Consider the following 113962-nt stretch of genomic DNA (forward strand, 5'->3'; position numbering starts at 1 on the left):
CACTGCCTCTTAATATTAATCTAGAAGCATACACTACAGGTGTTATACAGATACTAAAAGACTGAGCAGTGAAATATTTTGTTACATTTATTAGTTCCTGAGGATTGGAGGGTGGCTACTGTAACCCCACTTTTTAAAAAAGGAGGGAGAGAGAAACCAGGGACTTATAGACCGGTTAGTCTGACATCGGTGGTGGGGAAAATGCTAGAGTCAGTTATCAAAGATGTGATAACAGCACATTTGGAAAGAGGTGAAATAATCGGACAAAGTCAGCATGGATTTGTGAAAGGAAAATCATGTCTGACAAATCTTATAGAATTTTTTGAAGATGTAACTAGTAGAGTGGATAGGGGAGAGCCAGTGGATGTGGTATATTTAGATCTTCAAAAGGCTTTTGACAAGGTCCCACACAGGAGATTAGTGTGCAAACTTAAAGCACACGGTATTGGGGGTATGGTATTGATGTGGATAGAGAATTGGTTGGCAGACAGGAAGCAAAGAGTGGGAGTAAACGGGACCTTTTCAGAATGGCAGGCAGTGACTAGTGGGAATACCGCAAGGCTCAGTGCTGGGACCCCAGTTGTCTACAATATACATTAATGATTTAGACGAGGGAATTAAATGCAGCATCTCCAAGTTTGCGGATAACACGAAGCTGGGCGGCAGTGTTAGCTGTGAGGAGGATGCTAAGAGGATGCAGGGTGACTTGGATAGGTTAGGTGAGTGGGCAAATTCATGGCAGATGCAATTTAATGTGGATAAATGTGAGGTTATCCACTTTGGTTGCAAGAACAGGAAAACAGATTATTATCTGAACGGTGGCCAATTAGGAAAAGGGGAGATGCAACGAGACCTGGGTGTCATTGTACATCAGTCATTGAAGGTGGGCATGCAGGTACAGCAGGTGGTGAAAAAAGCGAATGGTATGTTGGCATTCATAGAAAAAGGATTTGAGTACAGGAGCAGGGAGGCTCTACTGCAGTTGTATAAGGCCTTGGTGAGACCGCACCTAGAATATTGTGTGTAGTTTTGGTCCCCTAATCTGAGGAAAGACATTCTTGCCATAGAGGGAGTACAAAGAAGGTTCACCAGATTGATTCCTGGGATGGCAGAACTTTCATATGAAGAAAGACTGGATCGACTAGGCTTATACTCACTGGAATTTAGGAGATTGAGGGGGGGATTTGTGTAAAATTCTAAAGGGATTGGACAGGCTAGATACAGGAAAATTGTTTCCGATGTTGGGGAAGTCCAGAACGAGGGGTCACAGTTTAAGGATGAAGGGGAAGCTTCTTAGGACCGAGGTGAGGAAAAACTTCTTCACGCAGAGTAGTGAATCTGTGGAATTCTCTGCCACAGGAAACGGTTGAGGCCGGTTCATTGGCTATATTTAAGAGGAAGTTAGATATGACCCTTGTGGCTAAAGGGATCAGCAGGTATGGAGAGAAAGCAGATACAGGGTTCTGAGTTGGATGATCAGCCATGATCATACTGAATGGTGGTGCAGGCTCGAAGGGCCAATGCACTCCTGCACCTATTTTCTATGTTTCTATTATTTTGTACCAGATTGCTTATTGGTGTGGTACATTCCATGTCCTGAGAACCTCTTACCCATGACTGCTCAAAATTGGAAAGAAGGATGGTATTCTTCAATTATAATCCATTTTTTGTGTGCAGGTATGTCTTCTGAAATTCTCTCTTTAGAAATCATACTACAATGTGCGTTCTGGTTCTATTGAAACTTTTTAAAATAAAGGCTAGTTAACGTGTACATTTATCATGGCAGGATTTATTTCTATTTTTGCACTACTTATTTAACTATAAGTATATACTATAGCTGAGATACTTAATGAATACTATGCTTCAGTATTCACTGTGAAAAAGGATCTTGATGATCATAGGGATGATTTAGAGGATTGAAAAGCTTGAGTATATAGATATTAAGAAAGAGGATGTGTTGGAGCTTTTGTAAAGCATAAAGTTGGATAAGTCTCCAGGACCAGATGAGATGTACTCCAGGCTACTGTGGGTGGCAAGGGAGGAGATTGCTGAGCCTCTGACAATGATCTTTGCATCATCAGTGGGGATCGGAGGGTTGCAGATGTTGTTCCCTTATTCAAGAAAGGGAGTAGAGATAGTCCTGGAAATTATAGACCAGTGAGTCTTAATTCAGTGGTTGGTAAGTTGATGGAAAAGATCCCGAGAGGCAGGATTTATGAACATTTGGAGAGGCATAATATGATTAGGAATAGTCAGCAAGGCTTTATCAAAGGCAGGTCATGCTTTATGAGCCTGATTGAACTTTTTTGAGGATGTAACTAAACATTGATGAAGGCAGACCAGTAGATGTAGTGTATATGGATTTCAGCAAGGCATTTGATGAGGTGCAAGGCTTACTGAGAAAGTAAGGAGGCATGGCAACCAAGCATTTTGAATCCAGAATTGGCTTGCTCACAGAAGGCAAAGAGTAGTTGTAGACGGATCATATTCTGCATGGAGGTCAGTGACCAGCAGTGTGCCTCAGGGATCTGTTCTGGGACCCCTTCTCTTTGTGATTTTTTATAAATGACCTGGATGAGGAAGTGGAGGGATGGGTTAGTAAATTTGCTGATGACACAAAGAGTGGGGGTGTTGTGGATAGTGTGGAGGGCTGTCAGAGGTTACAGCAAGACATTGATAGGATGCATAACTGGGCTAAGAAGTGGCAGATGGAGTTCAACCGAGGTAAGTGTGAGATGGTTCATTTTGGTAGGTCAATTATGATGGCAGAATATGGTATTAATAGTAAGACTCTCGGCAGTGTGGAGGGTCAGAGCGATCTTGGTGTCCGAGTCCATAGGACACTCAAAGCTACTACACAGGTCGACTCTGTGGTTAAGAAGGCATCTGGTGCATTGGCCTTCATAAATCGTGGGACTGAGTTTAGGAGCCGAAAGGTAATGTTGCAGGTCTATAGGACCCTGGTCAGACCCCACTTGGAGTACTGTGCTCTGTTCTGGTCACCTCACTCCAGGGAGGATGTGGAAGCCATAGAAAGGGTGCAGAGGAGATTTACCTGGATTGGGGAGCATGCCTTATGAAAACAGGTTGAATGAACTTGGCCTTTTCTCCTTGGAGCGGCGGAGGATGAGAGGTGACCTGATAGAGGTGTATATGATAAGAGGCATTGATCATGTGGGTAGTCAGAGGCTGGTTTTGCCAAGGCTGAAATGGCTAACATGAGAGGGCATAGTTAAAGCAGAGAGGAGATGTTAGGGGTAAGTTTTTTCATGCAGAGTGGTGAGTGTGTGGAATGGGATGCCAGCGATGGTGGTGAGGTGGATATGATAGGGTTTTTTTTAAGATACTTCTGGATAGATACATGGAGCTCAGGAAAATAGAGGGCTATGGGTTACCCTAGGTAATTTCTAAAGTAAGTACTGTACATGTTCAGCACAGCAACGTGGGCCGAAGTGCTTGTATTGTGCTGTGAGTTTTCTATGTTTCTATATATATTTAATGTAATTCCATTTTTGTTCTTTTCTGTTATTATGTATTACATTGTACTGCTGCCGACCAGTTAACAAATTTCACGCCATATGTAGGTGGTATTGAACCCGATTCTGATCTGACACAAACATAACATTTTCTGATTTTATTTAACAACGCTGCTCGAAATCTGGATAGTTGAGGGCTTGAACACAGTTCATGTTGACATGATAAAAGAAATTCGGAATAAGGTAATAACTCAGCTCGCCGGTGCTGTGAAATCTGCTTTCGATTGTTTTTTTACCCACAACCATCGGAGTCGACCGGCGACTGGACGCATGCGCGGACATGGAGGGCGCGCGAAGAGGAGGCCGGCCGAGCCGCCGCGCCTGCGCAGTGGGCTTGGTGGTTGCAGTTACTTTTAAAGTGTGTGTGTGTGTGTGTGTGTGTGTGTGTGGGTGATGCGGTGGCGGGATCGACGGGGGACCGGGCTGCACCGACGAAGTACCGGAAGGATTTGTTACAAAAGCGTCGTCGTTTAAAAAAAATAAAGCCCCGTGTCGACACGTGCATCCGCTGCGCGGTGAATGTGGCCGGGAGATCGGCGGACGTAGAGGGAGAGAGCGAGAGCCTGAGCCTGAGCCTGGGCCGGGAGAGGCCGGGTGCTGCGTTATCAGACAGGGCCGGACCGGGCAAGGCTTGGGGGGGGGGGGGGAGCCGAGGCAAGACGCCATGGCTGCATCCAACTACAGCTGCCTCAACCGTGCTCAACTGACCTTTGAATACCTGCACACCAACTCGTGAGTACCAGGGTCGGGCGAAAGGGGAGCCGCTCCACCGGGCCAGGTTTTGCATCTTTATTTTAACGACATGGCATCGTTATTTCCATTTTAGATTGCATGTTTCCTTAAATCCACTCAACCTAGTTCCATTCTTCATAGGTCGCCTGTCGCCGGTCATCAATTATGATTCCATATTGATGTGCAAGTTTGTCTGCATTTGAAATGTATTCTGTGGAAATCGTAACTTCTGGGTCTCCTAGAGGGCTTTTAAAACAAAGGCTGGTTAATTTAAATGTATTTCCCAAGGTACAACTTGTTACGCAGGGTTCTCCAAAGGTTAACTTAAAAATATATTGTTTATTAGTTTTTGACTGCGGTGATGACTAATTCGGAGCACTGGTCATCTTGTGTTGAATGTCCATTTAATTGCCTGTTGTATATGTGGAGGCATTTTATAAAAGTGATGGAAAAGAAAAAAAATACGTGATTCCATTTAACGTTGGTGATGTGAAGGGTGTCTAATCGGAGTTCTATCTTTTATTCCCAGCCATTTACCTGGTTAGTTTAATTTATTGAAACGCCGTATTTGTTTGTGTTATAAAAACACAAATAATTGTCAGTACTCCGAAGGTAAAACGCCCACAATCAAAGGAGTTAACATTTCCGACTGAAATTGCTTGTCTTTGATTTGAAATTTTTTTTTATCAGCACCTATAGTTTGTTGGTTTTCCATTACTGTTCCTTCATATTTATAATTTTATCCTTATTTTGTGAAGTGATAGCAGGTTATCTTGGTGATTTTAATAGCAAGAATAATTGGATTGTGTTCTTATTTTTAAGAGCTTAGTATTTTTTAAATTAAATATAGGAAAGCCTTTCCAGTCCAGGAAAGTGATAGTTCCAACTTTGCAGCAATTCAGTTGCCATGGTAGCATAGCAGCTATGTTCCTGATGAAGTATTCGCCCAGATGAAGAATCTTAACCCAAAATGTCTACTGTCGAATTTCTTACATAGATTTTGGCACAGCTGTTTTATTTCTCCAGAATCTCAAGTTGCTTCAGATTCCTGCGTCTGTGGTCTCTTGTACCTCCATGGTGGTTATATTACTGAACTAGCATCTAGAAGACTTGATATATGATCCTGGGACATGTGTTCTGATCAGTTTGTTTGCCGGTCTATCATGGCATAATCAAATAAGTCAAGGAGGGGTTGGTGGGGAGCAGCAGTGACCATGAAACTGGTATTCTCCACTAACTGCTTTTGGAGGAGCAAATCTTTACTGAGCAGATCCATACACAACTCCAGTCTCACCAATACTTTTGATATTTTATTGCTTAGTAGCCAAATTGCAATAATGAGGTTTTAGTCAACAATTTGAAATTTATTAATTTTCACCCTTTTTAATCTGCTTGATTGATGCTTTTCATGAAATGGAACATCCTGTCTCCCATGTCTTTTCTGCATTCTGCAAGTCTTATTTATCAAACTTACCCACTCTTGCACTGCAGCTATAGATCTAAGCTTGCCTTCTTTACTCTTTACTTGCTAACCCATTGCAATATAATTTGTGATGATGTCACATCTATCCAACTCACCACTATCTCTTAGAACCACTTAATTCTCTCAAATTTATAACATTTTATTTGACACTAAGTAAAATGATGAGCAGAAATTTCCTATAGAGGATCGAAAGACATTTTGTTCTCTAACTTGAAGTTTGTGCCCAGGGATTCTTATCTGCTGAAGCGGAGTCAGACCAATCTTTTGGCTGTTTAGTCAGGAGTGAGTTTTTACCCACAACTGTGTCATCAAGGTTGCCTTTTTCAACCTCCAGAGACTCTCAGTGGATACTGTATAGTGCCTTGAAAAAGTATTCAGCCCCCACAACTATTTTTGTGTTTTACTGTTCCATTTTCTAAATTGAAAATATATCGAAGTAGGATTTTTGAGCTAATCTACAAATATTGTGCATCATGTCAAATCAAAAGTTCCAAAACCTGTCAACAATTTACTAAATAATTAAAAACCACAATTGTGAGGTTGAGAAAGTATGCATTCCCTTTATAATTATGATGTTAGCTTCTCTCAGGTGCAATATTGTATATTACCAACTCACCAAATTTGTTGATGTAGAAAATTGGAGGATTGTCTGCTTTCAATGAATTCATAAAGAACACCTCCTCTCACTGTAAGGTAGGTTTTCAACATAGTAATCCAAATGAAGACAAAAGGGCATTCAAGACAAGTCAGGGAAATTATAATAGACAAGCACAAGTCTGGGGCAGGTTACAAGACTATCTGAAAGGCACTGGACATACTTCAGAGCTCAGTAAAGTTCATCGGTGGGGGGGATATGAAAAAAGAAACAACCACACTGTCTAGGCCAAGTTGACCCTCTAACCTTATCCACCAGAGAAGAATGGCACTTGTAAGAGAGGCTACTATGATGCCAGCAGTCACTCTTGAGCATGCTGCAGAACTCAGTGGCTGCAACTGGAGATGAAGTTCATGGCTCCACAATCTAAGGCTTTGCACAAAAAGGGAAGAGTGGCAAGGAAGAAGCCCTGGCTTTAAAAAAAACATCCTTGATGGTAAATACTTTGCAAAGTGTCACTTAGAAGATGCCGTAAATATGTGGAAGAAGGTCTTGTCGGATGAGACTGAAGTGGAATTTTGGCATCAACACTAAGTGGATCATGTGGTGTAATCTGATACTGTGCATCAGCCAGGTAACAACATCCCTACTGCAAAGTATGGTGGAAGTAGACTCATGTTGTGGGGATGCTTTCAGCCGCAGCTACTGCAAATCTGCTCAGAATTGATGAGAAGATGAATGCGGCCAAATACAGAGATCCTGGATTAAAAACCTGTTAGCCTCTGCCAGGAAGCTTAAAGTGGGGAGGAAGTTTGTCTTTCAGCAGGACAACGACCAAAAGCACACTGCCAGAGCAACCATGGAGTGGTTTCAGATGAGGAGAATTGATGTTCTTGAGTGGACTGGACAGAGTCCTGAGCTTAACCTTATTGAACTGCCTCTCACTATATATTTTTTTGTTTTCTGTAAACTCTAGTGGCTTGTGTGTGTGTGAAAATCCCAGGTGATCTGTTTCTGAGATACTCAAGCCACCTGTCTGCACTAGTAAGCCCTTCCAACCCTTTATTCCATGCCACCCCAACAAATACAATTAAGCCTAACCTAATCACAGGACTATTTACAATGACCGTTTAACTGTGGGATACTGGAGCACCTAGAGAAAATCCACACATTCATTGGGAAGGACACCCAGAGGCTTCTTACCGAACAGAGCTGGAGTTGATCTCCAAATGCTAGAATGCCCCAAACTGTAACAGCATCACATTAGCTGCTTTGCTACTGCAGAGCACCCTTTTATTCCCCATTCTGATGTTTGGTCTGATCAACAACTGAACCTCTTGACCATGCCTGCATGCTTCTGTGCACTGAGTTGCTGCCATGTGATTAGCTTATTGTATGTTTGCATTAACGAAAGGAGTACCTAACCCTTTTTACTGGAAGTCTCTTGAGATGCAGCTTGTTAGCCCCTCACTAACAGCCACTGGACTCAGCAGTTAGAAAACCACCTTTCTCATACTCCGTACATCCCACCAAAACTGGGAAGTTGAGATGTCTCCACCACCCAAACTCCAATCTCTGCGAATACTGTGTAAATATTGCCCCATTCAATTAATTGTTGGCAAGAGTTAACAGAGCATACATTGCATGCAATTATAGAGAAAGTATATGTACAAATTTCACCTTTAGCAAAGAGTTAGTAGGGAAAAACCAAGAACAAAAATAAAAAGGCCTATTACAGTTAGTCCAAATGTGCAGATAAGTTGGAGCTGATCTTGAAGTTGTCTTTAACTTGTGTGCTATACCCACAGTCTGTGTGAAAGTACATACTATCTTCTGAACATCGCTTGACATCCATCACCAACGGGCTCCCCATGGGAGTATTGGTCCTTCTATCTGTGCAACCCAGATTGTATCCTCACAATTCTTCCCTCCTGTCTTCTCTCAGCTCCTGCCAGAAAGACCTCGATCCACACCAGTGTCTGTCAGAAAAACCCCACTGCCCAGCATTGTCTAGAACCTTCTCTCAGTTCCACCATCTTGATTGGCTGATGTAACATTCCTAAGCTGAACATCTCAACCCCTCATCTCTACATCTCTAACTGAAACCCAAGCAATCAGCAGAACACATTTCTACAGTAAGCTATTGAATGAAATACTCTACAGCATTAGCAGTAAAATCTTAACCAGGGCGTTACACTCTTTTCTCTCCCACCCCCCCTCCAAATAGTCACGTCCTCATGACTTTGGAATTTATGAACTCATCCTTAATAACAGTTTTCAAAGGAATATTGTGAGGTTGGGACCTCCAATCCACTTGTAAATGGTAAGAGATGTATCTCACAATGGGGTAGAAACAAAGCTGTGTTCCCCCAGTGCATCATAGGCTAGCCTATCTGGCTGGGGGTTTCCTGACAGATTTCCTTATCCCATGTTCAGCTCCTCCAGCTTCAACCACCCATTGTGACTCTTCCCCTCTACTTACAGGGTGCTTCCCCTGTCTTCCAGTGATTCAGGCCCCCCTGCTCCATGATTGAACTTGGCTTTCTTCAGTTTAAGCAGGTTGCTGCCGACCATCTTCAACCCCTGCTGGTGTTAACTGGTGAGAGCTCTCTCAGAAAGTGTTGTCTTACGTCACTCTCATAGTGTGGCAAGTACTCTTGGAGTAACCAGCATTAGACTTGTTAGTAGAAAAGGCATCTTCATGTCCTAACATCTCAGTTAAACTCCTTTTGCCTTCCTTGGACATTCTGGCAAATTTTATGGTTCCTGTCACTAACTACTCCTCCAGGATGTAACATGACAGGTTTAGACTGGGTATACCAAACATTTCCTCGTTCCTACTCATCTTGCTTAGGAGGACCTTGCAGCTTCTCAAAAGCAGTTCTGAAAACAGGGTGAATGGACAATTCCATTTCTTGCCTTGCATGCTCCCACAATATCTCACACGATGGCAGTATTTGTTCCCACAAGAATGAAAGCTCCATCCTTTTCAACCAGGTCTGGGCAGACTAACGCTGTCAATAGACAGCTTCCGAAAACTCCAGTTTCAACTACAAGTAGCCATTGTATGGGTACCCATTAGTACCAAGCTCCTGAGTCTCAGGGGCACGCTATGGCATCAATGCATCAAATACCAGTTGTAAAATAATCTATTAAGCAAAGTAACACCTTCAATCCGTATGGATACATCAGAGCATGATCCCACTAAACCTTCAGGATTAGTGTTTTGCACTTTAGCATTTTCCTTGAGACATTGATAGGAATTAATCCTCTCCGAAGCATCAGCACATTCCTTTACTGTGTCCCTCCGTAGGCTTACCTCTTCTCTGATTAACTGCTGAGTTACTTTCAAAGATTTTCCTGCCCTTTGCTCTCCTGCTTGAAATCCCAATCTTCTCCACAGCTGTAACAGAAAATACTGGTCGCTTCTCTAGTCAAGGGACCCTGCTCAGTAGCAGCTCTCCTCTTGCTACATCCCACCAGCGCGTCCGGCTTCCTATTGCCTTGTCATGTTTGGTAGCAGCACCAACATATATCATCTGAAATACCACAGTTCTCAGATCTTTCACAACATCCTACAAAAATCCCTGCTTGTTGGTATCGGGGGTCACCTCAGAAACAAGCTACTACCGAGTACTGTGTTCTGCTGATGGAGAGCACATCTTAAATACATAAAGCATTCATGTCATGTGACAGCACACCCTTCACAACTTTCTCCATCCTCAAACAATATATTTCAGAGTGAATGCCCCCTTTGTGACCCAAACACTGCAGCAGCTTCTCTACCCTGAAAATATCGGTAGACAACTTCTCTCCCTTCTCCTAAAATGACTCACTTTTACTATATTTCAAGGAACTAATTCCATCATCCATACGCCAGCTAATTTGCAACATAGTGTACTGTTACTGTATGTTCTTAGAAATGTAGTGTTTGTATTAAAATACAGGGTTTATGTCCATAATATATAAATGGGCAAAAGCGTTGACATTTTGGAATTGTTTGGTAAATGTGAAAGATGTCATTTGCTGGAAACAGTGTTGATGTGAGAGGAATAAGGGGTCCCATGGGCTAAAATTATTCTCTTTAAGTGCTTGCAAGTGTAATTAAAAATTGGTGCCAGTCAATCTAAGCCAGATTTTGTTATTATGCAAACTGTTCCAGTTATTCTCCTAAGAGAATGGATTATTCAAAATTGTTTAATGAGCATGTGTTACATCATTCTTGAATATCTGTCTTTGACATTTCCACCTGTTTGAGAACTGTACCTTGTAGTGGAAGTATCTGAAGCATAGGAACCCAAATAAACAGTACTAGAGCAGAATATATAAGTGTTGCAACACTTCACCTGCGAATTTGCTATGGTCGTTTATTATGTCCAGTGCTCCCAATGCAGCCTCCTGTACATTGGTGAGACCCATCGAAAATCGGGAAACCACTTCATCGAGCACCTGTGCTCCATTTGCCAAAAGTGGAACTTCCTGGTGATCAAACATTTGAATTTCCATTCCCATTCCTAGTTGGTCCATGGCCTCCTCTTGTGCCAGGAGGTGGAGGAGCAACACCTTATCTTCTATCTGGGTAGTTGCCTGAATATCGATTTCTCCTGGTTTAAAAAAAAATCTCTTCTCCCCCCACCACCCATTCTTCTCCCCTCTTCTTTTATTCTCCACTCTGGCCTTTTACCTCTTCTCGTCTTCCTATTGCTTCACTTGCTGGGTCCCTTCCTCCTTCCCTTTGTCCTATGGTTCACTCCCCTCTCCTATTAAATTCCTTCCCCTCCAGCCCTTTACCTTTCCCACCCACCTGGCTTCACCTATCACTTTCCAGTTGTCCTCCTTCCCCTCCCACCTTTTTATTCTGGCGTTTGCTCCCCTTTTTTAATCTTGAAGTGTCTCAGCCTGAAATGTCAAGTTGTTCATTTCCATAGATGCTGCTTGACCTGCTGAGTTCCTCCAGCATTAAGTGTGTGTTGCTCTAGGTTTTTAGCATCTACAGAATCTCTTGTGTTTATGAATTGTCATTGTTTCTGGTCTGCCATAAGAAATTGCATTATTTTAATATTCTATTAAAGGACTGCATTACAAATTGACCAAACTGGAGCAAAAAGCATGCTGCTGAGGAGTGCAGTGTCAGTGGAAGTAAAGGAATAGTTGACATTTTGTGTTGAGACTATGTTAAGACTACATCTCCATGTCATCCAGCCTGGATAGACTGTTCTTTGAAAAATATAAATTAATCAGTAGTTTACCAGTATAATCTTATACCGTTATAATCTTACAATCTTTATTTTATTAGAGACCACAAGTTATCAGGAAACTGGTGTCCATGTAGGATTTGAATGTGTTATGAGTTCCTGTTACAGTGCCTTTAAGTTTGTTGTGATACTTTTTCACCATTCCGACCAGCTCCTTACAACAGCCTTTCTTAGTTACATGTACAAATCTGATTACAGGTTTTCCCTGCAATCCGAAGGTAGAGTGTTCCTGAGAAACCATTTGTAAACCCAAATGTCGTAAAGCAAAGAAGCAATTACCATTAATTTATATGGGAAAAATTTTTGAGCGTTCCCAGACCCCAAAAAAACCTACCAAATCAAAGCAAATAACACATAAAACCTAAAATAACACTAACATATAGTAAAAGCAGGAATGATATGATAAATATACACCCTATATAAAATAGAATATTGTAGGTACAGGGTAGTTTCACTTATCAATATCAGGAAGACAGCGAGCCAAAATTGATTTGTAGAAAAAAATTCGGCACATTGCGCCAACAACTGCCTGCACAAGGCTTCACGGTCATGGTAGTCTTTCTCGGTGTAAACACGCGTATAAAGCGGGTGTCTATTTTTCGTAAAAGCAAAAATCCTCTTTGGTTAGTGAAAACAGGTACGAATGTAGGTCTTTCGTAACAGCGAGTTGTCGTAAAGCGAACGTTCAAAAAATGGGGGACACCTGTATAGCCATAGAATCTATATGCAGTTGGTACTCTTACCATGTTGCTTGGAATCTTTTAAGTGCCCCACATAAGTTCTTTAACCTTTTGTTTGTGACCCTGTATAAAAGTAAAATAATTGCTGAAAGCCAATATAGACAGTAGTGTAATCCACTGCAACTTACACACAGTGTGTACTCAGATAAAACTTTGTGGAGCAAAGTAGCTCCAAGGCACTGTGTGGATTATATTTTTGTTAATTTAAAATATCAAAGACAAATGATCATTTTTGGGTCTGGGTGTTACTGGCAAAGTCAACGTTGTCGCAAAGTTATAGAGCAATATGGCATGGATACAAGCCCTTCAGCCTAATGAGTCCAAGGTGTTCACACAAGTCACAATTTCTTGAGTTCAGCACATATCCAACAGATGGGTGTGAGTCCCGAGGCTCTTGTACCTTCTACCTGATGGCAGCAGCAAGAAAAGTCATTTTGGTCATTTCTATAAGGTTGCCCTTCATCTTGCACTCCAAGGAACTAAGTTTAGTGTTGAGCTTGGCCAATTTCTCCCTTTCGCTCAGTCCGTGTAGTCATGGCAACATCTTTCATATAAAAGGGTGAGCAAAACCGAACAGACACTCCCAAGTGCAGCCTGAATAACAACAGAATAAAAATGAAAGCCAGTGTACTAAACTTTTTAATTATCCTGTCTACCTGTGATACTGCTTTCAACAAGCTCTACATTTGACTCCTAAGTCCCTCTTTACCCATTACATCTGTAGTGCCTTACCATTCATTGTATAAGTGGTTTGAGGAGCTGCACTATCTATATTCAAATCCAATTGTCATTCTTCAGGCCCATGCCCCTGACTGATGAAGGTGACACTGATTGTCACCTATGATCACCTACATGCTCATTAACACCTCCTAATTTTGTGTCATCTACAGACTTACTGATCTTGGAAAAAGTAGTGGTAGCCGCTGTCTTGAGAATTGTGGCAAGATGCAACAATCCACCATATAGACCTAGCATTGACAAAAGATCATTATGTATTTCTGTTTTAGGACAAAATTTTTCTTTTGGGAGAGGGTGTTCTTGCAGTTGATGCACGCAGACACATAGTTCACTGTTTCTAGGTGGTAAAATTCATACATTTGGGAGTTGACATTGAACGAGCCATATCAATTGGAGGTCAAGTTATAGCATGTACATGTTGCTGATGATGGAGAGCAGTCTGGTGTTAACAAACAAAGCTACTGTGCTTGTGTGAGAGTTACACCTAATCTAACCAAGTATTCCTACACATACTTGACCTGTGTATTTTCAGTAGAGTTGAGGGGAGCTTTTGTGTGAATCTCATGACATCTGAGCCATCAGACCACATGGTCCACTTAAATAAGAGATAACCCTTGATTTTGGTGGTGGGAGACAAATCCGTTGAATGTCATGAGGAAATAGACTGTTCTATCCATCTTCCATCTTTCCTCATTTAAGTTCAGCAACAGAACATTCTTTTCCTTTTTACCTATAAACGCTTATTCATTTTTGTCCCAATGAATCTGTACTGCTCATTTTAACCATTTCCAATGGCAGTGAGTTCCACATTCTTCCTATTCTGAATTCCCAGTTGGATTTTTTTGTGGTGATTATCCTGTTGCAATTGCAATTATTTATAGTGTTTGTAAAAGTATTCAATACCACTTAGTCTCCACTTTAATCTGACCCCAGGACTTTTTTCCACATCTTTACTGTGTCTTTGCTAAGTTTTTACAGGCAAGGATATGTTTTTTCTGGTACTAGGGTATTTGTGTCCTGAACGATTGTGTCCCACTCATTAGCATCCCTGGACTTGTGCCTCTGTTTTTCTTAGTCCTGGTCATTTGCATCCCACAGTAACGATCCCCAGTGTTATATATACTAAGCCTCTTATCTCAGCTCAAAAAGCAACCGTCTAATCATTTAGGGTATTGTAAGCAAATGAGGGGTGCCCCATTTGTGACTGAGCTACTACTTATAAACACACCCCACATTTCCTATTACAATTTGGCTTTAAATTTAATTTTGTTTTCAGAAACTAAGCTATGTTACATTCTTGAAATCAAGTGTAACTCCCTGGGTCGCCTCAGGCTCGCTCAGCTCGTTCTTGTCTAGGGGGAGCAGCCTTCGGCCCCGCCAAACTGGGTAATCAGCTGGTGTGGATGCTGTGTGATGTCCCCGCCTCGCCCAAAAACAGACAGTACACCATATGCGATTAAATGAGTACAATTTATAAAGGTTACTATAACTAAGTGATTAATAACGATACAGTGTTGAAGAGAAAAATTAAAGAAAAAGCGCCAAACTTATCAAAGTCCAAACCACTTCGTGCACAACCATTGGAGCTCAATTACTGAAGTCTTCTGGCCACCATTCGATCCCCTCCGAACTCCTCGACTCGCAGCTCAGGACCCTCCGAACTCCTCGACTCTCCAAACAGCTCAGGACCCTCCGAGTGGTCAACCAAGCACATCTAGCTTCATTCCCCCCCCCCCCTCAGAGAATCTCCCGGCTTCGGACCCCCCCTTTGGGGTCCGATCCTCGCCCAGCTTAGAGCATTGCGTCCTCTCTCTCGATCCCCTCGCGCCGATCTCCCCAAAAGCCCGTCAACAAAAGCTTACAGACTCAGAAGAAAGAACATTAATCCCCATTTGGTTTACAAAGGAATACCATTCTCGTTATCAGTAAATTAGCATTCCTGCTAGTTAACAAAAGGAAACCCTTTCCCAACAGTAACAAAGAAGAAAAAAGAAACCCCCTTTACACAAACAAAGGTGGAAACATACTTGTTGATGACGGAAATTGTATCTATCACTATAAGAAAAATGCTGCAGGCATGAAAACTTACTGAAGATGTGTGGTACGATTCTGCAAAGCAAGAGTTCATACTGAGAGCGATGTAATAACAAAACAAATTAATAAACATAACCATGGTTCTTTTGGAAAGACATTCTTCCAGAATGTCATTCTTGCCATAGAGGGAGTACAAAGAAGGTTCACCAGATTGATTCCTGGGATGGCAGGACTTTCATATGAAGAAAGGCTGGATTGACTAGGCTTATACTCACTGGAATTTAGAGGATTGAGGGGGGATCTTATTGAAACGTATAAAATTCTAGAGAGATTGGACAGGCTAGATGCAGGAAGATTGTTTCCGATATTGGGGAAATCCAGAACGAGGGGTCACAGTTTAAGGATAAAGGGGAAGCCTTTTAGGATCGAGAAGAGGAAAAACTTCTTCACACAGAGTGGTGAATCTGTGGAATTCTCTGCCACAGAAAGCAGTTGAGGTTGGTTCATTGACTGTATTTAAGAGGAAGTTAGATATGGCCCTTGTGGCTAAAGGGATCAGGGGGTATGGAGAGAAAACAGGTACAGGGTTCTGAGTTGGATGATCAGTCATTATCATACTGAATGGTGGTGCAGGCTCGAAGGGCCGAATGGCCTACTCCTGCACCTATTTTCTATGTTTCTATGCTGCTGCAATTAGAGCAAAAGAATCGATTTTAAAGTTGAAAGAAACTGCAATATCCTCAGAAGAACCATCTCATTGGACCAACTTCGTCAAAACGTGAATTTTCAATGGCAGAAATTCCCTCTGTCTCAGCAATGAGGAGAAATGTTCGTTGTTGGAGACAGAAAGCACGAAATGCTCCATCTATACCAAACCTAAGATGTAATTACGAAATACCAGAAGAATATGGTATTCTCCCACTGGACAAAGGTTTCTTGCAGTTGATACTGGCATAAATGATGAAAATAGAATGCTCATCTTTGCTTCTGAAGAGGGTTTGGATGACTTGACACAATTTCAGAATTGGACAGCAGATGACACTCTTTAAAATTTGCCCACAAATCTTATCAACTGTACTGCATCCATGTCCAGGATGGTATATTCAGTACTCCCGTTGTTTTTGCTCTTCTACCCAATAAGATTAAAGAAACGTATGACAGCCTATTCACTCTTTTGTTGCAGACTCGCCCTCAACTTAATCCCAAATTAGTGCTGACAGATTTTGAACTAGGAGCAAGAAAGAGTATAGCAGAAACATATCTTAATACAACAATAAGCTTGTGTATTTTCCATTTGTCAAAATCCTTTCTTTTTAAATCTTCTTATTAGTTTTAAACAAACATAAATGAAACATGAATACAAAATGTTTGAGAGTACATAATTAATAGTTTAAATAGACATTCAGATGTATAATAATAAAAATATATAACCTCTCAAACTCAGAACATTAATGAACAAAGAAGTAAAAAGAGAAAAAAAAGAAAAACCCCCCCAAAAAAAGAGAGAAAAAAAACAAAAAAAAACACTAACCAACATGGGCCATTGAATAATATTAAATACATATACAGTAGTGCCAATAACTCCGAACCTCCATCCAATTAATTAAGGATAATATAAGTAAGGTTTAGGAAAAGACAATTCAACTCATGTGAAAATGTTGAATAAAAGGTCTCCAAGTTTCTTCAAATTTAACTGAAGGATCAAAAACCACACTTCTAATTTTTTCTAAACTCAAACAAGAAATAGTTTGAGAAAACCACTGAAATACAGTTGGAGGATTAATTTCTTTCCAATTCAATAAAATAGATCTTCTAGCCATTAATGTAACAAATGCAATCATTCGTTGAGATGAAGCGGATAAACAATTATTATCCGTCATTGGTAAACCGAAAATTGCAGTAAGAGGATGCGGTTGGAAATTAATATTTAAAACTCTTGAAATAATACTGAAAAAAAAATACAATTTAAGGTTGTACATAGAGCTCATATGTTTAAGGATAAACTGGCTTGATTTTATTCTCATCTTAATTCAACCTGCAATAGATGTCATTCTGATGTTGCTTCATTGACTCATATGTTCTGGTCTTGTCCTTGTTTACAAAATTATTGGAAAGATATTTTCAGTATTATTTCAAGAGTTTTAAATATTAATTTCCATTTGTCAAAATCCATCCTTGAGAAAATATGCAACCTCGATTTAAGACAATGGTATAACGAAGATCAAGAATTCAATTTAAAGATTAGATATCTTTCTGCATTAGCTTTCCTTCCAGTAAATGATGTGGTAGCAGGCTTTTTGGATCTGAGTGAAGATCACGACTTACATCGCATACTTTAAAGTTACATACATTGGCCAAGCAAGCAGTAGAAGTGGGCACAGGATTGCAGCAACCTTTCCATTGCATCTTGGAATGTTCATGATCGATCAAAGAAAGACTTGCCTAGATCTAACAATAGTTCAGAGGGGTGGCATAATGCTATCCAAAATTAAATTACGTGTCAACACCCTTCTGTTTGGAAATTAATTGATGCATTGAAGAAAGAGGAAAATGGCCACAAAGAAGAAAATTGACTACCAAAGAAGGATTCCAACCAAGAATTAAGAATATCAATAAGCGCCTTCCATCATTCATTGCACATTACAATCCTGAGGACAAATTAAGTTTCTTATGAGGGGTTGCCCACAACGTCTAATATGAAATATACATATATTGGGACACAAATGTCCGGGACGCAAATGTCCAGGGAAACCAATGACTGGGACAACAGTTGTTCAGGACGCACTTGTCTTGACACTTGTTTTTTCTTAGTGGTACTTGTGGTGTACATCTAATACTGCACATCAGCCAGATGATACCATCCCCACTGCAAAATATGGTGGAGGTAGCATTGTACTATCCTTTTTAGTAGCAGGGTCTGGAAATCTGGTCAGGATTGATGGGAAGATGAATGCTGCTAAATACAGAGGTCCTGGATATATATATATAATGAGACGTGCAAAGTCGAACAAGAAATGGGCCTAATTTAAAATGACTGGCCTCAGTGTGCAAGGTTTCTTACCATAACCCCGCCCAATCACATTCTCTTAAGGCTTCTGCTCAGTTTTTCTCAAAGGTGAAGAGTGGGATGAGGAATGTGCATGTCACGGCTCTCTTCATGTTACACTTGAATATTGGAACTGAAAGAACTTCTGAATTTGGGAACTTTGCCAGTGGTGACAGCATATATCGAGGTAACAAGGCCTCTTTTTCGCAATGAAGAATATTTTAATTTGCCTCCCTGGTTAACTTCTATATCTGCATGGTAATTTACTGTGTTTCATTTATCCGGTTCCCTCAGTAAGGCAGCATCTTATAGTCTCTCCCCTTATGTAAAAAATCTGCTTATCTATTCTTCTTACCTGGTGATAACCTTACAATTCCCCAAACTGCACTGTTGGAAGGGGGCACGTCAGCAAACTGGAAGGTCACCACGTTCACCAAACGCTGACTTCCTTTTTTTTATATATATGTAGCGGTGTGCTACATGCAGCGCTAAAATTATGACACGGAGTCGGTAACTGCAGTCGAAGGAAAAAACTTTATTCAAAATCCTCAGCCTCACTTTTAAGCCTCCCTCAACCTGCCCCCCGTGGCGCTGAGGCTCCAAAGCTCTGTGCTCGCAAACCCCCTTAGGCTATCTAATTGTGAGCCGGTTCGGATGTGCCAGGAAATGGGTCGCCACATAACCCCCCCCCCCCCCAGAACCGGCGATACACCCCCCAGTGTCCACAGTCTGGGCCGGAACCTGCTTGGGAGGTCGGCCTCTGCGCCGAGGTGCCGGAATCTCGGCCGTTTGCGCCAGGTCCACATGGGCCGGTTTGAGGCGGTCCACCGTGAAAACCTCCTCTTTCCCCCCAACGTCTAGCACGAACATGGACCTGTTGTTCCGGAGCACCATAAACGGCCCCTCGTGTGGCCGCTGCAGCGGTGGCCGATGCCCGCCCCTTCGTACAAACACAAACTTACAGTTCTGCAGGTCTTTGGGTACGCAGGTCGGGTTCCGCCCATGCTGTGAAGTGGGTATGGGGGCCAGGTTACCGAGTTTCTCGCGTAATCTGCCCAGGACTGCTGCGGGATCTTTCTCTTGCCCCCGTGGGGCTGGTAGGAACTCCCCGGGGACGACCAGGGGCACGCCGTATACCAACTCGGCCGACGAGGCGTGCAGGTCGTCCTTGGGCGCTGTGCGGATGCCGAGTAGGACCCAGGGAAGCTTGTCCGCCCAGTTGGCTCCTCGCAGGCGGGCCATGAGGCGACTTCAGGTGACGGTGGAAATGCTCCACTAGCCCGTTCGACTGTGGGTGGTAGGCAGTAGTGTGGTGCAGCTGAGTCCCCAAAAGGCTGGCCATAGCTGACCACAGGCTGGAGGTGAACTGGGCACCTCTGTTGGAGGTAATGTGGGCCAGTACACCAGAGCGAGATATCCAGGTGGCGATCAGGGCTCGGGCGCAAGATTCGGAGGTGGTGTTGGTGAGCGGGACTGCCTCTGGCCATCTCGTGAATCGGTCCACGATAGTCAGGAGGTGCCACGCTCTGCGCGACACTGGCAGGGGGCCCACGATATCCACATGAATGTGGTCGAAACGCCGGTGGGCGGGATGGAACTGCTGCAGTGGGGCTTTGGTGTGCCGCTGCACCTTGGCCGTCTGGCAGTGCATGCACGTTTTGGCCCATTCACTGACCTGTTTGCAGAGTCCGTGCCAAACGAACCTGCTGGAAACCATCCGGACAGTCGTCCGGATGGAGGGATGCACCAAGTTATGAATGGAGTAGAAAACACGGCGCCGCCAGACTGTCGGGACGACGGGACGGGGCTGGCCGGTGGCGACGTCACAGAGTAGGGTCCTCTCACCCGGGCCTACAGGGAGGTCCTGGAGCTGCAAACCGGAGACTGCGGTTCTGTAACTCGGAATCTCCTCATCTGCCAGTGCCTAAAAGTCTACCCCTTGGGAAAGGGCATGAACGGTAGGACGAGAGAGCGCATCCGCCACGACATTGTCCTTACCCCGAGACGTGCCGGACATCTGTCGTGTATTCAGAGATGTAGGACAGGTGGCGTTGCTGGCGGGACGACCAGGGGTCGGATGCTTTCGTAAACGCAAAGGTAAGCGGTTTGTGGTCCGTGAACGCGGTGAAGGGCCGACCTTCTAGGAAGTACCTGAAATGCCGGATTGCCAGGTAGAGCGCCAACAGTTCCCGGTCGAAAGCACTGTACTTGAGCTCGGGTGGCCGCAGGTGTTTGCTGAAAAACGCCAGGGGTTGCCAGCGACCTGCGATGAGTTGCTCCAGCACCCCACCGACTGCCGTGTTAGATGCGTCCACTGTGAGGGCGGTAGGGGCGTCCATTCTGGGATGTACTAGCATTGCGGCGTTCGCCAAAGCTTCCTTCGTTTGAATGAAAGCGGCGGCGGACTCCTCGTCCCAGGTAATGTCCTTGCTCGGACCCGACATCAGGGCGAACAGGGGGTGCATGATCCGGGCAGCTGAAGAGAGGAAGCGGTGGTAGAAATTGACCATACCTACGAATTCCTGAAGGCCTTTGATCGTGGTGGGTCGGGGGAAGTGGCGGACCGCATCTACCTTAGCGGGCAGAGGGGTTGCCCCGTCTTTAGTAATCCTGTGGCCCAGGAAGTCAATGGTATCGAGTCCGAAAGTCCTGAGGAACAGGGCTTTGAATTCCGTGTACTTGCCGTCTGCCGGGGGCGACTGTACGAACTCCGCGACCTGGGCCGCTGTGTCCTGGTCGAGGGAGCTCACCACGTAGTAGTAGCGGGTGTTTTCTGAGGTGATCTGGTGAACGTGGAATTGGGCTTCGGCTTGCTGGAACCATAGGTTCGGTCGCTGTGTCCAGAAACCCGGCAGTTTCAATGAAACCGCATGAACAGAGGCGGCGTTGGTCATTTCTGGTCCAAAAATCGTTTGGACCGTCGGGGTCACCAATTGTAGCGGTGTGCTACATGCAGTCCTAAAATTATGACATGGAATCGGTAACTGCAGTCGAAGGAAAAAACTTTATTCGAAATCCTCAGCCTCACTTTTAAGCCTCCCTCAACCTGCCCCCCCGTGGCGCAGAGGCTCCAAAGCTCTGTGCTCGCAACCCCCCGTAGGCTATCTAATTGTGAGCCGGTTCGGATGTGCCAGGAAATGGGTCGCCCCACACACACACACATATGTGTGTGTGTGTATGTATGTATATATTGAGTGGCCCAGTCAGAGTTCTGACCTTAACCCGATTGTAAAGATTGCTGCTCACCAACTAACTTGACACAGCTTGAAAAATTTTGCAAAGAGGAAGGGACAAATCTTGCTCTATTACATTGTGAAAAGCTATAGAGACTTATCAAAAAGAGACAACTGGCTGTAATATCTGTGAGAGGTGGTTCAAATAAGTACTGACTAAATGGGGATGAACACTTTTGAACTGACATTTCAGTTTTTGAATTTTTAGTTTGTTATGCTTTAGTACTTCCCCTGTTTTCTGGCTCTACTGTGGGGGGAAAAAGGAGCATTTGATTCACAAGTAAGAGTTCTCAGATAAATTAATCAAATCACTGGTTGTAATACTAATTTATGTGAACAAAGGGTTGAGGGCTGAATACTTTTGAGGTTCTATATGTTCTTCCCTGCATATGAGAATGTTGTAACTGCATTCACCCTGTCAATACCCCTTCATAATTTCAAATAACTTGGAGCAATATCTGCAGAGAGATCATCTTTAAAGAAGAGAAACTCAGTTTGTACATTTTTTCCTGATACGTAGACCTTTGCATTCTGATGTTGGCCAGAACTGTATGCCGTATTCTGCATGTTCTATATTGGTGGTAGAGGATTTTTTTTTATTGGGAATACTGTTGCCTTTCTGTGCATTGATAACCATTTCATATCCATTATAATGCTGTCGCAGATGTTGGATAGTTTACAGATAACAGATCATACATTGCATAAAATTTTAAAGTATATTTACAAATTTCAGCTTTATAGAACAGTTAGTTGGAAAAATAAAGAAAACGAAAGGGCCCGTTACAGTTAGTCCAGTCAAATGCCCAGCTGGATTGGAGGAGGATACGAGCGGGGATGATGGCAGTGCAGTGATGGCTGAAGTTTCTGAGAATAGTTCACAAAGTGCAGGATAGATATGTCCCACAGAGGAAGAAGTTCTCAAATGACAGGGTTAGGCAAAGGAAGTTAAGGACTGCATAAAAGCTAAGGAAAGGGCATACAAGGTGGCAAAAGTGAGTGGGAAGTTGAATGATTAGTAAACTTTTAAAATCCAACAAAAGGCAACTAAAAAAGGTATAAGATGGGGAAAAATTAAATATGGGAGCATACTAGCCAAAAATATAAAGGACGATACCAACCGTTTTATCAGTTATATAAAAAGTGAAAGGGAGGTGTGGTTAATATTGGACCACTGGAAAATTATGCTGGTGAGGTAGTAATGGGGGACAAAGAAATGACAGATGAACTTATGGGTACTTTGGATCTCTCTTCACTGGAACACACTAGCAGTGTGCCCAGAGATCCATGAGTGTCAGGAGCAAGAGTGAGTGCCATTGCTATTAGAAAGGAAAAAGTGCTAGGGAAACTCAAAGGTCTTAAAGGTGAATAAGTCACTTGGACCAGATGGACGACATCCCAGAGTCCTCAAAGGGGTTGCTGAAGAGATACCTGACGCATTGGTCATGATATTTTAAGAACCACTTGATTCTGGCATGGTTCTAGAGGACTAGATGATTGCAAAAGAGGAAATGATAAGCCAATTGTCCTAACCTCAGTGGTTGGGAAAGTGTTGGAGTCTATAAATTAAGAATGAGGTTTCAAGGTACTTGGAGACTAATGATAAAATAAGTCGAAGTCAGCATGGTTCCTGTAAAGGGAAGTCTTGCCTGACATCTGTTGGGAGTTCTTTGAGGAAGTAACAATCAGGATGGAGAACAAAGAGGCAATGATGTCATTTACTTACATTTTCAGAAGATGCTTGATAAGGTGCCACACATGAGGATACTTAACAAGATAAAATGCTGTGGCATTACAGAAAAGATACTGGCATGGATAGTGGAGTGGCTGACAGGCAGGAGGAGGCAGCGAGTGGAGATAAAGGGGACCTTTTCTGGTTGGCTGCCAGTGACTAGTGGTGTTCCTTGGGTCAGTATTGGGACCGCTGTCTTTCACATTGTCAGTGATTTTAGATATTGCAATTGATGGCTTTGTGGCAAAGTGGGCGGATGATACGAAGATGGGTGGAGGAGTAGGTAGTTCTGAGAGAGCAATGTGATTGCAGCACGACAGACAAATTGGAAGAATGGACAAAATAGTGGTGGGTGGAATACAGCGTTGGGAAATGTATGGTAATGTATTTTGATAAAAGAAACAGTAGTCCACCCTATTATCTAAATGTGGAGAAGGTTCAAACATCAGAGGTGCAAAGGGACTTAGTCCTTGTGCAGCACTCCCAGAAGGTTAACTTTTGCAGGTTGAGTCTGTGGTAAAAAAAGCAAATGCAATGTTGGTATTTATTTCAAAGGGAATAAAATATAAAAGCAAGCAGATAATGCTGTGCCTTTATAAGGCACTGGTCAAGCCACACTTGGAGTATTGTCTACAGTTTTGGGTCCCGTATCTCAGAAAGGATATGCTGTCATTGGAGTGAGTCCAGAGGAGGTTCACAAGGATGTTTCCAGGAATGAAAGGGTTAATGTATGAGGAGCATTTGACAGTTTTGGGCCTGTACTCACTGGAATATAGAATAATGCGGGGGGGGGGGGGGAGCGCAGGGAGAGATCTCATTAGAACCTACCGAATGTTGAAAGGGCTACTAGGATGGATGTGGAGAGGATGTTTCCTATGGTGGGGGTATCCAGAAGTAGAGGGCACAGCCTCAAAATTGAGGGGCGACCCTTTAGAGCAGAGCTAAGGAGGAATGCTTTTAGACAGAGAGTAGTATCTGTGGAATGCTCTGCAATAGACTGTGGTGGAGGCCAAGTCCATGCATATATTTAAGGTGGAAGTTGGTCATTTCCTGATCGGTCAGGGCGTCAAAGGATATGATGAGAAGGCAAGAGTATAGGGTTGAGTGGGATCCGGGATCAGCCATGATGGAATGGCAGAGCAGACTCAATGGGCTGAGTGGCCTAATTCTGCTCCCATGTCTTACATGGGTTCTGCACTAAGCCCCCGAATCGTAAGGGCACTAAGTGCTAAATCTGTTAAATACTGGTTGTAAAAAAAAATCTGTAAAACAAAGTAACTTGAGAACCTTTGTCAAGTATGGTTCCAGCAGAACCACCTTTCAATCCGTATGGATAAGTCTGAGCTTGGTCTGACTAAACCTTCAGGAGTAGTGTTGTACTTTATAATTTCCCTTGATACATTCATTGGAACGTATCCTCTCTGAGGCACCAGGCCATTCCTTTACTTGGTCTCCATTGTTTTGCCTTTTCTTCTCTGTTCGGTTAACCACTGACTTTTCGAAGATTTTCCTGTTCCTCACAGTCTTGTTTGAAATGACTATCTTCTCCACAGTTGTAACAAAAAAAAACCTGTTGCCTCTAGTCAAGACACCCTTTTCAGCAGCAGTCCACTGTGTCGTATGTACTATGGGTGGGTCGGGTGTATATGATACCAACGGGGGTATCATATTAAACTGAATCGTTAGCAGGCGTCCATGGCATCAGCTCAGCCAGACGGTTTTATGACCTATTCCACAAAAACTCTATCTCCGTGGCATCAAGGGCCACTTCAGAGGCTGTCACTGAAAACACTACTCATCAGCTTTTAGAAATGTCCCACTTCTCAATCATGTTTTCGTCCTCTCTAACTTCTCTGAGTAACTTGGTAAAAGATGGAGGAGGGTGCATCTTGAGGGTCATTTGAATATGCAGAACAATCACATCATGTGACAGTGTACCCTTCACAACTTGCTCCATCCTCAAGCAATTTCTCTCAGACAGTTGAATGCTCCCTTTGTGAAACAAACAATGCAGCGTTTTCTCCAACCTGCCAACGTAGGCAGACAGCTTCTGCCCTTTCTCCTGGAATGTGTGCTTAAATTACTTTGTCAGATCAGCTGCACTTTCAGCATTGCCTAAAGCATATTCCAGAGCTTGCAGTTAATTAGCTGATGTGACCAATGGATTTTCTGCCTTTAGGAACTTCCCTATATCAGCTGCCAGACCCTTGTAGCTCTCTACCTGTCTCTTTTTTCATGTTATCTGAGCACTGCTATTCATCCAGTAACTGAGATGTCTGCTTAGCCCAAGCCTCCTATTCTTCTTCCCCATCGGGTGCGGGCTTGACTCCAGAGAACACTCCCAGCCTACAATAACCTTGGCTCTCTGCAGAGACACTTCTGCATTTTTTAACCAGTGATGTAATAGCCAAAACCAATTCAGAATTTAAATTAACTGCCGAAGGACCCATTAGACCTTTCACCTCAGATGACTCTTCCCTCCCTTCGCAGAAACGAGAACAACTTGTCTTTAAAGTCTTTGCTCTTAGCTACATTCCCCTTCTCTAAAAATAAGGACAGCCCTTGGTCCTGCCTCTCCAGGGTCTTCCAACTTGTGAGATAGCACTGCTAGTTACTGCTACTCTAGACTAACATGACATCCTTACCAGCTGATTGGTCAAAATGCCATTCAAACAGTGTAAGTTTTTCCACATCTTTTACAGAAATTAGCTCTCTGAACACCTGTTCAGTGGGAATTCAGAGATCCACCCTGTTAACCCTTTCAATCCTAGATCATCTTTGTGAACCTTCTCTGAATGTGCTCCAATGCCAGCACACCTTTTTTTAGATGAATCCAAAGCTGTTCACAATACTCAAGGTGAGGTGCCTTATATATTCCTAGCATCACATCCCTACTCTTGTATTCAAGACCTCTTGAAATGAATGCTAACATTGTATTTGCCTTCCTCACTACCAACTCAATCTGCAAGTTAACTTTTAAGGTGTGGTGCACAAGGACTGCCAAGTCCCTTTGCATCTCAGACTTTTGGATTTTCTCCCCATTTAGAAAATAGTCTGCACATTTATTTCTTCTACCCTAGTGTATGACAGTGCAGTTTCCCACATTGTATTTCATTTGCCACTTTCTTCTCCATTCTCCTAATATGACTAAGTCTTTCTGCAGCCTACATGTTTCTTCAAAATTACCTGCTCCTCCATCAATCTTCCTTATCATCTGCAAATTTGGCAACAAAGCCATCATCTAAATCATCAACAGTATGAGAAGCGGTCCCAATGCCGACACCTGTGGAATAGCAGTGGTATTCCACTGGCAGCCAACTAGAAAAGTATCTTTTTATTTCCACTCGCTGCCTCCAATCAATGTGCCAATGTTCTAGCCATGCCAGTAACTTCCCTGTAATCCCATGGGCTCTCTTAAGGAAACCATGTTGACTTTGTCCTTGCTTGACCTGTGTCACCAAGTATTCCTTAACAATTAGTAAACACAAAGTACACTGCAGATGCTGTGGTCAAATCAACACATGCCGTCAGCTTTAGCTCAGTGGGTACTTCGTTCAACAATTTCGACAATGTTACCCCCACGGGCGCCGTCTGATGGTTTTAAAAAAAAAATAAAAAAAAAAATCAACACATACAAAAACTGGAGGAACTCAGCAGATCGGGCAGCATCCCGATCTTATTTCAACAGACAAACACGAGGAAATCTGTAGATGCTCTAAATTCAAACAACACACACAAAATGCTGGTGGAGCACAGCAGGCCAGGCAGCATCTATAAGGAGAAGCATTGTCGACGTTTCGGGCTGAGACCCGTCAGGACTAACTGAAAGGAAAGATAGTAAGAGATTTGAAAGTAGTGGGGGGAGGGGGAAATGTGAAATGATAGGAGAAGACCGGAGGGGGTGGGATGAAGCTAAGAGCTGGAAAGGTGATTGGCGAAAGTGATACAGAGCTGGAGCTCCTGCCCCACTGAACTCATTTCTGCATACCTTGACACTGTCTTATCCCCCCCTTGTTCAATCTCTTCCCACCTATGTTCGTAACACTTCTCACGCTTTGAATTTTTTCAATGATTTTAAGTTTCCTGGCCACCACCGCCTTATTTTCACCATGGACATCCAGACCCTATATACCTCCATCCCCCACCAGGATGGTCAAAAAGCTCCTCGCTTCTTTTTGGATTCCAGACCTAACCAATTCCTCTCTACCAGCACTCTCCTTCGTCTAGCGGAATTAGTCTTTACTCTCAATAATTTCTCCTTTGGCTCCTCCCACTTCCTCCAAACCAAGGGTGTAGCCATGGGCACCCGTTTGGGTCCCAGTTATGCCTGCCTTTTTGTTGGCTTTGTGGAACAGTCCATGTTCCAAGTCTATACGGGTATCCGTCCCCCTCTTTTCCTTCGCTACTTCAACGACTGCATTGGTGCTGCCTCCTGCACACATGCTGAGCTCGTTGACTTCATTGACTTTGCCTTCAACTTTCACCCTGCCCTCAAATTTACCTGGTCCATTTCCGACATCTCCCTCCCCTTTCTTGATCTTTCTGTCTCCATCTCTGGAGACGGCTTATCTACTGATATCTACTATAAGCCTACAGGCTCTCACAGCTACCTGGACTATTCCTCTTCCCACCCTGTTTCTTGCAAAAATGCTATCCCCTTCTCACAATTCCTCTGCCTCCGCCGTATCTGCTCTCAGGATGAGGCTTTTCATTCCAGGACGAAGGAGATGTCTTCCTTTTTTAAACAAAAGGGCTTCCCTTCTTCCACCATCAACTCTGCTCTCAAATGCATCTCTCCCATTTTGCTCACATCTGCCCTCACCCCATCCGCCCGTCACCCCACTCGGGGTAGGGTTCCCCTTGTCCTCACCTACCACCCCACCAGCCTCCAGGTCCAACGTATAATTCTCCGTAACTTCTGCCACCTCCAATGGGGTCCCACTACCAAGCACATTTTTCCCTCCCCCTCTTTCTGCTTTCCGCAGGGATCGCTCCCTATGCGACTCCCTTGTCCACTCGTCTTCCCTCCCTTCCCACCGATCTCCCTCCTGGCACTTATCCTTGTAGGCAGAACAAGTGCTACACCTGCCCTTACACTTCCTCCCTCACCACCATTCAGGGCCCCAGACAGTCCTTCCAGGTGAGGCGACACTTCACCTGTGAGTCAGCTGGTGTGGTATACTGCGTCCGGTGCTCCCAGTGTGACCTTTTATATATTGGTGAGACCCGGCGCAGACTGGGAGACCGTTTTGCTGAACACCTACGGTCGGTCCGCCAAAGAAAGCAGGATCTCCCAGTGGCCACACATTTTAATTCCACGTCTCATTCCCATTCTGATATGTCTATCCATGGCCTCCTCTACTGTCAAAATTAATCCAATCTCAGGTTGGAGGAACAACGCCTTATATACCGGCTGGGTAGCCTCCAACCTGATGGCATGAACATTGACTTCTCTAACTTCCGATAATGCCTCTCCTCCCCTACTTACCCCATCCCTGGCATATTTAGTTGTTTGTTTTTTTTCTCTGTCTGCCCATCACTCTGCCTGTTCTCCATCTCCCTCTGGTGCTTCCCCCTCCCCCCCCCCCCCCCCCCCACCTTTCGCCCCAAGGCCTCCCGTCCCATGATCCTTTCCCTTCTCCAGCTCTGTATCACTTTCACCAATCACCTTTCCAGCTCTTAGCTTCATCACACCCCCTCCGGTCTACTATCATTTCGCATTTCCCCCTCCCCCACTATTTTCAAATCTCTTACTATCTTTCCTTTCAGTTAGTCCTGATGAAGGGTCTCAGCCCGAAACGTCGACAATGCTTCTCCTTCTAGGTGCTGCCTGGCCTGCTGTGTTCCACCAGCATTTTGTGTGTGTCATTTCAACGGATGCTGCCCGACCTCCTAGTTCCTCCAGCTTTTGTACGTGTTGATACTTTTAACAATTGTCCCCAACATCTTTCCAACCACTGAGGTCAGACTAACTTTCCTTTCTGCTGCCTTCCTCCTTTCTGAAAGAGTGGAGTAATATTTGCATCTAGGGTCAATATGATTTGGGGTTCAGACAAACTGGAATGTCATGATGTTCCAATTAAAGAAACCTCGAATTGAGCAGATGCTATGTAAATATTGCTCGTACACAATTGTTAGTTAGCACAAAATAAGACTGTACACTGCATAAAATTTTAAAATACATTTAGAAATTTCAGTTAGTAGGAAAAAGAAAAAAATAAAATGTCCCATTACAGTTAACCCAGTTCAAATGTGCACATAAAGTTTGAGTCCATTTCACTTGCGTGCTTAACCCGTGGTCTGTGTGAAGGCACACTCCACATTCTCAACTTTGCTCGAAATCCATCTTCAACCAACGGGATCTCTTTTGGGAGTATTGGCCCTTTTTCCTTGGAGCCATTCATCTGCACAAAGCACTTCATGCAACAGGGACGTTCCTTCCTATGGCATTCTCAATCATCTACCCTCGTCTCCTCTCCACAGCTCCCACCTAAAAGTTCCACAAACCACAGTGCCCATCATAAATCATTCTCTGTCCTGCTTTCCCAAACTTTTTCCCAATCCCATCATCCTGATTGGCTGACACAACATTCCTAAGTTGGACATCACAGCCCCTCATCTTTTTGCCGAAACCAGAACGTTTTAAAAGCAGAACACAGTGTTTTTAAAGAGCTGCTAAAATGAAATGCAAGCAGCATAACAGTAAAAAGCCTAACCAGGGCATTATACCATCTTAATATTATACAAAGAAATTATAAATGACTCCATTTGCCATTTTCAAAGAGAGACTGCTAATCAGATGAGAACTGCATGGCCTGTGGCATGAAATGTGTGTTTACTTATTTTGCATTAAAATAGAAATAGAATTCACCATTTGCGCTTATTTACATAATAGCAGAATACATTGACTTTTACACATGGCTTAGTCTGGGCTGGGTTACCACTTGATGGAAAATTGTTCATAAATGTCAAAACAGACATGATAGACTATAATGCTGGAAATCTGGATCAACACATACAAAATGCTGGAGGGATGCTATAGGTCAGATAGCATCTGTGGAGTCAATATTTTGAGCTGACACCCTTCAAAGTAGAAAGAAAAGGGCAGAAAACAGAATCAAAGGGGGGAGAACATGAGCTGGCAAGTGACAGAGGAATTGAGTGAGGGGTAGGCAGGAAACTGGGGGAGAATAGGAGATAAGTGGGAGGGCTGAAGGAGGACCGTGGACTAAAGGGAGGGAGGTAGGGAACCAGAATCAAATAGGTGAGTCATGACGATAGGGGAGTGGAAATAGAAGAGGGTAACAAGGCCACGGGGATGAAGGAAAATGGGAATATGGGGGATCAGAGGGGAGTGGTTCTCAGAAGTTATAGAAATCGATGCTGATGCCTTCAGGCTGGAGTCTACCGAGAAGGAATACGAAGTGTTGCTCCTGCCATCTGTGGCTGGCTTCATCATGGCAGTAGAGGAAGCTGTGAACAACATGGTCGGTGTGGGAATGGGAAGTGGAATTAAACTTGTTGGCCACTGCGAGATCCTCACTAATGTGATGGGTGGAGTGAAGGGTCTTGATGAAGCAATCCCTCAGTTTGCGTCGGGTCTCACTGATGTTGTGGAGGCTGCACCAGATACAATAAATGACACTGGTGGATTTGCATGTGAAGTGCTGCCTCACTTGGAAGGCCTATTTAGGGTTCTGAATAGTGGTGAGGGAGGTGTTGTTAGGGGTAGGTGTAGCTTTTAGCACAGTTTCAGGAATAAATGCCTGGGTTTGGTGGGAAGGAACGAGTGGGCAAGAGCATCAGGGAGAGGGCTATGCCTGCGGAAAGTGAAAAGGAAGGTACGTGACCTTGGCATTCTATTGGAGATGGTGAAAGTTGCATTCTTTTCGCCTGCCCCTTTCCCCACAGAATTTGTGTCCTTGTAGTTCAATTCTATTTTGTCCTCCCACTTTCCCATCCCACCTAATCATTGATACTTTGCAGGCCCTGCACCATTTCAACAGTTTTCATTTCTCAGCTCTGACTGCCTCATTTCACCATGGGTGATCAGTCCTCCTGTACTATTCTCCATCAGGAGGGCCTCAAGTGAAGAAAGAAGAGCGAGCCAACAGACCCAACCAGTTCCCCTACCATCTTCCTCCATCCGGCATCATCCCACTTTCTCTAGATCAAAGGTGTAGTCATGGGCACTCATATGAGCCTCAGCTTCACCTGCCTTTTCATCAGCTATGTAGAACAGTCTGTGTTCCAAGCCTACACCAATAATGCTCCCCCCCCCAGCTCTTTTCGCTGCTACATTAATGACTTTATTGGTCCTGCTTCCATTACCCATGTAGAGTTTGTAAACTTGATCAACTTTGCTTCCAACTTTCATCCTGTCGTTATATTTAGTTGGTCCATTTCCCCTTCCTTGATCTCTGTCTCCTTCTCTAGGGACATATTAGCTGCCAACATCTTTTACAAACATACTGACTTCCACAGTTGCCTTAACTACCCCTCTTCCCACCCTGTACTTGCAGTGATGCCAATCCTTTCTCTCGGTTCCTCTGCCTTTGCCACATCTGTCCTCACGATGAGGTTTTTCTATTCCAGGGCATACAGAATGGCCTTTTTTTAAAACCAGAAAGTGGAGTTTTCCTTCCACTGCTTTCACTGCAACAGTCAATTGCATCTCCCCTATTTTCTGCATGTTCGCCCCCATTCTATCCTCCCCCCCCCCCAGCATAACCCATTGTCCTCACCTAGTACCCCTCAAATCTCCACTTCCAGTACATTCTCTGTATCTTCTGCTTTCTCTAACAGAATGTTATTACTAAGCACATCTTCTCCCTTTCCGGAGGGATTGTGCTCTCTGTGACTCCCTCTTCCACTTGTCTCTTTCCATCAATCACCCACCAGGCATTTTCCCTGCAACACGGACATGACTAGGTCATTTATCATATCCAGTGCTTCTGGTGCAGTATCCTCAACATTGGTGAGACAAGATGCAGACTAGGGGTATTAAATCACCGAGGACCTTCAGTATGCCAGGATCTCAATATGGCCTGTTGTTTTATTTCCACTTCTCCTTCCCACACTGGCGTCTGTTCACAGCCTCCTCCATTACCATGTTGAAGCCAGACCCATCTCTATTTGTTAGCTATCACCTTCCAGCTCGTGCTCCAACCCCCACCCCTACACTTTCATTCTGGCTTCTGTCATCTTTCATTCCAATACTGTAAGACCATAAGACATAGCAGCAGAATTATATCATTTGGCCCATTAAGTCTGCTCTGCCATTTAATCATGGCTGATCCGTTCTTTTGTTCTCCTCCTCAACCCCATTTCCCGGCATTCTCCCCTTAACCTTTAATGCCATGTCCAATCAAGAACCTATTGGTCTCTTGTCTTAAATACACCCAAGGACCTGGCCTCCACACCCACACGTGGCCATAAATTCACCACCCTCTAGCTCAAGAAATTTCTCCGCATCCCTGTTTTGAATGGGCGCCCATTTATCCTGTGGCTGTGCCCTTTTGTCCTAGACATTCCCACCATGGGAAACATCCTTTCCACATCTACTCTATCTAGTCCTTTCAACATTCGAAAGGTTTCAATGAGATCCCTCCATCCCTGCTCATCCTTCTGAATTCCAGTGAGTACAGACCCAGAGCCATCAAACGTTTTTCGTACAATAACCCTTTCATTCCTGGAATTATCCTTTTGAACACTCTGGACACTCTGGACACTCTCCAATGCCAGCACATCTCTTCTAAGATGAAGAGTCCAAAACTATACACTATATTCAAGGTGAGGCCTCACTAGTGCCTTATAAAGCCTCAGTATCACATCCTTGCTCTTGTATTCTAGACGTATTGAAATGATACTAACATTGAATTTGCCTTCCTCACCACCAACTCAACCTGCAAGATATCCTTCAGGGTGTTGTGCACAAGGACTCCTTTGCATCTTGGAGTGTTGGATTTTCTCCCCGTTTAGAAAATATTCCGCACACTTATTTCTACTACCAAAGTGCATGACCATGCATTTACCAACACTATGGCTACATCCACACTAGACCGGATAATTTTGAAAACACTGGTTTCGTGTAAAAAAAATGATAGGCGTCCACACTCTGCATTTTTAAAAATCTCTGTCCACATTGAAACAGAGATTTTGTTGAATCTTCTCCTACTGCGTATGTGCAGGACACATCTTCCAAAAATAAGTGACATGTTTGGTGTTGAATATCACTGTGAGACGGTGCACGATTGTTCAGTTACTAGAAAAAACGACAGACAGCTGTTGGCTCTCGCACAGGAAGATTTAAAAGTAATAAAAAACAAATACTGAAGCGTATGGAGGCAACCGACAGGGAGTTCACTGACTGTATGACCCAGCTGACGACGAACATTGAAAAACTGACTGTTGCATTAATAAAGCATCTTGTTAAATATGTAAAACATGTCTGCAACAGTATTATCTTGTATTTCCTTACAATGTTACATTAGACTGTTACACATCTATTGTCAGAGAAGTACTTGCATGAATAGGTAAACCACCTTCATACAAGCAAGGACAGAAAACAGGGCAAAGTGAGTACAGTATACTTATTTATTCAGTAAGTTATGGGTCAAAGTACTTCGTGAGTACATTTCTAACTGTTCTGGCTTCAGTCTCATTGCCATCTGTTCTGAAATTGTTAGGTTGCGTTCAAGAAAACATTGAAATGGTGTGCTGCCGTCTGACAGCGTTTTCAGATTTCTCCAGTTATCCCATCCACACTGATCTGTCCGAGTGGCGTTTTCAAAAATATCCACCCTGAAAAGTGTTTCTGAAAAGCTCCAGTTTCGGGGGATGAAAACCCCATTTTAGTGTAGATGGAGGGTAAAAACAAAGAGAAAAAGCTTTGGTTACGGATTTATCCGGCGTAGTGTGGACATAGCCTATATTTCATTTACCACTTTCTTGCCCATTCTCCTAATCTGTCTAAGTCTTGCTTCCTCAACACTTCTTGCCCCTCTACCAATCTTCATCTCAACAGCAGATGGCAACAAAGCCATCTATTCCATAATCTAAATCATTGATATACAGCACAAAAAGAAGTGGTCCCAATACCGACCCCTGCAGAACACCACTAGTTACTGACAGCCAACCAGACAAGGATCCTTTTAGTCCCCTTCTTCCAATTAGCCAATGCTCTGACCATCTCAGTAACTTCCCTGTAATGCCATGGGCTCTTAACTTGGTGAGCAGCCTAATGTGTGGCACCTTGTCAAAGGCTTTCTGAAAGTCCAAATATACAACACCCACTGTATCCCCGTTATCTATTCTATTTGTTATCTCCTCAAAGAATTCCAATAGGTTTGTCAGGCAGGATTTTTCCTTAAGGAAACCATCCTGACTTTGTCCTGTCTTGTCCTGTGTCACCAAGAACTCCATCTCCTCGTTCTTAACAATTGACTTTAACATCTTCCCATTCAATGAGGTCTATAATTTCCTTTCTGCTGCCTTCCTCTTAAAGCGTGGAGTGATATTTCCAATTTTCCAGCCCTCTTACAAACATGCCAGAGTCCAATGATTTTTGAAAGATCATTTCTAATGCTGCCACGCTCTCTAATGTTACCTCTTTCAGAACCCTAGGGTGCAGTTCATCTGGCCTGGGTGACTTGTGTATCTTTAGGCTCCAAGTAAGCCTAGGGCATGATATAACTCGGATAATAAGAGGCGCATCAAATGATGATATAATTAAATGTAATCATGGGATCATAGACTAGGATAACCATATGAAAGAAAAATTTATAGGGTGTATTAGAGGTGACTTTCTAGATCAGGGTGCTGAGGAGCCAGAGAAAACATGCTAATTTAGACCTGGCATTGTGCAGTGTGATTTGGTAGTTAAAGGGATGCTAAGAGAAGCACCAGCACGATTATGTTGAATGGTTGAAAATAATTTAGTTGAATCTGAAATCAGTACTACAAAGCTATGAGTGATAGGCTGCCTATGGTCGATAGGAAACCTGAAATGGTAATAATAAATGAGCAGTGGTTAACATTTAAAGAATTTAAACAGCGTAACAAATGCAAATCCATTTTAGGCACAAAAGTTTGAAGGATTGTTTAGCCATAATTGTTATGCAGAGACAGATTTGGTTTTGGCTTGCCACTCTGTCCTGGATATATACTGTAGATCTCAAAATTATTGGATAACCTGTCAGTGTTTTTTTTAAAATATCGCATTTGCTCATTGAGGGTGATGACAAGTTGTTTTTTTTTTAATTATGGTAATAGCCATTGATTTCTCAGCAGTTATTTGTAGTAATTAAGTAAGTAATTGATAATTTGCAGAAGCTGGAAGAAAGAAACAAAAAAAATGCCTATTTATAGTAACATTTGTAGATTTTTGTGGTGAATTAAAATCATCACACAACTGTCTTTCTGGTGGATAATAAAAGTATATGATTAGTGAAAATGGATCTTTGATCGTGCAGATTTGGTGGGCGGAAGGGTCTGTTTGTATGTCGTATGATTCTACAATCTTAATATTTAACCTTAATCTCTGTTTGGGGATCTTGCAGTACTTATCGATACAACTAAAAGATCACTGTACTTTTGCAGTGATGTGTTAATATACAATATTTTTCCCATTTAAAATAATTTGAAAACTTTATGGAGAAACTGAACGTGTAAACTTCTTGCTGGAATCAGAATTCAAATGGATATGACATACAGAAGCTTCACCTATTCATTGTTCTATTTTGTACAAATTAACAAATAATGCTTAGTATGATGTTGAACTTTTTTTCTTGCTCATCTATATTTTGAAATTCTAATGGAAGAAAGTAGATATGAATACTGTATATCTGTTTTGTTTTAAACATTTCAGAACCACTCATGAATTTCTTTTTGGAGCTTTGGCTGAGCTGGTGGACAATGCCAGGTAGGGGTACCATCTTTATACTGCTATCCCCTCATTCTCCTTGTGTACTTACTGAGTTGAAGATTATCTGAATGTTCCCTTTTCCTCCTCATGTTTGCAAGAGTTACATTCTTCCAATCCATCCTATTTAGTTTATGTGAAAAATGTACAAAGAATTTCCACTTCTTGGTTGAATATCATTTGACACTCCAGTGCAGTGGTTTAGTGATGTCGGAGGTGCTATCTCTTGGATGAAACTACTTAACATTTATCTGCTTCAGTGATCTGATGGATATTAAATTTCTCTGTGCTGCTGTTTCAAGATGAACGAGACGCTTAACCCCTGTCTCTTCATCTGATGTGTTTGTGGAACTTCACAAGAATTGAATGGCTTCTGTGTTAGTATGCTACACTTCAAAAAACAAGTGTGTATGTTTCAATGTGGTGGGATTTATTTAAGCATACAGCACGTTGAGTATTTTGAATTGCTGCCTCAGTCAGGATGTAGGAAGTTCTAGCAGTGATGAGTTGATGTACCACTTCCCCACATCATTCCCCAACCCCCAATTATTTTCAGCTTTAACTATTTCCATGATGTGTCAAAATATGAATTGACAACACTACAGATTTTAAACAAGCATACTGTTTGTTTACCTTTGGGTATCACTATCATTTAAAGTTCCTGGCAGAGATCATTGGGGAATATGTTAATAATTACTTGTGTATATATAGTTTTTCAGGAATGCTTAACACTGTCCTAGAAACAGAGAAAACCTGCAGCACAATACAGGCCCTTTGGCCCACAAAGCTGCGCCGAATATGTCCCTATCTTAGAACTACCTAGACTTATCATAGCCCTCTATTTTTCTAAGATCCAGGTATCCATCCAGGAGTCTCTTAAAAGACCCTATCATCTCCGCCTCCACCTCCACCACCACCACTGGCTGCCCATTCCATGCACTAATCACTTGCTGCGTAAAAAAAAAAAACTTGCCCCTGATATCTCTTCTGTACCTACTTCCAAGCACCTTAAAAATATGCCCTCTCGTACTAGCCATTTCAGCCCTAGTGAAAAGCCTCTGACTATCCACACAATCAATACCTCTTATCATCCTGACTATCCATATGATCAATGCCTGTCATTATCTTGTGGTCCTGTGGTCTGTTTTCTGTATAACAAAGGAACTTAATATATTCCATCAAATTTGCATTAACTGGCAATGTGACAATATGACACATGAAATATATTTTGTGTTGTCTTATAAACATGTAAAAACTCCAACTTACTATTATGGTATTCCATAGTTTAAGGTGAGACTGGGCAACTTTCATATATATATATTTTGCTGTTGTTTCCAGATATTGGTATAATCAAGCTGTTCTCTGGTGTTCAAATACATTCAGTATCAGGTTTAATATCACCAGCATACGTCATAAAATTTGTCATCTTTGTTGTAGTAGTATAATGCAATACACAATAATAAATAAAAATATGTGAATTACAGAGGTGTATGTGTGTATATGTATAAATAGTTAAATTAGTGCAATAAAAAGTAGTGAGGTAGTGTTCATTGTTTTAAAGTCCATTCAAAAATTGGATGGTAGAGGGGAAGAAGCTATTCCTGAATCTTTGAGTTTGCACCTTCAGGCTCCTGATGGCAGCAATAGAAGAGGGCATGTCCTAGGTGTGATGAATGTCTCCTATGATGGATGTTGCCCTCTTGAGGTATCACTCCTTGAAGATGTCCTGGATGCTACGGAGGCCAGTGCCCATGGAGCTGACTAAGCTCCATCATGGGCACGTATGGTGTTTAATGCCTAAATGCTAAGCCCTTGTACCCAGAATAGAAAGTGACATCAAAATTTGTGAGGAAAATGTCCTTAATTTAATTTGGGATCTCCTTACTTGTGTGTGATTGTGTTCTTTCTTGACCTTGCTCTCTTCTCAGAGTTCAGGTTTCACTGTTGCGGTTGCTTTCTATTCTAGGATCAAGCATAATGGAGAAAAATAAAGCTTTTTCCATGAATTGAAAAACCTAATGCTTTGAACCTTATTTTTGTTAACTCAGTTTGAAAGTTTTGTGAACAGCTTACATTTTTTGGGAGGTTTCTCTGCCTCTCTGCAACTGGTTCCTCAACTTCCTCATAGAGTATGGATCAATGACTAAGATTTCCTCCCCTCCGACAATCAATATAGGCCGCATGCTTAGCACAGTGCTCTACTTTCTCTGCACTCATGTCTGTGTGGCTAAGCAGGGCTCGAATGCTCTCTATAAATTGGCAGATGACGCTATTGTTAGAGGCCCTCCATTGGTTGGGGTAGACCATGTATATTGCACCCCAGCTGTCTGATGTGTAAGCCAAGGCATTCCGATATGGAGAGCAAACTGTTGCCCGTTAGCAGGCTCCCTCTCACCATGCATGTGGATAAATCCAAAGGAACAGCAGAGATCAATGCAGTTTAGCACCGGTGGATTGCATGAGTTGCCAGTCAGCATTGAACTCAGCATAGGACGGTCTTGGGGACTCCAGCTCTGGAGTTTGCCTCGGGGTTTTACTCCTGAAACCTACCCCATGAGTGGGTAAAGCTGCATGGCAGCAGTGATTTGAGATCAGAATTTTCCCTCTCCTAGATGAGCTGCCAAGCACAGGTGATGAGCTCCATTTGCCCAGAGTGACTGGTTTTAAAGCAACAGTAACCCATCTTTGCCCTTTCTCCTGTCAGTAGAAATGGTTCCGTTGGATTTGGTAGCTAAACCACATGTGTAGGCCAGGAGCTGAACTTGGTTGTCAGAGGCTATTTGAGACGCACACCATTGGGAGCATTTAATAGGTACAGGGATCTTATCCCCACTACCAACCCCGGTTATAACAACCTGAAGGAACCATGACGCTACTGTTGTTGGCAAAATCTCAGATGGCAACGAGGAGGAATATGAATCGGCTAATTGAGTGATATGACAGCAAAAAACCAGCACTCAATGTCAGCAAGACTAACAAATTGAATATAGATTTCAGGAAGAGGAAGTGGGGAGAAGATACACCAGTCATCAAAGAAATCAGCAGCGAAAAGGGTGAGAAGCTTACTTGGTGCCTACATGTTAGAGGATCTATCCTGAGTCCAACACATCAATGTAGTTATGAAGAAGGTGTGTAGGTGGCTCTGCTTTGTAAGGAGTTTAAGGATGTGTTGTATGTCATCAAAGATTCTTGCAAGTTTCTATGGATGTACAGTGGAGAACATTCTGACTGTTTGCATCACACCCCGGTATGAATGTTCCAATGCACAGGATTGCAAGGCACTGCAAAGTGTTGAAGACTCAGCAAGATCCATTACGCGCATGTCTCCCTACCATCAAGGACATCTTCAAGAGATAGTGCCCAGCAAGGCAGCATCCTTCAGTAAGGACTCTCACCAGCTGGGATATGCCCTCTTGTCGTTACTACCCAGTACGGAGGTATAGGAGCCTGAAGACCCACACTCAACGATTCTTCTTCCCCCCACCATTAGATTTCTGAATGATCCACAAATGCTACCTCATTAATCCTTCGGCACTATTTACTTGTTTTGTAATTTATAGTAATTTTATGTCTTAGAGTTAGTAAAGCTAATTCTAAATTTTCAATTAAGCTTTTCAAATTCACTTTCTCATTGTGTCATGTTGAATCTACCTGCATTAATCTTGATCTTTCCACAGTGAAACAATTAGTAAGTTAATCTATAGGAATGCCACAATGAGCAATTAAATCTTTAAAATTTTTAGTGTTCTGACTTAAAGAATAACAAATAAAACATACTGCTAGTTAATTTGATTAGAATGAAGCTAAATGGTTCAGTTAGGTCCAAGCTCTGATAACCTGGCACTGTGTTAATGGGAGTGATGGTAGGAGAATTAAAATGAGGTCCTGAATACTTGTATTGCTGACCAGATATCTTGTGCAGGTACCATATTGGGTGTTAATATGATTTGCATTGCTTTTCTGTGCAGGTGTTGCATAAAGAAAATTTGTTGCTGTTGGATTAATTTTTATCATGTCATTCATTCACTAGAAAACGTATCAACCATGTGTAATACATATAGGGATTAAAATGAATATAAAATTGTTAGCATTTAAAGTTGGGTTTAGAGTTTTCAATTTATTAGGCTCACAGTAGGCGAAGATAGTTTTGTATCTCAGCTTTGAATTGAACGTATAATTTGGGTTAAAATATTATTAAATACTTGAGCCCTTTAGTATCTTAACTAACAACTGATTTGCATTTTAATTGAGATTAAATTAACTTTATGCTACTCAAACTGCAACAGCATTCAGTGTTTTAAAAGGCATTCTGAAAAAACTTAACCTTTTTATAGTTTGGGTGCAAATGTCCTCAACCTTTCATCTCTCAAATTTCAATCACTTTATTAAATTTTACAGAGATGCAGCTGCTACAAGAGTGGACATCTATACAGGTAAGTGAAAGTTTAATCACTTCTGTCCATTTAAATAGGCTGGTTACATGTTTTAAAAAAGTAAGTCCCACTTAACTGAAAAATGGTCAGTTTGTCACAGACTATTGGTGGAAGTTTGCACCCGTCTGCCCCTGAGTGGTATCTACAGATTTTCATTAAAATGACATTAATATGACAGGAAAGAAAAATTGATTAGTTCTTCATTCTAGGCTGCTATCCAACCCTTGAACTGATAAATGAATTTGACAAATTCTTGGGGACAGGTCTACAACCCATGCAGTCAGGCAGGAAATTTCATTTGGATTCTGCCTTGATGGCACTCAAAAAAACACACCAAATTCATAAAGTTCAAAGTAAATTTTACCCATGATAGACTGGGCCCTATCGACGTATTCTAGTAGAATTTTCCGTTTAAGGATATTGGTGTAAGGAAAATTTACTTTGAACCTTGATTATTTTTTTTTGTTTCTTGGTAAGTGTGGTAGCATAATTTATATGACCACTGGTAGGGGTGTAGTGGTGCAGCTAGTAGGCCTATTTCCTCACAACACTAGGATTCATCCTGAACTTGGGTTCTCTGTGGAGCTTGCAAGTTCTCCCTTTGACTGCATGGGTTTCCACAGTTAATTCCAGTTCTCTCCTCCTCCCCCCACCCCCTCCCACAATGTACCAAGGACATGCAGGTTGGTCAGTAGTTAACACTAAATTGCCCAAGGTGTGTACGCAAGTGGTACAATCTTATGGAAGTGATGAAATATGGAGGTAATAAAATCAAAGGGATTAATGTGAGATTAGTATAAATAGTTGCTGGTTGGTACAGACCTGGTGGGTTACAGAACTTGTTTCTGTGTTGCATCTCTTTGACTCTTAACAATCTTATTTTGGGAAAGAAAAGGGTGAGAACACAAATTGTTTTAGTTCATTAAGGCGGCCCTGCCATTTCATAATGGCTGATCCACTTTTCCTCTCAGCACCAATCTCCTGCCTTCTCCCCATATCCCTTCGTGCCCTGACCAATCAAAAATCTGTCAACCTCTGCCTTAAATATACATAAAGACTTGACCTCCACAGGTGCATGTGGCAAAGAATTCCACAGATTCACCACTCTTGCTAAAGAAATTCCTCCTTACCTCCATTCTAAAAGGACACCTCTCTATTCTGAGGCTGTGTCCTCTGGTCCTACACTCTCCCGCCATAGGAAACATTCTCACCACATGCACTCTATCAAGGCTTTCCACCATTCGATCTTCTAAATTTCAGTGAATACAAGCCCAGAGTTGTCATGCACTCATCATATGCATGCTGTTCAATCCTGGAATCATTTTTATGAACCTTCTTTGCAGCCTCTCCAGTTTCAGCATGTCCTTTTTAAGATGAGGGGCCCAAAACTGCTCATAATACTCCAAGTGAAGCCTCACCAGTGCTTTATAAAGTCTCAACATTATATCCTTGCTTTTATATTCTTGTCCTCTTCAACTGAATGATAATATTTCATTTACCTTCCTCACCACAGACTCAACCTGCAAATTAACCTTTAGGGAATCTTGCACAAGGACTTCTAAGTCCCTTTGTGCCTCAGGTTTTTGTAATTTCTTTTTATTTAGAAATCTTAAGCACAGTTTTGTTTCAGGTAACTATTAGAATCTTACTACTTTTCGCTTCTGAAAATGGCTTGCTGATGCGAATCTCCATTGTGGGCTAATAATTCTGAGAAGAAAGCCCACAATTGGCTACCTATTTTTAATATTGAAGATTGGTTGATTACGATCAGTATCTTGCCCTTGTCTACTCTATTGCATGAATATTCCAGCGGCGTTTACTGAAAAGTGAAATCAGTAGCTTTATGCTGGATTTTATTTATTTTGTTATTCAACTTTTTGTTCTTGCTACATGAGCACACTGAAATAAAGAAAATAAAAGTACAAGTATTTGCTATATGTTAGACAGTTCAACTTTGAAAAAATAATTTGGATCAAGGGTCGGACAAAAGACTGCTGTGTCCTTATCCTGCTAGGATCTCGGAATGCTTAATTCTTGTTTCCACTACAATAAATTAGAAAAAGAGCTGTCTCCTTTGGTTTCTAGAGGCAGAAGGCTCATTTATGTTAACTACCTGTAGCTTGTCAATTATTGCAGTAAATTGACAGTGCTGTAGCGGTGAGCTACACGCAGCGCTGAAATAACGACACCGAGTTGGTAAACTGCAATCAAAGATAATTTTATTCGAACTTCACAGCCTTGCTTTTAAAGCCTCCCTCATCCCGCCCTCCCCGGGCACGGACGCTCCAAGAGACACGTACTCACAAACCCCCCCCAGGCTTTTCACTCTTTGTTGCGGACCTGGCCTTTGTGCCCGCACGCTGGCTAATTATGAGCCGGTTCGCGTGTGCTAGGAAGTGGGTCACCACAGTGCCACGAAAGCGATGGTGCCTTGTGTGAACTTGCAACTATCATAATGTGTAGCAGGAGCTTTATTTGCCTCTATCCATGCTGCATCTGGCATATGATTGCTTCATATTGACACTAAACTAAATTGATGAATTTATATATGCTTTTATTTCTTTTGTGCTGTCAACTAAAATTACTTGTTATTTCTAGTAAGGAATGTAGATTTGCGAGGAGGATTCATGTTATGCTTTTTGGACGATGGAACTGGGATGGATTGCAGTAAGTAAATGTGATATTTCAACATGGGTCCAAATGTTTTACAGAAGCATGTTATAGAATAATGAGTCACTTTCAAATATGTAGCAATAAATGACAGCATCGGAAGTGTACTCCTTGCAATAATGTACTTTACCAGGGTGATATTGACCGTTCTGCTCGGGCATGTTCTGTATCTCAGTAATACAGTTAAGCTGAGGAGTTGTTTGGAAAAAGACAATTCATTGCTGTTCAAAAGCAAGCAACCAGGTGTGATTTCAGTTTCATGGAACTGATATAGTTGGTGGAAAAAGGGCCAATATTAAACAGTCCAATATGTATTGGACATTGCTCTTAATTAAAACCGGATTATAAACTATTAAACACATGGAGTCACTTTAGTCTGAGATTCTTTTGCTGCAGCAATTACTATTTTAATTTTTGGCACAACAGCAACTAATCTGTTATCTGTGAAATCAGATTTTTTTTTACATCAGTTACTCACGGTTTTGATTATTTTTCATAGTTTTCTCACCCCAACAAAAGCAAAAATTAATTGTACCAGACTGACAGGCTTGCATTTGGAAGCTTGTTTGCTGTGTCATGTCCCACTACAGAGTGGTGCTCGTGTGTCACTCTGTATCTTTCAGAGAGGCATTAAACTGAGGTCTCATCTTTTGTTTGGTGGATGTAAAACAATCCATGGCACTGTTTTGATGAGCAGTGTGGGCATTATTCCCAGTGTTATGGCCAATAGCTTATTCTTAAATCATAGTAGCCACACTCAGGTTGGAGGAACAACACCTTATATACCATCTGGGTAGCCTCCAACCTGATGGCATGAACATTGACTTCTCTAGCTTCTGTTAATGCCCCCCTCCCCTTCTTACCCCATCCTTGATATATTTAGTTCCCCTGCCCTTTTTTCCTCTCTTTGCCCATCACTCTGCCTGTTCTCCATCTCCCTCTGGTGCTCCCCTCCCCCTTTCTTTCTCCCTAGGCCTCCCGTCCCATGATCCTTTCCCTTCTCCAGCTCTGTATCCCTTTTGCCAATCACCTTTTCAGCTCTCCACTTCACTCCACCAGTCTTCTCCTATCATTTCGCATTCCCCCTCTCCTACTTTCAAATCTCTTACTATCTTTCCTTTCAGTTAGTCCTGATGAAGGGTCTCAGCCCGAAATGTCAACAGTGCTTCTTCCTATAGATGCTGCCTGGCCTGCTGCGTTCCACCAGCATTTTGTGTGTATTGCTAGGATTATCTGACATGTTGTCACGCAAAGAACAGACTTCCATATAGTATTGCTGGCAAACTTTTTAAGTATTGTCACCAGGCATTTGGTAGAATTATTTTTTTTAAATTATGATTTCAATCATTGAATTTTATGGGCAGAAACTAAGCAACTATCTTTTTGAGCTCCTCGTGTGAAATGATGTTTGCGTTTATGCATTGCTTTTATTGAATCCAAAGGCTTTGCAAAGTGTTTCAAAACTCATAGAATAATTTTAAAGCAAAATTATTTTTATAAAAAATATACCAGTCAATAGGTGCATAGTGAGCTTCCAAAAATAGAAACATGAGCACATTTTTCTTTCAACAAATGTTGATTATGGATAAAAATTGGGTGGGTATCATAGAATAAATCTCTTTTCAAACTATTATCACGGCTTCTTACATTTCATTTGAGAGGCAGATTAATATCTGTTGAGTTGTAAAGTGACAATTTGTACCATTTTCCAATTAACAATTTAACAGAATTTAGGCTTAAATGTAAAATCTAGAGTTTGCTAAAATGGATCGTAAAAATTAAGGTCTTCCTCCTCAGAAGCTACACATGGAATTTGCACAAGAATGAATGCAAAAACAACCCTCTGGAGATTGAGGGACCCCTGAATTGCTGCTTTGAATGTGGTGGACAAATAATGGTGTCTAGTAAATCAATTAATCTATTTAGTTGGATCTTGGTTTTCATTTTGTGAATTTTGATTTAATGAATGCTCTGTGCTGCTGCTAGCTTTAGTCTGCCTGGTTGTTGAGCTGCAGCAGAGTACAAGTTTTAATTGTTTCTTTGGTTAAAGTTATGTCCAGACCACTGACAGTTGACATCACACCTGACAGTTTCTGCCTCTAAGTAGTAAGGCTTTCCCGATTGATCTCTCTTACTACTTGGGTAAGCCTTGGTGATCTTGTGATGGCATGGCAAATTTTGGTGAATGATAAGAAAATGCACATGCAAGCATCCTGCTCTGTAAGGCATTGCATTGCAATTACTTGGATTTGGTTGTAAAAGCATATGCAAATATAACTGGTAGTGCTAGTGCTCTCCTCAGTGTGTATTCCTTCCCTTGCAACTTGTTACCTTTTGACTGTTTTGAATCTGCTGGTACTGTTCTTTTAAGTGCTGAGTCAAGATAGATTTATTATACAGTGTGAAGTAAATATTTGGCATGTTTTATTTTTTCACAAAGCACTTTAACTTAACTTCCTCCCCAACAGATGAGGCTGCCAGTGTGATCCAGTTTGGAAAGTCTGCCAAAAGAACCCCAGAATCCACTCAGATTGGGCAGTATGGAAATGGACTCAAGTCGTAAGTTTCTCCAATTTCAGTCAGATTTGTCTCTTGTTTTTAAAGTAACTGTCCACAGGAAAACACTGTTGAAATTTTCTTGGGGCAATTTATAAATGAATAATGCTACCTGCTGGAGAAGTAATTTTACAGGATTAATATTTATTTTTAGCTTTACACTGTTTTAGAAATACTTAAATAATGGGAAAGTTAAATGTTTTAAAGCAAGATTTTTCCTAAAAACTTTGATGAAGCTTACTGGTGTTGGTTTTAGCAATTGATGTGCAAGTTTTCAGAAGTTCTGCATTTGTAAACCTCAAATTTGCAAAAAGCGCAGCAAATCTCCCACTGTACAGATAAAAGTTAATGTACTGTATTATATAATAAATGGCCTTCTGTGGAATTGCATAGTGAGAGGAGAGATGCAACCTCAGTTTGAACCAAAGTTCCAAACCTGGTGTCTACGGACCCCTTGCTTACAGGTATTGCTCGCTCCATGACTTAAAAAAGAATCCCTGGTTTAAACAAAGGTTTAAAGTGGGACAGAAGGTGGTGAGAAAAAAATCGGCACTTTGATGAACAAAGGTCAGAGTAGCTGATGGCCCTATCATTAGTAGCTGTGTAAAGGTAATATGATCCAAAGAGAGCTATAAAATAAAATAGTGAATGGTACATATAGAGCTTACAAAGTTGTAAAAGGTTGTAGTAAAAAAATGAACAAGACCAAGGAAGAATTTGAAGATAAAATTGACAAGCTGGATGTGCCATGGATAATTTGATGTTATTCCTTTGATTTTTGCACTAAAGATGAATAAAATAATTTTGGAAGTATTATATTGAAATAAGAATCCACCATGACAAAACTGCATAGGAATTTTTTGATTGTTGCTAGAGTTCTCAGTTCAATGCCATTATGGACTGCTTTCAACTCTAGAACCACACAGTTTCTTGCAAAAGTTAGATTAGAATGTTAATTATAGTCATATCTAATGGATATAAATGGTGCAGATAACATTTACTCCATTTATATTGCAACAGCCTGGAAATTAAAATCTAGAGTTGAGGGAAGCATAAGTAACACTGGTAGGCCCAGAGATCAGGAATATTACAGAGACACTGGAGATAATTACGTAAAAGAATTGAACCTTTAAAGTGTTGATAAAAATTTAAATATTAGATGCAGAGGAGTGAATTATAAAAGGAATTCTTTAGTTTTCTTCCATTTATGCCATAGGGTGTTATTGGAATATGTTCAATGATGGGAAAAATATATTTGAGTAGCAACTCATTTGGCATACGTGAAAAATCTGAATATAGTGGTTACTATGGCTTTTGTACAATTATACATGTTGGCAAAGCCATGGAAAACTGAAAAGTAAGGCATCGTATTGTTAGAATTTCCCCCAGATGTTCATTGTGATAAACCGCAGATCATTTATTGTGCGAGCAGTTCGCAAGGTGTATAGGAAGTCAGAAATTCTAACATAAATTATGTAGCAACAACTTTGAGAGGATAATTTAATTATACACACTAAAATTATAAAGGTACATCAGAAAAATTTGAACTGTAAACTGTCAATATTTTGTTTTCATCCTCTTTAGTGGCTCAATGCGAATAGGCAGAGACTTTATTTTATTCACAAAGAAAGAGGATACCATGTCCTGTGTTTTCCTTTCGCGAACATTTCATGAAGAGGAAGGGATTGATGAGGTTGGTTTCTCCTTTGAGTTAAAGTTCTTCTATAAATTTTACAGGGCGCTTTGATTTCCACCCCCCCCCCCCCTTCATGAGTTACTTAGTCCAATTGGTAATGCTGTTGGTTGTCTCAGCTGTTTTGACTTGTTTTCCCTGTTGCTACATTTTTGTTTCCCAGCCTCCAATTTGTGGGGCTGAGAACAGTTTTCATATGGCTACTGTCAGCTAGAGTGAGTGAATAACATTGGAATGAATCTCAGGTTTTCATCAATTATATGTCGTCTAAAAAAGAAATCCTTCATATCTGCTGAATAATGGCCCACATATATAGAAGTGGGTGGCGATGGCGGCTCAAGTGCAGTAACTATGATTTCTTCATTTTAATTGTGTGTTCTTTTTGTTTGGGGGCAAAATAGGTGATTGTTCCACTTCCAACATGGAATTCCAAAACAGGAGAGCCCATGACTGATAACCCTGAGAAATTTGCCATTGAAACAGAACTTATCTACAAATATTCACCTTTCAAGTCTGAGTCAGAGGTCATGGAACAGTTTGATAAAATCAAAGAAAATAACGGTAAAGACATTTTTATATTCACTATCAACAATTATAGAGCTTTTTTAAAAAAGCATAATATGCCCAAAATACTTTATAGATGTAGTTACGAGCTTCAGGCAGGAAGTGGGGTCAAAGTTAAAGGTAGTAACTTTGAGCTATTGGAATAGAATGAGAGTGCAAATCCTCTGGTGCTGATGGGCTGGGTAATGGAGTTGGTTTACAGTTGATAGGAAGTGAAAATGATATGTTGGTGTCTGCACAATGGAAGATTAAAAGCTGACAGTGGGTGCAATAGAATGGTCAAAACTAGTGTTCACAAATAATTGGGTGTTGGATTTAGCAACTAGACTTTGGTAAGCCAAGTTTTGGGTCTGAAAATGGGTGCAACTTAATGAGCAGACTTGAGCTTGGAAGCTCATTTCAAAGTCAGATAGGGCCATAGAGAAGAGCGAGCATGAGAAACTATGGAATTGCTAGTGGGCATGCAGCTTCTTATGGTATTAGTTTTAAAAAATGGCTTTTGTTATTTCCCATTTTTCACTGTAAGAACTTATGGCTCAATCAGAACAAAATGCTTTTTAAAAAAAATGTTCCAAGAGTACATGATATGCAAAGAGATGGCAGTGTGAATGTAGAAATTTACCCCTGTATATGGATGGTGTCTTTCAAATGTAGAGGTAGGGAGGTGAATAACAGAATGGTTGAAGATTCAGATACAAGGTACCTTGGACATAATAAAACTTGGGAGCAGGATTAGACCATTTGGTCCAGCAAGTCTGCTCCACCATTTCATCACAGTTGATTTATTATCCCTCTTAGCCCCATTCACCTGCCTTCTCCCCATAACTTTTGATGCCCTTATTAATTAAGAGCTTACTAACCTCCATTGTAAGTGCACCCAATGACGTAGCCGCTGTGGCAATGAATTCTAGAGATTCACCATACGCCATGTCCCTTCTGTTCTGAAGGAATTTCCTTGTATTCTGAGGCTGTGCCTTCTGGTCCTAGACTGGCCCTAGACATAGGAAACATCCTCCTCACATCCACTCTGTTTAGTCCTTTCAATATTTGACAGGTTTTAATGAGATCTCCCCTCTTCTAAGCTCCAGCAAGTTCAGAGCTAGAACCATTTAACACTTCTTAGACATTAATCCTTTCATTCCCAATGGTCAAGAACACTCAGATTACTCAAGTATTCTGTGAAGTTTTGAAGAAGCATTAATTTATTTTGGTGGGGAGAAGTCATTTGTATTTTCTACTTATTAGCCTCACATTTCTATGATGTTTGTGGTGTCTTTGAAAAAAATAGCTTGGTAATAAAAAAAGCTTCCAGAGGTTAAATGTAGTGAGAAGATACCCAAGCATGAAAAAGTATGGTGAAGTGCGAAGGAGTATCTATTTTTGAGGATGGGATGGGATGACTATTGGTAAAAGAGAAGCAACAGTAGTAGATCTGAAATTTGGAGGCAGACTCAGAAGAACATTTGATACTACATATGTAGGCAAGTATTGGAAGATTCTCTGGAATAGAAAACTGAAAAAATATATATAGGAGCAGAATTAGCCATTTGGCCCATCGAGCCTGCTCCGACACTTCATCATGGTTGATCCATTTCCTTCTTGGCCCCAACCTCTTGCCTTCTCCCTATATCCTTCATGTCCTGACTAATCAGGAATCTCTCAACCTCTACTTTAAATATTATTCCCTGTTAATTTTGCTTCACAGCTGCCTGTGGCAACGAATTCCACCAGAAATTGCTTCTCATCTCTGCTCTGAATGAACTTCCTTCTATTCTGAGGCTGTATCCTCTGGTTTTAGTCTCCCCCAGCATAGGAAACATCCTCTTCACATCCACATCAGAACATTTCAACATTCAATAGGTGTCAATGAGATTTCCCCCCCCCCACCCCCATACTTATGAATTCCAGTGTATACAGGCCCAGAGCCATCAAATCCTCTAGAAAGATAGTAGAAGGAAATAGGTAGTTTTAAAGAAGGAAAGTTCATGTTGAGATACACCGACATTTAATGGAGGTAGCACATTATGTGCATAGCCCTTTTAGCTTTGTATCTAATGGTATCAAATATAAAACTGAAGAAATACATTGAATTTGTATTTAACTATTTACTTCAAAACTTTGCTTTGATTGGTGTGCTTAAGTGAACAATGGTATGAATGAAATGAATATAATTTTGCCAGGGAAAATAAAAACCTTACGATGGAGGAAAGTTTTAGAAAGCAGCAACAAATGAGTCCTCAACATGTGACTCTACCTCTATGAAGTGCCATGGCATCATATCAGTCACGAGCCCCATTCTGGTTGCAAAGTCTCATCTGAAACATTGACAAATGTTTTTCTCTTGCACAGATGCTTCATGACCCACTGATTTCTTCCAGCAATTTGATTTTGCTATTAAATCTCCTTTTGTTAGATAAGTATCTTATGGATAGGGGAATCAAGGGATATGGGGACAAGGCAGGAACCGGGTATTGATAGTAGATGATCAGCCATGATCTCAGAATGGTGGTGCAGGGCCAAATGGTCTACTTCTGCACCTATTGTCTATTGTTTTCTACCCACTGTCCTCCCTCAAATGGTGAATCAGTGCTTCTCCATTGTGAACAACATGTGGAAGAAGCATTGATTGTAGCAATGACGTAGAATGTACTCTTAGGTTCAGGCACTTCAGTATTATCAAGAATGGTTTGGTAGCATTACCCATGAATAAGCTGGCTGTGGACTGAAGAGCAGAATTCCCAGATTAGATCTATGAAGAACAAGATGGATAAACCTTGACCACTGTGGCAGATGCATCTGTCCATTAAATGTTGGTGGAGTGACCACTGTGCAGTCTCTGTGACACAAAAAACTGAGGACATCCCCCCCGTTGTCATAGGATAGACTTAGAACAGATCTGGCAACACCGAACTGGGAGTCCCTGAGCCTCTGTGAACCATTATCAGCAGCAGCAACAATGTGCCCTGCCACAATTAGTAAGAGTAAGACAATGCTGCAGGACTTTGTCACAATTGTATTCAGTTGTGTCCCCCACCCCCCCCCCACTATATATAGAGATATTTGCACAATGTTCAAGTCCATTCAGAACAGAATGGGAAATGGACATAGAATTTCTCAGCAAATGAAGTAGCACCAGGCAACGTAGAACAGAATGCAGACAGTATTCAGGCGTAGACTGTATGAGATAAAGGATTTTTTTCTGAGATACTGAGCTCAGGTGTGTAGTATACGCTTTAAGTCTCCATATTTAAGGAATATACCTTTATTGGAGTCAGTGCGTGTTGTTTTACAAGATTGATACTGGATTGAGAATTTGAATAAAGGGAAATAACACTGACCTAAGCTGATTTGGAGCTAAGAAGAATGAGAGTTGATTTCATTGTTACATAGGTGTCTATTTTAAGATTGACAGCAGATGCAGAAACTGGTTTTTTCTAGCTGGAGGGTCTGGAACTTTGAGGCAAATCTTAGGATGAAGGATAAGTCATCTAAGCCTGAGAAGCGAAAGAGAGTTTTAAATGTTTGAAGTCTTGGGTGCGACTGCATAGCCATTTGAATATATTAAGGGCTGTGATTGTTTTATTTCTGGACATTGGGTTTGGGTGGGAGAATGACAAATCATCTTGCCTCATAGTTTCAGCAAACTGGGCTTGACTTCACTCTGCTTGAGCTCGACTCTTGGCAGTGTTGTATGGAGTTTGTACCTTCTTTCTACGACTCAGGGCTCCACCCGGTTCTCATGATAAAGAGAAGCTAGTTGATGGTTAATTGACTACTTTAACCTTTCGTGACTGTGGTTTGGTAGCAGGTGAATTAGGAGTTGATGAGCTGAGCACGAGAGAAATGGGCAACAGAGAAGCAAATGATGCGTGAATTGATAACAGTCCTGTGAGAGTGGCATAGACTTGATGAGTTGAATAGCCTTCCCTTTTAACATGAGGAAAGTATGAGGCATAGGAATGCTGGTGATCTGACTGAGTAGCAGATCACCTTGAAGGGTCATTTGGTTCACTCATTATTAAAGCTATAGGATGCATGTGGGAACATAGCATTAGAATATACTTGACATGGAAACTGATTCAATCATTGTTTGCATCATTATTTGTTTCATTGAAGCTAAAATAGTTCTTAGAATGTTCAGTGTTTGTGATGAATGTTACAGTGAAAAACGATCCAGTAATAATTCAATTATCTACTGCATTATTTACTATTTGAACACTTTACAGGGACTTTGGTGATAGTTTATAACCTTAAGCTGATGGATGATGGTGAACCAGAATTGGATGTTACTTCTGATCCTACTGACATTCTAATGGCAGGACCACAACTTGAGGGCGTGTAAGTAATTAGTAAAGGGCTATGTACATGACTTATTTGAGAAAATTCACAATGAATAAAATTTATAACAATTTGGATGCTATTTGACTTAAGTAATGAAACCTTCTGTGAAATGGTTTGAAAGAACTTAAGGAGGCTAAAGGAGCCATGGAATGTCCTTGTTGAATTGACTTAAGAATTCCCGCCGCTGGCTGTAAGGAGCTTGTACATTCTCCCCATCACCGCGTGGGTTTTCCTCCAGGTGCTCTGTTTTCTTCCCACAGTCCAAAGACCTTCCAGGTGGTAGGTTAATTGGTCATTGTCAGTTGTCCCATGATTTTTCTAGGGTTAAATCGGGTTGCTGGGCGATGAAGCTCGAAGGGCGTATTCCCCTTTGACTCTAAATAAATCACTCAATCAATCAGTCCCAAGGCATTTGAGAAAAGCATTAAAAACAAGTAGCTGGAAGAGAGTAGAGCCCTCAAGGTCATTGTCAAAGATTTAAGTTTGGAGGTGAGCAAGGTACTAAATATGTACTAATTGGACTCAGCCAAGAAATATTTAAATTGCAATTGAGAAGGGAGTATGTTGAAATTCTAGAGCATATTGATATCAAAATGGATGTTGTGTTGGGTGCTTAAAGAGCATTAAGGAAGGTATGTCCCTAGAATCTATCCCAAGTTATTGAGAGAAATGAGATGGGTGAATGCTTGGGCCTAAGATCCTTGTATAGGAGGATTGGAAAATTCTTTTTTTTTGTTTAGGAAGGGAATTAGGGATAATCCAGCAAATAATAAACCAGTGAGTCTTGCATCAGTGGTAAGGTATTTATTGAGGTTCCTTAGAGAAAAGATTTATTTATACTTGAATAATCATGGACTTATTAGGAAGGACATGGTTTTGTGCATGGGAGGGCATATCTTGCAAACCTCAGATTTTTTTTGAGGATGTGATAAAGGTAATTGGTGTAATGGATGTTATCAATATTGATTTAGTTAAGCAATCAATAAACTTTGTGGTAGGCTGATTGAAAAGATTAAAGCACTGGGGTGTACACTCACTTAGTAGATGGGTTTGAAAATTGGCTTATTCATAGAAAGCAGAGGGTAGTGTTGGAAGGGCATTATCCTGACAGGAGGTTCATGACTAGTGATGTACAAATTACTTTATTGAAAATTTAGTCAATTCATTAGTACGTTTGCAGACGACATGAAAATTAGTCGAGTTATCGATAGTGTGGAAGATGGTCAGAGGATACAGCAGGATATAGATCATTTGGAAATATGGGCTTGAGAAACAGCAGATGGAGTTTAATCTGAACAAGTGTGATTTTAAGGTACATCCATACCCCCTTGAAAGAGGGAATGTTGTGAATAGAGTTGCAAAGAAGGCATATGGCATGCTTGCTATCAGGGTTGAGAATAAAAATTGGCAGGTCATTTTGCTCAAAAAAGTAATATGAGAGAAGGTTTGACATTTGAGGTAACATGGTAGCACAATGCTTTACAAAACCAGCGACTCCGGTTCAGTTCCTGCTCCTGCGTGTAAGGAATTTATACGTTCTCCCTGTTATCGCATGGGTTCCCTCCTACAGTTCAAAGACATACTGGTTGGTAGGTCATTGTAAATTGTCCTGTGATTAGGCTAGAATTAAATCGTGGATTATTGGGTGGCGTGGCTTGAAAGGCCTATTCTGTGCTGTATCTCAAGTAGATAAACAATAAAATTAGTAAATCTGTTGCCTTTTTTTGTCGTCTTGATGCTCTCCTGCCCCAGACAGCCTCTTTCTACAAAGGGACATCAGGCAATTATGTGGTTGTGATCTCTAAAGTCTACCAACTTGATGGTCGAAAGGATTAGTATGTGTGTAGTTCCTCTCCTTGGAAGCTGCGTCGGCTAGCTGAGATCAAGATTCAAATGTGGAGAAATCAGGTCACTAAAGGTCATTGTATAATTTTAGAAACTTTGACTTTAGCTAAATAATGAATATATCTATTTTACAGAAAACCAGAGCGGCGCTCTTTCAGAGCATACACAGCTGTCCTCTACATCGACCCTAGAATGAGAATTTTTATTCAGGGTCATAAGGTCCGGACAAAACGGTTATCTTGCTGCTTGTTTAAACCAAGGTACCTTTATTTTCTGAAAGACCTACTTGAATTCATGATGTTCCCAAATGCTCCACAGTAAATGAATTACAGTCCACTGAGTGTTGTGATTTGAAAGATTTGGCAGTGATGTTGTACATAATAAATTCCTACTAGCAGGAACATGGAATGAGTGGGCATTTAGCTGGTCAAGGGGTGAAGAGGTGCTGACAGTACAGTGTTATTCTGTTCTTGTATATCCACTTGAGAGAATATTAGAGATAGGAGCAGAATTAGGTCATTTGTCCCATCAAGTCTGTTTCGTCATTCTGTCGTGGTTGATCTGTTATCCCTCTCAACCTTATTCTCCTTCCTCTCCCCATAATCTTTTAAGTCTTTATTAATCAAGAACTTATCAAGACCCTATCAATCCCTACTTTAAATATACCCAATCACCTCCTCCAATGCATTCTGTGGCAATTAAATTCACAGATTCACTGCCCTTTGGCTAAAGAAATTCCTCCTCATCTCTGTTCTAAAAGGTTATCCTTGTATTCTGAAGTGAAAATTGAACTTTGACTCAGATGACTGATACAACAGCATTTAAGTGAGTCGAGGAAAGCACAAGATATGATGAATGAGGAATGGGAAATTGAGGTTAAGCTGATGGGTTGAAAATCCAATCCTGCTTGAATGACAAACAGTGATGTTTTGAAATCAAAATGCCTTTGGTTAAACTGAAATCAAAATTGCATGTGAAAATTGCAAATTGGATTTTTACTGGATCTATGTGTAGACCAGGGGTTTCCGACTTTTTTTATGCCATGGATCCCTACCATTAATTGAAGAGTCCATGGACGCTAGGTTGGTAATGCCTAGTGTAGACAGTTTTAATTAATGTGTTCTGCCCATGCTTTAACTTCTCTCTCCTTCACAGGATGTATAAGTATACATCAAATCGGTTTAAAACTCGTGCTGAACAAGAGGTAAAGAAAGCGGAGCACCTGATGAAAATAGGTATGATTAATGGGAGAAGGGTGTCTGTAAAATAAGATTCTGCAAGTACAAATATGTCATGCAGTTTGCTTGGAGGTCTGTGGGATGATTCCTTAATTTAGTTAACAGATTGCAGGGACTTGTGAGGGTAATTTTGCATGGTTGACTGGGCTGTGAGTGTCTTTGCAGTATTAAAACTTGCTGCATAGGTCAGTGTTGGATGGTTAAGTACTTATTCTGTTTTGATACGGTACTCAGTTATATAATTTCCATTGTGGGGCATTCATGTAGCAGTGTGGAAGGGCATATCTGCATATACTTGATAATGAAATTAGCTTAATGATCAATATTTACTGAATTTTTCACATCCTCTCCACTCCCTTCTCGCTTTGTGCTTTAATTATGGATAATACTTTCCATGTATTATCAGCTGCGAGAGAGTAATGCTTTTCAGCATCCTATTTATTACACCCATTTAAATCTGGACAGTACATGTTCTTAGACTGGTAGTGACCTCCAGTCTTCAAAGATTTCTTGAGTGTACATTTAGAAAATAGGACAATATTTGAAATCACTATCTCTTAATTAGTGTCAATAATTGACGACAGTATAAGGAAGGTTTACTAACATTTTTGTTTGGTTAATTTTGTAATAGTCAGAAAATTCTATAATCCCTGGCTTTGGTATGAAGTGAGAACAAACAGTAAGTTAAAGGGATATATTTAAGGAAGATATTTTAAGCTTCCATTCTGGTTCTTGTTGCCTTGGTGACTGGTAAGGCCAATGTGGAAAATGCAGGCTCCCACAGATGGAGCAGGAGGGGCCTGGCAGATCAAGTGTGTGAGTGGTTTTGTGAGCTACTGTATGAACTCATGATTCTTGTTTCCCTCTCCGTTTTGAGTGTACATGGACCAGAGATTCCCAAGAGTCAGTGGGGATGTTGTGTTTTTTCAAAGAGCCTTTGCAAATGTCCTTGAATCTTTTTGCCCAGTAACCTCTTCATGTAACAGGGCTTTGACTAGTGTCAGTTACCGGAGTCTTATTGGACATGTGAATGGAGTTACACGCCTGAGAAAACTGACAATGTATTTTGAGGAACCACAGTGTTGGTGGTATTTTGCTGCAGGATAGTTCCCTCATCATTCCACTGGACTTGGAGGACTTTGTACAGATAGCGTGTGTGTAGATTGTATGTATGTGTGATGGAGGGAGATGGATGAGGCAGGAGTAGGGTTGAGAGAGATACACATGTACATATGAGAAAAGTTATTAGTTGATTGAGAAAAGGGTCTTTGAAGATTGTGACTTTAACAGTTTGAAAATATATATTACCATGGGTTTACACCTGACAAGACACACAGTTCTGATCTCTTTCAGTCAGAAGGCTAAAGCAATTTGCCATGATAAGGGGCTAGGCCCATAGAGTAATATGTACATAGGAACAAAGGGCATTTATAATCTATGCAACTTTGATCCATTCATTTGGTATCATATGATGCTAGTGAGGAAATACCGAAGTACTTAAAATAGTAATATGCATTTTTTTTAGGGCTCCACAGCATCACAAGTGAAAAATCTTACTTTGTCAACTGATTTAACTGGAGATGAGAGTTGGCTTAGATGGTTTGTATAAAGCTAGCAATTTTCAGTTGGGAAAGAGGAAGTCTGCAATTCCATATTTAAAAGGAGATCTCTTGCATTTTGTTTTACACATTAGTGCTTAGTTTTAAAAATTCTAAATGCTGGAGCTGTCAGGCTAAGGGAACGTGTAGGTGTAATTATGTCCTGTATCCTTTTATTGTTCTCAGCTGAGGAGAAGTCACGGGAAGCAGAGAGCAAAGCACGGGCTTTGGAATTGAAGTTGGGTGGTGACTTGAGCAGAGAATCAAGGGTAAGTTCATTTGACTTGTATATTTAAGTCAAGTTAGAACATAGTCATGTTAGTAACTGTGTCTAAATATGTAGTTTCCACATTTGGATTTGTATATGTACACCATAGATTGAAATACAGTGGATTCCGGTTAATTGGGGCACATCAGGACAAGTACATTTTGACCCAATTAAGCAGCTGCCCCAATTAGCAGAAGTTTTATGGAAATTGTTAAAACGGTATAAAAAGGACTTCCGGTAAGATGGCGATTGCTTAACTGCTCCGAACTTTCGTTCCGTTACTGTTGCTATCTTTGCACTAAATGTCTCCATTTTTTTAAACCTTAGTCGGGAACTTTTTCGGTACCTCTTACTTGCCTGTGAACACATCTAACTTACAATGTCTAGCAAGAGCGCTAAATCCGGGAGAAAGGAAGCTCCGGCTCTCTCAGCCGAGATCCTGGCTGCGCTCGGTCAGCTCCGAGACAAAATTTTAAAGGAATTCAAAACCGCTTTCAAACAGTTGGAGGACAAACTTGATCGGATCAACGACAAGGTGGGCAAACATGCTCAACAGTTATCTCTCATCGATTCGACTTCTGAAGATTTAGAAAGTCGTGTTCGATACTTGGAGACTCTCTGTTCCAGCTTGGAGGAAAAGTGTAACAAACTCCTTTTCAAAGCGGTGGATCTCGAAAATCGCAGCAGACGCTGCAATCTTAGAATTCTTGGATTGCCAGAGGCCACTGAACAGGGATCAACAGTGAAGTTTTTCGCCGAGTTTCTCTGCGAGATATTCGGGAAAGATTTGCTCCTGAACCCGCCTGAGCTCGAACGGGCACACCAGGTCCATGTTCCCGCCAGAATTCTGGGCAACCGCCCGCGACCAGTAATCTTGTGCTTCCATCAATACCAGGTAAAACACCGTCTGATCGTAGAGGCACATTGCAGAGGTTCTTTTATTTTCCAGGATACAACCATTCGCTTTGTGGAAGATTTTGCACCCCAGACCTTAAAGATGCGCGCTGAGTTTAAAGGCACAATGAAAGTGCTTTTTGATTGTGGTTTTAAACCCTCGCTCCGTTCCCCTGCTGATCTACGAATCAAACTTGACACTGGGAAATAACTTGACACTGGGTTTAAGTCAGCCAAGGAAGCTGAAGCATTTGTGGCAAGTCTTCCGGCTATCCAGCCATCTTCGGAACCCGATCAGACCTCCTAAAATGGTGGATAAGTACTTCTCATAGTAAAATTACTTTTTCTGGACTCAGACTTTACTTGAATCATTCAGACATTATTCATCGAAACTCTAAGGGCTGTTGACAATCTCTCCCTGGATTTGGTCTGTGTGAAATCTATCTTTTATTGGTGTACAACTTTATCTACAGAGTTCTACAACTGACTTTAACTTGTTTTGGAGGTTTGAAGTCTTCAGTGAAGGCCTTCCTGTTTGTTGGTTCACAGTTTAATTGCCGATCTGCTTTTCCTTCTTTTTATATTTATTTATTTTATTATACTTTTTTCTTTTCTTCACCCCTTTTTTCTAATTTCTGAATTTTTTTCTCTCTTTATAAATGGTTGATAAATGCTCGTCTTGAATTTATAATTTTCCCCTTCCTCTCCTTTTTTTTAATCCCTTTTTTTTCCTTTCTCTTACTTTATTCTTCTATAATTTTTTCGCTGGCAGGTTACTTTTGGTCCTCTTCCGATTTTCTCTGTATTAAGTTTTATATTCCTGCACAGGGTGTTCTAATCTGTAGTTATGTTTTTTAGTGCATAAACTAGTTACTATTTATTATAGTATTTACACGGAACTGCTGTAATGACACAGATCTGGAAGTTGTATTTGGGTTAATTTTTTTGGTAGAGCTAGCTACTTGTTTTGGTAGCCGTCTAGTTTTGGGTTGTGTGGGTGGGGTGGGTTTTCTAGTTCCAACATCACTCACTGTATATATTATATCTCTTTATTGCTCAGGACATGTATATGTGTTGATTTTACGAATCTATGTTTACATCTCTGCTCTGCTATTGTACTGCTTGACTTTTTATATGCCTTCTGCCTTTTATGCATTAGTAATCGATAATGGCTAGTGCACTTAAATTCGTGAGCTGGAATGTAAAGGGATTGAATCACCCTGTTAAAAGGAGGAAGGTATTCTCACATATCAAACAACTCAAAGCTGACATTGCTTTCCTTCAAGAAACTCATATTCATTGTTCTGATAACTCCCGGCTTTTGTCAAAGTGGGCGGGTCAGCATTTTCATTCATCCTTTACCGCTAAAGCTAAGGGAGTCTCCATTCTTATTAACTCAAATATTCCTTTTGAACTCCATAATAAAATATCTGATATAAATGGCCATTTTATTATTGTTTCTGGCAAACTATATAACACTAAAGTTGCACTAGCAAACCTGTATGCCCCCAACTTTGATGATGTTAATTTTTTTGAACAGTTTTTTTCCTTACTACCAGACTTAAACTCATACTCTCTTATACTGGGTGGTGACTTTAGTTGTTGGTTAGATCCCAATTTGGATCGATCGTCCTCTGTTACTAGACCACCTACTAAATCTGCCTTAGCTATCCGATCGTTTCTCTCTAATTATGGTATCTCTGATATATGGCGTTTCCTCCATCCTACGGAGAGAGATTATTCTTTTTTCTCACATGTTCACCATACCTTCACTAGAATTGATTACTTCTTACTCGATAACCAACTTATTCCATTTGCCCACTCTTGTGACTATCAGAGTATACTGATCTCTGACCATGCCCCAATTACTCTCTCTCTGAATTTGCCTGGTCTCCCTCAGAGGAATAAACACTGGCGGTTTGATTCAACTTTACTATCGGATGATGATTTTTAAAAATTTATTAAGGATCAGATAACCTTTTATTTTAACACTAATACATCACCTGAAGTGCCATCCCAGATTGTCTGGGATGCCATGAAAGCATATCTGAGGGGGCAAATAATCTCTTACACAGCAAATCTCAACAGAAGAACCCGTGCAGATCGATTAGACCTCATTAACCAGATTAAAGAATTGGATCAAATATATGCCCAAACTAAGAACCCTGAATTATACAAGAAGCGTGTTGAACTCCAAACTAAATTTAACCTTCTGTCCACTCAACCTGTTGAACGCCAACTTCTCGAAAGCAAGAGTCGCTTTTATATTCATGGGGATAAGTCTGGTAAATTCCTAGCCAATCAGCTGAGGTGTTCCAAAGCCAAACAACATATTACAAAGATCCGGAAGGAGAACAGAGACTTTACATCGGATCATTTAGAAATTAATGACGCATTTAAAAATTTTTATTCTCGGCTTTATTCCTCTGAATTTCTGAATGACAATATCTCTGTTGATCAATTTTTACAGAATCTGAATATCCCCTCACTTTCATCTGATTTCAAAGCCAAACTCAATGCGCCTATATCATTAGAAGAAATATCTACTGCAATTTCTGCACTGTCCTCAGGGAAATCTCCTGGACCTGATGGGTTCCCTGTAGAATTTTATAAATCATTCTCTTCTCTTCTTTCTCCTCAGTTACTTTCAGTATTATCTGACTCGTTTAATTACGGCAAATTGCCACCCTCTTTCAGTGAGGCATCTATTATTCTTCTGTTAAAAAAGGGCAAAGACCCAACAGAGTGTTCCTCGTATAGGCCGATCTCTCTGCTCAATGTTGATATAAAGATCTTAGCTAAAGTTTTGGCTCATAGATTAGAAACCGTCATTCCCTCCATTATCTCTGATGACCAAACAGGCTTTATTAAAAACCGTTTCCCTTTTTTCAACATTCGGCATTTATTTAATATCTTATACTCATCTCCAACTGGGATTCCTGAATGTGTTATTTCCCTCGATGCGGAGAAAGCATTTGATCGTATAGAGTGGAACTACCTTTTTGCAGTTTTAGAAAAATTTGACCTTGGCCAGAGTTTCATCTCTTGGATCCAATTGCTGTACTTGTGTCGTACTGCCTCTGTTTTAACCAATTTTCAGAAATCCCAAGTATTTAATCTCAAATGTGGCACCCGCCAGGGAAGCCCCTTAAGTCCCTTTCTCTTTGATTTGGCTATGGAACCTCTGGCGATAGCATTTCGAAACTGCCCTGAATTGACTGGGATTTGGAGCGGGGGTGTTGAGCATAAAGTTTCTCTCTATGCTGATGACTTATTACTCTTTCTCTCAAATCCGTCTACATCCTTACCTCTAATGTTTTCACTTCTTCACCAGTTTAGCCAGATCTCTGGCTATAAACTTAATTTACATAAGAGCGAACTTCTCCCAATTAATAAAGAAGCACAAGAACTAACATTTCATGATCTCCCTTTTAAAGTAGTCCATAATCAATTTACTTATCTTGGAATTACAGTCACAAGGAAGTTTAAAGATCTCTTTCGTGAAAACTTTGCCAATCTTTCATATGCTAGAAAACAGAGTCTGGTACAATGGTCACCTCTATCTATGTCTTTGGTAGGTCATACTAATGTTGTTAAAATGTATGTTCTCCCCAAATTTTTATACCTATTTCAATCTATCCCAATTTTTATTCCTAAATCTTTTTTTGATTCCTTAGACTATTATTTTGTCATATCTGTGGCAGAATAAGCGCTCTAGAATTAATAAAATCCATCTCCAAAAATCTAAAAAGGAGGGTGGCATGGCTTTACCTAACTTTCATTTATATTATTGGGCAGCTAATATACGCTGTGCTACCTTCTGGTCTTTCTTCCATGGCCAACCCGAGTGCCCTAACTGGGTGGCGATGGAGCTGAGCTCCACTAAAGAATTATCTATCTCTGCACTTCTTGACTCTGCACTCCCTGGTAGTCTGCCCAGATCAATAGCTAATCCTCTTGTTAGACACACTTTGCGTATATGGGCTCAGATCAGGAAATGCTATGGTTTCCAGGGGTTTTCCGTTTCCAGCCCTATTGCTCATAATCACCTTTTTTTACCTACTACATACGATTCAGCATTCCAGGTTTGGTATAGGAAGGGCATTAGACATTTTGAAGATCTTTTCATTGATAATCGCTTCGCTTCTTTTCAGCAGCTCTCTGTTAAGTTCAATCTGCCCAATGCTCATTTTTTCAGATATCTCCAAATCCGACACTTTATTGCTCCTTTAATTCCTAACTTTCCTGAAATGCCTGCGAAAAATGCTATGGACCTATTTCTTTCTATGAATCCACTAGGTAAAGGCTTAATATCAATCATCCGAGATAAACTAGCAGCCTTACGATGGGCCCCCATGGATAAAATCAAAATGGCCTGGGAGCAGGATTTAAATATCTCCTTATTTGAGGAGAGCTGGGATTCAGTTCTCAAATCGGTTAACTCAACCTCTCTTTGTGCTCGCCACTGCCTTTTACAGTTTAAGATTGTTCATAGAGCCCATTTGTCTAAATCTAAACTATCTCGATTCTACCCTAGCGTTAGTCCGCTCTGTGATAAATGCAAGAGGGGCGTGGCCTCTCTCATCCATATGTACTGGTTCTGTCCTAGCTTGGAGAAATTCTGGAAAGATGTCTTCACTACATTATCGTGTATTCTGAATCAGCACCTAGAACCAAACCCCTTAATTGCTCTGTTCAGTTTTTGGGGCGAGACAGATTTATGTCTGGGTCCGACCAAATGCCGAATATTATCCTTTGCCTCTCTCCTGGCTAGATGCTTGATCCTCCTCAGATGGAGAGATGTTGCCCCGCCCACTCATGCTCAATGGCTTAACGACATCATGGCCTGTTTGGACCTCGAAAAAATTCATTATTCAGTTCTCAATTCGGATCTAAAGTTCCATAAGGTCTGGGGACCTTTTATCGAGTACTTTCATAACCTTCCTCTTGACTAGGGTTCTTTTTTCTTTTCGGTCCCTTGCTTTCAGCTCCTTTTTTTTCTGGTAGAAGGCATTATTACCCTCTGTTGCTGAGTGTATTCACAGTCTGGGAGTTTGGCTGTCCTGACTTATACTCTCTATATTGTGTTGTGGTTGGTCTGGAGTTGCTGTTGTTTTTTCTTGTGTTGTGGGGTTTGGGGAGGACACTAAGCTTGCTTGTCTTTAATTTAGGTGCTTTTTTTTTGCTAAATTCTCTTCCTTTGTAGCATATTGTTATTGTATGCTTAATTTTGCACTGTTTTAATGTTCCTCAGTGGGATTTGGGGTTTTTAATTTGTAAAATGTTTTGAAAAACTAATAAAAAAATTTTTTTCAAAAAGGTATAAAAAAGACAAATTATTTCTTAACTGTGACAGATTATATATTTAAATGAAATACAGAACAAGTTAGAACACTACCAATACTACTACTACTACAGTATTACAAAACTGTATTAGTTCCAAATTGATGGAGGAATTCATCTAGTGCACGCTGTCGTGTTCTTTTGATTGACTGTAAATTAGCGCAAACACTAGTGCAAGTAATGGACTGGCATCATGCAATGCTTTTGAGGGTTGCATCCTCAAAATCTTCATTTTCATTGTAACATTCAAGATATTTGTTGATACCTTCAAACTTGTTTAAGTAGTAAAATTGTTTCATTTTGACTCCCAGCTATTTTCAGCATCTCCACACCTGATTGCTTGAAACCACAGTGAGCAAAACAGTTCTGAATTGTCTTACAGCTTAATTCTCACCAACTATCAGTGATAAAAAAGATTTCCTGCATCTGTAGACTTTCTCTTGTTTATGATAAAAATCATGACATTTTGAACAGAAGCGCACGCAACTGATGCTATTTTAAAAACTGATTACTCTGTCTTCACGGCCATGCAAGTGCACACAACTGATGCTATGAAGAAATTGTTCGGCAACGGTCTTCTGTCTCAGTTAAGCGGCAGTGTGTCCCAACTAAACAAAGGGAATCGTGGCAATTTTCTTGATCAGATTTTGTTCCAAATAAGAGTTGTCCCAAATAAGTGGCTGCCTTGATTTACCGATGGCCCATTTAACCAGAATCAAATGTATTTGGTTATTCTCAGGTTTCTGTAAGACAGTCTAAATTGCTGGATGCATGCCTTTAAGCTTCATATTGTCTGTTTAGTGACTCATATTCAGTCCTAAACAATCTTAAGTATAATCTGAAAAGCTTGGTAGTATAGTTTGAGATGGTTGTATCTTGTGTAAATGCAGTAGTTGGTCATTTTAGTACCTTCCTTTGCAGGACAAAGTATAGGAGTTACAGGAACTTTTTTCTACTTTCCTCCTTAAATCAAAATTTGTAATTTACAACTTCAAGATTGCTTTGTTTTGTAGATTCATGTGCGACAGATTCAGGATGCTGCATCCAGTCTAAAAAGAGAAGCTGACGTGAAGACACGAATACATGAAGCCAAACTCCGGTGAGTGTCAGGCCAGATTTTAAATATGGATATACCTCCTGCTTGACCTCAAATCCTGAAAGGGAATTTCACATCACAGTGTAATATATCTTTGTGAACAACTTTTCTTGCTCAGCTTCAAGCCTTAGATTTTATCTGCATTTAATGCTCTTCTGTTCTAAATCACAGAAGTTTCAGAAAAAGATGCTTCTAACTATTCCACTTCTTCATAATTAAGACACTTGTGTGATTTTGTGCATATTATGTATTTCAGCCTTGGAAAGGATCCATTTTTAAAATATGACTTTGTACTTGTGGTGAATTGATATATCGTCTTGAGGCAAAAATGTAGGATAACCCCCACCCAATCCCAGGATTCAAACTGGTGAACTTTCTCTAATGTTTTTCTGGTACAGTAGTGCAGCAGTTAGAGTAATGTGTCTTCAGCACTAGCAATTGCAATCTGTGTTCAATTCCTGCTACTGTCTGTAAGGAGTTTGTCTATTCCCCCCAGTTGCATGGGTTTCCTCTGAATGGCCCAGTTCCATCATACTCTAAAGATGTACAAGTTAGGATTATGGAGCGACAACACTTACAGGCTACCCCTGTAAAATCCTCAGACTAAGTTGGTCATTGATACAAGTGATGCATTTTTTGCCTCTGGCTTAACTTGTGCTGTGCTAAGGTGACATCTTTGACAATGTTGTCAGCATGTAGAGAGCGTCTTACTGGTATGTGAATTGTGATATTGTGTCATTAAAATAAAGTTGCTGTTAATGGTTACAATAATAATCAGATGTTTGGCACATTCTCTACCAAAAAGATACTGTTGGACAGATAGTGAAGAATTCACCACATTAAGCTCTGCTGTTATGCTCACTAATAATTGCAGATGGTGTAAAAGTTCAAACTTGTTCACTTAATGAGTAAAGGTATTGACTCTTTTTTTTTGAGTGGCCTTTGAAGTTAAGGCAGAAACAGAGTTGCATGTCAAATACTGTATACTGATTTTTGATGTTAAAGTAGAAGGAAAATAAGGCAGCCAGTAATGGAGTCGCACAGGGAAATTGCTGATTGTTTTGAGCTAATCTAACCAACTGGGAACCTGATTGAATTAGACTGCCAGGGTCTCACATAGTCTGCCCAACAGTGTTTGGATATCTGGAACTACTTTGAGTTTTGTCAGTTCCTTGCTGAGCAGCTGGGTGACAATTCTTCCACCTTGTAGTTCTCTTCCTGCCCCCTTCTCTTGACAATCAGGCCCATGTTAGCTGGTTCTGCTATCTTTGCTTTTACCTAACAAAAATAATTTATATTCTTAATTTCTTTTTGTGTAAAGTGCAATTTTCTATAGTCAGATCTGTATGGTTTGCATATTTTATGATCTTCTGGGAGATTCTGCCTCAATAACTATTTTATTTTTGAAGCTGATAGCCCTCTTTTTTTTTCCAGTTTATTCTCTTCTAACTTTGCATTTAATTAGCACTAGTAGATCTTGAAGTAGTTTAAAAGTAACTTCTTGATTTTTCTCTCTCCTTTGAGAGAGAGGCTAGACCTACGTATGGTATTCCTGGCATTCTTTCAGCAGGATGCTACATAATTGTTGCAGGACCTCTCACACTATACTGTAATGGTGAAAATATTTTTTTTCCTTCCTAGTTGCTTGCTGTACCTACTTTCAGTGATTATTTGTACCCTTCAGTATCAAGCATTTAAAAAGTACTCTGCTTTTCAAATTTTTGTTGAGAATGGATGTTAGATTTTTTTAAATAGTTTACACACTTCATTTGCATTTTGTTCCAGTGGGCATGTTCTTGTCCATTCTTAACCTCTCCATATCCTCACTCTACATTCTTCTGAAGGACCATACTGTCATCCACCCTTTTATTATCAGCAAACCTGGGTATATTACACCTGGTCTCTTCACCTCATTGACATATATTGTGAGCAGCTGGGTATCCTTGTGTCACTACATTAGACACGTCTTCCTGATTGAAATGGCCAATGTATTCCTAAGTCAGTTTTTCTGTTTGTTAATTGATATCTGTGGAGCATGGCTTATGTGAATAGGTTGAGTGAACTCGGCCTATTCTCCTTGGAGTGATGGAGGATGAGAGGTGACCTGATAGAGGTGTATAAGATGATGAGAGGCAATGAATGTGTGGATAGTCAGAGGCTTTTTCCCAGGGCTGAGATGATTGCCACAAGAGGACACAGGTTTAAGGTGCTGGGGAGAAGGTACAGAGGCGATGTCAGTGGTAGGTTTTTAACTCGGAGAGTGGTGAGTGCGTGGAATGAGCTGCTGATAACAGTGGTGGAGGCGGGTACGATAGGGTCTTTTAAGAGACTTTTGGATAGGTATATGGAGCTTAGTAAAATAAAGGGCTGTAGGTAAGCCTAGTAATTTCTAAGGTAGGGACATGTTCGGCACAACTTTGTGGGCCGAAGGGCCTGTATTGTGCTGTAGGTTTTCTATGTTCTATGACCCAATATATTTTCTCCAATATTGTGCACTCTAAATTTATTGGGTAATCTCTTGTATGACATGTCATCCAAGGCTTCCTAATAGTCTAGAAACACCATATCAACTTCGGTAACCTTTTTCCATTCTGCTAATTACAAATTCAATCATTAATCTGTCAAACATGGTTTCACTTTCACAGGCTTTGTTTTTGTGGTTGTTTATACAGTATACTGTGCCTGAGGAAGATCTCTATTTAACATTTTGTCTTTAAATAGAATTTAATACATGGAGTATGAAAGTGAGAGCAATAAAAATGTGTTTAAATTATTCATTTTCTGTATGGTGGCCAAGTTTGAGATTATTTTGTAGACTGTGTGGAAAATAGCATGTATCAGTGATTAGTACACAGAAATATGAATCCTTATTTTATTGCTATTACACCAGGTACCTTTATGCCTGACATTCCATTTACCACCTTGGTGGTGGTCCAGGTAAAAGCAAAGCAGCATCTTTGTCCTTTATACTTTCTTACTCCATCCTCTTTTATAGTTCCTGAGAAACAAAGGTGGAATGGAGCAGGAAATGGGAGTTGAAGTGTCGAATTAAAGCAGTGGATGCCTTGGTGTTGCTTTTTTTAAAAAAAAAACTACTAATTGTAAAGAAAATTCCTCCTTCATTGTGCCTGAGGAAGATCTCTAGTAAACAATCTTAACCTCTAACTTTTGTAGAGCTTTGAAGGAGCCAAAGGAGATGTGTTTTATTTTTGGTGTGAATATTGAGCACCGCGACCAGGATGGAATGTTTATATATAACTGCAGCCGTCTCATAAAGATGTATGAGAAAGTGGGTCCCCAGCTGGAAGGAGGAGTGTGAGTAACCTGAGAATTCTCTGTGTATGTGATGTAAATATCTTGTAAACTGTTAGCACTTCCTAAATAAACTAACTTTTCTGTCAGTGTCAGTCTACAAATTTGCTAAAGTGCAGATCAAATATCTTGTTGAAAATTTCCCATGTCACTTCATGTGCAGGCATTCTCCATTTTCTTCTATCCTGTATGATGCAGTCTATTCATGTGACAAGGGGTCATAACTATTAGCCTAAAATGTATGAAAAGCCTTTGGCTGTTATTAACTGCACTAAAAATATCATAACTTTTTGAGGAGGCCCTAAAAATGGGGCTAGTGCTAGCGTAGAGGAATTGGAGGAGCTTTCAGAGAACAATGGCTGAAGGGACTACCATTGAGAGTGGAGCGAGTCAAGTTGTAATACATTGGTAGGAGGAGAGATTTAGTTCTGCAGAGAAAGTGATGAGTGAATTTGTGTAAGTGCTCAGATTTCTTATTCGATTCTGTTTGGAATGAGCAGTCATGGTGGTGAGCCAAATCAAACTTGTGTAGAAGAGGAAGTTATGGTAAAAGGAGAGTTGTCTTTGGAAATGACTGAAGTACAGGTCCACAATCCCTTATCTGAAATCCCTGGGGCCATTTGCATTTCAGAATTCAGAATTTTTCGGATTTCAGAAAATTGATAATTATCCTGTCTCAGTGCAGGTCGACTTAAGGACCTGGGGGAGCTCCAGACCTATGCACATCCTCCCGTATACTTTAAATCATCTCTAGATTACTTATAATACCTAATGCAATGTACAAACCCCATTTCCTTTCTTTTCTTTCTTTTTCAATCTTTTTATTGAGTTTCATATAAATATAAAAAAACATAACATAATAATGAATAGGTTATGAATACAATAGACTTAAGATTACATTGATAATAGAATGATATCCTATTAAACATCAACAACAAAAAAGTACATTAATCAATCAAGTCTATATAATTATATATGAAAAAAACAAAACTAATCATCAAAAGAAAAAGAAAAAAAAATTAGATGTGTGAAAGAAAATATATATATGAAACAAACACTAAACTAAAACTAACATGGGCAATAATAACAGTTTATAAGTATATGATAGTGTCAAAGAACTCCGGAACTCCATACCTGAACAAGAATAAACAGAGAGAAGGTCTGGGAAAGGCCAAATTAATTCATATGAAAATGTCGAATGAACGGTCCCCAAGTTTCTTCAAATTTAATTGACGAGTCAAAAATAGTGCTTCTAATTTTTTCCAAACTCAGATAAGAAATAGTTTGAAAAAGCCACTGAGACGTGGTAGGAGGGTTTACTTCTTTCCAATTTTGTAATATAGACCTTCTGGCCATTAATGTTACAAAAACAATCATTCGTCTGATTGAAGGAGAAAACTGATTACCATCCTCATTTGGTATACCAAAGATTGCAGTAATAAAGTTAGGTTGTAAATCGATGTTCCAAATTGAGGAAATGGTAACGAATATGTCCTTCCAATAGTTATGTAAAGTGGGACATGACCAAAACATATGGGTCAGTGAAGCCACTTCTGAATGACATCTATCACATTGAGGGTTAATATGAGAATAAAATCGAGCAAGTTTATCTTTAGACATATAAGCTCTATGTACAATTTTAAATTGTATTAAAGCATGTTTAGCACATATAGAAGAAGAATTAACCATTTGTAAAATTTTTTCCCATTTATCTGTTGGTATATTGTATCGAAGTTCTTTTTCCCATTGTTGTTTAATTCTATCAGACATCTCTGGTTGTATCTTCATAATCATGTTGTAAATAAAAGCAACTAATCCCTTCTGACAAGGATTTAAGGTAAAAATCAAATCTGAGAAATCCGTTGAAGTTGAGTTGGGAAAAGATGGTAAAACTTTATGTAAAAAATTTCTGATTTGTAAATATCTGAAGAAATTAGATTTAGGTAATTTAAATTTATTGGAAAGTTGGTCAAAAGACATCAAAGTACCTTCAAAAAAAAGGTCACGAAAACATTCTATACCTTTCCTTTTCCATATGCTAAAGGCTTGATCTGTCAAGGAAGGTTTAAAGAAAAAATTAAATAAAATAGGGCTATCAAGCACAAAGTTTTTCAGAGTAAAAAATTTCCGAAATTGAAACCAAATTCGTAATGTGTGTTTAATAACAGGATTAGATATCTGTTTATTGAATTTAACTAAATCAGCAGGAAGAGAAGAACCAAGAACAGAGAATAAAGAATATCCCTTTACTTCATTGCATTCCAAATTTACCCACTGCGGACACAATAATGAGTCCAAATCTAATTTCCAATACGTTAGGTTACGAATATTATTCGCCCAATAATAAAATCTAAAGTTAGGCTAAGCTAAACCACCATCTTTTTTAGATTTTTGTAATTGCCTTTTACTTAACCTGGGGTTTTTATTTTGCCACACAAATGAGGAAATTTTTGAATCAATGTTGTCAAAAAAGGATTTAGGAATAAAAATTGGTAAGGCTTGAAATAAATATAAAAATTTCGGTAAAATCGTCATTTTAATAGCATTAATCCGACCAACTAATGATAAGAATAAGGGAGACCATCTTGTAGTAAGATGTTGTATTTGAAGAAGCATAGGTAAAAAATTCAGTCTAAATAAATCTTTATATTTCTTGGTAATTTTTATACCTAAATAGGTAAAATTATCAGTAACAACTTTAAATGGAATCCTGTCATTCAATAAAGTTTGCGCGTTTAAAGGGAATAATTCACTCTTATCTAAGTTTAATTTATAACCAGAAAAACTACCAAATTGAGCCAACAAGGATAAAATAGTGGGAATAGATCTATCAAGATCAGAAATATATAACAGCAAATCATCAGCATAAAGTGATAATTTATATGATTTCTCATTACGGGTAATACCAAAAATATTAGGAGATTCACGAATAGCAATGGCTAAAGGTTCTAACGCAATATTAAATAATAAAGGACTTAAAGGACAACCTTGTCTCGTACCACGAGATAATTGAAAAAAGGAGGATCTATAATTATTTGTAAGAACAGAAGCAACAGGTTTATAGTATATTAGTTTAATCCATGATATAAAATTAGGACTAAAATTAAAATTTCTCAATGCATTAAATAAATATGTCCATTCAACTCTATCAAAGGCTTTTTCAGCATCTAATGAGATAACACATTCTGGGACTGTGGGTGATGAAGTATGAATTATATTAATCAATTTTCTAACATTAAAAAAAGAATACCGATTCTTAATGAAACCAGTTTGATCTTCTGAAATAATCTGTGGTAGTACCTTTTCTAATCTAGTGGCTAAAATTTTTGTAAGAATCTTAGAATCTACATTTAATAATGATATAGGGCGATAAGATGTACATAAAGTAGGATCTTTATCTTTTTTAAGAATTAGAGAGATAGTAGCTTCATAAAAAGACTGAGGTAATCTCTTCTTAGCAAATGCATCGTTAAAGATTTCACATAACCAAGGGGAAAGCAAAGAAGAAAAAGTTTTGAAAAATTCTACAATATAACCATCAGGACCAGGAGCTTTCCCTGAATTCATTGATGAGACAGCCTCACCTATTTCGGCCATAGAGATAGGAGCATCAAACAAGCTACGATCTTCACCAATCAGTTTAGGAATATTCAAATTGTTAAAAAAATTATCCATCATGGACAGGTCACCATCAAATTCTGATTGATATAAAGATTTATAAAAATCTTGAAAAGTATTATTGATTTCTTTATGATCAGTGGTTAAATTACCGTCTTGTTTACGAATTTTAATAATTTGTCGCCTGGTCGAAATAGCTTTTAATTGATTAACTAACAGTTTACCAGTTTGATCACTGTGAATATAGAATTGAGCTCTGGTCCTAATTAATTGATTTTCAATTGAAGAAGATAATAATAAGCTATGTTCCATTTGAAGCTCAACTCTCTTCTTATAAAGTTCTATGGTAGGAGTCACGGAATCAATTTCCTTAATTTTATTCAACCCCCCCCCCATTTCCAGAAAAGTTGGGATATTTTCCAAAATGCAATAAAAACAAAAATCTGTGATGTTAATTCACGTGAACCTTTATTTAACTGACAAAAGTACAAAGAAAAGATTTTCAATAGTTTTACTGACCAACTTAATTGTATTTTGTAAATATACACAAATTTCGAATTTGATGGCTGCAACACACTCAACAAAAGTTGGGACAGAGGCATGTTTACCATTGTGTTACATCACCTTTCCTTTTAATAACACTTTTTAATCGTTTTGGAACTGAGGATACTAATTGTAGTAGATTTGCAATTGGAAATTTTGTCCATTCTTGCTTGATATAACTGCTCAACAGTCCGTGCTCGCCGTTGTCTGATTCTCCTCTTCATGATGTGCCATACGTTTTCAATAGGAGATAGATCTGGACTGGCAGCAGGCCAGTCAAGCACACGCACTCTGTGTCTACAAAGCCACGCTGTTGTAGCCTGTGCAGAATGTGGTCTGGCATTGTCCTGCTGAAATAAGCATGGACGTCCCAGGCAAAGATGTCACCTTGATGGCAACATATGTCTCTCTAAAATCCTAATATACGCCTCAGAGTCAATGGTACCTTCACATACATGCAACTCACCGATGCCGTGGGCACTGATGCACCCCCATGCCATCACAGATGCTGGCTTTTGCACCTTTCGCTGATAACAATCAGGATGGTCGTTTTCATCTTTGGCGCGGAGAACTCGACGCCCGTTTTTTCCGAAAACTAGCTGAAATGTGGACTCAACAGACCACAGCACACGGTTCCATAGTCTTTCGGTCCATCTGAGATGAGCTTAGACCCAGAGAACTCAGCGGCGTTTCTGCATAGAGTTGATGTATGGCTTCCTCCTTGCGTAATACAGTTTCAAGTTACATTTCTGGATGCAGCAACGGGCTGTGTTAAGTGACAATGGTTTTCCGAAGTACTCCCAAGCCCAGGTGGCTATAATTGTCGCAGTAGCATGACGGTTTCTTAGGCAGTGCCGCCTGAGGGCTCGAAGATCACGCGCATTCAACAGTGGTTTCCGACCTTGCCCTTTACGCACTGAGATGTCTCTGAATTCTCTGAATCTTTTCACAATATTATGTACTGTAGATGTTGAAAGACCTAAGATCTCTGCTATCTTGCGTTGGGAAATGTTCCTTTTGAACTGACTAACAATTCTGTCATTAATTTTGGCACAAAGGGGTGAGCCACGACCCATCCTTGCTTGCAAAGACTGAGCCTTTGATGGACGCTACTTTTATACCCAGTCATGATACCTCACCTGCTACCAATTAGTCTCCTTAATGTGGAGTCTTCCAAACTGGTGTTACTTGAATATTCTGTGCACTTTTCAATCTTATTTTAACTCTGTCCCAACTTTTGAGGAGCTAGATAGATATCTGATGGATAGGGGAATCAAGGGATATGGGGACAAGGCAGGGACTGGGTATTGATAGTGAATGATCAGCCATGATCTCAGAATGGCGGTGCAGACTCGAGGGGCTGAATGGTCTACTTCTGCATCTATTGTCTATTGCAGCCATCAAATTCTACATTTGTGTATATTTACAAAATACAATTAAGTTGGTCAGTAAAATTATTGAAAATCTTTTCTTTGTACTTTTGTCAGTTAAATAAAGGTTCACATGAATTAACGTATCACAGATTTTTGTTTTTATTGCATTTTGGAAAATATCCCAACTTTTCTGGAAATGGGGTTTGTAAAATAGTTGTTATACTGTATTGTTTAGGAAATAATGACAAGAAAAAAAGTCTGTACATGCTCAAACAACAAGTACTGGAGAGAGAACTTGTGGGTTTTCCTGATCCGCGCTCTTTTACAAATACTATTACAGTTTATTTATAGAGTAATATATTGATAGTGGGATAATTACAGACCATAAATACACTAGTACATTTTATTTCCAACAAAAACATTCAATAAAACATAAAAATATACAGCTTCAAGCGAACAGAATCAAACACATGTTAAATGACTTCCTCTGAATATTAACACTCAACTTCAATGTTCAGTTCTTCATGATATATTCTAGCTTGTTTAATGATCAACATGCCATTCAGTGGCATATGTTCACTTCTTTGTTGTCTAATCCACTCAATCAACACACGGTCAAGATCTTCATTTTTTGCCCTATGCAGTGTTTTCCTATTTTTCATTAGTTTATGGTCATCACTGTCACTATAAAACTTCAGTAACTTGTCTTTCTGTTTCTTTAAATCGTATACAGTGGTAGTTCCGACACCATATTCTTCAGTAAAATGCCAAACAGATACACCACGATCAAGCTTCTGCAATAACTCCACTTTCTGCGTTATTGATAGTGATAGATGCTTCCTTCTCTTTTTCTCATTGTTACCCATAGGGGTATCTGCAGCTCTTTGACATCTTCACAGTGAAATTAAACACAAAGTCAACAGTGAACACAAAATATCAGCGAACAGCAAATGCACGTGTAACCAGTACGAGCGCTGAGCCACACTGACGTCTGGCGGCCTCTGCTAGTGCTGCCACATCACACCTGAGTGATGTCAGCTGTTGGCATGCCAAACAAGCCTTGTTACGACATGCTCTACACTCCACGGAAAAAAACTTCGGATTTCAGAACTTCGGATAAGGGATTGTGGACCTGTATAAATAAAAATGTCACAGAAAAGGGGAAATAATATTTGCAAAGTATTTAATTGTTTTGTTTATCACCAGTGCCTGTGGTGGAGTAGTGGGTGTGGTAGATGTCCCATACCTGGTTCTGGAGCCCACCCACAACAAGCAGGACTTTGCAGATGCCAAGGAGTATCGGCATCTACTGAGAGCCATGGGAGACCACCTGGTGCAGTACTGGAAAGATATTGGCATAGGTAAGGAAGGGATGTCAAACTTGGTCTGTCTGCTCATTTGAGCTTTTAGGTGCATGCTTTTTCTTGCACAGTTTTGAAAACTACACACTGATGATGGTGAAAGAGCTGGTTTGATGTAGAAATTTAGTTCATACAGTTGATAATCCAACCCTATTGCTTATCTACAGCTTCAACATGTTTTCTGTTGTTATGGAATTGGTATTTGCTAAATAAAAGAAAATGGCTTGATCCTTATCCTCAGTCTAGCTCAGTGGTTTCCAAACCTTTTTGGATTACTACCCCTTGGCTTCCAGACCACATCCTCAGCATCCCCCCTCCTTTTCCAACCATTATGTAAAAGCTAGAAAGAATTTTGATTTATTGTGCACAAGAAAATTTGTTCTGCAAATTTGAAACCGTGACAAAGAATTGCAAAAGTTATTCAGATCCATTTAAAACTGAGTAAAAATATTTATTTAATTACAGAAAAATTAATTTTCACAACAATTTAAAAACCTACATTAATTCAACTATTCGCTTCTTCATTGCGCTTTTTATCTTTCAAAGAGATGGGTGGGCTTGGTGCAGTGGTATCAGCTTCTCAACATCAAGCTTAATGTCATTCAGAAGGAATCTCATCCACGCGTTCAGTAATTTGGTGTTTCGTTGCTTTGAAAGAAGTTGGGCAATGGCACTCCACTAAATATGGGGTTGGAATGGCAATAAAGAACATCTTGACCTTTTTTCACAGCGCAGGATAGCTTTCAGGAGTTTCATTCTACAACCAAAAGTCTTGATATGATGTTTTTGAACTGTGGCTTTGGCTCAAAATTATTCTGTAGAGAGATCAATTCTTCCTCCATCCTTTCTGTTAATTCCCTATTACAAGTGTTGAGGAAAAGATTTCTTACCCTATCTGGAATTTGGATGGAGAGGAGATTCTGAAACCTCTCTGGCAAGTCTATGCAGCTCACCCAAGTGGGCACTGTATACTTGAAGATCATCATCTGGTCAAGATCATCGTTCTCTTCCAACTCAGAGGCTCAGTAATTGGAAAAGGTTGCAATGGCCAATGTTGCACTTAAATAGGGGTTAACTTGTTGACTGATTTGACTTCGATAAGATTCACATAATTTCCTTAGAGTTGAAGATTGATTTCATTAAACTTTGAGAATAATTTAAACAAGTAATGTCATGCTTAATATTCTTGAGTTGATTATTGAATGAAGCATTTGAGTCTTCAAAGCTTTTTATCAGTTTCAAAAAAGTGCATAAAAGCGTCTCAGGCAGTTTCCTTTTGAGAGCCATCTGATACCTGTGTGCAACAGCAAACTATTCATTATTCTCAACACAAAGCTCCTCAAATAGACGAGAATATAGAGCATGGGAATTGATTTTATTTCCCACTGTGATAACAGTATTCAATGATTTGTGCAGCCAATCACTTAGGGTTTTTTGCAACATTATGTCTGTAAATTAATACAGTGAATGGTACACATAATAAGTCCAGCTTTTTTCAAGAAAGTAATAACCCCATGTGGTGTCCTGTCATTGATGGTGCACAGTCTGTTGCACAATCAAGAATGTTGGTGAGCAGAATGTCCTTGTCTTTTAAAAAAAATTTGCTCAACAATCCGAATATTGACTTTGTATCTATTTCTAGTCCCTTTGCAAGTAACAACTCTTGAACTGTGCTTTCATCTTTTATGAAGTGAACATAACCAAGAAGTAAGTTGACGGATCCAACTGCAGAGCAAATTCATTTGTTCTAAGTATGTTACATAATATGTCTTCCACATTCTCAGACACTTCATCTTTTTATAGAGTTGTCACTGAACAAAATTGCTTCAGTTATTTGGTCTGTTGATTTATGCATATCCATACCCAGAAGCTCCCTTATTGCTGTCAGAATCAGTTCTCCAATTATATGGGGCTTTCTAGATTTAGCAATGAGCAATGAAATGCATGAAGCATGTAGACCATTGCAGATTTGCTATGAAGTGCTGCAAACATGGTTTGAAGTGTTTTTCATTTCTGAAAGTTTTTGTGAAGTAAATGAAAATAAAACATTCTTGTTTGGTTTATCATTGTATTCCCTTCAAATGTTCAAGGAGCTTGGATAGTTTCATTGCCTCATTTGCAAAAAGCTTTTTCTCACAACAGATACATTGACTGCTGGGTGCTGGTATAAATCCCTATTTCAGATCCTCCACACTTCACTGTCTACGCTTTTTAGTTTGGTCTGGTACTGTCATTAATGACCGTTGATGGCTGTTTCTAAGTTCAACCTTGTGCTTTGTGATCAGTAAAAGGGAAAGTGATGACACCATAATCTCCAAGGCAAAGCCTGAAGGTACATAAAGTTGGGCAGTGATACCATGGTTGAGATGTAGGCTAGAGAAATGCAGTCAAGACCATTTGAAAGGGCAAATTCTGAACTTAATTCTTTCTGAAGTTGCTAATAGCGCTGCTTCCAAGTAAATTTCGGTGAAATTTTCCTTTTCCCCTTTTCGTGGTGTCTTTGCTATTTCTACCAGTCACTTCCAATCTATATCTTCTGCTATTTGGCCTATTGACCAAAGAAACAAATTTCTCTTTGTTTTCATTTTATTTAAGCTCATCTGTCAGGTTAACATGCAACCTCCTTTGCAATCTAGGTGTACTTTTTTTCCAAGTATGTGATCCTTTATCCCTGGGACCATTTCTTCCCTAAAAATGATATTTTGATTATTGTCTGTAAAATGAGATGTAAAGAGGAAAGGCCTGGTTTGGGTTGGGAGCAGGAATTGTATTATGATTAGTTGGGTTACTATTAAGTGGAATCCAGGCTGCTTTTGAAACTAATTTTCTCCAGGGATTTTGTTCGTGTTTATTTTTTCTCTAAGTTGTTTCTTCAGGACATCGGGTATTATCTATAGGTCAGTTAAACTAGTTCTGTATTGTTCAAACTATCCCCTTCATGCTCAGGTTTTGAGACCTCAGTGAACCATTAATTCTGTATGTTATGGAGATTATAACAGAATAGTAATAATCTTGACATGTTGGCTTTGGAGTACAGGATTAACTGTACTTTTCCCAGTTTATTCTGTGCTCCCTGTTCGGTGCCATTTACTCATTAAGATTAGCCCAAATGAAATACTAACTTCTGTCTTTGTTGCCTGTTTCCATCCTTTTGTTTATACCATCTACTTTGTGATTATCACAAGAGTGCTTGGGTGACCAGTTTATTATTTCAGTCTTTGCTGTTCAAGACCTTTTTGTAGCTGGGTCCTCAACACTTGTAAACTGTTATTGTATGAATCATAGTTATCCAGCAGCCTTTTTGTCATATTGCAAGATTAATTGCAGTACAGCCATTTTTTTCTTAACAGTATGACCTCTTATGAAGTTAACAAAATAATTCTGGCCTACAGCACAGAAGGGAATAGTGAAATTCTGGGATGAATTTGGCTATTTGTCAGCCAACTGGAATCAGCCACCTTCTGACGAAACTTTATACAAGAGACGGCGTGCTATGGAGATTCCGACCACCATTCAGTGCGGTACGTCTTACCCACAATGCTTTCTGTGCATAAAGTTGTGGTAAGTTACAAGCAAGTACAAATTAGGTTAGCTGTAAATCAAAAGGTCAAAGTACTTCCTACTGCTCACAGGAAATTGATTTAAACAATAGATGCTGAGATTGTGGCTCTTCTTTATCTATCTGATTGTACGTAGAATGCTTGATTAGATTTTTACCCGCTCCCTTTTTTGTGTTGATATTCTACTTTCTTACTTTATTCCTGCATTATTGATGAATTTTATCTGCTCAAACCATCTTTCACCTCTTGAGATAAAATAGTGAGTTTTGGCCAACTAATTGCCCAAAGCCTGCTCTTGTGCTTGCCTGGCCTCCCTTTGAGCTTCTTACCAAGAACCAGTTGTTTTTTGTTTCTCCCACTGTATTCCTTGGTCACCACCCCCTATATAAACAAAAAAAAACTAGGGTCCTGAGACCTGATGCACATCAGCTTGCTGACAACAGTCCTTGAATTGTATCAAATATCCCAATTTGAACTTTTCAGTTTCATGCATTCATTAAACAATCAGGAAGCTGGCTGAAAAGTTGAGCTTGCTGCAAGTGGTGTTAGTCCCCACCCCCAAATTAGGTTTTTGTCAGCCTGTCAATGTCTAGGGTATTTGAACAATTTTAAAATGTGTTGTAGTCTGAGGTTGTTAAAGCGTATCAAATATATTTAAATAGTTTTCAAAACTATTTTAAAAGTAAATATGTCAAAAAGCACCCTAAATTTCAAAAAAGTTCAAGTTCAAGATCAAGAATCACTTCATGAATGTAAAGAACAATATGATTGTTACTCTGAATCTGATGCACATTAAGAACGCAATAAATACAAATATAGATATAGTCCTATAAAACATAATGTACAAGTAACTGAATGTGGCCATATGTACATGTGATTAGCTTATATGCATAGACTGTTATGCTAGGTGCAGGAGAATCTGAACATAAGGTGACTAACAAGAAATGATGAAGTGACAAAGTGACTCGAGTAATTCTTCTAGGTAGCAGCAGGGCGGATGAAGATCCAGTAGGACAGTAGATAATTCCAAACATTTTGGAGAAACAAAAAGCTCATCTTATCACTACTCCTTATTGTCACCCCCTTGATTTGAAACTTTGACTGGTAGCTTTAGGCATCACTGACCAGGAGAAATATTGTAACAATTTTGTTTCATTGAGTTATCAATGTTGAGCAAGTATAAATCCAAAATACTTAACCTCTCCTCCTTAGATATAATATATTATGGTGAATACTTATTGTCCTCTGCTGTAAGCTGTTCTGTCTGAAAATTTTGTTGATATCCATTTTAGAATTTAATAGACTCTCCTTGATAGCTACCGCTGCTTGATTGCTGATTCATTTTTAATCAACTAGATAGTTTGTGTTTTTTTTACTTTATGACTTTGCTTACCTGTACCACCTGCACAGTGTCCCAAGCATAAAACTTGAACAAGCAAGCAGTGGAAGCTTGTTATAACTCCCCTGACACTAAAAATGTCTATATTGTAAGTATTTTAAAGAGCATAATTAACAAATGTTAGCAAAGATAAACAAGATCTGGTCCAATTTTAACATTTATTAATTATGCAATATTGTCTAAGCTTGTTGCATATAATTGATTTTATCATGCAACATAGTTAATGATTTCTTTAACCCTTTGTCTCATTTACGTTAAGCTAAATTTCTTTATGAGCCTCTGGTTTTGATGTATCTAAATCCTAGATCACTTGAACTTCATTGTCTATAGTGACCAACTTCACAGTTACATTGCTTTCATTTCTCTTGGTCTGACTCTGAGTTACTTATTTATTCGCACTTCATTTTTAATTTAGTCTTTCGTTTTTGGCAAATGTAGTTGACTTTGAGGAAGATGGATGGATATAAGTAGACCAATATAATTGAAGAATGTAAAGTTAATAAAACTAGGCCTACTTGCAAATGACTGTGAAGACACAAAATTCAGAGGCAGAGGTTATATTGAATACTTGGTTATTGTCACTTTGAATATATAGAATTAAGATCTCCATAATACAAGAAGGATTTTGAAGTTTAAGGGAGTGTGTCATGCCAAAACTGGGTGGGCTGTGGCTACTGAAAATAGTTAAAGTAGTTGAGTTTTATTTCTAGAAAAGCTGAGCAGTGCTTGAGGGAGAATAAAAATATTTGGGGTTTGATTGATAGGACAGACTAGGCTGAAAATAAAACCAACTAATAAATCTATTAAGGGCTCCTTCTGCACTCTGGTGTGGGAATGTGGAGTGGTTGAGATGGTTTGTCATTTCCTTTCGTGTAAAAAGCCAGTAAAGTAGATGTGAAAGAAAGGAATGAGAAGATAGTGCTGGGATATTGTGAAATACAGCTTAAGAGGCATAAACATTGCCATAGTCGTCTTTGGCCAATGTAATATTCTGTAAAATCTCTGCATGTTTACTATCCTCTTTAAACTTATTTTTCAAATTTAAAAATAGTTTGTTTTCTGTATAATATATTAAACTTTAGATCAATTGCAATTTCTTGATTTATCTTTTTTAATCAGACATTAAAGAGTAGTACATGTGCAACATTTCACTTCTCAACATCTGCTTTATTTCCCTGGTATTTCTGATAAAAAGGAATCTAGATTTAACAATGCTATTTGAATGACTTCACGTATTGGCAGTTAACAGTTGGCCCCATACACTAAGGTGACATTGAAAGTTTTCTCTGTTCTGCTATTCAATTTTCAGTATTGTTAGCATACTACTTGATTTATTGGTGTACCTGGCAATCAGTGGTTGTGATGTTTGCCCACAGCCTCAAGAATTGGAGCAGGGTATCCAGAAATTGTCTTGGTTAACCAGTGAAATATAAATCACTGTTTATCTCAGCTGTTGAAATGTATTGAAAAACAGTGAACTGTTTCAGTCTGTGATTATTATTTGTAAAATACTAACTATAAAAAAATTAGCTTGACAAGTTCATTTGGAGAGCTTTTATTTCTTGGCCAAGATGACCTCTGACAAAGTCAGTGCGCTGATTGTTGGAAAGTAGTTTAAGAAAAGTTATAAAGGAAAGTTGGTTTAAAAAAAACTGCCACACTGGGGGAGTTGTTTTAACAAAAATATTGTTAAGCTAAAAAGCTATCAGAATTGATACCGGACATTTTTTTTCTACAATAGAGCATTTGCTGTAAACTAAAAATTTTGGATCTGCTTTCTAGATCAGTGTTTAAAATGGCGGACCCTTCCCTACAGAGTGGACGACGTTGGTAAGGAATATCCAGACAGTTGGACGTGCTCTATGAGCCCTGATCATATCCAGAATCGGTACGTACAGTAAATGCAACGCACACAACTGAGGCAAAAATCTGTATTAAGTCTGACCCTGCTATGCCTGACATTGTTAGAGTAGTGTTGGGAATCTCTCTTTTACATCTAACCTGGCTGGATGATGCAACTAACTGTCCTAAGGTCTGTGAAAGATAAAACTATTCAGGGAGTAAAGAAGACTGCAACGAGGTAATTGATGACTTTCGAGCATTACACACCTATTGTTAGAGGAATGTATGATTTAAGTATACAAGAATGGAGAAGTGTCTGTTTACTGGATCAAATATTTCAAGACCAAAATCTATTGAAAGTGCACAGTGGTTTAATGTACAATATCACGTTAGAACAGAGCTCAGTCTGCTAATGTACACTTGCTTTGCTTTTTTTCAGATGTAATGCTCCAGAGCAGAAACAAAATGTACCAATAGGCACACTGCGAAAGGATGTGAAATCCCATGAGGAGAAAATACAGGCCCAGGAAAAGAAGCTGGAAGCATTGAAGGTAAGGTTGAGATATATGGCTACAATATGTAAGGTCGGCTATTGCATTGCCAAATTCTTCCGTCCGTGCTGTTGTATTTTTCTGGCAGGAATCTGGCCTCTTGGAGGGAGATTGATAGACTAAAGAATAGCAGGGAGGGGTGTCTCATTGAAAGCTATCGAATGTTGAAAGGCTTAGATAGAGTGGATGTGAAGAGAATGTTTCCTTTGATAGGGGAGTCTAGGACCAGAGGGTGGTGAATTTGTTGCCACCGGCGACGGTTGAGGCCAGTCACTTGGTGCATTTAAATCAGAGGTTGATAGGTTCTTGATTAGTCAAGGTGTGAAAGGTTATGGGGAGAAGAGAGAAGAATAAGGTTGAGAGAGGAATGGACCAGTTATGATGAAATGGCAGAGCAGACTCGATAGGTTGAATGGCCTAACTTTGGTCTCAGGTCTTCGGTCTTATGTCTTATCCAGTGAATGAATCCTTGGTCTGTTGACTATAAAAGTTTTTATGTCAGGTCCGTTTAGACAGGGGATGAATAACTTGGGAAAGCCCTTAGTTTGACATTAAATAATACAGTTAAACCACAGAGTTAATGTTACACAGGAGAATTCTGCAGATGCTGGAAACATGATAGAAATGTTCAAACCCATTGTATAAGTAAGGAGATGTCAACTACTACAAAATTAATCCATCAACGAGGACACGGGGCGATGGGTGGACTCTGGTTAAAGGCAAATTTCAGACTAACATTAGGAAGCATTTCTTTACACAATGATTTGGGGACACATGGAACAAGCTAACTAGTTTGAGAGTATTACCTTAGAGAGTTACAAATTTAAACTCGATAGTTACTTCAGCACACAATGTTTTGGAATTTGGCAACACACAAAATGCTGGAGGAACTCAGCAGGCCAAGCAGCATCAATGGAAAGGAGTGCAGTCCATATTTCAGGCCAATACCCTTCCTCAGGAAGTTGGTATGCTTTGTTGGACCAAATGGCCTGCTCTTGTCAAAAACTTTCTAAAACTCCCTAATAAAAAATATAGAACAGGAGGTGGCCATTTGGCTCATTATATCTGCTGGTTGAAAGAGTGTTGCCCAACCTAACCACGATCCTTTCCCCTTCTCCCCACTTTCCACTCCACACTCTTCTTGCATCAGGTCTATAGCTCTGCAGGTTATGGCTCCCTCTTTAGAAACATAGAAAACCTACAGCACAATGCAGGCCTTTGGCCCACAATGCTGTGCCAAACACATACTTACTTTAGAAATTACCTTGGGTTACCCATAGTCTTCTATTTTTCTAAGCTCCGTGTACCTATCCAGAAGTCTCTTAAAAGACCCTATCGTATCCGCTGCTAGCACAGTCGCCGGCAGCCCATTTCATGCACTCACCACTCTGCATAACTTACCTCTGACATCTCCTCTGTACCTACTTCCAAGCCCCTTAAAACTCTGCCGTCTCGTGTTAGCTGTTTCAGCCCTGGGAAAAAGCCTTTGACTATCCATACAATCAATGCCTCTCATCATCTAATACACCTCTATCAGGTCACCCCTCATCTTCTGCCACTCTAAGGAGTAAAGGCAGAGTTCACTCAATCTGTTCTCATAAAGCATGCTCCCCAATCCAGGCAACATCCTTGTAAATCTCCTCTGCACCCTTTCTATGGTTTCCACATCCTTCCTGTAGTGAGGCGACCAGAACTAAGCACAGTATTCCAAGTGGGGTATAGTATATAATATATACTATATTAACACTATATTCTATACTTTTCTACTATCAAGGTACAGAAGCCTGAAGATGCACACTCCATAATCAGGTTTCTTGCTCTTTTTGGGCTTTTAGTATCCTGTGGACTCCTAGATCCTTCTGATCCTCCACACTGCCAGGAGTCTTAACATTAACACTATATTATGCCATTATATTGGACCTACCAAAATGAACCACCTCACATTTATCTGAGTTGAACTCCATCTGCCACTTCTCAGCCCAGTTTTCCATCCTATCGATGTCCTTCTGTAACCTCTGACAGCCCTTCACACTATCCACAACACCTCCAACCTTTGTGTTATCAGCAAATTTACTAAACCATCCTCATCCCCATCATTAATAAAAATCATGAAGAAAGGGGATCCCAGAACAGATCCCTGTGGCATACCATTGGTCACTGACCTCCATGCAGAATATGACCCATCTACAACCACTCCTTGCCTTCTGTGAGCAAGCCAGTTCTGGATCCATAAAGCAAGGTCCCCTTGGATCCCGTGTCTCTTTACTTTCTCAATAAGCTTTGCACGGGGTATCATATCAAATGTCTTGTTGAAATCCATATACACTACACGGACTGCTCTACCTTCATCAATGTGTTTAGTCACATCCTCAAAAAACTCAATCAGGCTCGTAAGGCACGACCTGCCTTTTTCAAAGCCATGCTGACTATTCCTAATCATATTATGCTTCTCCAAATGTTCACAAATCCTGCCTCTCAGGATCTTTTCCTTCAACTTACCAACCACTGAGGTAAGATTCACTGGTCTATAATTTCCAGGGCTATCTCTACTCCCTTTCTTGAATAAGGGAACAACATCTGCAATCCTCCAATTCTCCGGAACTCTCCTGTCCCCATTGATGATGCAAAGATCATTGCCAGAGGCTCAGCAATCTCCTCCCTCGCCTCCCATAGTAGCTTGGGTATATTTCATCTGGTCCCAGAGACTTATCCAACTTGATGCTTTCCAAAAACTCCTGCACATCCTCTTTCTTAATGTTCATATGCTCAAGCTTTTCAGTCAGCTGTAAGTCATCCCTACAATCGCCAAGATCATTTTCCATAGTGAATACTGAAGCAAAGTATTCATTAAGTATCTCTGCTATCTCCTGCGGTCCCATGCACACTTTTCCACTGTCACACTTGATTGGTCCTATTCTCTCAAGTCTTATCCTCTTGCTCTTCACATACTTGTAGAACGCCTTGGGATTTTCCTTAATCCTGCTCGCCAAGGCCTTCACATGGCCTTTTCTGGCTCTCCTAATTTCATTCTAAGGCTCCTTCCTGCTAGCCTTATAATCTTCTAGATCTTTTATCATTACCTAGTTTTCCTGAACCTTTCATAAGCTTTTCTTCTTGACTTTTTTCACTCTCATTGGAACGTACCTATGCAGAACGCTATGCAAATGTCCCCTGAGCATTTGCCACATTTCTGCGCCATACATTTCCCTGAGAACGTCTGTTCCCAATTTATGCTTCCAAGTTCCTGCCAGATACCCTCATATTTCCCCTTACTCCAATTAAGTGCTTTCCTAACTTGTCTGTTCCTATCCCTCTCCAATGCTGTGGTAAAGGTGATAGAATTGCGATCACTATCTCCAAAATGCTCTCCCACTCAGAGACCTGACACCTGACCAGGTTCATTTCCCAATACCAGATAAAGTACAGCCTCTTCCTTTGTAGGCTTATCTACATACTGTGTCAGGAAGCCTTCCTGAACACACCTAACAAATGTCACCCCGTCTAAACTGCTTGCTCTGGAGAGGTGCCAGTCAATATTTGGGAAATTAAAATCTCCCACCAAAACAGTCCTGCTATTATTACACCTTTCCAGAATCTGTCTCCCTATCTGCTCATTGATGTTACTATTAGGTGGTCTATATAAAAGAAGCACGCAGTAGAGTCACTTACCCCTTCCTGTTTCTATCTTCCACCCACAGAGACTCCGTAGACAATCCCTCCATGACTTGCTGTTTTTCTGCAGCAGTGACACTATCTCTGATCAGCAGTGCCACGCCCCCAGCTCTTTTGCCTTCCTCCCTGTCCTTTCTGAAACATCTAAAGCTTGGCACTAAGAAACCATTACTGCCCCAGAGCCATCCAAGTCTCCATAATGGCCATAACATCATAGCTCCAAGTACTGATCCACACTCTAAGCTCATCTACTTTGTTCTTGCATTAAATGCACTGATTTTCTACCTCTACTGTCCTTTCAGGCACTTACTTCCCAATTGTAACCTTTTGGGTGAAAAGGCTTTTCCTCATCACACTAACTTCCCCTGATGTGAATAAGTTTAATGTATCCTGAAGCCCTATGCAAGTATGTATCCCTTCTGGAAGTGCTGGAGATGCAGACTCCAAAAAGCTGAATTGGAGTAGGTAAAATACCCAGACTAAAATCATTAGAAAGATTTTAACTTACTCGGGTAGACTTAGCTGCTAAATCAGAATCATATTATCACTGACATATGTAGTGAATGTGTTGTTTTGTTACATTACTATAAGAAATATAAAAGCGCAAAAAGAGCAAGAAACCTGATGATGGAGTACTCCTAGAGCACTGAGTGTGCATCTTCAGGCTTCTGTACCGTGATAGTAGGAAAGAAGTATAGAATATAGTGTTAATATAGTATATAGTGTATACTATATAGTATTAATGGTAAGACTCTTGGTAATGTGGTGGATTAGAGGGATCTTGGGGTCCGAGGCTGAAAGCAGCTGTGCGGGTTTGACTCTGTGGTTAAGAAGGCGTACGGTGTATTGGCCTTCATTAATCGCGGAATTGGATTTAGGAACTGAGAGGTAATAGTGCAGCTATATAGGACCCTGGTCAGACCCCACTTGGAATACTGTGCTTGGTTCTGGTCACCTCACTACAGGAAGGATGTGGAAACCATAGAAAGGGTGCAGAGGGGATTTACAAGAATGTTGCCTGGATTAGGGAGCATGACTTTTGAGAATAGGTTGAGTGAACTTGGTCTTGTCTCCTTGGAGCGACGGAGGATGAGAGGTGGCCTGATAGAGGTGTATAAGATGATGACAGGCATTGATTGTGTGGATAGTCAGAGGCTATTTCCCAGGGCTGTTATGGCTGCCACAAGAGGACACAGGTTTAAGGTGCTACTCAGAGAGTGGTGAGTGCCGGCAATGGTGGTGGAGGCGGATACGATAGAGTCTTTGAAGAGACTTTTGGATAGGTACATGGAGCTTAGAAAAATAGAGGGCTATGGGTAAGTCTAATAATTTCTAAGGTAGGGACATGTTCAGCACAACTTTGTGGGCCAAAGGGCCTGTATTGTGCTGTAGGTTTTCTGTCTTTCTATGTTAAGTCCTGGATGATGTTCTTTAATGATGGTTGCCAACTTGAGGCACAGCCTTTTGACTTTCTTGATGGTGAGGAGGCTAATGCCCATGATGCAGCTGGATGAGGCTACAACACTTGTAGCTTTTCCCAATCCTGTTCATCCAATTTGGAGCCTCCATACCAGGCGGTGATGTGCTGTCCATGGTGCATCTGTCGAAATTTGCCAGAGTCCTTGGTAACATATTAAATCTCAAACTCCTAATGAAGTCTAGATGCTGCCGTGCCTTCTTTATGATTGCAGGTTGTATAATTAGGTTGGGTCCAGGGGAGAAAAGTTGATACCCAAAACTACCTAAAAACTTTAAACTGGTGTCGAGATAATCTACTTTAAATCTGTGCCCCTGTGTTTTGTCCCTTGTGTTGAGAGATGGATCATCTTGTTTGCTGCCCAATTTAAATAATTTATTTTTCTTTTGGCTTTGAAGGACCCATTTTTGCCCATTGAGTCAATGCAGATTCACTTAGTAATCCCATTTTCCATGTAATTCATTCCTTACATACTTCCATCAGCTCTCCTCAGATTTTACCACTCATCTGCAGACCAACTAAAGGGCTGTTTACAGAGACCAACTAAACTACCAGTCAGCATATCTTTGTGATATAGAAAGAAACAGAGGGCTCAGAGGAAAACTGAACTCCACATAGCACTGGAGATCGGGAATACACCTGAATCAGTGGAGCTGATGAGCAACCATTTCCTAGTTGAGCCACTGTACTGTCCAAAGTCCCTCAACCAAATATTACTTCAGCTACTTTTGGTTCAAAGTAAATATTACCAGTTTATCCAATCCCATTGCCAAAACTTTCTTATTATGTCTGCGGAGTTGTGACATCTGCGCATAAGCTTTATCAGAGCTCACCATCTGAAATGTGCTTGTAGAATTGAAATATTTCTGCTTACAATAAAAATTGGGGAAATTTAAGCAAGGGTCTTGGCCCGAAACATCAACTATACTCTTTTTCCATAGAAGCTGCCTGGGCTGCTGAGTTCCTCCAACATTTTGTGTGTGTTGCTTTGGATTTCCAGCATCTGCAGATTTATTTTTGCTTGTGATTGGGGAAATTGAATTTTCCTTCAGCTATGTTGAATCGGTTTCAGTCCTTTGAAATCTGATTTTTGATTTTTTTTACCTGTTCACAGAAAAACATTCCTGTCCGCTCCCAGGCTGATTTAAAGAAACTTCCACTGGAGGTCAACCGCAGTCCATCAGAGGAGGTGAGTAGTGGAAAAGTTTGTCACTGGTTACTGAACAATCAACAGAAAAGTGAGTCAAGATTGTGAATTATAATATTATAGGTGAGTTAGCGGAGACATTTCCATTCTGTTATAAACACATTGAGGTGGTCATTTTTATGCCTATGCACTAATTTAGAAACCTCAAGCTTATGGACTTTGTTTCCTGTCCTGACATTAACCTAATTTCTGTGTTTTCAAGTTGTTACAGAGAAGCCGGTGAGTAGGGGTTGCTGCCCTGTTAATAAGAGTTGGAAGGTGTTAACAATCATGAATCTATTTTCTGTGTGTAGCTTGGAAAATTGTTGAACTGCTGAGCCTTGGTAAAATTGATGATCCCACTAGTATTGGGTAGGAAATGTCGGGGTCATAATTGTGATGTCTGGCTGAATAGCTTGGTGGTGATTGCATTTGCACATCATTGCTAATCTTGCCCTTGTGGACACTGGAGGTAAACACAAGGGGAGACATGATAGTGTAGCAGATAACGTAACGGTATATCAAAGAGATGTATGAGATAGTGGGTTAATTGTCCACATGGGTGGCACAGGCTCATTGGGTCGGAAGAGCTTGTTATTGTGTTCACTGTCAAAATGAAAATAAATCAAATTGAATTAGAATAACAATTTGTGAATGTGTTGTGACTTCTCATCTTTCTACCATTTCAAATTTTGAGAGAAATGAAATTCACAAACATATCCAAGTAGAACAAAACTTTAATTGATCTTCCTGCTCATCTTCTGAGCAGGAAGTATTTATTTATTTAAAGTATTTATTTAAATTTTCTGTAGGGTCGCGCTTCTTCGAGTAGCCAACGGCCGCGATCACCACCACTGGCTGATATCATCAAAAATGCTCCAAGCCATCCACCTTCAGTAAAGTCCCAAGCTTCAATACGAGCGTCTAGATCTGCAAGCAAAGCTGTGGCTACTCACACCAATGTTACTGTTAAGAAAGCAGTTGCCAATGCAGGAAGATCCCAGCAACAAGTGACAGCATCTGCAAAACAAACTCCTATATCTCCGAGGAATGGAGCGCAGCCATCTACTTCTGTCAGGAATGTTTCCCCTATCTCTGTTAACACAAAGAGCCAACAGGTGAAAGGAGCAAAGACCTTGGGACACAAAAAGGAGACACTTAGTAGAACTGTTCAGGTATTTACAATAATTTTATGTAAAATGGATGTCAAATGCTTTAACAAAATATAATTATTATCACCAAAATGACTAATTTAGCTGCTTCATGGTTGGCTCTCAATTTGGAATATAGTGTATTACACAGTTGTTGTGTTAACAAACTTTTTCCTAGTCTCTATTGGGGTAAAGCACAGACTTTTAAATATTGTACTTTTTTTTAACGTGCTCTCAGAATTACGTTGGCACTACTTTTTTGTCTTGTATTGCATAAGGATCTGGATGACTTTATTCTGGATCCTGTACTTGGCTGCTAAGGTAGGTTCATATCCCGCTTTCTAACGTGAAGAAGGTCCTCAAATCTAATGTAAGAGCACTTAACTGATTATCAAATGTGTTTTTTTGTAGTTGACAGTAGTTCTTGACATTGCATTTTTTTAATAATTGGTACCTAGAAGAGAAGCAAGATGTTTCCTCTAAAAAGTGAGGGTAGAGCCTTGGGAGGAGGCCCCAGAGATAACTTGGCCACCCTGGTCCTAAACAGGTGCTTGCTGTAATTTACTCTGCTTCTGTGTTCAATGATGAGACTTACAAAAGAAGAAGAAGGGAACTTGTACAGTCTTATAACTTTGTTTAGGACTCCCCATAAAAGTTTCACCATTTGCAAAACAAAACTCTCTTCTAAACTAGTTGCTAGGGGATTTTTTTTACTTGTAGAGCTGCATAGTGGCAAAACTAATAGAACCATTAGCAAAACAAAACTCTCTTCTAAACTAGTTGCTAGGGGATTTTTTTTACTTGTAGAGCTGCATAGTGGCAAAACTAATAGAACCATTAGCTCAGGAATAAAGCAACTTGTCTTTAGCCACGTGTGTTTTGCAAGTTCTCCTTCTGACCATATGGTCGTTTTTCCTGCTTTCTCCCAAAGATGCACAGATTGTCCCAGCTGTGTGATTGGTAGAACATGGGAGAAATTGGATAAAAATGGAGGAAGGATTAAACGGGATGAGCATAGATTATAAATGGTGCTTGATCATTAGTGTTGGCTTAGTGACCTGGATTCCTGCTGTTTCACTGTAGGAACGATTCCAGGAAATTCTTATAAAGTGTTTTTCTCTCCAACAGTCTGTGGGAACAAGAAAAAGGAATACAGTAATAGAAAGTAGTGAAGAAGAGGAGGAGGAGGAGGAGAAGGATGAGGACAAGGAAGAAGAAAAAGAACAGGAAGAAAGGAAGACAAAGACTATACCCAAAGTTTCTGAATCAAAGCGTTTGAAGAAAGATGTGACAGATGTTGTGGAGGTAACAAAAGTATAAACTATTTTATATGGAGTCCATCATTGGCCTCTATCATATACTCCCCTTTATTCCTCTCATCTCTCCCTTTGCCATTTATTATTTGATAGCCTTTGAAATTATCTGCTAATTTGGCCCCAGTCTCTGGCTTTTGTGTATTTTAAACATGCCTTCCTAAAGATGTTAAATTTGTGATCGTGCCGTGGTGTTGAATATTACCTTGCGTCTTGCCTGGAGGTTATACTCAAATGAGTCTAAAGGATTGATTTGTGAGTTGAACCTTACACTGTCCTCAAGTCTGCACATGAATTTCAGCTGAAGTAATATAATGCTGGACAACACCAAATGATAGAAAGAAGTAACATAGGGTTGGAAAGTGTTGTATCATTGTGGTTTGAACTAAGGAACTGCAAGGGTAAAAAGACCCTGATGAGAGTTGTATACAAACCCCCAAATACTAGTAAGGATGGGGTCCACAAATTACAACGTGAGGTAGAAAATGCATGCCAATAGTGCAATGTTGTAGTAATCATGGGGGATTTCAGTATGCAGGTAGATTGGGAAAATCATGTTCCTGCTGGATCCCGAGAGGGCCTTTCTAGAATGACTGTAAGATGGCTTTTTGAATCACCTATTTTGGATTGGATGTTGTACAATGAACTGGAATTGATTAGAGTGTGTAAGGTAAAAGAACACTTAGGGAAAGTGATAATGTGATCGAATTCATCCTGAAAATTGATGTATTATTTATATGTATCAGTATTACAGTGGAGTAAAGGGAATTACAGAGGCATGAGAGAGGAGTTGGCCAGAGTTGTTTGGAAAAGGACACTGGCAGAGATGGCGGCAGACCAGCAATGGTTGGAATTTCTGGAAGCAATTCAGAAGGCACAGGATGTATACATCCCAAAGAGGAAGAAGTATACGAAAGGCAGGATGACACAACCATGGCTGACAAGAAGTCCAAGTCAAATAAAAGCCAAAGAGAGGGCATATAATAGAGCAAAAATTAGGTTTAGGAAGAGTGGCGAGAGTGGATATCGGACCAGTGGAAAGATACTAATGGGGGACGAGGAAATGGTGAACAAACTGAATAAGTATTTTGCATCAGTCTTCACTGTGGAAGACATTAGCAGTATGCCGGAAGTTTGGGAAGGTCAGTGGGCAGAAGTGTGTCAAAGTTGCCATTACTAGGGAGAAGGTAGGAAACTGAAAGGTCTAAAGTTTGCTGAGTCACTTGGATCAGATGTTGTATACCCCAAAATTCTGAAAGAGGTGGCTGAAGAGGATAGGGAGGCATTAGTAATGATCTTTCAAGAATCACTGGATTCTGGAATGGTTCTGGAAGATTGGAAAATTGCAAATATCACCCCACTGTTCGAGGGAGGGAGGCAGAAGAAAGGAAATTATAGACCAGTTAGTCTGATTAGTGGTTGGGGAGATGCTTGTTAAGGATGTGGTTTTGGGGTTCTTGGAGGCACATGATAAAATATGCCATTTTCAGCATAGTTTCCTCAATGGAAAATCTTGCCTGACAAATTTGTTGGAAATATTTGAAGAAATAACAAGCAGGATAGACAAAGGAGAATCGGTGAATATCGTGTACTTGGATCTTCAGGATAGCCTTTGACGAGATGCCACACTTGAGACTGCTTAACAAGTTACAAGGCCATGGTTTACAGGAAAGATTCTAGCATGGATAAAGCAATGGCTGATTGGCAGGAGGCAAAGTGTGGGAATAAAGCCTTTTCTGACTAGCTGACAGTAACTAATGGTGCTCCACAGGGGGTCTGTGTTTGGACCGTTTCTTTTTTGCATTATATATCTGATCTGGATGATGGAATTGCCTTTATTGCAGAGTTTGCAGATGATATGAAGATTAGTTCGTTTTTGAGAAAGTAGAGAGGCTACAGAAGGAGTTGGACAAATTAGGAGAATAGGCTGTGAAGTGGCAGATGGAATTCAGTGTTGGGATATTTATGGTCATGCACTTTGATAGAAGAAATGAAATGGTAGACTGTTTTTCCAAATAAGAGAGAAAATGCCAAACCTGAGGCACAAAGGGACTTATGTAGGATTCCCTAAAGGTTAATTTGCTGGTTGAATCTGTGGTGAGGAAGGCAAATCCAATGTTAGTATTCATTTGAAGAGGACTAGAATATAAAAGCAAGGATATAATGTTGAGACTTTATAAAGCACTGGTTAGGCCTCACTTGGAGTATTGTGAGCAGTTTTGGGCCCCATGGAAAGGATGTGCTGAAATTAGAGAGGGTTCAAAGGAAGTTCACAAAAGTTAGTCCAGGATTAAGTGGCATATCATGTGAAGAATGTTTGACGGCTCTGGGTGCATTCACTGGAATTCCAGGCCTTGTAAGAGTGGATGTGGAGAGGATGTTTCCTATGGTTGGGGAGTCTAAAAACCAGAGGAGACAGTCTCAGAATAGAGGGGCATACTTTTATAACAGAGATGAGGTATTTCTTCAGCAAGAGAGTGGTTATCTGTGGAATTTGTTGCCACAGTCTTTATGTATATTGAAGGCAGAGATTGATAGATTCTTGATTGGTCGTGGCATTGAGGGATATGATCAAGGCAGAAGATTGTGGTTGAAAAATGGATCAGCCACGATGAAATAACTGAGTGGACTTGATGGACCAGATGGCCTAATAATGCTCCTATGTCTTGTGGTCTTACGGTATTAATTTCTCAAGAACACTTAAGTCCATTCTGAGCCAGCTGTTACCCATAGGGTTTGAACCTGGCAACTTTCTACTTTATATCAAGCTATTTAATCTTGCCACACTAGCCAACAGTAGCTCTGTTTTGAGCACTTGTCCATTGTGTTATGCAGTGGTTGTGTTTTTCCCCTTGCCTGAATCTTTTGAAATTTTTTAAAAAGCACTTGGAATGCAGTTGTCAGGTCTGAAAAATTCTTGAATAACTCTGAGGACATAAGTGAGAAACGTGCAATATATTTTTATCCAATAGTTCCTCCTTCATATTAAGAGCACCAGACAACATGAAATTTAGGGGATTTTCTTTTAAATGCTTTTTTCACTTGAATTAGATGTGAAGGTTTCCTTTTCAAGAGTTTCCTTAAGGGTGTCCCTTTAAACCCTCAACCACCATCTTTGTTTCCCACCTTCATTTCTTCTCTTAGAACCAATATAGTGCAAAAGTGTGCTTGTTTAGATGTCAATGCAAAAGGTAATCATTGTTCTCTTCTTTGTAAATTTAAAACTAAAGCTTTGTATTTCCTGAATGAGTATCTTGGTGTTTTGTTAGATTTCGGATAGTGGAGGAGAGGTGGATGAAGAGGAGCAGGCTAACGCTCTGAAAGGTGAGGATCGGGTTTTGCACTTCTCCAGAACATGGGATAGTGTGTTGAAAAGCTCCAGAAAGAGTTGACTACCATTCTGATTCGTGTAACCTGTTCTTCCATTGTGGGCTTAATGGACCAAATGAGGGTTGTTAATTTTTGATTCACGTCTAGTAAGTTAGCTCTCTGGGCATTGCAGGAAATACCAGGTCATACTCAGAGCTTCAACTTGTTTTAAAAGATTCTAATTTTTTTCCAGAGTGTCATTTAAAACATCTTCCCATCTGTTTACTGAGTAATGCACATTATCTTATTTAAATATTTGGTCCTTGTGTGCAGACCGAGGACTTCTAGTAGAAGTGAAGGTGAATAAGGAATGGTACACGGGACGAGTCACTGCTGTAGCAGCAAGCAAAAAGTCAGTGCGATGGAAAGTCAAGTTCGACTACGTTCCAACTGCATCTACTCCTAGAGACCGATGGTGAGTAAATGGTGCTTTTTATAACTTTCTCTGTCCCTGCTTTAGAATGTAAAATGCCTGTAACTTTAAATGTATGATCTATAAGTATGACATTTTCCAGATGATGGAATTCTGTTTTAATCTATTACCTTGCATCTAAATATTGCTTCATCAACACCTGCATTAAACAAAAAACTTTCTCCTTCAATGTTATTTAAGAATATGCCTGGGGCTATAAAGACACGATGACCACATGAGTACAAAATCTGCAAAGGTACATAGAATATACAGGTGTGTGCTGCTTAACATCCGATTGCATATACATCCGTAGTCCCAAACAGAGAACGTGACATAGCAGACGTAACCAATCTCGTGTATCGCGCGTCTCTTGCGTGTAGTAGCATTATCTCCCTGTTAAATTTTCTTTTGAAAATATTACTGTAAAGTGCATAATGGAAACCCAGTTTCCCTCAGGATCAATAAAGTAAGTGTCTGTCTGTCTGTCAAACACAGCAAAACCACTCCTAGTGAATACGTTCAATTTCACAGAACGTATCGTGGATATTAAGCGACACATACCTGTAGTTGTGTTAACTGGTTACTTCTGTTGTAGAATACAATGGTTTTCCAAGAATGTATAGGGTAATCCACATTCTATTATTTTAAATGTTAATGGCATGAACTTGCACTGGAAATGTTAACCTTGATGTCTAGCATCTGCATTTTTTTAATACTTACATTAGACAGAAAGAACATTGTTTCATAATTTGCAGGGTAAAAACAAATTTTAAGGGAAGCATACTGGTAAAATGACTTGTTGGATCTTAAATAAAAATTTTAGCAGCATCTGTGAATGTGTGTTTGGTAGGAAAAAAAATTGTGTGAATATTTTACCATCGGGCTATATAAAAAATAACAGGGATGTGGACATAATTTGTAACAAATGTCACAGGCACTTTCTCCAAAGCCACCTGCTCTTTCGAAAGCCCAACAAATGCCTTTCTGAACAGCAAATTTCTTATTTTAAGATAATTGCAGAGCTACTTCACTTGCATTCTTTGTCCATTCGTCCTTCTACTGACTGCCCTTTCACTTCACAATAAAGTAAGTTAGTAGATTCGTGCTTGAAAGCAAATATCAGTGCTTGTTTATCTCTGCAACTGCTCCACGTTCATTTCTCATTTCTCATTTCTCAACCCTTAAAGTGAATATCAAATGTTCATTATCCACTTATAATTATTTTGTAAATCAAGATATTTAACTTGCAAAATATAGTGCATTTGGCACTAAAATGTCTTATTCTAAATCTCACATTAGATTCTTCACCCACTTTGTGGTTATCCTCTTCAATTTGTTGCTTTGCTTTTGTATGCTTGTGTCACTGTCATCATCTTCCTGAATGATTCTGTTCCTTCTGTTGTGCTAAGTTTATTTTCAAGCACAGAATAATGTCCCATTTTGATCCTGTCTATATAGAAATCTGGAACCAGCTTTCTGATTTTTTTTTTAAAACCATTTAGCTGTTCTGAAATCAGACAAAGTTTATAGAGTTTTTCTAGCAAACTTTTCCTTGTTGGATTTTTCCTACAAGTCTGCACCTTACAGCTATTACATTTACCTTTAGTAGTTTTAAAAAAAAACTGTTGGACAGATTGAACCAGTGCACTAGCATCTGTCGAGGCAAAGGCGCGGTCTACAATTTGGTACCTAGTGCAGTGTCTCATCCAGATACATCAACTATCAGATGCTAGTCAACCTACTGTACCCTCTGCAGGCAGAGGTGGTTGAGTTATTTCACAAGTTTGTATTTTGTTCTAGATTCCAGCATCTGCAGTCTCTTTCTGTTTTTAAACCTTTTCCTTTGTGTTTTGTGCCATCTAATTGGGGGTTCCCAACCCAGGGCCATGCTTAATGGTATTGGTCCATGGCATAAAAATGGTTGGGAACCCCTGCTAATAACAAGCAAATAGGTAGCTTAATTTACACCTTACCACTTCAGCAACGGGGTCATTGTCTTTTGACATGTACATGGTACTTAACTAATCTGATTTCTCACTTTCCTAGTTCTGTTTAGGGTTCTGTGACCTGAAGTGCTGACGGTTCCTCTTTCCATAGGTGCTATTTTTTGAGTGTTTTCTGTGTCGCATAGCCATTTCTATAATGTATCATGTGATCAGATGTTGATTTAGTTGCCTGCTATTGTGCTTTCCGGCAGGGTTGAGAAAGGATGTATGGAGGTGAGGCTGATGAAGCCACCGTCTCCTGAATACCAGACACCTGACACACTGGGTGGAGAGGAAGACATATCGGTGGAAACAGGGTCAATTTCGGACAGTACCAGGATGGAGCCAGACACTACACAACCAACCACTAGCAAAGAGACAGTGGAAGCACTTGTGCTTAGCTTCAGGTAAAGGAGCTTCTAACTCAGATCAAGGGAGATGTGCAAGTGCAACCATAAACAGTGTATTTAAATTTAAACATGATATCTTTGTGCTAAATTTGTGCAGTGATTGTCCAATTGTTCCCCTCAGGAGTAGGGAATAATTTGCTTTGCAATATTCACTCACTTAAGCAATGATTTATATTTGATGCATTAGGTTCTGTAGGCTCTTGGAACTTTTCTTCAAATCCAATTCTAGCTATTGAGTAACATGAGCATACTATCTTCTGTGGTGTATCCTGTCTGAAGTTGGTCAGTGTTGGATAGTTTTTTTTCCAGTATGGCTCACAATGAGTGATTGTTAGAACAGTAGCAGTTTTATTTTAAACTTTACAGTGTTCTTACTTTAACTTTGATTTCCCTTGTTATGTACTTTACTGTTGTGTCACTGTAGGGGATAGAACTGAAGACCACGTTGGTCCTGTGGTCATTAATGTGTTTATTGGCACTCTTCTTTCGGTTAACTGGGTAGATTTGTGAAAAAGGTACTCAGTGCACGGAGAATGTCAAGTCAAGTCACTTTTTATTGTCATTTTGACCATAACTGCTGGTACAGTACATAGTGAAAATGAGACATTTTTCGGGGCCATGGTGTTACATGAAACAGTACAAAAACAACACAGTGTTACGAAATTCCCATAACTGGATCACTTACCAGCAAAGATAGAGAAGTCCATTGAAGTCTGATGGTACTATTTTTAAAAGTCTTTATTTATAAAGGGGCACAAAAATAAGATTAATACAGACATTCAGATAATATACATCGTCAATACTCAATCTAAAAACGCGGGTATAATAATAATCATCAATAAGCAATAGCTCTATCGTTTGTCTAGGGAATATTGTATTGTCCGATGGAAAGATAAAAGTCACTGTCCTTTCAAGCTGCAGCTCTTTGGGTTTATGAGAGACGGTTTTAAACTTGCCTGGGTCTTTTATGAGGCCAATCCTTTGAGTCGGGGGAGTTGGTTCCCCGTTGTTAGTTCCAAGTCGTTTTCCGTGGTACCAGCCACCAGCCCCCCAGGCAAGGGAATCGAACGCACGTGGCTTCCTTCAAATGGCTTCCCGCTATTATAGGATCGCTAGCGTTTCTTCTGGTGCGTCTGAGGGGTTGTTCCTATAGCCCCTCTTTTATTCTGACTCGCAGGGTCATAGATGTCAGTCAGGTTGGGGGTGATGCAATCTCTCCCTCAACCAGCCCACTTTGCCCGAGGGCATTCACGTAGCAGAGTATCTCAATCCACAAATCTGTCTCCAAGAGACAATGGCCATGTCCCATAGCTTTACATCGCTATGGGGGGCGGGGGGGGGAGAAACGTGACATCCTGCACGTCTCCCCCCTCATGTCTTGGGCCCCCTGTTTGACTCCGCCCAACAGTGATCTGGCAATTCTCACAAAGGAGGGGACTACAGGTGTAACACCCCCTTTCTTCATGGCATTTTTTTACCATCGGAAAAAAACGAATTCATACAGAATCTTAACACAACACCAAAGGTTTTTTTTCTACAGAGTAATAGTTATACATTCAATTCAGTATCTAAACAGTAACGATTTCAGTGTCACTTTCTTTAATATCTTAACATCTTATACCGTACTAATGTCTTGTAGCATCAGACTTCAATTTAATAACCACCTATTTTATTATTTTTTTTCAGCAACAAAACTAAGGAGGTGTGCTCTTAGCTTACGTGCATCTACAAAAGTTTATGTAAATACTAGTCTTTCGGTCGTTTTCAAACTGAACAGGCAGGCTTCCAAGGGGGTTGTCTTTATTATTCACAGGCTTTGTCGAAATCCCGTACAACCGGCTTTGCTATTTAAAAATGGCGTCCCCCTTAACCGTCGCCTCTTTTCCGGGGAATTTGAGTAAGGTGGCGAGATAAACCCTTGCCCGCCTGTTCCATAGGAATTATTTTATCAATACTGTGTCCCAAACTTAGCCCATCTTCTGAATTTCCACCCACCTCTGTAATTTTACACAGGTGGCTAACCCTCTCGTCAGGCCCCTTCAGACTGTGTGGTTTCAGTTCGACTTCCTTGCTCAAACAGCATTTCAAGTTCTGCCCTTTTACACCACACGCTGGAATAACAATAGTGTGGGGGGGCCTGTCATATTCCAGCTTAATCTGTAAGCGATCTGCAGGGCTTAGAATTTCTTCATTCGATTTAGGAACTTCAGATTTCTCGTTTCCTTCAATGATAATTCTTATCTCCCCATTCTTAAACTCTGCATTAACTTTGAACACACCTTCGAGCACAAACACCTGGGAACTCTCACTTCCCACGGTTACCAAGGTTAACCCTTTTCCCACTGAACCAAGTCTATCTGACCCACAAGAACGGCCGTCCCGTTTCACTGAATCAAATATCTCAGACCTTTTCTGAGCTTAGTTACTAGGTTCAGTACCACGTGCATCCTCGTCTTGGACACACTCAAACGGGACATTGGCCTCTTCCAGGCTTTCAATACCCATATCCTTTTCAAATTCTAAGTTACCCTGATCCTCCCAGGTACTCTCTGGGCAACTCCCTTCCAGAGTAAACTCAACCCCGTGGGCTGAAACAACCTCATCTGCCAACCCAGCAGACTTCTTCGAGTAATGGCATCCTTTTCCTTTAGGACTGCCCTCATTTCATTATCGGGAACACCTTTAGAATTTTCTACTTCAAACAGGTCTGCCAAACCAGACAGATCATCCTTGTCCAACTCTGGACCTCTTAACCGCTCTAGCGGTTCCTCATCTTTATTTCCGGCCTCTAGGACCTTTCTCCTCTCTAAGGGCAGCTCTACCTCCGCTTCCTTACCCTCTTTTACTTTACTACTCTTCGTTTTACCACCCTCTAAACCCTCGTAGTACAAGGTCGGTAGAAACGTCTCGGCCAAATCGAAACTGGCCAGATTTAAACTGCTCTCATTCTCAGCTGCCTTTCTCAACAGGCTGCGAGTGACCGCGCATGCAGGGTAGATCTTGGAATCTAGGGGCGGGGCCACCGCACTCACCGGTCAGCTGGCCATCGTCATGGCTGCCCAAACCTTACCACCTGCTAAATCGTTACCGAGAAGGACGTCTGCGTCCTTCCTCGGGAATTCCGATCACACCCCTATTTCAACTGGTCCAGATACCAGCTCACAATCCATAATGACCTTATGTAAGGACACCATTTCTGTTCCTTTACTTATCCCCTTTACAGCTACCATTCTCGTCTTTCGACCAAACTCTAGTATCTTGCTGCTGATCAACGACAACTCAGCCCCCATGTCTCTCCAGATCCGTACGGGAACTGGTGTGTCTCCCTCCCTCACAGACACGGTTCCGTGTGACAGACAAGTCTCCAACCCTTCTCGTACTCTGTCTACCCGGGGCTCTTTTGTCAATCTACTGATTACCACAGCACATCCGATAGGGACTGCTGCTTTCCCCTTTCCTGTTTCTTTCCTCGGAGCAAAGCACTGCGATGCAATATGTCCCACTTTTCCACAATTAAAACAGGTCAAGCCCGGAAATCTCTGGCCGTCTGGCCTTTCCCCCTCGACCTTACCACTAGCTCCTGGCGGGACCTCTGCCTCAGCTGGTGGACTTTCTCGATTGTTCCCACGGTCTCTCTGGGTACTTTTATTTGAGGGAAAACTTTGTTTTGTGGGTTAGGGCATACTCATCTGCGAACCTATCAAATTCTGAGATGGACTTATCCGGCTTCTCATTCAGATATGTCCGGATATCCTCCGAAACACACCCTTTAAATTCCTCAATCAGAATTAACTCCCTGAGACGCCCATAATCTTCTCCCACTCTCTCTGTGGTGCACCACCGGTCCAAGAGCACACCCTTCTCATAGGCAAACTCGGTATGCGTCTGATTCCACCCTTTCTTTAAATTTCTGAACTTTTGTCTATAAGCCTCAGGTACTCGCTCATAACCCTGGAGAATGGCCGTCTTTACTTTATCATAACTCTCCTACTCTCCCTCCTCCATGGCCAATGCCGTATATGCCTGCTGTGCCTTCCCCTTTAACACACTTTGTAACAGCGCCACCCACTGACCTTTGGGCCACTTCTGATTCACTGCCACCTTTTCAAAAAGCAAGAAGTAACTATCGACGTCCGTTTCCTCAAACGGAGGTACAAGCCTCAATTCTCGACTAACATTGAAACGCTCCTCTCGGTCTGACCCCTGACCGCGTTGCTCTTGCTTTAACTTCTCCATCTCCAAGTCATGTTTCCTCTGTCTCTCTACCTCCCTCTCCTTCTCGGCCCTTTCCTTCTCCTTCTCAGCTGCTTCCAGCTTTTTTAACTTAATTTCATGTTCCAACCTTAATTTCTCCAACTCTAACTGAGCCGTCCCACTAGCTGGTACCTTTTCAGGAATATTTTCCAATACCTCAGCTGCAAACACATTCTTCTCGATGTAATACTGAGTTTTGGCCCTTTGCACCTCCTGCTTTTTCATTGACGACCTCACCTCTGCGAGGTTTAACCCCTTTGCCAAATTTACCAAGTCTGATTTGGTGGCCGCCTCTAGCGCCTCCAGGGTTGGGTTTTCTATAAATTCATCCACGTCCATCTTTGCTGGTTTCCCGTCTGGCTACCTGCATACCAGATCCAAGTTTGGACTTACAAGCCCGATTCACTGGCTCCCCAATTTGGTTTCAAATCTCGAGACGAGAACCCCAATTTTGTTACGAAATTCCCATAACTGGATCACTTACCAGCAAAGATAGAGAGGTCCATTGAAGTCTGATGGTACTATTTTTAAAAGTCTTTATTTATAAAGGGGCACAAAAATAAGATTAATACAGACATTCAGATAATATACATCGTCAATACTCAATCTAAAAACGCGGGTATAATAATAATCATCAATAAGCAATAGCTCTATCGTTTGTCTAGGGGATATTGTATTGTCCGATGGAAAGATAAAAGTCACTGTCAAGCTGCAGCTCTTTGGGTTTATGAGAGACGGTTTTAAACTTGCCCGGGTCTTTTATGAGGCCAATCAGTTGAGTCGGGGGGAGTTGGTTCCCCGTTGTTCCAAGTCGTTTTCCGTGGTACCAACCACCAGCCCCCAGGCAAGGGAACCGAACGCATGTGGCTTCCTTCAAATGGCTTCCTGCTATTACAGGATCGCTAGCGTTTCTTCTGGTGCGTCTGAGGGGTTGTCCCTACAGCCCCTCTTTTATTCTGACTCGCAGGGTCATAGATGTCAATCAGGTTGGGGGTGATGCAATCTCTCCCTCAACCAACCCACTTTGCCCGAGGGCATTCACGTAGCAGAGCATCTCAATCCACAAATCTGTCTCCAAGAGACAATGGCCATGTCCCATAGCTTTACATCGCTATGGGGGGGGGGGGGGAGAAACGTGACATCCTGCAAGTCTCCCCCTCATGTCTTGGGCCCCCCGTTTGACTCAACCCAACAGTGATCTGGCGATTCTCACAAAGGAGGGGGCTACGGACGTAACAACAGAAAAAAACTACACTAGACTACAGACCTACCCAGGACTGCATAAAGTGCACAAACAGCCAGCATTACAATAAATAATAAACAAGACAATAGGGCATTAAGTCGGTGTCAGTCCAGGCTCTGGGTATTGAACAGTCTAATACCTTAGGGGAAGAAACTGTTACATAGTCTGGTCGTGAGAGCCCGAATGCTTCGGTGCCTTTTCCCAGACAGCAGGAGGGAGAAGTGTTTGTATGAGGGGTGTGTGGGGTCCTTCATAATGCTGTTTGCTTTGTGGATGCAGCGTATAGTTTAAATGTCCATAATGGTGGGAAGAGAGACCCTGATGATCTTCTCAGCTGACCTCACTATCCACTGTAGGGTCTTGCGATCCGAGATGGTGCAATTTCTGAACCAGGCAGTGATGCAGCTGCTCAGGATGCTCTCAATACAACCCCCGTAGAATGTGATGAGGATGAGGGGGTGGGAGATGGACTCTCCTCAGCCTTCGCAGAAAGTAGAAATGCTGCTGTCATTGTATTCCCTTCACTCAAGTCTGCTGTAATTATATTCATAGTGGTTGAGACATGAACACAATTTAATAATTTTCCATTCCTTTTATTTAGAAATACTTTGCGGTATTTTCTGCCACCAAATTACAGGATAACAAAGGAGGAGCTAAGTTCCATGACGCCAGAAGAACTCGCTTCATTCCCTCTGGTAAGATTCAGCTCAATGTGTCTGGTACTTCCTTTAATATAGCCTACCTTTGTCTACAATGCATATATGTTGTTGTCTAGGACTCATCCATTTATGATGTATGTCCTACCCTCTTTAGTACTCCCATGCACTTATCTGGATTAAACATCTGCCATTTATCAGGCCATTTCACAACAAGTCACTATGCGGATAAGAAACATAGAAAACCTACAGTACAATACAGGCTCTTCAGCCCACAAAGTTGTGCCGAACGTGTCCCTACCTTAGAAATTACTAGGCTTACCCATAGCCCTCTGTTTTTCTAAGCTCTGTGTACCTATCCAAAAGTCTCTTAAAAGACTCTATCGTATCCGCCTCCACCACCGTTGCCAGCAGCCCATTCCACGCACTGACCACCCTCTGAGTAAACAACTTACCCCTGACATCTCCTCTGTACCTACTCCCCAGCACCTTCCCCTGTGGCAACCATTTCAGCCCTGGGGAAAAAAGCCTCTGACTGTCCACACAATCAATTCCTCTCATCTTATACACCTCTATCAGGTCACCTCTCATCCTCTGTTGCTCCAAGGAGAAAAGGCCGAGTTCACTCAACCTATTCTCAAAAGGCATGCTCCCCATTCCAGGCAACGTCCTTGTAAATCTCCTCTGCACCCTTTCTATGACCTTCACATCCTTCCTGTAATGAGGCCACCAGAACTTAGCACAGTACTCCCAAGTGGGGTCTGACCAGGGACCTATATAGTTGAACATTTTCAGCTCCTAAATTCAGTTCCATAATTGATGAAGGCCAATACACCATATGCCTTCTTAACCACAGAGTCAATCTGCGCAGCTGCTTTGAGCATCCTATGGACTTGGACCCCAAGATCCCTCTGATCCTCCACACTACCAAGAGTCTTACCATTAATACTATATTGTGCCATCATATTTGACCTACCAAAATTAACCACTTCATCTGCAACTTCTCAGCCCAGACATCATAGCAGAATTAGGATATTTGGCCCATCAAGTCTGCTCTGCCATTTCATCATGGCTATTTATTATCCCTCTCAACCCTATTTTCCTGTGTTCTCTATGAAACCTTTGATGCCCTGAGTAATCAAGAACCTATCGACCTCCATTTTCAATATACTCAATGACTTGGCCTCCATAGCTGCCTGTAGTAATGAATTCCACAGATTCACTATACTCTGGCTGAAGAAATTACTCCTCATCTGTGTTCGAAATGGATGTCCCTCTAGTCTGAGACCTCTTCGTTTCCTGAACCATTCTTGAGAACTTCCTCCAGACCCTCTCCTGTGCTACCACATCTCTTCTTAGATAAACTATCCATAACACTCTAAGTACAGCTGCTGACATTGCATTTGCCTTCCTTACCACCAACTCAACCTGCAAGTTAACCTTAAGGGAATCCTTCACAAGGACTCCCAAATTCTTTAGCAACTCTCATTGTTGAATCTTGTCCCATTTAGAAAATAGTCTGCATTTCTATTCTACCCAAATGCATGACCATACACTTGCCAACACTGTATTCCATCTGCTACTTCTTTGTCCATTCTCCCAGTTCTTTGTTTCGTCTGCAAACTGGGCCAGAATGCTATCAATTCTGGCATCCAAATCACAGATGCATAATGTGAAAAGAAGCAGTCCCAACACTGACCCCTGTGGCACACTGCTGGTCACCAACAGCCAACCAGAAAAGCCCTCCTTTTCCTCCACCCTCCCCTTGACTTCTGCCAATCAGCTAATGCTCTATCCATACTATTAATTTTTCCCTGTAATACCATGGCTCTTATCTTACTAAACAGCCTTTTGTGTGGTACCTTGTCAAAGGTTTTCGGAAAATCCAATTAGACAACATTAATCAACTCCTTTGTCTATTATGCCTGTTATTTCCTCAATGAATTCCAACAGGTTTGTCAGGCAGGATTTCCCCTTAAGTATACTATACTGACTTTGGCTTATTTTATCATGTTCTTCCGAGTATCCTGAAACCTCATCCTTAATGATGGACTCCGACATCTTCTGAACCACTGGAAGTCAGGCTAACTGGCATATAATTTTTTTTCTTAAGGAGCAGAGTAACATCTGTAATTTTCCACTCCTCTGGAGCCATTCCAGAATCTAGTATTTCTTGAACGAACATTACTAATGCCTCCACAATATCTTCAGCTAACTCTTATCAGAAACCTGTGAGTAGTCTATCTGGTCCAGGTGAACTGTCTATCTTAAGACTTTTCAGCTCCCCAAGCACCACCTCCTTAGTAATAGCAACTACATTCACTTCTGTCTGGCACTTGAATTTCTAGTATACTGCTAGTGTCTTCATTTCTGACGACTGATGCAAAATACTTAAGTTCCTCTGCCATTACTTTGTCCCCATTACTACCTTTCCAGCGTTATTTTCCAGCAGTCCAATATCTACTCTTGCCTCTCTTACTCATTATATATTTGAAACAAACTTTTGATATCTTTTTATATCGTTGACTAGCTTTCTTTCCTGTTTCATCTTTTTTTCTCCTTCCCTGGAAGTCCTGCTTTTCTACCCAACTCCCTATATTCTCTCTTCAGGACCCCCTTTCCTACCTATGTCATGAGTACTAATATGCACGACTTGGAGCTGCTTACCCTCCTGTGCACCTGAGCTGAGACATCCCAACCCTGGCACTTAAGGTCTAGGACTACCCTCCTGCTTATCCACAGCTCTGCCATGATCAGTGAACACTGATCATGCTCCTTGCATCCACATCCAGATCTTTTATACATACCAGATATATTCCAAATAGGAAGAAATTTCTCGAATGGAAGAAGGACACTACAGTGGCTGACAGGTGAAGTCAGAGCCAAAGTAAAAGCAAAAGAGAGGGCATACAAGGAAGCCAAAGCTAATGGGAAGAAAGAGGAGTGGGAAACTTTTAAAAACATGCAGAAGGAAACTAAGAAGGTCATTAGGGAGGAAAAGATGAATTATGAAAGGAAGCTGGCAACTAATATCAAGGAAGATATACTGAAAGCTTTTTTAAGTATATACAAGGGTAAAAGAGATTGGGGGTAGATAGGACCAATAGAAAATGACGCTGAAGATATTGTAATGAGAGACACAGAGATGGCAGAGGAACTGAATGTGTATTTTGCATCAATCTTCACGGTAGAAGGCATCTGCAGTACACCGGACATTCAGGAGTGTCAGGGAAGTGAAGTATGTGTAGTGAAAATTACAACTGAGAAAGTGCTTAGGAAGCATAATGGTAAAAAATTTCATGGACCTGATGGAATGCCCCCTCAGGTTCTGAAGGAAGTAGCTGGAGAGACTGTGGAGGCATAAACAATGATCCTTCAAGAATTGATAGATTCTGGCATTGTACCAGATGACTGGAAAATTGTAAATGTTATTCTGCTATTTAAGAAGGGTGGGAGACAGCAGAAAGGAAACTATTGACCTGTTAGCCTGACATCAATGGTTGGGAAGCTGTTGGAATCTTTTGTTAGGGATGAGATTACTGAGTACCTGGAGGCACATGACAAGATAGGCCAAAGCCAGCATGGTTTCCTAAAAGGAAAATCCTGCCTGACAAACCTAATGCAGTTTGAGGAAATAGCAAGCAGGGTAGACAAAGGAAATGTAGTAGATGTGGCGTACTTGGATTTTCAGAAGTTCTTTGATGAGGTGCCACACATGAGGCTGCTTATGGAGTTACAGGGGAGTTACTGGCATGGGTGGAGCATTGGCTGGTTGGCAGAAAAAAAGAGATTGGGAATAAAGGGATCCTGTACTGGCTGGCTGCCAGTTACCAGTAGAGTTCCACAGGGGTTGGTGTTGGGACCACTGCTTTTTATGATGTATGTCAATGATTTGAACTATAGGATTAATGGATTTATGGCTAAACTTGCCAATGACACAAGATAGGTAGTGTTGAGGGAACAGAACCTGTAGAGAGACTTAGATAGTTTAGGGGAATGGGTAAAGAAGTGGCAAATGAAATACAATGTTGTCAAGTGTATGGTCATGCACTTTGGAGGAAGAATTAAACGGGCAGACTATTATTTAGATGGGGAGAGAATTCAAAATGCAGAGATGCAAAAGGACTTGAGAGTCCTTGTGCAGGATACCCTAACCTTCAGGTTGAGTCAGTGGTGAAGAGGGCAAATGTAGTGTTGGCATTCATTTCTAGAGGTATAGAATATAAGAACAGGGATGTGATGTTGAGGCTCTATAAGGCAATCGTGATACCACACGGAGTATTGTGTGCAGTTTCAGGCTCCTTATTTTAGAAAGGATATACTGACATAGGAAAGGGTTCAGAGAAGGTTCACAAGAATAATTCCAGGAACGAAAGGGTTACTGTAACCGCTGGCAGCTGTTACTGTTACCTGGCAGCTTTTGGGCTGTATTCCCTGGAGTTCAGGAGAACGAGGAGGGAATCTCATAGAAACATTCCAAATGTTAAAAGGCCTGAACAGATTAGGTATGGCGAGTTATTTCCCATGATAGGGGAGTCTAGGACAAAAGGGCATGACTTCAGGATTGAAGGACTTTCATTTAGAACAGAGATGCGGAGAAATTACTTTAGTCAGAGGGTGGTAAATCTGTGGAATTTGTTACCATGGGTGGGTGTGGAGGCCAAGTCATTAGGTGTATTTAAGGTAGAGTTAGGTAGATTTTTGATTAGCCAGGGTATCAAAGGGTATGGGGAGAAGGCAGGGGAGTGGGGATGACTGGAAGAATTGGATCAATTGATTGAATGGCGAAGGGAGCAGACTATGGGCTGAATGGCCTACTTCTGCTCCTATATCTTACGATATTAACAAACACCAATCCATGGGGAGTATCTTAAGTACATAAATGCCCAAATTTATTAAAATTGCTTTCCTATAATTGCTAGCCTGAAAAATGTTTCCTTTTGCTTGCTAATACAGAAAGATTATTTTGAACAATATGAAGAGGGTTTGAAGAATCTCTGCACTGCCTACCAGACCCGTGCTGAAGAGCGGGTCCGAACAACAGAGAAAAAGTTGCAACAGAATGACGCAGAGCTGATGGATGCACAGGAAAAGTTGTGCAAACTGAGAAATAACATAGTGGAACTTCTGCGGAAAGTACAAGAGGTATCTGTTTCCTGAATGAGTTTATGTTCAGGGTTATACACAGATGATTACAAGCAGAAAAAAACATTTATGTAGCAGTGTGATCAGAGAGAAAAACAGGTGTCAAAACTGGATTTTCAGAGGGGCTTTAAAAGAATGATATGATTGAGTGGAGGAGGAGGGAAAAATGGAAGCCATTCATGAAAGAGCTTATTCCAGTGGTTGAAGTTGGTTGGGGATGCAGGGAGAGAAGCAGAGCAATGTTTCCAGTGTCTTAGCTTGGAGGTTCCAACCTTTTTTTATTCATTAATGGAGGGTTCTGTGGACCTGAGGATGGTAACTTCTGAAATCACAATTCTTCAACTTTGAGTGCAGTATTGGAGAGGTGTAAAGATGAAATACGGGAAGGGGAAGCCTTTAATGCTTTAAATTTGAAGTACAGATTAGGGAGCAAATGTAGATTAATGAGAAGAGGGTGGATAATTTGTGAAAGGTAAAAGGGAGGTTTGGCCAGGATAGCAATGACAGTCTGGAGTTGGTTTTGGCACAGGTAGTTGGACGTGGACTGTGTCTTTAAAGAATACCAAGAGATTTCTGCAGCCTAAATACAAGGGTAATATTTTGAGTGGTATCAACCAGTTAGCTCTACAGAACTTTTGACTGATCAGCTCCTGTTCCAACTTCTCTTAATTGGGTTTAAGTGTTTCATCAATGAAGCAAGGGATTTGTAAAAATTATGACATCCTTTTATTCAAGAGTTTGTACGGAAATTCCCAGTGCTGTACTTAGATTGACTGCCAAAGCTAGGAAAACCCCAGGTTCCTGAAATCCGTTATGAATCCTTGTGGAATACGTCAGGTTGTGACTGCACTTAGTGTTGAATTTTTTGTTGTCTAGCTTTGGCACTTTTCAACTGAAGAAAGATCAGCGGTGGTATGTATGCAGAAGATGGGCTGTGGTGACAGTGCAGGTGATCTGCAAACAAAATTGCCTGGTCTGCACTTGGCTTTTTCCACTGCCAAATTTAAACTAGGAGAAAAATCACTTAATTCTGCCTGGGTAACCTATTTTTGGTATTTCTCACCTTGTTCCCTCAGTCACATACTGGCACTCATCTCACACCACTGGGACTCTAATTACCTATCACCTTCATTCTGTCCCAAGGTAGTGTTTCAACCTGAAATGATCAACAATTACTCTCCCTCAACCATTGGAATTCCTTTAACAGATTGTGTTGCTCCAGATTCCAGCATCTGTGTGGAAAGATGTGATCTCAGCCTGGCTGCCCTCGATGCCCCTTGGCAGACTCCGATCTCCTCCATGAGTACTATCCAGAGACCTAAAGTAGAAAATGCATTTGTACAACAGCATCGGGCTCTGTTGCACTGATCTTGTAGTTGGTTTCAGTTTTTGCAGTTGAGGTTCACATTTATATCTTTACTTACCTGCAACAAAATTGCAAACGTTTGCAAGCAAAGTCTATTTGATTACATGGGTTATTGTGAGAAGCACTTTCACTGAAATAAGCCACTAATAAGTGTCATGCTTTGCCTTAACAGGATATTGAAATTAGCACAGATGACGAGCTTGATGCCTACATTGAAGAACTAATTACAAAAGTGGACTGAAGTACCTACCCCGCCCCTCCCCAACATACACCTGTTACCATGTGTATTGGAATCGTTTGGTACACTGCGGCACAGTGGACTAAGTGTAGGCAGTGTTTTAGATAATCGTTACTTCATTTTGAGGTTTTACTGTTAACGTTTTACACCTTGATCAACAGGCCTGTAATTTTGTATTATATTTATTAAAAATACAGTTGTACCATTTTTGCCAGCCTGCTGTGGTTGGCTAGATCTACCTTGTTTACTTTTTAAAGTTTGTGATGCTGGTGTTGAATTGTCAGGGTCTGTCTTTCTGTTTTGGCATGGTTTTATTTATTACCAACACAGCAGCACATTCTTAACTGCAACTGGCCTTTTTAGATGCCCGGAGAGTGCTGAAGTAACTGGTCTGGTGCAAGTTCTGGCTGAGACACTGACTTGCAAATTACATTGTTGAGGTACATTTGGCTTTTGTATTTAGCAAGAGTTTTCAACCACAATGAGGTGAACAACTTCTTTGTTTGGGAAGAATCCAAAACAGCTGAGCTACAACAAAAGTGACTTTGGCCTTTTTTAACTTCTTAAACAGTATCTCTGCTTTGATCTTAACTACAAGCTGTCAAACCAGTTCTGAACTTGCATCTTTTTTACTTTTGTCAGGGTACTTTGATCACTATCCTACTGAATGAGACCTTTCAGTATTAGTCAGGATTCAGGTACATTTATTATCAAAGAATGAAACAACAGCATTCCAGACCAAAACTGAGTCCTCAGATCTGAACGCCAGCATAGGCCCAAAGCCTCATTTATCAAATTAGCATGCATGAAGCTCAGCAACTGGGGCAGGATTGTGTCAGAATAAAGATTATTCACACAACTTTCTGAGTAGAAATTCAAAAATATTTGTGCAAAGTTGTCAGGAATAGGTCTATAAAATGTTCGTTAAAAATTCACACCTCTGAAGACACATTTTTCCCCTTTATATTCACATGGTGGGATTAATCCAATCAGTTAGAAGATTTGAATTACAATTAATAAAACTTGAATACAGCTTAATGAAATTTGACTGTAGTCTGACCCTCCATCACTGAAGGTGGATGAAAACTAGAGAATATATTCAATTTCCAGCCAGGCACTGAATGAGAAATTTTATTTTGGTTTGTTTAAACAGTGACCAGTGGTCCTGCCAGAACTGCTTTGATATTGTATGGGGAAGGTCTTATTGGAGTTTTGTAGATAAATAGACTCTAATAATACTTTGAAATTCTTCAATATACAGTATGGTAGCCCAAGACCCTGCCTAATCCTTCATTTAAAGCCAACTTGTTTTATTCAGTAGAAACCACTAAATTACGTTCATGCATAGACTTTGGTGGAAAAATGAGCCAAGAATCTCATTCTAAACAGTCTTATTTCTATTTTACATTGACTACCCATTAGTATCTCAAAACCTATTTACCATAACAAGATCTGAACTTGGTACAGGGGTGGCAGTAAGTTTGGAAACTTAGTCGGTTAGTATCTGGAGCAATAAACTACAGCGGGAGAAACAACACTGCAGGTCAGTGACTTCACTTCAGAACTGAAGTGTGAGAAAATAAAATGTTTTAAGATGAGAAGGCCTACAATAGGCTGGAGACCAAAGTTATCAATTCCAGCAGCTGGAGACAAAGGAGGAAAAGATCCTGAATTTAAACTGAGTCAGAGAATTGCATTGTGCACAAATAGAAGATGAAGTGCTGTCCTCAATCTTAATGGTATTGGTCCAAGGCGTAAAAAAGGATGGGAACCCCTGTTTAGGCAGACATCAAAGAGGTTAGAATGAAATGGAGAATTATTATGACCAATATCTGCAAATTTAATATTACTCCTGTAGGCCAACCTGAGCTGTTTACAGCATCGACACCCAATGTGCAATTTGGCTTCTCCATCGTAGAGGAGACCTTAATGTCAGCAGATTTTATTGGCTCTGCTGTTCTATTTTGCCCTCATCCGAAAAGCAAAAGCTTCTAACCAATTAACCTTATCCAGTCACATTTTTAAAAAAAACTAAGTATAAATCACAACAGTTCCAGAAAGGAAGCCTGCTCATGCAGGGACAATACAGAATGACTAACAAATGGTCATCTTACTAATGAACATTTTGGTAATGGATAAATTACTGGTGTTATCAAATCATTTACAAAAAAAAATCAATCAAGGATTAGCTGTTTTTTCCAGCAGTATGTCAGTTAACTGCAGAGAACTGGGGAGTGGTCAAGGCCCCTGCTGTGTCCTGTATCCACTCCACCCTTCTAACTTCATTCCTAAAGTTACGTCAAACACATTTTAAGAACTATGCCTGTTCAATAATTCTTTCTCGGTTGACATAATAAGAGTGAAAAACGAACACCCCGATTTGCCACTTGTACAGTTCAGAAATCTTTGGGCTCCTTATCTAAGATCTGCATCTGGAGGGGATCCAGAGGAGACTCATGAGAATGATCCCAGGAATTAAAGGGTTAACATATGAGAAGCATTAGATGGCTCTGGGCCTGTACTCACTGAAGTTTAGAAGAATGAGTGGGAATCCTACTGAAACCTATTAAATATTGAAAGATGTGGAGAGGAAATTTCCTACAGTGATGGAGTCTAGGACCAGAGGGCACTGCGTCAGATTAAAGAGGCATCCATTTAGAACAGAGATTAAATACTTTTAACTAGAAGGTGATGAATTTCTGGAATTCATTGCCACAGACGAGTGTGCAGGCCAAGTTACTGGGTATATTTAAGATGAAGGTTGACAGATTCTTGCCTAATCAGGGCATCAAAAGGTTACGGGGAGAACAAGGTGAGGGATAATATGTCAGCCATGGTGAACTGACAGCATAGACTCAATGGACCGAATGCCCTAATGGTCTTAAACCAGAGCTCAAGTTACTCCAAATGATTGGTATTGAAGACTATGAACTAGTGGGACTGAATGGTGAAAATTCTCCAACGTATGGTGACATGCACACTGGAATATTAGAGAGTGCTTATGGCAATATTGGATATTATCTTCCAAAATGCCACAGACTCCAAAACAATTCTCCACAGATTAAATGATCAAAAAGAACAGGAACACTTTAAATGGTGAAAGAGTGAAGATGTTGGTGTTCAGTGGGACTCTACACAATTTACTGAAAGTTGACATCCAGGTACAGTCTCAATCCTGATGACATGTTTGCCTTTCCACTGCAGAGTACAAGAGTAGAAACGTTTTGCTCATGTTATACAAGTCCTTGTCAGGACCATATTTCGAGAGTGTGAAATAGGTCTGGTCTCACTAAAAGTATTGAGCTCTCTCACAGCACACAAAGACCTGGTTTTCATTCCTCACCTTGGGTGTGGTGTGGAGTTTGCACGTTACCCCTTTGATTGTTAGGGTTTACTCCTCCACTTGTCCTAGTGGTCTGAGATCTTCCGCTTCCTGAAGATGTGCTGATAGGTTAACTATGCTGAACTGGGAGAGTTGATGTGCACATGACAGAAAATAGGTCTCAAGAAATTGGGTGCTGCTAGTGGAAAAGCAAACTAATAAGTGCAAACCAAGAGCTGGCACAGATTCAATGGGCCAAATGGCCTCCATGTGCTGTGGGGATATATAAAAATAGAGGATGATAGATCTTCAATCACAGAAGTGCAGCAAAAGGTTCACAAGACTAAATCCTGGGACAATAAGTCTGGCTTGAGGAGAGAATTAAACCGAATTGGGTGCATGCAAATTTCAAAGAATGAATTTATCAGAATGTACAATTTGTTGTGTATCACAAAGTGGATACAGACAGCGGAGAGAATCTTAGAACAAGAGTTATCCATTCAGGGTCTCTTCACCCAGTAGTATCTTGGGTTTCTCTTTCCAAGGGCTGTGGAGGCTCAGCTGTCATCTACATTCAAGATGGACCAATAGATTTTTATAATAGTGGGGGGGTATGGGGTTA

At 40.5% G+C, this 113962-nt stretch overlaps 1 protein-coding gene across 2 annotated transcripts; it reads left to right on the forward strand.

Moving 5' to 3' along the window:
• The first annotated feature begins 3887 nt into the window (after positions 1–3887).
• On the forward strand, positions 3888–110225 carry morc2 (MORC family CW-type zinc finger 2). Of its 2 annotated transcripts, XM_059987960.1 has the most exons (26): positions 3888–4268; positions 35990–36043; positions 40442–40476; positions 43075–43143; positions 45615–45705; positions 47287–47395; positions 47797–47956; positions 52186–52297; positions 54280–54405; positions 55301–55380; positions 57168–57250; positions 64500–64585; positions 67757–67897; positions 74635–74789; positions 78182–78310; positions 81531–81636; positions 82030–82141; positions 88405–88479; positions 89289–89651; positions 90756–90932; positions 94210–94264; positions 94583–94724; positions 96919–97113; positions 103215–103308; positions 108226–108414; positions 109953–110225. In XM_059987960.1, exons 1-26 carry the CDS (start codon positions 4201–4203, stop codon positions 110019–110021), a joined length of 3075 nt encoding a protein of 1024 aa, XP_059843943.1. In that variant the 5' UTR covers positions 3888–4200; the 3' UTR covers positions 110022–110225. The 2 variants fall into 2 exon arrangements, with proteins under 2 accessions (XP_059843943.1, XP_059843944.1); XM_059987961.1 differs by lacking the exon at positions 67757–67897.
• Positions 110226–113962: the final 3737 nt, after the last annotated feature.

This window comes from Hypanus sabinus, chromosome 13 (assembly GCF_030144855.1).
Source record: "Hypanus sabinus isolate sHypSab1 chromosome 13, sHypSab1.hap1, whole genome shotgun sequence".
NCBI classification, from domain to species: Eukaryota; Metazoa; Chordata; class Chondrichthyes; order Myliobatiformes; family Dasyatidae; genus Hypanus; species Hypanus sabinus.

What these genes read in the sequence shown, in the direction of transcription:
- morc2 (XM_059987960.1), top strand. Translation starts at nt 4,201, where the DNA reads ATGGCTGCATCCAACTACAGCTGCCTCAACCGTGCTCAACTGACCTTT. An exon ending in TGCTGCTTGTTTAAACCAAG is followed by an intron (nt 54,406 to 55,300) that starts GTACCTTTATTT and finishes TCTCCTTCACAG; the next exon opens with GATGTATAAGTATACATCAA. An exon ending in GCAGGCTAACGCTCTGAAAG is followed by an intron (nt 94,265 to 94,582) that starts GTGAGGATCGGG and finishes CCTTGTGTGCAG; the next exon opens with ACCGAGGACTTCTAGTAGAA.